Source organism: Globicephala melas, chromosome 14 (assembly GCF_963455315.2).
Source record: "Globicephala melas chromosome 14, mGloMel1.2, whole genome shotgun sequence".
NCBI lineage: Eukaryota > Metazoa > Chordata > Mammalia > Artiodactyla > Delphinidae > Globicephala > Globicephala melas.
In genome coordinates, this window is record NC_083327.1 from 66,460,241 (window position 1) to 66,604,419 (window position 144,179).

Sequence of the window (144,179 nt, forward strand, 5' to 3'; positions counted from 1 at the left end):
ATGGTTTGTTCTCGCTTATAGATAGCGGAGAACAGCCTTTTTGTGAACAAAGATTTATCCCTCTGGAATTAATTAAAATACCTGCCAGGGCTTCCCTGATGGCGCAGTGGTTGAGAGTCTGTCTGCCGATGCAGGGGACACGGGTTCGTGCCCCGGTCCGGGAAGATCTGACGTGCCGCGGAGCTGCTGGGCCCGTGAGCCATGGCCGCTGAGCCTGTGCGTCCGGAGCCTGTGCTCCGCAACGTCCCACAGCTTTGCTCTTGTTTCTGCAGTTCCTGCTGTATTTTGTGGGATTGGAGGGGCTGAGTCCTCTCTCGCACACTGCCTCCCTATATAGATCTATTCTTACTCACCTCCGAGTAGGAGACGCCCCAGACAGAAGTCTGTGAACCTCTGAAGATTTGGGGGCTGAGCTGGTGAGTCCCTGAGGCTCTCGCACTGAATTTAGGAAAGAAAAGGAGTGACAAAAGAGGAAGTAAATGAATGGAATTCCCTCCCTACTTTTCTTCCTTGATCCACTTTTCTCACCCCAAATATAGAAACTTTCCTACTGCTGGCATATTATTTTTTAACTTACAGTTTATTGAAATATAGCATGCATAAGGTATACAATTCTTAAAAGTAAGTTCAGTGTAACCACCATTCAGAATCTACAGTCTAACCACTATCCCCTAATGTCACCACTATTCATTCTGCCTTTTATCATCTAAAGTTAGTTTGCCTGCTTTTGAGAATCATATAAATGAAATTATAAAATGTTTAATCTTGTGTCCAGCTTCTTTTACTCAACATTATAGCTGTGAGATCCACCCACATTTTTGTGTGTAGTATTTTTCATTGCTGTATACTATTCCAGTATAAATATACCACTGTTCGGGTATCCCTTCTAATGTTGATTGACATTTGGATTCTTTATAGCTTTAGCTAATTTGAGTAATGTTTCTGTAAATAGCCATGTGCCTGTCTTCTGGTGCACATTGGAATTCCAGACGTGGATTTGCTAGGTCACAATGATTATGTTAAACTTGAGCAGAAATTAACAATTTTTCAAAGTGAATTCCAAGTTTTTTTCTTTTGGAAACTTGCTTGACAATACCTATTAAGGCTGAACATATGCATGTCTATGACTGAGCAATGCCACCCCTAAGTATATTCTCAATATATATCTGATACATTGTTTTAAATAGAATGTCCCTAAGAACGAAATAACTCTCCAAATTAACACCATTTGAGTCTAATATAAACCTCTCAGGAGTGGCACAGTTCTGAAGTTAGCCAAATAACACTTTTTACATTAGGAAAAAACATCTGGCTAATTCTTGGTTAAAGGATAAAATTGTATGATAACAAGAAAATTGGTCAAGGACTGCCTACAATGATCTAGTCATAAGCTGATGAAAAGTGCCAGGCCATTTGTAAAATTTAAGTAATTTTTTCAGATGCTGCTGACCAAGAACAGCATTTAATTATCATAGTTTAATTAGACAAAGTAAACATTTGCATTGTAATCAATTTTATGTTTTTCTAACACAATTACAAGTGCTAATTATACTCTTCTTGGATTTCATTACTTAAAATAGTCTGTTATTGAGGTTGGCTAAATAGAATGCTTATATAATACATTTGAATATGTGTTAATGAAATTTATATATCATAGATATCAAGGCAATTAATATTACATATAAGTTGAAAATGTCTCTAGGAATTTTATCTTCAAAGTTATTTAAGTTTTCACTTTTAGCATCCTATCTCATTATGCAAGCTAAATTAACTACAAAGCAATCTTCTAAATTCTGAAATCTCTCAGCCTTTCAAACTGCAACTATACCTTTTAACCTATTTTATATGAAAACATATTTTAATCTAAATTGCTGTATGCATAGCTGTATTCTCTTCTGATTGTGTCTGGATGATGCTAAGGACTTAGATAAGAAAAATGTCTCATCTAAAACTGGATTAATAAATACCCAATTGCCTAGCGTTGTAGAAATAAGGCATCTGTATTATTGATTTTTTTCCATTTCAAGTGAATCCATATGCATTTACTGAAAGGCTTGGGCTCGTAGGAGTGGAGAGTATAATAAATGTGTTAATAGTGATGGCCTTCCTGATATTTTATTAAAATATGTCATAAAGTTATTGGCACTATGTATGTGTTATTTAGACACATCACCAAGTTATATATAGGTACACGAGTGTTGTCACATTTGTATAGGAGCAATATACATCAGAGATAAATATCTGTTGAAGGAACAAACTTTTTTTTTTAAATCAATGTGTCATACACTACATTAGATTCCTTAGCATCATGTCTAATTTAACATTTATAAATATTCTATGAAGTAGGTATTTGAATCTTAATTTTACATATGAGACAATCAAAACTCATAGAGACAAGATAACTTACTTAATTTTATAAAGACATCAGAAAAATTGCATTTTAAAGCTTATTATATTTGACTTCAAAGTCTATTGTATCTCACTGTTCCCAGAGAATAAAAGTGCCTGGGAAAATGTGATTTCTATATAATTGAAGGATATATTTTTAGTACTAAGGCATTCAATGTTTATAAAATATACATTATACATTTCATTGCCTTAAACTGAACAAATGCTTTTCAGAACTATATATAAACATTTCTTGCTGTTTCAAATTCATGCAAATAAGTTGGAAACCACAACCAAAAATAAGGACAAAATCAGTCAATTTAAACTAAGCCAATAATGGCACAGATGATATAATAAGTAGATAAGGATATTAAAAATGTTAGCAAAACATTATTTCATTATTTTGAGGTGGAAGAGGAAAACATTAGCATGTAAGGAGAGACATGGAGCATATAAAAATAAATATATTGAATTTATATTGAGATAAAAACAATGTCTGTGATGAAAAATAAACTTTACAGGATTAGCAACAGATCAAACACTGCAGAAAAAAAGGTAGAGAATTTGATAATATAGTAAGAGGAGCTATCTGAAATGAAATACAGAGAGAAAAAGACTGAAAATAATGAACAGAGTATCAGCGCACTATGTCTGTAACTAGGTCCCTGAAGGACAGGAAAGAAAGGAAGAGGTTTTTAAATATTTGAAGAAAAAATGGCCCCCAGTTTTTCAAATTTGATGAAAGCAAATCCCAGGCAGAAGAAACAAGAAGAAAACTCTACCAAGATTGAAAACTAGCAGCTTTCCCACTAAGGTCAGGAAAAAGGAAAGGGTGTCCTCCTTCACCACTTTTATCCAACATTGTACTGCAAGTTCTAGGATTGCAATAGGGAAAAAAAAAGAAAATGAAAGGTATATTGATTAGGAAGGAAGAAATAAAACACTCCTTGTTAGGGAATGACATGATTGTCTATGTAGAAAATCCAAAAAAATCAACAACAACAAAAGAGCTCCTGTAACTAATAAGCAATTACAGCAAGGTTGCAGAATATAAGGTTAATTTATAAAAGTCGATTGCTTTCTTATATACCGACAATAAGCAAGTGGAATTTGAAATTAAAAACACAGTACCATTTACACTAGCACCCACCAAAATAAAATACTTAGGTATAAATCTGACAAGGTATGTACTAGATCTGAGATTATTTATGCAGATGAATCCATGGAGAACATAACTGGGCTCAGATACTGGAGATCACATTACTTTCAATCAAGGTGGCCTATGGGAGATCCACATAGGTATATTGGGTATATAAAGGTATATTTAGGGGTAACCACTCCCACATGAGTTTGTCTTGGGAAATGGAAAAATTTTCTGTGCAAATGTGTTTCCTAATTTCACTCAGGCAGTTACAATACAATGGACACAACATATATGGTAGATAAAACAAAACTGGACTACCAGGTCAAAGAGACCATCAGGGGAAATGAGACTAGACATAGGTAAATCAACACAAACAGAATTCACCTTTAATGCAAAGAAACATTCAGAGGATAAAACCTTCTTGCAAGAGTATGGTGCCCCATGACATCTTATTCTAGGGAGAAGGCAAATGAGAGTAAGCTTCTTAGTCTGGTAAAGAAGCTTTAACTAAATTTCTTCCAAAGGGAAGAAATGAACAAAATGGTAGGAAGGAGCTTGTACTCTGAATCGAAAAGAGCTGTTAGATATATTACTACAGATAGAAGCAGAAGTAGCCCAGGATGGGAGGACAATGTCTAGAATGGCAGTGCAAAGAGTCCACATACATTCTCCCTAGTGAAACAACCATAATTGGTGAAAATTATAAGTAAACATAAATAATCATTTAATGTCTCTAGAAATTGTCCAAAGTACATACAGCAACTGAAGAAATATTATTCAATATTATCTACTAAATCTAAGTGAAAACATCCAAAGTCTGACATTTGAGACTTGATCTTCTTTTTCTATCCCCCACACTGCTAGCTCTGCATGACAAAATCTCCTCTCTGTGTGGGTGCAACAACGAACACAAGACTCCTTCTGCACCCATCAGAGAAACCAATCATTAAGCACCATGAAGAACCATGGTAATGTGATATCACAGACACATGAAAAAGACAATTCTCCAGAAACCAAACTTAAAGTCATGGAATATTATGATCTAGCTGATAAAGAATTCAAGATATAATAAAATAAAATAATTTTATTCAGGAATAAAATTAATGAACAGAAGGAATACTTTATCAAAGAGATTGAAATTCTAAAAACAAACCAAACAGAAATTCTGGAGTTGAAGAACTCAATAAATGAGATGAAGAACACATTAGAAAGCACTGGAAATAGAGAAGACCATATGATAGAGAGTATTAGCGAGCTCGAAGATAGAAATATAGAAATGAGACAAGTAGAAGAGGAGACACAATTAAGATGTTAAAAAATGAAGAAATTCTATGACAGTTATCTGACTCCGTTAGGAAGGGCAATGTTAGAATAATGGGTATCCCAGAAGGAGAAAAGAGGGAGAAAAGAGCAGAGAGTTTATGTAAAGATATATAATCAGAGAACTTCCCAAACCTGGGGAAGGAAATGAATATACAAGTCCATAGAACTAAGAGAACATCAAATTACCTAAAAGCAAAAAGGACTTCTCCAAGACATATTATATTAAAGCTGTCAAAAGTTAGTGACAAAGAAAGAATTTTAAAAGCAGCCAAGGAAAAAAGAATGGTAATCTACAGAGGAACCTCCATTAGGCTATCAGCAGATTTTTTTCAGCAGAAACTCTACAGGCCAGGAGAGAGTGGAATGACACACTCAAAGTATTGAAAGTATTGAAAGATAAAAACTCTCAGCCAGGAATACTCCACACAGCAAAATTATACTTAAGATATGAAGGAGAAATAAAGGATTTCCTAGACAAACAAAAGCTGAGGGAGTTCATCAACACTAGACTTGCCTTACAGGAAATAATGAAAAAAGCTCTTCTATCTGAAATGAAAAGGGAAAAGCACACAAAACTTTGAGTAAGATGATAAATAGACATACAGGAAAAATGCAACTCTGTTGGGATAGTTTGTTAAAAACTTAATTGTAGCACAAAGGTTAAAGGGAAAAAAGCAGTGATAGTACTATAACTACTTCAATTTGGTAACAAACTCACAACAAGAAAAGGGATAATTTGAGACAAAAAAATCAAAAATGGGAAAGAGGAAAAGCATGGAACGCATATAAGCAAATGAAGCTAAGATGCCATTAGCAGAAAAAGGACTATTTTATCTATGAGACAGTTTACACAAACCTCATGGTAACCTCATGTCTTTCAAAAATAGGCAGGATTATAGTTTCTTGGGAGTTAGTAGCTCCCAAGAATTTCATTTGAATTCTGAATTTTGTGCTTAAAGGAATCACCACACTGTGGTTCAACATTTTCCCCTCTTGCAGCATATGACTGGAAAGTAGTTCATAGAGGCAAACAACTTGACTTAGTTTTCAGTAGAAGGTGCTTTATGTTTTTCAAATATTATGAAGTAAACATGAAAGAATAAATATTATCTTCAAACTCAATATAAAGTAAGAATTGAATAAATCTCGAAAATCATTGGATGTGGCATCAGCACTCCTCAAATAAGAGACAGGATGACTAGCATGTCTTTACCCCCTTAATTCTTATTACTAAACTACAACGTATCTCCATGGGCAATAGGAGTTGACAATTCAATATTTTGTGTCTCATTAGCTCCACCTACTGAGTGCTGGTCACATTTCAGAAATAGTTACAAGTAAATGCAAAAGGAGCCAAATCAAAGTAACAGAAGGATGACAATAGAATGATTGTATCTCAGCATTTCTTTTAATCCATGCTATTTGAGTAGACATGCAGTAGCCAGAGCAGTGACCGTCAGGTCAAAAAAAATAAGAATTATCTTTAAATTTCATTTATATAAGTATGACACTTAATTTGATTAAAATATTTGACAAAAGCAAATATTAAGCCATACCAGCCTTACTCATCAGAATTATAATAAAAATTATATAAAAAATCCATGTGAAAAATCTTTGCAAAACACTAAAAAATTTAAAACATTCTATACAATTTAACCCATAATGGAATGCCATTTTCAGTTTTAATTTTTTTCAAAAAACTTTAAAATGCTACAACTGAACTTATGATCTAAGCTAGGCTGTTACTTTAACTTTGATTAATCAAAAATTTGGGAAAGCTGAAATATTGCATTTCACTGGAAAGAGATTTTCCATATTTGATGTTTAAACCCCTTTCTTAGTATTTTCTCATATCTAAAAATAAAGGGGGGGTATTTTTATAGCCTAAAGTCATATTTTATTTTTCAGTTTTGAAAATGCATTGAATCATACACACTGAACATGGTGTATTAGGACTCAATTGATGAAAATGGAGTGGTAATTCAAACTTCTGACTTCTCTGAAACAACTGAAAGAGTCAGGAAGCACATGAAGAACTTAAAGTGGTTAAGTATCAAGTTTATTGATATTCAACAGTTTTGTCTGAACATTTCCTTTTCACGTAGAGCCTTTGATGTTTTGAAAATATAAACATAGCCAAAATATTGAAGTCACTAGTAGTCTCCAAATGCAAATACATGAATATTTAGCAGAAATCTTCCTTTGGCTCAATTCCTTCCTACATTCACATTTTCCTGGCTGTAAACCTCTGGTGATGCCCCAGAGGTTTCTCAGCATGAAGAGCCCAATTATGAAATGGGAAAAGCTCACTCAAAGCCTATACATGCAGTTACAAAGTGCTCTGGAGAGGTTAAAAAACTGATAAGAATTTGGTCCACTGAATATAACCTGCAGTGATATTGCTAGAGAAGACAAGAATTTGAATGCACGTAGGTTGGAAAAATAAATTACCTCGTTGCCTTGAAGGCAATCTCCTTGGGTCAAGGCTAAGACCTTTTTCTTTGGTGTTGTGTGGAGAATTATCTTTATCACTTTTTTTTCTCCACATAACTAGGTGGTTTGTGGTCAGTAATCTGCTACTTTTTCACAAATTGTCTTTCAAAAAATGGAAAGGGTTCTCATTAGTTAAATGGAAATGATTGATCATGATAACAAATGTCTTTCTCAAAATCCATCATGACTTTAAATTAAGGTCAGGGTATGAATAGGACTTCTACCTTCCTCATATTTATTTTCTCTCTCTAGGTTTTATGTCAGTCTGTGTCTAGCTAATGTCAACAGCAGAAGAAAATAACATCATGCTTCAAGAAATGCAGTCTTGTTAATATTTATTTAAGAGGTACTGACTTGATCATCAGAAAACATTTCAGTCAAAAAAATCCAAAAATGTACTTGTGTCTACAAATACATTTAATTTCTATAGCAGAAACTTTAATTCAAGGAGAAAATAAACTAGTCCTGAGACTAGGATGGTGGCACAAAACATAATATTTGTAAAGGTCAGTACAACTTACTGATTAGGGTTTCTATGCCAAATAACTTGCTAGACAGTTTACATTCATTATCTCAAGTCGTATTCTTACCAACATTATGAACTCCATATTATTATGCTTGTTTTACCAGGAAGAAAACTAAATTTATAGAGGTAAACTAACATATCCAAGGTCATCCAGCTAGACAGTGACAGAAGAGAGAACTGAAGTCTAGTGAATCTCCATTCACTAGGAAGAATGCATCCTGGCAAGAAGCTACATGTGACAGGATTAAGAAATACTTTTTTCTAATTCACTTAGAATCAGAGTCAGTTCACCCAGCTGTGCACCTGTGGGACTGTCTGCCCAAATTAAGTGATTCTTTCTCATTTATACAAAAATGTCCAGGGATCTAGTACCAGCCCCGTGTGGTGACAAATGTTCTACAACTTCAGGGAGAAGTTTGCTTTTAGCTCAGTTGATCAGAAATAGGATCATACACATAAAATTTAAACTTAGCCTGACAAAAAGTATAGAATTTTAACTAGGAAGATGAAGAGTGGGAAGGTAAAGTAGGACGTTTTTTTGGAAAATGCAAAGGATCCACCCATTGTTCTGTGTATTCTATTAATCTCACAAAAACATATACCTACCCAAACACATACACCCACACCCACACCAAAACATATCTTCAGCCTACAATTACTATAGGAAGCTGTGCACAGAATATTTGGCTCAAAGGGAGTGTGTAGCATTATTAAAACCTTGTTTGAATGCAGATAAAGTTCTTCAAGGGGTTCTATTTTTAGAACATTTTATGAAGAACTCATGTCACTAACATGAGCATGAGGTACTTTCACTAACAATCTTGAAATTCTAGAAAGTTGTTGATGCTTTTGAGTTGTGACATAGCAGGAATCAGGGGAAGGTCTCTATATCATATCTGTGATACCACTTGATTCCAAATTACTCTGTCTACCAACTCCAGGGTCTTGCTTTTTCACAAGATCTCCTTGTGTCATTTGACAATTGATAAGCAATTTTCAGCCAGGTGTGACTTAGGCATTCTTTTATTTTCTTATCCATCAAATCTCCATTCATAACTGTTACATATCTCAATAGATTTAAGATCTATGGGCATAAAAACATTTTTCAGATTATTGTTATTGTAAATTTTATCCAGTGAGGCAAATAACCCCATAATTATTATCTTTGTAGTTAACATAATTGCTTTAAACAAATTAACTTATAACATCATCATTAGAAACCTGCCACCTCACCCAAAATAAGTTAAGTCTTACATACGTTTTTTTTCTTTTTTTTTGCGGTATGCAGGCCTCTCACTGTTGTGGCCTCTCCCGTTACGGAGCACAGGCTCCATAGGCGCAGGCTCAGAGGCCATGGCTCACGGGCCCAGCCGCTCCGTGGCATGTGGGATCTTCCCGGACCGGGGCACGAACCCGTGTCCCCTGCATCAGCAGGCGGACTCTCAACCACTGCATCACCAGGGAAACCCTTACGTACGTTTTATAGATAAAAAGTGTTATTAGGAACTTACAGCCCATAAACTCACCTTAAATCCTTTGTACCTCAAAAACATAAATGATGGGACTGGTTTCCATTCGTTGCAGTGTACAAGGATCTTGTGATGATAAGGTCACTAAAGGTCACTAGACATTCACAAAACCTTTTACTACATCTTGAAAAGTATGTACCCTGAACATATAAAGCTGGATAAATCATTCCTTCTAAAACTATCAGAGACTACATGATGGTTTTAGTTCATCTGACTCATAAAACTCAAATAATTATAGTCAGTAGCATATTTATATAATCATCTCACATATGGTTTCATATTTTACCAGCTCCAGTACATTTGCATCCTGAGATCTATATTAACATTTTAAAGGTAAATTAGCATATCCTAATACTTAATAAGTAGGAATTCATAGAAAAATGGATGTTAAAATTTGCTTCTAAAAGGGAGAAAATATGGTTTATATATTAAGTGTTCATAGCAGGAAAGTCATTAATCAGCTTTCAAAAGCTAAATTTGTCTCAAGCTCATTATTATTCAAAGCAATGAATTTTCCCTGGTAACATGTCACAAAGGGAATAAAGAATGGAAGTTCTAATGATAGCCCAGCAATTTAGAACAGGGTTTTAATTCAGTAATCTGGAGTTTATGCACATAAGACTGATTATATGCACCAAAGTTTGATACTACAAGCATTTCATAAATTAAAGGAATGCTATGTATTTCAACAATGCAAAATATGATTCAGTATATACTGAAATTAAGAAACTGTTGGAGTATACTGCTTTGCCAAATATAAAAGAATCATACTTTTCTCCACACTAAAGCATGCAACAAAAGCACTTACAATTTCTCATTATGTCCAACATTGGAAAATTACAGCAAATTGATCATTTATAGAACCTATACTGATGAAAATTGGGGTGAAATCAAGCATAAGCACTGACAAATGAGTAATATTAAGATTGGGCTTCTGAGTTTGACTCTGTAGCAAATAATTTCACAAAAACCATTGACTGTCAGATGTTTAGTTCCCTGCAGATACTTGGTTCACAGAAAATAATTTAATAAAACTGAGCATGAATGAATTGTAAAATTTAGTATTTCTCAGGAAGATGAGTAAAGCCTCCAATCAATAAATCTAAAGGGTCCCGTTACAGCGCCATGATGCTCACTAACTCCTTCGGTATCGAAGTAATTTGAAATAATATGAAAACTTGGGCATGTTAAAGGTATATGCTAATACACTCATATCGGTAGTCATCACTAAGTTATTACTAAGAATATTAATCCTGTGCACATAGCCAACCCTAATACCTAAGTTTCTCATTTGCTAATGGCAATTTGTAATAACTTCAGATAAGAGCCCTCCAAAGTCAGGTCTATTGATACAGATTGTCTCATATTGGGAGAATCTGTTAATTGAAGAATTACACTAACACACCTTCAGGTTTATCTAGGAATCACTTTTAGGAGAAATGGCCATGTCTGAAAGTCTTTTGGAATATGTGGACTATTCAAAAAGTGTCAGGAAGCATGGAAGTTTTGGGGAAGTTAATGTGAATCTGTGAGTTAAGAAATATTCCATCTTCCGGCACATCTGAAAGATAAACACCTCAGCTACCTAGAGCTATCCTTTTTTTTTTCCAAAAGCGACTTTTTTTTTTTTTTTTTTTTTTGCGGTACCCGGGCCTCTCACTGCTGTGGCCTCTTCCATAGCGGAGCACAGGCTCTGAACGCGTAGGCTCAGTGGCCAGGGCTCACGGGCGCAGCCGCTGCGCGGCATGTGGGATCTTCCCGGACTGCGGCACGAACCCGTGTCCCCTGCATCGGCAGGCGGACTCTCAACCACTGCACCACCAGGGAAGCCCCTTCTTTCCTCTTTAAGATTGAAATGTACTCAGGAACACATGTATTATAAAGGTTTCCAATTAAAAAGAAAAAACATTCCCAGATTCACTTGGGCTGCTGAAGGTTGTGTTTAAGAACCACAGGGAAGGAAGGCATAGGAAACCATCTTAGCAGATGTTCAATAACTCTTGATCTCCATACTCCTGATTCAGAGGCCTATGTCTGGTCTCAGAGAGAGCCAGAGCAATGGATCATCTGTATGCCAAATTACCATTCTCTCACTTGGGTATGTCTCATATTCATGCTCCCCAAGTGTCTTAGATTGGGTTCCACAAGAATGGACTTTGAGATGATGACATGTGTGAAGAAGGTTTATTGAAGAGTGCTCTCAGGAGTTGACACTGTAAGGAAATGAGGAAAGTAGGACTGAGCAGATGAAGAAACACTTGCAATGTGGCTGCAACTGAAGTCTCCATCAATCCCAAGGGTTGCTCCAGAGCTGGAATGGCCCTTTAGAGTTGTTCTGAAATAGCACAGGAGCAGGCCTTTTAGCTCTGCATCAGCCAGTTTCTGGCCACATATCCCTTTGCTCTGGGAAGGGACACAAGCTTGGGTGAGGCATTTCCCTGCAATGGAGGGCTGTGTTTGGTGAAGAATATATGCATTGCCACCAGCCAATATTCCCAGCAGCGGGGGTATGGTGCAAAGGCAAAGTGCCATAGCGTTCACCACCCCAAGAAGAGAGCTCTGGCTCAATCAGGTTCCTTCCACTAAATGAGAACACGCCATTAGGCATGGCCTTCTCTACTATACCTACTCATGGCCAGTTTCAGCTGGTGCCCTAAGAGCTTGTTCGGTCTGTTGAAGCCAAGTAAATTGGCCTGCTTTCACCCAAAACATAAAGCAAGGACTCTAGCAAAATGGGTATTTAAATGTTTATAGACTCATCTTCAGTACAACTTCTCAATAACAATCACATCAACAACAATAATAAAATAGTATTTTACGTTAATTTGGTACATACAGTGCTAGGTACCATGTTAAATACTTCTATTTAATCTATCTTACTTAATCTTAATAGCAACCCTATGAGATGTGTACTGTTATTTTTATATTACAGATGGAAAATTGAAACCCAGAAAAAAAAACTGACAAATGTATTTAATATCACATGACTGATAAGTCATGGAACTTAGGGTTTCACACTCCATCATTGTAAGAACTTTACTAAACTATCTACACAACTTGACTTATTACTAACCATATACTACTTGACACTTGAAAAGAACTCTGTTGACGTCTTAATTTTTTTTTTTTTTCTGGTACGCAGGCCTCTCACTGCTGTGGCCTCTCCCGTTGTGGAGCACAGGCTCTGAACGCGTAGGCTCAGTGGCCATGGCTCACGGGCCCAGCCGCTCCGTGGCATGTGGGACCTTCCCGGACCGGGGCATGAACCCGTGTCCTCTGCATCAGCAGGCGGACTCTCAACCACTGCGCCATCAGGGAAGCCCGGCTTCTTAATTTTAAATGTAAAGTTAGATCTACTGCGTTACAAAGATTGCAAAGTTGACATTATACTTATTCAAAGCTCATATGATCTTAACTCTTTGGAACATTGTCAAGAACCATGAAACCAGTGTAAAAGGTTTTATGTTCTGGTAGAAATGGAGTAATGAGGACTGGATATTCTCTTCTACTTTCTGCATGACAACAACTAGAAAACTGGATCAAAAAAGGTAACCATCATTGTAAAATATGAGACAGCCATTGGAAAACAAGCAGCACAGGACTATAATCACCGAGAAGAGGGAAGCAAACCATGGGAGCCTTGAACACAAGAACTTACTTCCTCGAGGTAGTTTTCAGGCCACTGATCAGGAAGTGGAAACCCTAATAGAGCCCAAAGTCCTCACTGAATTTAGGAACCAGAGGCAGCATCTGAGGAGGCAGAGATGGCTAGAATTTGGAGGGCAGCGTACTACTGAGGTGGGAGCTAAACAGAGAGAACTTCAGAGCTCTGCAGGGGGTTCCACTTAAGGCTTTGACTGAGTACTGATATGCTTATGCATGAGAAGAAACTTCCCATGGCTAGAGAAAGAACCACCCACTAAGATTTAAAGTACAAACCGGGCTGAGAGTAATTTGTGTCTCCACAGGAGAGTGGAAAGACCTTGTAAAGCAATGTGTACCCTGTAGAATACTTAGAAACATATTATTTGAGTTGTGAGCCTAAATACGCCATATACTACAAGTTAATCTAAACTCAGCTTTGCAATGCTTTGATCAGGCCTCAAGGGTATCCGACTGATTCTGGTGACCTACCTGCATGCCAGAACAAATTCTAACACTATTGAAAGTATGACAATACAATACAGCAACCAACAAGTCAAGCATCCAGTATTAAAAATTATCAGTTATATAAATACCAGGAAAATATAACCCATAATGAGGAGAAAATCAATCATTAAAAAGAGACATAAAAATGACAGAAATGATGTAACTAGAAAATGAGGACATTAAACAGCTATTAAAATATACTCCATCCTCAACATCACTCATCATCAGGGAAATGCAAATCATAACCAGAATTAGAAGTCACCTCACACCTGTTAGAAGGGCCATCATAAAAAGACAAGAAGTAACAAGTGTTGGCAAGGATGTGGAGAAAAAGGAATGCCTGTGCACTGTTGGTGGGAAAATTGGTGCAGCCTCTATGGAAAACAGTATGGAAGTTCTTCAGGAAATTAAAAATAGAACTACCACGTGATCCAGCAATTTCATGTCTGGGTATTTATCTGAAGGAAACAAAAACACTAACTTGAAAAGATATATGCACCCTTATGTTCATTGCATCTGTGTTTACAATAGTCAAACATGGAAACAACCTCAGTGTCCATCAGTGGATGAATGAATAAAGAAAATGCAGAATATATATGCAATAGAAAATTATTCAGCCATAAAAAAAGAAGGAAATCTTGAAATTTGTAACATGGATGGACCTTGAGGGCATTACACTAAGTGAAATAAGTCACTGAGAAAGACAAATATGATATAATCTCACCTATAACTGGAATCTAAATTTTTTTTAAAAAACTGAGTTCATAGATACAGAAAACAGATTGTTATTGCCAGAAGTGGGACATGGGGGGTAAGTGAAATGGGTGAATGGGGTCAAAATGTACAAATTCCAGTTATAAAGTAAACTAGTCATGGGGATTTAATGTACAGAATGGTGACTGTAGTTAATAATAATGTATTGTATATCTGAAAGTGGCTACGACAGTAAATCTCAAAAGTTTTCATCACAACAGAAAAAAATTTGTAACTATGTGTGATGATGGATGTTGACGAGACTTGCTGTGGTGATCATTTCACAATATACAAAAATATCAAATCACTCTGCTGTATGCCTGAAACTAAAATAATGTAATGTTATTTGTCAATTAAGACAAAAAGTGAAATAAATACATATATTCCATCTACATTTACAAAGGTAGAGAAAAATATGAACATTATGCTCAGAGAAATGGAAGACTAAAAAAAGACCCAAATTAAACCTCTACAGCAGGGCTTCCCTGGTGGCGCAGTGGTTAAGAATCCGCCTGCCAGTGCAGGGGACACGGGTTCGATCCCTGGTCCGGGAAGATCCCACATGCCGCGGAGCAACTAAACCCGTGCTCCACAACCACTGAGCCCGCGCTCTAGAGCCCGCGAGCCACAACTACTGAAGCGCGTGCACCAAAAGCCCGTGTTCCGCAACAAGAGAAGCCACTGCAATGGGAAGCCTGTGCACCGCAACGAAGAGTAGCCCCTGCTCACCACAACTAGAGAAAGCCCATGTGCAGCAACAAAGACCCAACAGAGCCAAAAATAAATAAAATAAAGTAAAATAAATACATTAAAAAAAAAAACAAACGTCTAGAGCATGGTTGGCTCTGGAAAGATTGGCAAATTTTTTCTTAAAGGGACAGATAGTAAATATTTGGGGCTTATGGGCACTATGATCTTTATTGCAAATATTCAGCTCTCACAAAAGCAACCACAGACAACACATAAATGAATGAGCATGACTACATTGCAATAAAACCTTATTTTACAAAAAGAATGGGCTGATCTATGGACAATAAATAGTTCACTGACCCCTGTCCTAGAGATTAAAATATCAGAAATGAAAAATGCCCTGAATAGGATTAGCTTCAGATAAGATTCTGTACAAGATCAGGGAAATTAACATAGTGACTATTCACAATGAAACACCATGAGAACAATGATTTATAGAGAGAATCAGGTATATTTGGCAACATATCAAGCAGTCTTGTTATATATACATATTCTTAGTCCGAGAACAAGAGGTGAAGGAGAAAGAAAAAAATATTTGAAGAAATAATGGCTGATTTGTTTTTCTAAATGTGTTGAAAACAAGTCTACAGATACAGAGAGCTCAACAAATTCCAAGCAAATGAAGAAACAGGTTTAGAGTTGTTAGATAATTTTGCCAATGTATTTCCATTACAAGCTATGATTCAAATACATGTTTGCTGTTTAAAGAACCCAAGTTTTTACTTATTTGGTAGGCTTCCTCTCAAACTTGATAGAATGACTCTAGTCTCCATAATAAGAGCAAAGGTCGTATTTGTTGAGAAGCCAAATATGCATCAAGCGCTGTGCTCCATGTTATCGCGTATATTCTCTCATCTAATTACAGTATCTCTATTAAGATAGAGATACAGTATCTCTATTAAGATAAGAATAATTTCCCCCATTTTACAGATGAAAAAACTAAAACTCACAGTTAAGACAGAATGTTTAAATAACAACCAGTAGTGGTAGAAAAAGACATGAACTCAGGTCTTCTGGATTTACAGGCTGTGTTCTCCTAGAGAGCTTGGCTATATGGATGGAGTATCTGAAAAAAGAAATAAAGCATACGTATTATATAACTAGAAACCATGTAGTTTAGGAATATTTAAAATACAAACTCATTGATAAAGATGGAAAACAGGGCTTCAATTTAACCATTAGGTCAAGTCATTACTGGCATCATAAAAATTACTGACAATAAATCTCAGAGCTAGTAAAATAGCTCCAAGTATGGTTATAAGACTTAGAATAAAAAAAAACATAGATTGTGAAATTATTTACAAATCATAGAATCCAGTCTTTTCATTTTGGAGAAATGGAAACACACCCCAGAAGGTTAAATAACTTGCCTAAAATAACATCATTGGTTACTGACCCTTTATTCTAAGCCATCCCCAGTTCCATTCCAGAAAATATAAATTATTCATGCAGAAGGACAAACCCAACTTTGGCAGGTCAGAGATTTCAATGAGATGTGAATTGGTTAAGGACTGTGATTTATGAAGTGAGGCAGCTATCCAGATTGCCTTATCTCAGCTGCCCTTCTGTGAAGCACACTATTGTGAGCACCTAAATTGACCTCTATTCCATCCCATTCAACAGTCATTGGATAGCTCATGTGGAGGAGGGTAAATACTGTAACGGTGCAAAACTTATATAGAGATCATTTCTTCTTGTTTGCCAGATATAAAATAACCCAAGATAGTTTACGACACTACTCTGAAGGATTTAATATGTCATGCCTCATTTTAAGCAAGTTCTCAGGAGTATACACATCAACGACATGCATGTATACACATGTACATATGTACATACATACATACAACACAAGCACACATGCTCTTATGTAAGCCCCATGAAGGCAGGGGCCACAACGTTCTTACATATTACCAATACCTTACACAGCAGTTGATACTGTAGGCGCTCAATATTTATTGTATGAATGAGAAAAATGGGTGAATAAGCACAAACGCATAGAAAAGCATAGATCTAGAGCAATACATATAACTCAATTTTAAAGTACTAATTTAGAGCAGATTACTAAATAGTAATAATAACTAACGTATGGATTGATTTTCATGTGTAAGCTGTCATGAATAGTGCTTTTCTACACTTTTAATTTATTCAATACTGTCTTGGGCTCTGCACAGAATTAAAGTTTATCCCCCTTCCGGGTTAGACCACAAAGGTCTTAAATGTTTTTAATCTCAGAAATTTTAGGACATCAAGAATATCTGTCAAAGATTATATGTGACTTCCAGGGTTTAGATTAGTACTGGAAGGTAGCAGCGATCCATAAATGCCAGCAATTTGTGTGTATGTGTATAGTAGTAGTAGCAGCAGTAGTAGTGCTAAACCTGAGCTTGTCTTCACCCAGCTATCTGAAGTTAAAAGCTTTAAGCAAGTTTGAGCAAGTAAGCTGGTATGGTTGCCTCAAATTTTTGGCCATTTAGTCAGGAAATTGATAGAGGTGTCCTGGTCATTTTTTTAAATCTTTGAGGCTTGGAGAGCAGAGGTAGCTTTTAGTGATTAAATTTACTCAAAGCCCACCAGGGTTCAATCCCACTAGTCCTTGCTGAGCAAAAGTCCATATCTTGCCATCTTAGTAATAGACCCTAACAGAAGAGACACGCCTCCCAAATAGATTAAACAGAGATGAAGAGAGAGACACTGAAAATAGACATGGCATTTGCATGTTATTTATCCTTCCCTGAAACATTCTTACTCTGGCCAACTCAAAGTTTCTTTACATTGAAGAAAGTAGTGGTTCTTCCTTGTTTAAGAAAGATTATTAATATGTTAATATCCTATAGTCTCCACAACAAGGAAAAATGAATAGAAAACAACTGATGGTTCAAGCTCTCATTAAAGACAGGAGGAATAGTCCTCCAAGTGCTTTAATAATCCACATGCAACAACCCTGTGAGGTAAATACTATTGTCATCCCCAGGTAAAGAAGCTGAGATTAAGATAGTAAATTTTCCTGAGATCTCAAATCTAGCCAAATGGTGAAAACAGTGTAGATTTTCTGACTCCAGAGCCCCTGATCCCAGATACCACGTGGTCATTTCACCTTACACTGAGGTCAATTGGGAAAGAAACATTAGCTAAATTCATTTCTGTGGAGTCTTTCATGTTTCTCAAGTACTCCCCCAGCACATATTATACTTGGTTAGCTCTCTTCATGGCCTTTCATATTCACAATGAGATCTGGCCAGGAGCATGGGATAAGGGCCAAGCTCTGCAGAACCATCCAGCTGCTGTGTGTCCTGATAACTCTCTGAGCTCTTCTCAGAGAAAATAAGAACGTCTGAGCTTATTTCCCCTTCATTCCCTGTGTTTCAGGATCCTAGCAATCAACCTATTAATATCCTCAATAATATCCTTTAGCTTGTCATTTAACAACAAGTAACTCATTCACTGTCTGTCCCTACCTGGTTTTGCCACTTACTAACTGTAACTTTGGATAAATTGCTTAAACCCTCTAAGCCTCATCTGCAAAATAGATCTATAAGAGTACATACTTTACGGAGTTGTAAGAATTTAGAAAGATAATTTGTTTAAAACACTTAGTAGCAAATAGAAACCGTTCAATAAGTGTAATACATTATTATTAGCTTTTAACTGCAAGAGAGTTCTTTTCCCATCTGTTCTAGTCCTTCTCATGTTCCTTTCACACCAGGAAGTAGGGGCTCAATGTAACAGCACACAAGCCTGACCTCAAACTTTAGTTCTCATAAATCGATTCTAGGATTCTCTACGAAAGAAAGTACATATCCATGATTCTCAAATTGCATTTTGAAACAGCCAAGATTCTTGAATATTAGATTTACTCGATTTATGCCCCCAGTCATGAGATAGATTGTAAAATTACTGCAAATTCTTCATCTTTCCACATCCATGCCACTGGAATGTGACTTCAGATCTTCCCACTAAGAGCTGGAATCCAAGTTTGCGGTGACACTTGCTTTGGCCAGTGGAACGTTAGCAATCATGAATCAAGCAGAAACTTGAAAAGCTTTTGCATATTTGGGCTTTTCCATTACTTGCTGCTTTGGGAACTCTGCAATCACCACCATAATAAGCCTGGGCTAGTCCCCCAAACGACAAGAAACATGTGCCATAGTCACCCTTATCACTCCACCCAAAGCCTGCCAACCACCTGACACGAGTGAAGTCATTCTAGATAACACTTCTGGCAGCTTATCTGCATACTGACCACACATGCACATGAGAATCCAGCAGAGGTCAACTGGGCCAGCCCAGACAAGGAAAAATAATCACCCAAACCATAAGCTAAGTAAGTGTTTGCTGTTCGACCATTAATTGAGTGGCTTGCTATGAAAACAATTCTTAACTGATATAGATATTGGTACCAAGGATCAGGAGCTACTATAACAAATACGTTAAAAAAACATGACATCATCTTTGGGACCAGGCAGGAGGCAGAAGGTAGAAAAGTAACAAAGAAACTATTACTAATGTCAGGGAAAGCAATGAGAAACTATTAGTGAAGCCTGGAAAAGCAGTGAGGAAACTACTGTGACAGGCTGGAAATATGGTAACCTTTATTATATGTAGTGAGACAATTAGCACAACAGTCACCTGAAATAACTTGGAAGGTAGAAAATGTATTAATTAAATGTTGGATTTGACTAAGGAACATCCCAGAGAGAATACTAAAGGTAACAGTTTGGTACTACTGGCCACATTTTATAAGGTATAAGAAGAGAGAGATTACCTAGTGAAGAAGCCTAGAGATGAGTTTGCAAAGAAAATTTGGGGAAAATATAGAGGGATCAGGACTTGCTACACAGGAATTTCTTTCTTTCTTTTTTTTTTATCCCTAGTGTTGGCCAGTAAAACTTTCTCATGTAAAACATGGTTTGAGGGTAAAAAACAAATCATTCATGTGACTATAACAGCCTTGATAAGACTCAAATACTTAAGGCATGACTAATGATCATCTCAATCAATTAGACAAAAGTTTTCTAAAAATCTTAAAAGCATGGTCTCAGAGAAGCTTAATCCAAAAATAGCAGTAAATAAATAAATAAATATCTGTAAAATAATTGTGGGTATACCTTTTTTTCCAAATTAATTGCATTAAATGTAATATATAGAAAACTCAAAAAGTGATTAAGAGACTTGTACAAGTAAAAGAACTACTAATTTTACTTAAAATAAAATAGTGGTGAAATTGTAGAAATGACTTCTGGTGCCTCAACTTTCTTCTAACAAGAAGCAGTTTGAGGAAGATAATCAGCTGCGAATATAGCCATTCTTTTAAATGCAAAAGGGAAGATATTTTCAGCCAAGGACCCACTTCCATTAAGCAGTAGAGTACAGTAAATTAGGGAGCAGCTTTCGGGGAATAGTACTATACCTTAATCATGGACATTTTCTGACTCCAGAAGAACTGGCAACATTTCCCCTGCAAGATTTCAAAATTGTCATGGACCAGTGACAGTGATGTGCCTCCTGTTGGAGTGGAAGCACCTACTGGAATCATCCTACCCCTTATCATCATTGTATATTGACTTTGTGTGGAAAATAACTTTTCCTTTTGTTTCATTAGATTCTGGATCACCAAGAGTCACCTCTGAGCCACATCCAGATTTGCACATGAGACAAGTCACAGAACCCTGGACTCAAACTTTAATGCTATAATTAGATGAGAGTTCTGACATCCTGGGATTAAGGTGAAGACATGTAGGAGAGATGAATATATGTGATCATAGGGCACACTGTGGTAGAATATAAAGTTGGCCACAGATTTTTTTCTATCCTTGTACCCACAGCTCTGCAACATGACTTTGCAGGTCCATCAAGACATAGAATCTATTTCTCGAACCTGGGTTGGGATTGTAATTCATCTTGCCTAATGTAACATCAGCAAACATGAAGCAAGCAGAGGCCTAAACAATGCTTGCACACTGGGGATTGCCCTCTTTTGCTGCTTTTGGAAACTTGCAACTATTAACATGTAAGGAAGCTCAGGTTGTCACCCTAATTAACAGCCCTACCAAGTATCATACATGTGAGGCCAACCTCACTATCTCATCTGGTGAGTTCACCTTACATTTGGAAAGTAAAACTTGGCATACATCATTCATTTCTTAGCATCTTCCCCTTGGGAGCAGGTTGCCCACAGAGATCAATAGTTCTATTCTGCTCTTTTCATGTATAAATCTTTTACAGGAGGGGGGCGCTCCATGCTGGAAAGGCAGCCATGATACAGCATTGACCTGGCCTGCACCTGTGTCTGCCTGAAAGTCACACTTTCCCAAAGAGTTAAGCTATGTCCCTTTTCCAACCAAATCTTTATGGTAGTAAGAGTGTAACAAAGGTGATATTTTGGTACCCATCTGCCTTATTCCTTTGTCTTATGATTCAGTCGGGTCATAACCCATAAGAGGAAGACCAGTATTATTTATTTTGCCTCTCATAGATCCCAACAATGAAATGATGCTGCATTTTCCTCTTCTACACATGCAACTAAGGTTCAAGACAATTTCATTCATCTCCGGAAAAACACAGGAAGAACTTTGATGATTTTTACAAGTCTGACACTTGAATATATTTGTCTAAACAAAAACATTTACTACTGTACAATGGTAGAAGTCAAAGCAGGATTCCTCTCATGCCAATGATTGTTTTGGCTTTTGGATACCCCTTCGAAGGAATCAACACACAGTGAACCTGGAATTCTGTTTCACAGAAGATGAGAATATATACCAATTTCTCTTACTCAACAGTTCTGAGGGGTGATTACATTGCCCATTTTTATTTTTTCCTATCCAATACAACAGTCTGGTTCAAAAGGCCACTGCCTCTTGCTCATTGGTTATAACTACATGTGTTATGCAATCACTTCTCCACTTGCTGACAAGAGCAATGAAGTCAATTGGAGTTATCACTTTCACAGATTGCAAACAAAACAAAGATGAGAAAAGCAAGTGAAGAAATCAAGTTTGATCAACCATTGGCTGAATAGTGTTATAGGCGGCTGGAAGATAGCAAGCAGATGTATTATCAGTTAGAAGGCAGCCACTTGTTCTTGGCCCCTGCTCATTCTCAGTATCCATAACCATGTCTAGCAGATGATGTGTCTACTGAGGACAAAAGAAAGGGAGGGTGGGATTATTCACATGATTTATGCTAGATCCAGGTCTTATCTTGGTTAGCAGTATCCTATCTTTTTCCTTAGAATCAAGATCTAACTGCAGATTTTTCCATGGCTGTGGTAAGCATTCATCAAAAAGACAAAGATAGTAACACATTAGCAATATTCAGTGATGCAATAGCTATCATAACCTGCTTTACAGTTTCTTAAACTTCCCAAAAATCAGTTTTATTCCATGGAAGTAAACAAGAAAGAATCAGGAATATTTCCCACATACTTATCTTTTCAGACATACCTAAAAGGAAGTCAAAAAAAAAAAAAAAAGATCACTTGACATTTCAGAGAAAACTCTAAGCTAGAGAGTCCGCTGCTTTACGCGCAGGAAATTCTTAGGTAACTGAGAGGCACTGAGTGTCAGAACCCTTGCTGGCCTGGCCTCCTGCTCTACTGGCACTCCTGTCTGGCTGGCTGGCTATGCTGACAGTGTAAATCAAGGGATTATCAGATTGACCACATGCCCTAGTCTTTTGTTTCTTTGTTTTTGTTTTGTTTGGGGAGGGAGAGAGGAAAGTTGACTGGAGCCCCAGAGATCCATGAAAAAAAAAAAAAAAAAGAAAAGGAGGAGGGGAGAGAAATGTGCAGTGATAAGTGCTTTCTGTTGTAAAAGTTATGACAGAAAATAAGAGTTTGATTCTGGCAGAAACAAACTGGCAATGTGGGTCAAGGATTAACCCACAGGGATGCTGGGATAACATCTCCTGAGACATGTCTCTAAATTACATCAAAAACTTCTATGAAGGATGTGTAAGTATTATACAAGCAGCAGCAACAACAATTGTATGAGTCCTATCTGTTATTTTAACATGATTTGCATGAGTGCTGATGAATAAGGTCCTCTACATGTATGGAGAATGATATAAATATCAACCGTTTGCTTCAACATATTCTGAATTTAAATAACTGTAACTAGAATAATTCAGGAATTACTTTTAGCTGTTGGTGCTTTAAAGCTGATCGCTCTCTCAATTTGATAATTGAGAAGAGAAGCTGTAATGACAACTAAATAAACATTATTTGCTTATTAAGATAGTGTGTATACTAATGAATTTAATGTTGGATTTATTATCCAATTTTTTAAAAAGGTACTAGATATACTAAGATTACCTTGATTTTATTGCAAAAGGTTTACAGGGGTAAGGGATATTAATTAAATTCAAAGCTTTTTACAAGTTTCCAAAATTATTTATGTCATTGGCAACAAGTTCCTATTTGACTGTTGCACTTCAGATTTTCAAAGTGAAAAGGGTAAGAAATCTCAAAATGCAGGATTTGAATTGGGCTTGATGATCTCTAAGTTCCTGTCTTTCTTTGAAACTTTATGAATCTTAAATTTTTTTAAATGTGATAATGAAATCATCCTTTAAAATATCCCCCTTTAATGTTTGTTTTCAAAAGTTTTTTTTTTCTCCTAAAACTGTAACAGATGAAGCCTCCCACCGTGATCGGTCAATTCCATACCCTTTTCTTTGGATCGGTCAGAATGTTCTTCCTTGGGGTGTTAGGCTTTGCAGTTTATGGGAATGAGGCTTTGCACTTCAGTTGTGATCCAGACAAGAGAGAAATAAACCTCATCTGTTACAATCAGTTCAGGCCAATCACTCCACAAGTAAGTGTTTCTGTGTGCACAAATGTAAACCTTACTCCACACCAGATAAAATTGTTTTCTTTTTAAATGTAAAATAATGTCATAATAAGATGAAGAATATTCTAACAGGTATTATTTCTAGAATAATTACCTTTTTAAAATATTAGCTGTATATTTCAGGTAAATTAATTTGAGTTGGTCAAGAGTTTCTTCCAAGTCCAGCATCCTATTATCTATTGATGTTAGAATTATACTCCAGGCTTGTAATTAGAAATGGAAATTGAGTAGATACTAAAATAACGTATTCCATCATTAGTAGTAATTGGTAGGTGATGACAGTAAAATATGACTACATTTTTACAATTACTAAGTGTTTAAAATTTTAAACTCTAAACATCTTGGTAATTAAATGAGATTATGTCCAGCATTACCACCTTCATTATATTATTTTTATCCTCATAAGACTTACAAAACTTAGAATTTTTAAATTAGCCTCTATTGAGGGTCAGTGAATTATGGGTTTTTTTAGTGTGTTTTTTCATTACGTGTTGACTGATTTGACTAAGATATTTCTGACATACTTTAGGTGTTCTGGGCATTACAACTAGTGATTGTCCTGGTTCCTGGAGCTATTTTTCATCTTTATGCTGCATGTAAAAGCATCAATCAAGAATGCATTCTTCAAAAGCCCATCTACACTGTGATTTATATCCTCTCTGTTTTATTAAGAATTAGTCTAGAAGTGGTAGCATTTTGGCTTCAGATTCACCTCTTTGGTTTCCAAGTAAAACCTCTCTACCTGTGTGATGCTGTGTCTCTTCGGAAAAAATTTACTACCATAAGATGCATGGTGCCAGAACACTTTGAGAAGACCATTTTTCTCATTGCAATGTATACATTTACTGTAATTACAATAGTCTTATGTGTTGCTGAGATTTTTGAGATAATATTTAGAAGATTATGCTTTCTAATTAAGCAATGACCAAAAGGTTGATTACCTACTGTCATGCCACAATTATTTATCAACCATTTTTATTTAGTTTTATCTCATTCAGTGAGTATCTCAATTTCAAACATAAATATCTGTTCTTCAAACTAACCTCAGTGTGTCTAAAATTTATGTCTAGTATAAAGTACAATACTCAGTTCTAAGGCAGGGATTCTTTTTTTTTTTTTTTTTTTTTTTTTTGCGGTACGCGGGCCTCTCACTGTTGTGGCCTCTCCTGCTGCGGAGCACAGGCTCCGGACGCGCAGGCTCAGCGGCCATGGCTCACGGGCCCAGCTGCTACGTGGCATGTGGGATCTTCCCGGACCGGGGCACGAACCCGTGTCCCCTGCATCGGCAGGCGGACTCTCAACCACTGCGCCACCAGTGAAGCCCCAAAGAAAGGGATTCTTGAACAAAACCTTTGTTCCGTTTTAATTTTGTCACACATTAGGAAACATACATGGAACTAATGTTAACTCATTTTTAAATAGTACTTTTACAGAGTTCTTTCATATACAACATCTTAATCAATCACAGTATTTTATGGCCAGAGAAACTTTTATTAACTCTTTTACACAGAGTAGAAAAATGAGGCTCAGGGAGATTAATATATGCAATCCTAGGATTCAGCTTTCCTAACTATAAAGCTATTTCCCTTTCCACTTAACTATGCAGCATAAACTTTGAGGATGTAATTATTGTTGTATTCATGTAAAATATAACTTATTTAAGTGCAAAAGTTGTCAATTAATTATTAAAAGAGTCATTCTATAATTTGATGACTAACTTGAAGAAATGGAGCACTTACATTTTTAATATTATACTCATATTGTTGTCTTGAAATTTTAAATATTAAATGATATGGTAATGTGGCCACCAAATAAATAAAAAATGCTATGGAAAATAGTGTGCATGGTTTCCTTGTTGCTTGTTGGAAAAAAAAACCCCTCTGTGCTCATAGATATCCTACAACAATAGTTTCTATATTCAAGATTATTGAGATAGTAAGTTATATTTATATTAAGCTAGACTTCCTAAATAGCTATGAAATGATTTCAAAGGCAATTTTTTAAACTTTTTATTTTATAAAGGAGTATAGCCGATTAACAATGTTGTGATAGTTCCAGGTGCACAGCAAAGCGACTCAGCCATACATATACATGTGTCCATTCTCCCCCAGACTCCCCTCCCATTCAGGCTGCCACATAACATTGTCAAAGGTAATTTTATATTAATTCAGTGCATTTCTTTTTATCTGCTTATCTTACCAAGAATCATGTCCATTTGATATCATTTAAAAACTTTATGTATGACTGCGTTATACTGGTGCTTTATTAGGGAAATAAGTATAGTCAGTCAAAAACTGAGGTTTTCAATTTTTTCTTAAGCATTATTCAACCTATGGTTGATATCATGAATTTCTACATTAATTTTTAAATCATTGAGGCTTTCTCCACAGAAAAGCACAAGAAAAAATCCAATTTACCTTCATTCAACAAATAGCTGCATAGTATCGATTATTAAACATGTACCACATTAAAAGTTCAAATACAAAGATAAACAAGATGTAGTACCTTTATAAGATCATATTCTAGTGAGGGGCACAGTGATATGACAAGAGGCTGGGGGCTGTTGGAAATAGCCCCCTCTGAAGGGAAAGACTATTTGCTCATTGATTTTGTTTAGAATCACTGGCCCTTAGCGATAATAAGCAGCAACAATGTCTAGTATGTTTTATTCTTATTTTTAAATTATCTGTAGATAATATACCCTTTATTGCCTGTACCTAGGGTGGACTCCTCCAACCAATTCTCCCACAAACACCTACATCTTCAATATGGTTCATATTTTCCTGCATCTTTAGAAGGCATGTAATTTTTTATTGGATACCAGACATTGTGTGTTTTACCTTGTCGGATGCTGAATATTTTTGTCTTCCCATAAATAATTCTTAAATTTTATTCTGGGGCACAGTTAAATTACTTGGAAACAGTTGATCCTTTGTACTTCCTTTTAAGCTTTGTTAGATGGGACCAGTGTAGCCCTTACTGAAGGGCTAATTTTGCCCCATTACTAAGGCAAAACGTTTCTGAGTGCTCTATGAGATGCCTCTTTGGTGCTTTGGAAATGTTATCTTTCCACCATTCTCAAATTCTTGAATTCCTTCCTCAAGCTGGTTGACTCATTGTCTTAGTCCATTTGGGCTGCTATTACAAAATACCTAGACTGGATAGTTTATAAACAAAAGAAATTTATTTCTCATAGTTCTGGAGGATGGAAGTCTGAGATCAAGGTGCTGGCATGTTCAGGTTCTGATGAGAGCCATCTTCTGTGTTACAGACTTATTGTATCCTCACATGGTGGAAAGAAGGCCAGAGAGCTCCCTAGGGTTCCTTTTATAAGGACACTAATCTCATTCATGAGGGCTCCCTCCCCATGACCTACTTACTTCCCAAAGGTCCCACCTTCTAATACCATCACATTGGAGGTTAGGATTTCCAAAATATGAATTTTGGGGAGACACAACATTCGGCCCATTGCACTTATGGTTACAATAGAAATTGCTGTAGCTACAGGAAGCAGGTTTTTGCTGTGCCCAGGGAAAGAAGGGAGAAGGGGCAAAAAGACGTTCTTCTTGTTTGCCCCTCAGGATTTTTCTAAGGGAAGATCATTTTTTAAAAAAACCAACAGACCTCCCCTTAATATCACTGCCCATTCACAGGCGAACAATTTGATTTATTCTTATGCTGAGTCATCCTAGGACATTGTCAAAGTATGCTCCTTTTTAAGAGGATTTCTACCCTAGCTGTTGGAAAAAGTAACTGTTCTCAGTTCTGTGCGAATCTTGGGTATTGTTCCTTTTAATCCTTTCAGGTAGCTCTTTTTCTGCAAAGATGTTTAAAGACGTTACATTGATCAGGACTCAGTCGAAGACCCTTTACAGATTTCTGGAGCTCTCATGCTTTGTAGCTTCTCCCTCTAAGGTAGTCTGTCCTATGAAAACTGGCCTCTTTAGCCCTGGACTCTCTCTCCTCAACTCACAAGGAGGAAGGATAGCATTTCTAAGCCACTAGAGGAACCCTGGTCACCTCTGCTTCTTTTAAGTAAACAGTCCATATTGTTATGTGTAAAGATACAGATCCTGTGAGAGTTGGTTTGGACAGTCTTTTCAATTCCTTAATGATCTATACCATTCTATGATTTCATTTTGTTAGTAAGTATATCAGGATTGTTAGCACACAGCTGTATACTCCTGGATAATAAATGCTACATAAAAATATAGCATTTATAAAATATAAGATATTTAAATATATGTAATACAGTTTAAAATATAAAAACTGATTTTTCTAACTAAACTGCAAATGTAGCAAAAATTAATAAGAATGTCAAAGTTAAACAAATAACTAACCACTTGAAAATATATTTAAAGTTATTCCAGAAAAAGTTGTTGGGTCAAATAAGGTAATTCAAACTGAAGCTTTTCAGTTTGTTTATAAATGAACAACAGTCAGAATATTACATATTAAAACCTATGAGATATTGTCAAAATTGTAGTGCATGGCCAATTGACAGTGGAAGATACATTTCTTTTTAAAAAATAAACAATAAATGTAATTCAAACAGCAAATGTAAGAACTTTAAAATAAAACTAAGGAAAACAAAAATAATTTAATAAGAATAAAGACAGAAAGTAATAAATCAGAAAAAAAACAGCATACGATGGATAAATCCAAAATTGTTCTTGAAAAAACTATGTGCGGCATATCAAATCAAGTGTGGAAGTATATCCTTATAAGATTTTATAATATATATGAAGTTATATATCACTTGAAGTACACTGTGATAATTTAAAGATGTATACTATTAAATACAAGACAACCAGAAAAACAACAGAATTTTAGCTACTAAACCAACAAAGGAAATTAAAACATTCAATTAATCCAAAAGATGACCAAAAAGACAAAAAGGGAAAAAAACAGATGGGACAAATTGAAAACAATAACAAGGTAGTAGAACTAAACCTAAAAATATCAACAGTTACAATAAATATAAAGGTCTTAGCACTCCAAACCAAAACAGGGATTTCTGACTGCATTTTTTTTTTTTTTTTGCGGTACGCGGGCCTCTCACTGTTGTGGCCTCTCCCGTTGCGGGGCACAGGATCCGAACGCGCAGGCTCAGCAGCCATGGCTCACGGGCCCAGCCGCTTCGCGGCATGTGGGATCTTCCCAGACTGGGGCATGAACCCGTGTCCCCTGCATCGGCAGGCGGACTCTCAACCACTGCGCCACCAGGGAAGCCCCACATTTAAAAAAAAAAATCCAGATCAAATTATTAACAAGACCCCACTTTAAATATTTAAAACATTTTAATATTTTTACAAATAAATAATAATAAAAGTGGAAAAAGATATATCATGCAAACAGTAAGCATCAGAGAGCTGAATTAGCTGTATTAATATGAGAAAACTCAAGCAGATTTCAGGGCAAAGAATAATGACGGGGATAAAAGAGACATTTCATAATGATTAAAGTATAATTTCATTAGGAAGCATAACAGTTATAAATGTGTATGCCACCAGTGCCAAAATAGAAGAAGCAAAGCCTGCTAGAACTGAAAAGAGAAATAAATCCAATTATAATTAAAGATTTCAACATTCCTCATCAGTAATCAATTGACAAAGTAGAACATCAGGAAGGAAACAGAACACAAACATTACCAATAAGCAACTTGAACTAACTGATATTTAGAGAACACTCTTACTAGACAACAGCAGAATATACATTTTTTTCAAGTGCAAGTGTAACATTCACCAAGAAAGTTCATTTTCTGGGTCATGATAAAGTCTCAATGACTTTGTTTAATTCACAATAGAATTAAACTAGAAATTAATAAAAATAAGATATCTGAAATATGCCCAAATATTTGAGAAAATAACAATATACATTTTTATTAACCCATTGATCAAAGAAGAGATTACATGGAAAATTTTAAACTACTTTAAACACAATTTATCAAAATTTGTGGAAAACAATTAAAATGGTTCTCGACAGCATTTTAAAAGTTCTATATATTATGTTAGAAAAAAGAATTTTTAGCTTCCACCTCAAGAAATTATTTTAAAAAACAGTTTAAATACAAATTACATAGTAGGGAAATAAAAATAAGAGCATGAAACATTGAAATAGAAAACTGAAAGACAATAGAAAAATCAATGAAAGGAGAAGATGGTCTTTGAAAAGATTAGTAAAACTGACCAATTTCTAGCTAGACAGATTGAGATAATAAAAGAGAAAATGAAAATTACTCATATCATAAATGAAAAAAGAAAGAAACATCACAACAGAACATTTAAATGATTATAAGGAAACACCATGAATGATATTATACCAATAAGTTTGATAGTTAGATGAAATGGAAAAATTCCTTGAAAGACACATATTACTAAAAACTGACTCAACAATAAACAGAAAATATGAATATCTCTACACCTATTAAAGAAATTGAATTTAAAATAGAAGCTTTCCCAGAAAAAAAAATCAGGCCCAGATAGCTTCGTTGGTGAATTCCTTCAAACGTTTAAGAAATAATACTTCACAACCTCTTTCAGGAACTAGGAGGGACTATTTCCCATGTCATTTAATGAAGCCAGCATAACCTTGATATCACAAACTCTTAGCAAAAATAGTCTAGCATATGTAATCCAGCAATATATATAAAGATAATACATCATGTTCAAGTGGGGTTTACCCCAGGAATGAAAAGTTTTTTTAACTGTCGAAAACCAATTAATGTAATTCAACTAGATTAATGGAATAAAGGAAAAAAATCACCTAGTCATCCTAATAGATGCGGATAAAAGCATTTGATTACATAACACCCATTTATAATGAAACAAACAAACAAAACCCCAAATCTCTCACTGTAAAATGGAACTAGCTAAACTTGATGAAAAGCATCTAAAAATACCTACAGGAAATATCCTATTTAATAGTGGAAGAATGAATAATTTCCCATATAATCGGGAAAAAAGGTAAGGATGTGTACTTTTACCACTTTTGTTTAACATTGAACTGAAGGCCAATAAGACTAAACAAAACAAAAATTACATGTATATTTAATATATACTTATTCAATAAATGCAGTAAGACAAAAAATAGAAGATATACAGATTAGAAATGAAGAAATATCATCTTTAGTCACAGACATAATCATGTAAATAAAAAATTCTAAAGGATGTGCTAAAAGTTACTAGAATTTGTAATTAAGTTATCAAGATTGAAAGTTCTGTAGAGCAATAAAAAATGAAATTTAAATTTTAAAATAAGATTTACAATATTATTCATTAAGTATGAAACGGGTAGAGATAAATTTTACAACAGATATGCTAAACCTGTACAATGAAAACTACAAAATGGTGTTGAGAGAAATTAAAGATGTTAGGGCTTCCCTGGTGGCGCAGTGATTAAGAATCACCTGCCAATGCAGGGGACATGGGTTCGAGCCCTGGTCCAGGAAGATCCCACATGCCGTGGAGCAACTAAGCCCATGTGCCACAACTACTGAGCCTGCGCTCTAGAGTCCATGAGCCAGAGCTACTGAAGCCTGCGTGCCTAGAGCCCATGCTCTGCAACAAGAGAAGCCATCGCAATGAGAGGCCCATGCACAGCAACGAAGAGTAGCCCCCGCTCACTGAAAATAGAGAAAAACCCATGCACAGCAATGAAGACCCAACGCAGCCAAAAATAAATAAAATAAAATAAAATAATTTATTTAAAACAAGAAATTAAAGATGTTTTAAATAAGTGGAACAATAAACCAAGTTCATGGTTTAGAGACCTTAATCTTTTATAACTTCGGTCACTCAAAATTGATGTGTAAATCCAATACAATCCCAGTCAAAATCCCAGAAAGCTTTTGTAGAAATTCATAAGCTGCTTTTAAATTTTATATGGGATACAAAAGACCTAAAATAGCCAACATGATTTTGAAAAAGTAAAAGTAGACGACTTACATTATGTATTCTCAAAACTTACTACAAAGGTACAATAATCAAAACAGAGTAGGGTTGGTATGCAGATAGGCATATTGATTACAGGAACAATAGAGACCAAAAATAGTTCAGCACATATATAGTTGTTGTTTCTTTTAATTCTCCAATTTAATTCAATGGTGCTGGAACAACCAGATATCCATGTTGAAAAAAATAAAAAGCATTTTTTTACCTTTACCCCTGTCTCAGCCATGCATGTGTAAATGGACCTGGCCAAGTCATTGGTCATCTCTTTCAGTCTTCTGATAGCAACTGTAGGGGAAAAAAACAACTCTATTTTAGGGGATGCTAAACAATCAGAATGTGAGTCTCATATACTGGAAGACAAATTTCTACCATAGAGAGTGTACCCAAAAGAGACGGCTATAGGTATATACTACCCTCATTACATTGGTTGAGACCTGTCATTTCCCATCAAAATATTGGTGACCACAATCAGAATAGAAAGTTTTGCTGTGAGAAGACCACGAGTACACTGGAGTCCAGGGAATGGTGCAGAACATTTACCTTTTCCCACCAAAACACTAGTCAGTTCTGGTCTCTCTCCCTTTTCTTCTTCCTGTGGTTGCTCCTATCCCCTATCTCTGCCCTCCCCTAACTTGCCAAGATTCTAGCCCCAACCTGGAGGGTGACATCAGGTCCTTCAGCAACTGATCAGAGTTGGATGGAAGAGAGTTAGGTCCTTCTTCATAGTAAAATATCAGTAAATTCTTAATTGTAAATCATCAACCGGAAAAATCATCTTCATGTTGTTAATATTTACCTTGTTTACACTCATACTTACTAGCTGTGACCTGGTGCAAGTTAAACAAATTCTATGTGTCTCATTTTTCTCACTTGTAAAATAATGAAAATGATAACACCTTCTTTGCAGGGTTGTAGTAAAGATTAAATGATTTAAAGTAACTAGAAACATGCCCGATACACAGTAGATACTTGGCAAACTGCTAGCTAGTTATTCTTGCTTTGTTGTGGCACGGAAGAGGTGGAACAATTCATATTTGGTGAACTTAATTTCAGTAGCAGGAAGCGCAGTTTCTGACCAAGGCAATCAGGCTAGAGGATCTGACTTGAAGAGAGTGGAGAAGGCTTAAAACATTAGCCATGTACTGATGATTCACTAGGGCACTGGCCCTCAAACTTGAGTGTGCCAATTTACTAAAGACCTTTTAAAAATACTGGTATTTAGGATCCAACTCAGAACAGTTAAATCCGTAAGCCTGGGCGGGGGTACCTAGACATGAGCTTTAAAAAAATTTCTGGGTTGGGGCTTCCCTGGTGGCACAATGGTTGAGAATCTGCCTGCCAATGCAGGGGACAGGGGTTCGAGCCCTGGTCTGGGAAGATTCCACATGCCGCGGAGCAACTGGGCCCGTGAGCCACAACTACTGAGCCTGCGCGTCTGGAGCCTGTGCTGTGCCGCGGCAGCGAGAGGCCCGCGCACCTCGATGAAGAGTGGCCCCCGCTCGCTGCAACTAGAGAAAGCTCTCGCACAGCAACGAAGACCCAACACAACCAAAAATAAATAAATAAATTAATTAATTAAAAAAATTTTTCTGGGGTGAACTTTAAGGACAACCACAGTTGAGAATCAAGAACTAATAGGAAAGCATAAATGAGACATCATAAGGACAGAGAGATGATTCTGCTTTGCTTCATTAATTTCTCTACCAATCTAGCAACTTCTGACTGGATAGTGGGAATAGAGCAGGAGAAAGAAACCATACTATCTTTGTCTGTTCCAGCTGCTATAACAAAACACCACAGACTGGGCAGCTTATAAACAACAGAAATCTATTTCTCACAGTTCTGAAAGCTGGATGGTCAAGTTCAGGTGCCAGCATGGTCAGGTTCTGGTGGGAGCCCTCTTCCAAGCTGAGGACTGCTGATTTCTCATTGTATCTGCAAATGGTGGAAGGGCAAGCTAGCTCTCTGGGGTCTCTTTTACAAGGGTATTAATTAATCTAATTCATGAGGGTTCTGTCTGAATGACCTAATCATATGCCAAGGGCCCCACCTCCTAATATCATCACCTTGGGCATTCAGTTTCAACATACGAATTTTGGGGAGACACAAATATTCAGTCCATAGTACATATGTTCTCAACTGGTAATGAATGTGTTGCTGAAATTGGGGAGAATACAGAACTCAAGTTTCTTGTAAAACAGGTAGCCCGCTAACTAAGGTGATGTACTCTGCAAAAAGGGATAGACAAAAATGTGGACTGGAGACAACACAAGGACACAGAGTAGGTTCTGCTGAGCTTGGGGGTGGGGATAGGGTGGAGTGTTGATCAGAAAATAGTAGGCAGAGGGAAATTTCAGAGCTTGAGATCTTGTTTCTTGGAGATGGTGTGATTCCAATGAAAACCAGTTTTAAGATGAACTCTCAAAACTGGGGAGTGAGATAAAATATAGAAATAAAGATTAAGGTTACTGGAGGAGGTAAATAAAGTGTAAAGTCCTGATAGCATGGGCTGGAGAGGAGAGAAAAAGAACTGATGACGTCACTGATGGTAGAAGGAAAAGTTGATGCCTACCTACAGTGGTATGAGTCGGCAGCATTGAGCAAGAACTACTACCTGAACGCCTTATCTGTGCATTGACAAGATAGTAGCTGTCAAATGACTTTGCAAATCTCTCATTACTCTCCAGAAACAAACGATCTACAAATTATTCATTCACTAGTGTATATGCTCTCCAGCTCAGAACAAAAGCTCAATTTTCTTCAAGCTTAATGTGTTAGTATTTATGTTGAAAAACTAACTGATTATTTTATCCAATGTGCCCATACAGAAGAGTGTAATTTAAAATGGAAACACATCATCTCTCATCTTACAAGAATTGAATTTAAAGTTTCTAAAATTAGAAAAGCTTCTATGGACGCTATTAATATAATCTGAGGTACTGCAAACGATAATTCCTGAAGGATGCCAAAGGCAATTCATGTCTTTACCTTTTCTCCCAATCAACAAACATTATTTTCTTTTTGTGTTTCCCTTTCTACCCGTCCTTCAGCCACAAAAGGCGGGTAAAGGCTGGAAACAGAAGAAAAATAAAACAAAATCTCTTCTCCCTCCGGCCAGCGGCCAGCAGGGAGCGCTAGTGCCATAGGCGGTATCACAGCCAAGCTGCTCCACCTCCTCTGGGCTCTATAACTGCTACAAGCCAGGCGCACTGAGGTTGTCCCTGCTGGGAACCCGTAGTTGCCTCGACGTTGCTGAGCAACGGGAAAATGGGCGGGATTTGCCTGCGCGTTAGTGCGCGCACCCTCCCAGACGGAAGCGGAAGTGTCGGTGGCCGGCGAGTAAGAAGGGCTTGTTCCTGGAGTGGAGATGGCGGCCCTTGCTCCGCTCCCCTCGCTGCCCCCGCTGCCTCCACAGTTTAAGAGCATACAGCATCATCTGAGGACGGCTCAGGAGCATGACAAGCGGGACCCTGTGGTGGCCTATTACTGTGAGTCTTTCCGAGTCGCCGCGGCCCTACTTACCCTCCGGGGCCCACACACCACCCCCTGGTTCTTAAGGCAGGCCCCGCTCCCCTAGCTTTAGATCTGAGCTTTGACCTCTGACCTGCCCTGGGAATCCCTTGGGGCCCCTCCCTCCTCAGGGATCTCCACCTTCTCTCCGCCCCCTCGAAGGCCCCAGAAAGGCAAAACTTCAAAAGGACCATGGTGTCCACGACCTACCCAGTCTTGTGCTTAAATATTTTTAAACAATATTTGGGCTCATGAACTCTGGAACACACTGTTCTAAGGGTTTTTTTCTGCGTGTACACACAAGAGGCTCCTATCGCCAGCAGGGAATCCTGATAATAACCTGGGTAGCTAAGTAATTGAGTTGGAGCTAAAACGAAGGTAAGTGTCCCAAAGACAGTAGTGATGTGGACAAAAGGAAGATTGACTAGTTGAAACTGTAGTAATAAGTGCACGTGAATTAGGACAACATGCAAGCGCATTCAAAAATTCATAAATGGAGAGTAGCTGCTACAAAACAAGCACTTGGATTTGTCCATTCCCCCTTCTGCAAACTACCCTGTCCCACCAATGAGAATTTATAGTCTTGATTTTGAATAATACCTGGGGTTGAGACATTTGGTAGCAATAGTCTTGCTTTGGTTGACTGTGATGCTTATAATCTACAGGTGATGAAAAACACAGATTAAATTTGTTGACACTTTTTCCTTTGCAGTGAAGAGAGTAGATCCGGTAAACTTTATTTCATATTCCATACTCTAATGTTACTGCAAATAAAACACGTGACTAAGCAACTATAAAGCTTCTGAAAAGGATTTTTAGCCTTGAGAAGCTCAATATAATGTGTCCTCTATTGTGGACGTTATAAGATTAGCTAAAAAATGGTCCACTGTCATCCCTGCCATACTCCAGGTGACCCCATTTTCATTTCTCAAATTGCAAGCCTCTTTCAAACCTCCACGTTCTTCACTGTCTTGGACCTTCTTCCTTTATTCTCCAATTGGCAAACTCCTTATGATTCAGGGTCTAACTCAAATGTCACCACTTCTGTGGGCAGTAAGTTGATTACTCTCAAGGCTTTACCTCAGCTTGTTCAAATCGTAGCAGCATTTTTCCATTATACTTGTTTTTGAGGTTCCTTAAGTAGGGACCATTAGTCTTTCATTCAGCTTGTATTTATTAAGATTCTACCTGTATGAGCATTACCAGGAACTGTGACTACAGTTCCTGCATTCATGGAACTTACGTACTATGGGGTGGGGAGATTAAGCATTAAAATGAGTATATTATATAGAATATTAGAAGGTTACAAAGAAAAATAAAGCAGGGAAAGTATAGGGAGTACCAGGAGTAGGGTGGTAGGAAGTGAGGAAGGGATTTCATTTTTAGATTGGTCAGGGAGAGCTTCACTGGGTTCACATCTGAGCAAGACTTGAAAGGAGTGAAAGGCAGGCTTTGCATCACCGGGGAAAGAGTACTCTCCATAGAGGGGGTACACAAAAAAAGCACAAAAGTCTTGCTTGAAAGAGGATCAAGGTGACCATTGTAACTGGAGTGATAGAGCAAGGAGAAAAACGATGTGATTAAAGTCAAAGAGGTTATCTCTTATAACAATGAAATAGGAACCCTTGATTCTGTGTAAAACTAATCCCTGTTTATGGGTTCTGTATTATATACCTTTGTGACTGCCCAGAGACCCTTTATTTCCCGTGTCATTATCTTCCCTCTTTTGCTGTTTCTTTCTAAACTTGCCCTAGTTTCCTTTATTTAAAAACTAAAAGGAGCTCTCACTGTGACATTCCCCTAAAGTTGCAGTCCTGTCTGCCCAGCCTCAAAGATAAGCTTGAAATAATTGTCTGTAGTTGTCTTTACATCCTTATCTAATAGAACTTTTTCAGCCCATTGTGGTCTGGTTTTCATGCCCATTATTTCACTGTAATTGCTCTCAGCAGGGTCATGAACAAACATTTTTATTGCTAAATCCAGGTGACACTTGAAAAATATTTTTGTTATGAAACATATGCATGTTAAAGAACATATATAATGTATGTAAGGAACAGTAAAATGAATGCTAATGTACTCACCATATTTGCTGCTATTAGACTTATATTTTTGCTGATCTGACGAGTGTGAAATGATGTCTCATTCGAGTGAAATTTGCAATTCACTGAGCCTTAATAAAGTTGAGCATCTTTTCATATTTTAATTAACCATTTGTGATTTCCTTTTGAAATACCTATTTATTGCTTTTGACAGTTTTTCTATTTCATTGTCTTTTCTTAATAATCTAGCTACTGATCCATTGGTATATGCGTTGTGATTGTCTTCTCCAAGTTTATAGTTTGATTTTTCACTTGATTTATGAAATCCTTTGATGTGCAAAAGTTTTTAATTTTAAAATATGGCCAATTTATTAATCTCTTCCTTATGGTTCATGTTCTGATTTTCTAGGCCTTGATTTCTTTTTGTGTACCTTATTTGGCACTTTGGCTTCCTGAGTTTGTAGGTTGGTGTCTTTCATTAAATTTAGAAAATTTTCTACTATCATCTGTTCAAGTACTGCTTCTCTGCTATCTCTATTCTCTCCTGCAGTTTTAATTAGGTATGTGTTGCATTTTTCTCCTTTAGCTTCTTTGTCTCTTAATGCTTTCATAGTTTGTATCCATTTTCTTTCTGTGCTACATTCTGTATAATTTCTTTAGGTCTGTGTTCACCTCCACATATCCTATTGTAGAACCCATCTGTTGAGTTTCTATTTCCATTTTTTATTTCTAGATGTTCTCATTTTGTTTTTAAATCAGCTAGCCATTTCTGATAATGTTTTGTTAACTGTGTTTTTAAAACACTCTTCTTTAAATGCTTTAAAAAATATTTACGTTTATATTTGCTGTCTGATAATTCCTGTGCATGTTATATTTTAGGTGTGATTCTGCTGTCTAACAGAAGATGGCTCATGATGACTTTTTCCCTTGTAATTTATGCTCTAGATGTACTAAACCAGTGCTCTTCAAACTTCAGTATGCAAATAATTCTATGGGAATCATTTTCACAGTTCTCAACTTCTGTATGTTTCTTTCCTGACAAAGTTCCTTTGGTCAAGGTAGCAAAGTAGTATGCTTCTTCCTTTTTTTTAAATCATATCCTGTTCTCAGTTGCCCTTCTACTTTAAAGAAGAAGGACATACTCTGATGCCTCATTAGCATTTTTATGGTGTATTGCCCTGGAGAAGAAGGTGGAAAATACTCCAGGGTGTCCAGAAAAAAGGGACAGTTAAAATAAATTACTGGTATTAGTGAAACCTCAATTAAGGTATTAGGTAGAGCTTCCTATCTTTCTCTGTCTTATTTGGAAGAACACCAGTCAGAGCAAAGAGTAAGCTTTTATTTTAAAATGCTGGGCATGAGAAAGAAAGGATGTCAAAGGAACATTCTAACATATAACTTTTTATAAGGGAAGCGGTCAGGAGTGAAACTCAGAAGAAGAAGGAATTGTTCTTAGCTATTAGCAGCCATTGTTTGGTCATTTTGGATTTTATCCAGAGGAGTGCAGAGGGACAGTGTGCGACCGAGATCAAGTGCAAGATAGTGTGGAGAGGGTTAGCTGTGGGAACAAGGACATGAACGTACCACAGTGGAAACTTCTCTGTATTTCAGAGTCTCTTACACTTGTATGTATATATATTAAGGGTAACATCTCATGTTCAAAATTGGCCTGTGTTGAGGTGTTCTGAAGTTTCAAAATGGTAAGAGTTTTCATTATATGACCTTACCTTTTTGTTCTCTGTTCCTTACTAAAGTGTCATTCCGGAGGTAAGAAACAAAAGGGAAATGCTGAAGTGGGGCAGTGCCTTATTTCATCCAAGTCACAAGCTCATGTAAAGGTCTGTAGGATATCAAAATTTTAGAATTAGAATTCAGAAATGAGATGGGGCTTGCGGGGACATGTTAACATATTTATTCGAATTAGAGAAGTCATATTTTTCTGAAAAAAGTAAACCTCCAGTGGCTGATTGGTTTGGCTTTAACAGCTGGTTTTGCCATTTATGTAAAATGGTGGACATTCTCCTTAAATGAGGTAAATCTTTAGCTCTGAAGTGTTTTGTTTTTTCAGAAATACATTTAAAACAAGTGACAAAATTAAAATACTAAAAAATTTTTTTTCCTGCTAGCAGATGTTGAAATGAACAGTATTTCCGTTTTCCCAATCCTGTGTCACTGTCTTAGGATAAAAAGAAGCCTTTGAAAGAAAATGATGAGTCTTTCTTTATAAGATCTTTTCTGAATACTTCACAGGAATTGAGAGAATGAATACTCTAATGATGGGGTGACAGATTCTTTTCTAGTCTTAAAACAAATTTTCAGGCAGACCTAATTAAAATGTCAGCTAAGAGAGATTATTAACAATATTATTTGATGATAAGTGATGATGTGGTTTTTAGCCTATAACCCAGAAGGAATTTAAAGAATTCAGTGATTTTGCTGTGACAGAGCTTCCATTCACATCTGCTGCTTTATATGAATGAATTTTCTCCCTTGTTAAATTCATAAAAATGAACGTAGGAATAGAACCAATACTCTACCCTGGTTCATTATGAGGATAAATCATATTAATTCATAGATAGGCAGTTTAACTCATTATTTGATGCATTTCCAAGAAAATTGTAATATTTATACTTAATGATTATTAAAATAAATAATCATGTTGTCTTGATCAATTATACATAATAATAATTGCCAAAACTCAATTCCAGAAGAAATATTTTAACACATAGTAGCTTCTCTCACAGGAAATTTTGTCAAAATTTCAATTTTTATATCCTTTCTGTTGCAGAGCAGTATGATAGGATAATCAAGTAGGACTTTTGAGCATACAAATACATTTTTTTATAATAAAATTCTATAAGATAAGTAAATAGAAATATGGGTTAAAAGAAAATACACAGTATTATTTCTGACTCTTAAAAAAGCTTTTTGTATCTTAAAATAGATTATAATAGGTATCAAATTACTATGGTATTTACAGTTGAAAGAGTGATATAATTTTTAGATGTCAATATTTGATGTCGTACAGAAATTACATTTTTTTACCTGTTTAAACTTCTGATGAAAAGTGGTAGATGTCAACTGAAAAATGTGTGAAGGGATACATTTCTGTAAACTTAGAGCAAACAAAAATATTCTAAATTCCTAGAGCAACGAAGAATTTTTTGTGAGAAAAAAATTCAAGATTATTTTGCTAAAGTACTTGCTGATTTATAAAAGTTCCATATTCTTTTATTTCTGAGGCTTTATATATGTTGCTCTCTGCTTGGAATCCCCTCTGACTTCCTCTTAATCTAATTTATGCTTACGGACTCAGTACTTTTTGCAGATTGGTTTTCCTGACCTCATAGAATGGTCTAGAAATTGTTTCACATATGTCCCTCATCTTGCTCACATTGTGTTATAACACTGTTATCTTTCTGTCTCCTGGATTCTCCTGGAGGACAGGGATTGATACCTTTTTTTCACCTGGCACATAATTGGCATTCATAAATATTTAATGAATGCCATTGTTCTAAATATTACGAATATTCCGTTCTTACTAGAATGTAAGCTCTGTGAGAGCAAGAAGTATGTCTTAGTTGAATCTCTTAACTCCTAATACAGTACCTAAGCCATGGTGGATAATTGTAAATTATGTAATTTACATGTAATATCTGTTGATTGAATAAATGAACTATACGGTAATTCTTAGGTTTTTTACATGCTCTTACTACAGTAAGGAAACGTAATGAAAAGAATTTCAAAACACAGTATTTTATGACTTGTGGGTATTAGATTAAGTCATAGATATGTCATAGGATGTGCCCATTGTGCCTCCTCCTTTTCAGTATTTTGTGATTTCCAAAAATGATTTATATCTGGCCTTAATGGGAATTAAACATTTCTAAATTGTTTGATCTTTTATTTTTAAGTCAGGAATGAGTGTTGAAACACCATAGATCAAATTATTTTTTGACTAATATGCTTAGTGTTTACTTCTCTGAACCTTTTAATGTAGTAACTAATAACAAATTATTAAATTTACTCATATTTGGAACACCTCCTCATTCCTGGAAAGAATCCTATTAGATTTTTTTTCATTAAACTTTTTATTTTGAGATAATTGTAGATCCACATACAGTTGTGAGAAATAATACAGAAGATCCTGTGTGCCTTTTACCCATTGTGCCCCAATGGTAATATCTTGCAAAATTATAGTACAGTATCACAACCAGAATATTGACATTGACACAATCCACTAATCTGATTCAGACTTCCGTAGTTTTCCACGTATTCATTTACGTGTGCGTGTGTTTTTAGTTCTAAATAGTTTTGTCAGGTGTAGGTTCATGTATCCATCACCGTAGTGAAGATAGAGAGCAGTTTCCTAAGAAGAATCCTTCATGTTACCCTGTTACAGCCAGAACTTTATGTTTTGGGGGGAAGTTATTTTTTATATTTGTCAATTTACATTTTAAAAAATTCGACTTGAGCTAATGTTGATGTATTAAAGTTTTCTAGAATATCTTTCATATCTGTCAGATTTTCAAATTTATTAGTTAAAAATTACAAATTTAACCTTCCCATCCTTTCCTCGTACCTGTCACAATCAGCCAGTCATCGAACATTTAAAATTTTACTTATCTCCTTAGTTTCTCTGATATCATCCCCTCACCTTACATCTAAGCTATTGACATAGCTTCCTACCTTCTACTTCAAGCAGGTAATCCCTGTTGCTACTAAAAAGTTCTGCTTTAAATGCTTAGGGGAAAAAATGCAGAATAAAAGAATGATAAAGTTAACTAAACATTTAGGAATTGTATGTGACACAAACAGTACAATTAATTTATAAAAACATTGCATTAGGAAAAAATATTTCCAATAGATGAGAGACAAAGATGAGAGATCCAAGATCCAATAGATGAGAGCCAATATCCCTGATATATGAAACACTCATATAAATCCATTTAAAAAAAAAACAAAACTAAGATCCCCATAGATAAATGGACAAAGAATATGTATGTACTACTAAAGGAGAGAATACTAGTTATTAACATTCAGGTAAGTTAAAATGGCATACCTTTTTTGGACTATAAAGTTATAACTCAGTGCAAATGAGTATATGGTGAAATTTTCATTGATGTGGCTGTGTGAGTTGATTCATAGTTTTAGAAAGCATTTTGTCAGAGTGTATGGAATTGTAAAACTATCTGATGTTCAGTAATTCCAGTTTTGAAAAGCTTGTGCTTAGGAAATAATCACTAATATATTAAGAACTTTATGCAGAATTCTCTGAATGATTATTTATACATTTGTGGCAAGCTCAAAACAACCTAAATATATATCATTGTGGAAATGGTTAAGTAAGTTATGGTATATCCATTAGATAGAAAGTGATGTAATCATTTAAAAATTAGCATCTTTTGAAACATGGGAGAAAATTGATATAAAAATACAGGATATAAAATTATATATATATACTATGATTTGAACTTTCTTATATGTACATACATACATACACTTGGAGAAGAAATTGTGGCTTTTAGGTTTATATATGGTTTTCTTTTGATTGTCTTTTTTTTAATGTTTTCTATTCTGTAAGTGGGCATGTCCCATAAATACTAAAAAACAAAAGCTTTATTGAAAGCAAAAATTTTTGTAAAGGTACTTGTGGTAGCTCCATCTGACTATCAGAAAAAATATAAGTGCCTTTAGGAACCACTTATGATTTGAACATGGCATCATCTTTTGTAGTTTTAATCAAACTGAATTTCATTCCGTTTCTAGAACCTCACTGGCTTTCTGTTGTCTCCAAGCTTTCCAACATTGTTCTCTCTCCCTTGGTACCTCTTCCCTTCCCTGCCATCCCCGCTTCATTTTTATCCTTTGGATACTAGCTTGAATGTCACTTTTTCTGGGAGACCTTCTCTTAAACTCCCTAGTTTTAAGGTGCATCATCTCTGTGTCCTCATTATGCCTTGTATGGCTTTACCTAATTGCTTTTCATTTGCCTATTTTGTCTTCTAGGTGGTAAACTTAAGAAGGCTGCACGCTGCTGGGAGCTCTTTATTCATTTACTGTACCAGGTAGTGCTAGGCCACTAGACATATTTACACAGTAAAGAATAGGTGCTCCAAAAATGTTAAATTGATCTGAATTTTAAGGCAGCTATGGTCCCTACAGGGAACTATGGCCTTATAGCTGTCACTGAATAAAGAGGCCAGATGACTAACATTTATGTAGCTCTTGGCATTAATAACAATACTTTTCTTCAGAGCATCGGATTTGAACCTTATAGTTATCCTGGTCCTTTTATTAGTAAGTGATGGAGCCAGGACCTGAATGACAGATTCTAGATGAGAAATGGTTATATGTAAAATTGTTGATAGTAGGTAGTAATTAGAATACCACTTACAGAGTGAAGGTAAAGGGACTAGTTAAATTGGTGAAAAAGAAAGGGGGAGCCAATGCAGTAATCTGGAAGATTCCTAATAAGTGGAAGGTAGAAATGGAGGACAGGCTTGATGCTATTAACATATCTCTGAGCTCTGTTATGTCTCTTCTTTTTTTTCCGTAATGAAGCCAGAAAATACTTGAGTCTCTACTAAACATGGGCACCATATGATAACTATTTTGATTCTGTGAAGTTTGGTGTTGTGGATAAAGCTAAAAGTAGAAAGATTCCTTCCTTTTAAATTTGCTTAAGTAACTAAATACATAAAGTTTCAAGTTTGTTTTTTTAAAGTTTCCTCTAGGGGGTGATATTGTACAGTTAATAGACATTCAGTGAAAGTGTACAAGTGTTCTTTCAGAGTCATGTTTATATGATCATAGGAAAATTAAATGTAGTTTTCAGGAAGTTGTAAATACATATGGTATATTTCATATACAAGATGTTATAAGATGCACAAGTGTAAATTTTTACTTTAGTTTAAAGGCCGAAAAATATTGGATTTTTTGCTTCATGGTGGATATTAGGATTAATAATCAGTTGCCTGTTATTTTTTTGTTGTTACACAGAAATCGGATTTTTTTAATGACAGATAAGCTTAACTAAGCCAGTGAAGATAAGCAGTGGCTTTTTTTTCTTTTCTTTTTTTTTCTGTTTGCTGATTTCTGAACCTGTAACAATTAATTTGAGCCCATAGTCCTCTTATCTAAGTACTTATCATTTTTTATTATAAGCTGACTCGGGATACTTTACTGTAGCAATGACAGGTTAATAAATACGCACAGAAAGTTGGACTACTGGCTTATCCATTAGCACTCCATTCTTTTTGTTTTTGCAAACGTATATGCAGACATGCATTTTATATCGTAAAATAGTCATTTTAATAATTACTCCTTTTTTTTTTTTTTTTTTTTTTTTTGTGGTACGCCTGTCACTGTTGTGGCCTCTCCTGTTGCGGAGCACAGGCTCCGGATGCGCAGGCTCAGCGGCCATGGCTCACGGGCCCAGCCGCTCCGCGGCATGTGGGATCTTCCCGGACCCGGGGCACGAACCCGTGTCCCCTGCATCGGCAAGTGGACTCTCAACCACTGCACCACCAGGGAAGCCCAATAATTACTCCTTTTTTGAGTAAAGTAAATCAGTTTGGTTTTAGACTCTTTCAACCTGTTTCTAAGGTTGAGGGGACAGGATCAGTGTGATCAAGTAACTTGTCCTTATCTGTCATTGTCTTATGTTTGGCACCCACGCAAGTTTAAATCATCTTTGATAAGATTCTTTTTTTTTTAATGACAATTATGATTGTTCAAAGTGAAAGCTTACATCCTCTTCAGCAGCACAGGTTTCAGTGCTTGATAAATTCTCACTTTCATTCAATTCATCATGTATTTTTCTGTGGCTTGTCCAGGTTTTTTGGTTTTTAGGTGTTTTTTAATCCCAGTTGTTTCTCTTTGGAAACACTTTGGAGTCCATTGTACCTCCACTGTGGGCTTATTAGATATTCCTCTTTGTTTTAGTATTTTTAATGGTTGCTCTAGCATTTACAGTAACTTATCACAGTCTACTATCATATAACACTTCACATATAAGTTAAGAACTTCACTTTCTTTTCTCCTGTCCTTCGCCTGTAGTTGTTATGTGTTTTATTTATACATATACCATAAACCCTAGAATATATTTTTTAACCATCCTTTTTAAAAAGATTCATAAAATGAGGAAATATAATTTTTAATATATTCCCACATAATTACCATTTTTAGCACTCGTCATTCCTTTGTGTAGATTGTTTTAAATCTGGTATCATTTTCTTTCCTGTTGAAAAGTTTATCATTTCATTTGTAGGATTGCCACCAATTCTTTCAGCTTCTCTTTTGTGAAACAAGCTTTTATTTCATTCTCATTTTTGAAAGATATTTTTGCTGGTTAAAAATTTTAATTTGTCAATTGTATTTGCCACACCTCCCCACCTTTGGAGGGGAGGATTCCAATTACATGTATGTTAGAGCACTTGGTGTTTTCCCACACCTCACTGAAACTCCGGTTTTGTGTTTGTTTTTGTTTCTCTTTTCAATCCTTTTTCTCCCTGCTTTAAGTAGTTCCTATTGCTATGTTCTGAATTTCACTAATTTTTTCTTTTATGGTGTCTAAACTACTGTTAATCCTGTCCAGTAAATTTTTTATTTCAGATAGTGTATTTTTCATCTCTGGATGGTCCATTTGTGTTCCTTTGTGTATGTTCTGTTTCTCTCCGCATTTTATTCATGGTTTCCATTAAATATACTTTATAATAGTTCCCCAGTATTTTAATGTCATCGTCTGCTATTTCCATTATTTTGTCATTGTTTTATCTTAGCTTATTGTTTTATCTTACGTTCACATTCTTCTGCTATTGCCATCATTAGTCATTCTTGATTGGTTGCAGGGCAGAGTGAATTTTAAGTTCTTGAATGTCTGTTCTTGAAGGGATTTAATGTGACCAACAGCTAAGTTAATTGCTGTTCAGTTAGATTCTTTTGTGCTTTATTTTGTTTGTTTTTAGCTTTGGGGAGCAGGTCTAAAGTAGCCTTTGCTTTAGGGACAGGTTAACCCTATCACTAAAGCATATCCCTTTGGGGGTCTCTACTGAATATCCTGGGTAAGCATCTGGGGCTCTCCACTCCTTCTGGTTGGAAATTGAATACATCCCAGCCCTGTGTGTGCTCTGGGGACAGTCCAGCTCACAGTTTCTGCTCATTCTTTGGCCGTGTGGAGTTTTCTCCTTCACATGCACTATGGTAGGGTTCTCCTGAGCCTCAAGTTTACCCCTATACAGATTTCTGGATTTCTTTTCTTCATAGCTTCATCCTCTTCAGAACTCTGCCCCTCAACTTACAGCTGCCTCAGTCTCCGTGAACTCCAGTCTGTTTTCTCAACTCAGCTAGAAGACTGTGCTCTGCTTTGGACTCCCCTCCTACTCCTTAGACTGGGATGTACCTCCAGGCAGAATGTTAGGCTGATATTGGTGTCACCTCATATGTTTCCTTTCTTCAGATGTCTTGGTCTTACCATGTTTGTTTCCATTGTCTGAAAACTTGTTTTGTATATTTTGTCTAGTTTTTTTGTTGTTTATAGTGGGATAGCAAATCTCACTACTCCATGTGGTCAGAATTAGAATCTGTGTTCTCATTTTAGTAATCAAATCATCACTTAGTGTTCACTAAGTACCAGCATGGTCTTTTAGTAGGAATTCAGAAATAGCTAACTTTTTCTTAAAGCTACTGTATTATGACAGAAGCTCTAAAAAATTTGTTTAAGAAGGAATGAGTGAAGTAAATACCCTTTATTAATATATATTCATTCATACTTTGTTTTTATTCCTTGATTTGGAAGTCCATTCACAAAAGATAATAAAATCCCTGCTTTCACAAAAGCAGGGATTTATAATATACTTATGAGTACAGTAATATATTTAGTTCTATTTATTGGAATAAAATTTGCTTTTATACATCAATGTATAGCATAATGATTCCTATTTGAGTGCTACATTAATTTAACCTATTAACTCATAACTCTTCACAATTGCTTTTATATACCTTTTGTGTGCTTATATCATGCATTTCATATTTTTAGATTTCTCATGTATAAGCAAGGGTGTGTTAGAATGTTAATGTTTAGATTTAATGTTCATACCTTCAGGATGAGTAAATGTTTGTCTCCTAAATGTTTCACATTAAAGTTAGGTTGGAAAGTATTTAATCCTTTTGCAAATATGTCTCATTACTCATCTTCAAATAATATTTATTCATAAAAATAAACATTTCCTTGATGAAATAAATCAAATATATTTTCTTATACATGATTCTAGCTACATATTTATTCTGTTTCAGTCGGCAACTTTCCATGTTAGACATTAATTTTTCGTCGTACTGCTGCTGCTACAATGAATTACTTGTCCTGAACAGAGTTCTGTATGAAAGTGATGCTTTTTTCCATCCATTATGAAAAAGATCTTTTGGTGTATTTATTAATTTTCATAAGTAGGTTTAATGTCTTTTCACTTTTATTAATATTAGAAAGTGTATCTTGTGATACAACTTAAGAATTGTAAACCATGTAAGATATTCAAAAATGTAAGAGGCCAACTTTTATCCTAAATCTTTCCGGGTCTGAGATGATTCTTTCCAGTCCTTCATTTAAAGGTGTTGCTTTATAGTAATGTCCTATAATTGCAAAAACTGAATATGCATGTAAGCCAAGAAAAAAATGCATGTAAGTGAAACCATTAAACTATATTGTCATTAAACTATATTTTGAGTACTAGCCATTTGTATTAAGGTTAACTTTTAAAGAACAAGAAGCTGACATTTGTTTATATTTGTGTTGTGAGGGAGATTGATGATGGTTGTGGTGATAGTGAATTGGGAATAATTTGATTTTTGTTTCAAAGGAGATACAGATAATCTTCATTGCTTGGTAGCAAGAAAGTGCTGATTAATTTTATGCATGTTTGCTTAATGGGCTCTTACCTATGCTGGATAGCCATTTATGCCCATAGTTGGTCCACTAGGTAGCTAACTACACTCCATAGATGGTAGGATTCATATATTGTTCACTACTTTGATAAAGTAAGGAGAAAGACCTCCTAGGGGAATGAAACTGTCAGTACTGTATTTCCTCACATTATTGTGTTATTGTGTTGACTAATAGTATATATAGATAGCGAGTAATTAATTAATGTCTACTAAATTTTCTGTGTGTGTGTTTGGGTGAGGTTTTGTTTGAAAGATGTTTGAAAAAGTCATTTGAGAGGTTGGGAAGATAAGGAAATCCGTCTTACACAATTAATATAAAATGTCTTCAGAGAATGGAGAAAACAGGAGAGAAGATGGTAAACAAAATAGAGAACTTTAATATTTTCAAACCAACCGTTTCACATTGGATGCAAAATGTTGGCACATCATAAAAATATGGATGTTTAAACAACTGTAGCTTGTGCTCAGTTTATAGTGATAGAAAGTGTATTTTACTTTGGTCGAATAAATAATACTGAAATATTCAATTATAAAAAAAGGTATTAAGCTCATTTGAGGTTGATAATTATGGTATTTATAGTGATGCTGATCTGCCAGTGGTCTCTGTTGCTAGTATGTAGGCATAGGAAGAGAGGATAGTTGGGCTTATATATGAGTGTGCTTTTGCCAGAGGAATGTAATAAAAAGATTCAGGGATAGGAGATAGGACAATAAGTTCAAGAAAAATCTGTCATAAAATCAAAGCTGGTTGCAGAGGGAAGTTAAAGGAGAAAAGACTGGTTGTAATGAAGAAGTAGGGCAACACCAGTGAACTGGAAGCCTGTTGTAACAAGCAGAGTTTAAAATTGGAAGAAAAGGAATTATGCTTAGAGTGAGTGATTGATATACTGATATTGACAGTACAGCACTTTGAGATGGTAATTTAGTTATGGGGTGACTGGCATGTAAAGGAGAGTATGTACAGTTATTGGAGATCATTGTTGATAAGAATTGAGAACACAGCACTCACTGTATGCATAAGAAATAGATTTGCTTTTTCATCACAGAAAATTCAAAATTACAGTTGCTAAGTAAAATAAGGATTTATTCCCTCATTTAAAGGAAAGTCTGATGTTGGCAGTACCCAGCGCTAGTGTGCCAATTCCATGAAGTCATCAGGGACTCAAGCTCTTTCTAATTTCAAGTCTACAAACTAGCACGATTACCAAGGTTGCCTTGTGGTCCAAGATATCTGCTAGAGTTTCAGTCATCCCATTTCTATTCTTGGCAGCAGGGAAGAGAAAGGGGAAGGAGTTAGTAAGGTCCTTTCCTGCTGTCATTCCCCCTTTTAAGGTCCAGAAGTCTCTCCCAACAATTTCTGGTTATATGATATTTGTCTTCGGTAATAACATGGCCGTATTTTACTTTGAGGAATACTGGGAAATATACTATTTTGGCTAGCTACATTACAGCTCCCTAATAATGTGTAGGGATCTAGTTTGTAAAGAACACGGGGAGAAAGGATGCAGGTAGACAGCTAGCAGTCTTTGCCAGAAGTATTGATTATCCATGTGAACAGCGAAGTTTCAAGATGGTGGAAAGACAAGGAGAGACCCTGAGGTCCATGGGCAATTACAAGCATAACAATCCAATGGAAGAGAGTGGATGAGCCCTAGACCAGCGTATTTAGAAAACATTGAGAGAATACTGTAATAGTGGGATGCAAAGAGAAAACCAATCATACCTGCCAATTCTCTTTTTCAATTCTTTTACACACTAGAAGGAATGTAAGAGAATTAAAACTCATTACTTGAGAGGACTGCAAATAAAATTATTTCTTCAAGTGACATTCAGGTTTTAATTAAGACAAAGAGGAAGAAGGAATCTGAGGAGAGGTAAGGGGAGTTTGCTGATTCTGAAACAGTAGTTCCAGGGAATATGGTAGAAGGAACAGGGCTGTGTGGAGAAAATACAGTTTACAGTTGAGAAGAGTAAGGATGCAGTGAGCAGTGATTCTTAACCTTTTGCCCATCTACCCACGAGTTAAAAATAATTAAACACAAATCTCCAATAATATGTAATTATTTATAAATAACATTTCTGTATTGATGTACTAATACTATATATGTATTAGAAAAATACTATATGTGTTATAAAAGATATGTAAAAATAGGAACTTATAAAGAATGAGATACATGTATTAATAGAAATGCTGATATCTTCTTCCCCACACTCCTGCCAATCCCTGGGATCTTATAGGTCTCAAAGGCTGCAGCCTCAGTATAGCTTAGGATGGGGACTATTAGGGGAAATAGGAGCAACCTAACACAGAATTGATCCCTACTCTCAACTAAAAGCCTTCCCCTTAAAAATAAGAGCAAGAACACTTAAAATTCTTCAGAAAAAAATTTGTAACACCATAAGACATAGTAAGATTAAATTTGGAGGAAGAAAAAGCATATTATCAGTTATAGGTATTATCATGTGAGATGACATTTAATCTGTGATCTCAGTGAAATCAAATAGCCAAGACATATAAAAAGCAAAAACATATTAAGGAACCACAAATCATTAGAGAAAGAAAGGATTATTTCTTGAGTGTATTTGAGACAGATGCCAGTAACTGAGGTGGATGCATGTTATTAAAAGTTAAATTCAAAAAGGAATTTAACTGGAAAAATCATAACTGAATATCCAGTTTCTTAGAGATAAAAGAGCTTTCCAAGCTTAGAATTGATCGGGGGAAAAAATTGCTTTGGGTACATAAATATTTTAAGCTTCTGTGTTTTAAAACAATATTCAAAAATTGGAAGATGGCACAATATTTTCAGCCAATATTTATTTTCCAAAGAGCTCATGTGATGCACTTTTAATAATAAAAAAAAAATGCAACAAAAATGCTGGAAGACCAGAACAATTCACAGAGAGGAGGTGTTGGGGAGTTCAGTCACAATTATAACAACAAAAGCTGACTAAAACAGGTAGAGAGCTTGAACAACTCAAGAGATATGACTGGTTTGAAGAGGGGAGGGGGTTCAGCCATGCTTTAAAAGGCGTGGAGTGGGGAGAGGTGATTAGAACCTGGTACTCAAATGGGTAAACGACCTGGACATGTTGTTAAATATGACTGGTTAAAAGAAAGAGGAAAAGGCAAAATTTAGTCACACTTGTGATTAAAGCAATGGATAATAAGGGCTTTTTTTGCTTCTCAGATTTTTTTTTTGTCAGAGTGATATCCAGTGCTGGTTACTGTGCAGTGAAAATGAAAGCATCATGCTTTTTACACTGTAAGTCAGTGTAAATCTCTACAGTACTTTTAGAACTCCATTTTTTTCCTCTCATTAATACCTAGATGGATCAAACCCTTAAATTTGATATAGAAATAAATGTGTTAATTAATTAAGCTTAAAGCTCTATAACATGAGATAGCTGTAAAAGCCTAAGCCTTCAAAAGTAGTTCCCTCAGATACAGCTATTGAAATTAAAAATACATGCAGAATACATAACTGTATTATTTGTATATTAATACATCTTTAAAGAAGATATGATTGGGTTGACATAATTGAATTGGAAATCCTGAGAGTAGCTAACATACCAAGCCATGTTCTAAAGCTGCAGTAAATAAAGCAATGATAGACCAGTAGACTAACAAATAACAAAGCAAGATAGACAATATAAAGAATTAGGCCCTTTTATCCCATGAAAACTTAATGTATGCTAATGAATGATAAAAGTGGCATTTAAATCAGTGGGGCAGAATGCGCTATTCTTTCATTCATGTATTTATCTATTCAGAAAATGTTTATCGAAGGCCAGGCACTATCCCAGATGCCAGGGATACATCAAACCAAGTAGACTACAATCGCCATTTTCATGGAGCTTAAGTTGGAGTTGTAGTAGAATCAGAGGATAAAAAAATTGAAGATTATTACCTGCTGAGGAGAAAAGAAAGCAGGGAAGGGGGATAGTGTTCACGAGATTCCATTTGGTGGGGAAACATGATCTTCCTCCTTTCTACTGTACAAAGAACTGCCACACGGCAATTTGTTAAAAAGGAAACAACCCAACAGAAAATTTGGCAGATTTTTTCCTTTTATTTTGATAGCTATTCCTAATTCATAAAGGAGGATATAGAGCTATCCAGTAAATCTCTAATACCTTTGAACAGTGAAAATGCAAAATCAGACAGTGAGGTAACACAGTTCTGAGATTGGTAAGTTTAATATCAATTTTTAATTTAATATCAACTTTTTGTGAGTTTAGGGGAAATGGGTGCTTGCATGTGTTATAGATATAACTGCATAGTGGTAATTCGTTTTGGAAGACAGTTTTAAGAGTAGCCCTTAAAGTGAGAAAGGTACTACATATACTATGAGCCAGCAATTCTCATTCTTGGTATCTCCGTCAGGGAACTCTTGAATGTGTGCTCAAGAAGGTCTGGTAGCGCAACATGGTTTGTAACGATGAAAATCTGAGAACTACCCAAATGTGCTTTAGTTTGTTGTGGCCATAGTGTGGAGCACTGTAGTGCTACGCAGATCTCCTGAGCATATTGTTGAATGTAAGAGGTAAATTATAGGCAGTATATGTACATACCAGTGGTAACAACAATTACCACCAAACTTTACAGCTCTTATCACTGGGAAAGCTATTTAGGATTGTGGTAGCAGAGAGGTTTTTAGCTTCAGCCTTATCTCTAATATTTCTATTTTTTTAAAGAGATGGTATACTTATTTTTATTTGTATATATAAAAATGACCAAAAAAATTCTCCCTGTTAGCCTCAGCTTGAGTGGCATTTCCCCTTGTCCCAGCCCATATTGTGTATTTTATCAGTATTACTTATCTCGCCCTTGGCAAGTGCTCTTGTACACGTGGTTGTTTTTCTGAATGCCCTCACTTACCTATTAAATTGCAGGTCCCTTTGACAGCTTAGGACCTAGTCCTTTTATTTTTTAAACATAATGCCAAAAGAGAAGGCCTTACTTCATAGAAACTTATCATCATTCATCTTGCATTCTTTGGATAATATTTTTGTGTTCTTTATTTTTGTGAATAAGAGCCATAGTAAATCAAAGTTTTATTTTATTTCTCAATTCACTTAAAACTTGAATTATTAATTAGACAAAACATATTTTAAACATTCAGTCCTGGAAATTGTTCAAATCGTATTTTTCTTTGTAGGTCGTTTGTATGCGATGCAAACGGGAATGAAGATTGACAGTAAAACTCCTGAATGTCGTAAATTTTTATCAAAGCTAATGGATCAGTTAGAAGCTGTAAGTTGAACACTGAAAATTTATTTTCTGCTTAATGTTTAAAATGCCATTTTATTTCATTTGTGTGTGTGTTGTCATTTTAGTTCTTCCTGTTGGCAGCAATCAGCAATGTCATAGCTGAGGAAAAATGAGACACATTTTTTTTTCATTTACATCATACTGCTTAGGGAGTTGTAAGTAGGTATACGTCGGTTTCAGTATCTTTACATATACATTATATTTTGTTCCAGGTTATTGTAGATGACCGTTGAGTCATTCTTTTGTAAGTGACAAACCCTTTCTAACCTTCCTTCATGCAGTCACACCGATGATTGATTTGGGAATTCTTAAATGGCTCTTGTAATAATGAAATCGGGGACTTCCTTGGTGGTCCAGTGGTTAAGACTTCGCATTTCCACTGCAGGGGGTGCATGTTCGATCCCTGGTTGGGGAACTGCAATCCCACATGCTGTGAGGCACAGGCAAAAAAAAGAAAGAAACGGGCTATTTATTTAGTGAAAAGGACCATGAAGGAAGTTGCCTATTGTTTCTTCCTCCTACTCTTGGTCCCATAACAAGATACTCTTATGGTCTAGGCATTTTCCTCTGCTAGCAGAAATGTGGGAGGTGACCAGTAAGTCATCTTGAACTGTGATAGAACTTCACAGGTTATGTAGAAGCACGAATCCAGGGAAAATTGAAGGATTTGATTGGGTGTCAGTGCATCAGGAAGGCATTATTAAACCATAGTAACCTTACTTAGTAAGCAGGGCTCCACCCTGTGCCTCCCATGCCCAGCCATCCCAGTTTCTTTTTTAACAATGTCAAGGTTTACTTCTCATTAATGCATCTCCTCCAAAGCAGTTATATTCATAGCTGTGGCTTACTTTTTATTTGCTTATTTAGTTATGTGACCTGCTCAAGAGAATTAGAAACCTAAATATTTATTTGATCAGTTGCATTATTTTGTTTAGAGAAACAAAATTCAGACATATTAAAAATCAATGCACTTATACCAGTCGGCCCAGAACTTTTTTTAAAAGTTGAAAGTTATTCAGATCAAAGCCTACTTGTATTAAGCAGCCATGGGCAATAGTGTTCTCTCTAACTTTGTATGGGTGCCTGGCCTTCTGACCCAGAATCCTGTCATCTGCTACTATTAACCATCCAAGGTAGCCTGGTGGCATCACTGATGACAACTCAGCTGCCCTTGGAGCCTGTCTGGCCTTCTACTTCTAATACTGCTTCTGTGGATGCAGGAAGAATTTGAGTACTCTTCTTTTGGAGGGTGGGGTTAGGAGGTGGGAGGAAGAATGTGTCTGACACGTAGCAATACATTTGTACAATACAGTCTCTTACAGACATTTTATATAGAATATATCTCTTTATTAATTTTACAGCTTAACAATAATAGCTAAAATAACAATAGCTTATGGATAAGACAAAACTCAAACTGTCTTTATAGTATGCAAAATGTAAAATCACATTTATAAAGAGACTTACCAGGAATTTATTATTATCTACATTAAATAACAAGTTCATTCCATGGTGAGAACATATCTGCTTGTGCTATAATGTTTATATTTATAGTTGGAACACTTCAAGTATATTATGTTTTTGCTGCCAGTTTTTTATGCTGAAGGTGAGATGAAATGACATGCTCCCACTAAATTTTTCTAGAAATAAATTGCCTCTACAATTAAAGCATTTCGCAGTGTGGATACAGTAAACCAGTGTTATATGTGGGGCTTTTTTTCTGTTTTTGTTCAGGATAAGCATGCTCAGATGTCCTTAAATTCCAGTATTCAAACTCTTCTGGGCCTTAATTATGAGAATATGTACTTTGCTGATTTTATGAAAAATCCTCTCGCTTTTTCTAAATTTAATTTGTTACTTTATAATGTTCTTTGAAAACAATTTTTAAACAGTAGTGTGGTGCTCAGATCTAATATTCCAGAAGGTCATTTTACTCCAATATGACAGTCTGAGTAAAATGTAGGAATTTAGTTTGTTGTTTTTAAAACACTTTAAATTATTGTATGTGTAGGAAAGGGATGTACTGACTGGAAATTTACATGGTTGTAAATTGTGTTGATTTGAGGTATATATTTGTCTAAATTTTTAAAACTTCCGTAATCCTATTCTAAGTTTGTTTTCTTATACGTTACTTAGAATTAAAATTAGATCTCTAATGCAGTGTGCTCTGAGAGATACTTTTTTAGGATATAATGATCCTTCTCATTGTATTTTTCTGTATTTGATAGAAGAAATTGAAATAGGAATAAATTAAAGATTTAAATTATGTATGGTTAGGAAAGAATTTCTTAATCCCATTTTTAGGATACTTGTTAGTACATTTGAAATATTTGTCTGATGCTTTACATAGATAGTTGGATGGTTTTTTTTCTTGATTATTTTGATATTTAGAGCTAAATTAAACGTTCACGTTATCATAAGTGTCTTTCTTCAAAATTTTGTGAACGTTGGATTTGATTATTGGGAATTTTTATACTTAAGTATACACTTCTGTGAGCCCAGAATCATAAGTTCTGTATCTCATTTTATTTTAGCTTAAGAAACAGTTGGGTGATAATGAAGCTGTTACTCAAGAAATAGTTGGTTGTGCCCATTTGGAGAATTATGCTTTGAAAATGTTTTTGTATGCAGATAATGAAGATCGTGCTGGGCGATTTCACAAGTAAGTAAAGATAGATAAAATTAAATTTAGTTACTGTATAACCAGAATTTATCCAGTTTTCTCTTGATTACTCTCAGACTTCCTGATTAACGATTCAGATTTTTTTTTTTTGAATCTCAGAATGAGTTTGGGTTACAAGAGTGATCCTGGCTTTTTAGAGAAAATGGCTAAACGAAGAATACCCAGGGCAGATTCATTTTCTTCATAAATATACCCTAACTAGCCATTTAGTAATCTGTGTTGATTTTAGCCAAAAACAGCCTGGTCCAATGATACTGATTTTAAAAATTCCCACCCCTACCGATTCAAATGATTTGTCATTATTATAATAAGACTTAAATACAAAGAAATACACATGGCTTGATATGGATTCAGATAGTACTGTCATTACATTTTCTAAAATCAGACGCATACTATGAAACCTTGTTGTAGCATATTCACCTGTTATATGTGTTGTAACTTCCTCCTAATAACAGATTACAGAAGGAGCTCCATTGTGTTCTTGAAATCTGATTTTATTTAAAACAATTTCAGAGTGCTTTTATAAACATTGGAAGCTTTTGTCTTGTAGCTACAAGACTAATTCTTACATTTTTTCATTTGAATTAGATGAACTTTTCTTTTCTCTTCCAGAAACATGATCAAGTCCTTCTATACTGCAAGTCTTTTAATAGATGTCATAACAGTGTTTGGAGAACTCACTGATGAAGTGAGTGTACATTCTTTATTGTCTTATTAGCTGGAGATCAGTATTGTTGCTTTTTATTAGTTTTATTATTGCATTGTTTAGTTAGAGCAGCATGTCCATCAGAAATGTAGTATAAGCAAAATGTGTAATTTTAAATTGTCTACTAGCCACATTTTAAAAAGTGAAAACAAAAGATGGAATTATTTTTAATGATAAATGTTATTTTTTGTAGTAAGTTCTTTAAATCCAGCATGTATTTTATACTTTAGTGAGTACATAGCTACTGTATTGGTCTCTGAACCCCAGGTTCAGAGTTTGATTTTATTAAGTGTTTAAATATTACTGATCCTGGATGCTGTTAAATTTCTGTACTGTTATTTGGTAAACATTACTGGAGGCAGAGACTTTTTAGTACTGCTTTTTTCCTATTTTGTTTCTAGCCAGAAATATTATTGTTAAAGATTTGTCTCTATTGTAAAATACATATAGAACTTGATATTTTACAAGATACTTCCTATCCATTTTATCAGTTTGTTTCTCATAACCACTCTAAGATAAGTAGAGCACATATTCATTTTATATATGAGCAAACTGAGGCTAAGTGACAAACTTGTTGCCGTGAGTTCAGTGTTGTTTTCACTGTAGCAGGCTTTACCATTGACCTGGAAGGAGAGATGTTAATCTAGAAAGAACAAAAGAGAGAGAGAGAGAGGAAGGAAGGGAGGGAGGGAAGGAGGGAAGGAGGAAGGGAGGAGAAAAGAGAGTTACAAATGAGACTGATAGAGGCATGTCATATTAGTGATTTGAGATCTATGAAGAACATTGCTTTCTATGAAATGATTTTTTCAAAATGGTGAGCAGCTCAGTGTATCATTCCAAACAAAACAAAGTACAGTCTATCTATGCGATATTTTACATGTTCGTAAAACAGTACATCAAAACTGTGCAATAAATGCTTTGTTTATATGTAAAATGTAGTTAAGCTCGAGGCCTGACGATCATAAGCTGAGTTTTTGAGTTGGCAGAGATGTGCAGGACATTTCAAAGTTGTGCCAAATGAGGGACACTTTTTTATTGTGTGTGACTGTCCCTTTTCTTTCAAAACATCAAGCATCCTGCCTCTTGCCCACACAGCATTCCCCAGTCAGATGACTAGAAACCACCAACAGATATTTCCAAACACCCGCGAGGGTATGGGGCAATGCCCATTGAGAGCCACTGCTGTTAACTTTTCTTGAAATAGAGCAACATCAGAGAAAACTGAGGCCTGGAGTGTGAAAACCACAAATGCTTCTCACTTTTTTGCATTTTAGAGGCCCTGTGGATCCACTGTTTAGGTCCCTTTCTACTCCTGTCTCCTGTTACTACTGATCTGGATTTTTTTTCCTGTTTTACTAGTATGGGGCTCTATACTAAACAGGGCACACAGAGGACATAGAGGTGATTTAAGCATGATATTATGGAAAGCTGTAGATAGGTAGTAGGGTTTTGGCGAGTACCAGGTGGCTGAAGGAGAATAATGAGACCAGATTAGAAAAGTAAGTCATAAGCCAGATCAGACAGATGATGAAAGGCCTGGCATCTTCAATTAGGGGATTTATATTTATTATATTTATTGAATAAAGAATTCTACTTTGGGGTGCTTGGTATGATAAGACTCTATAGAATGAACTGGGGTAGGAAAGAACTACAAGTCATTTAGCAAAAGAACTAGTTAATGATTACTGTGGAACTTCGTACAAAGTGGGTTGTCGTTGACCTGAGGAGAAATAATATGTTTAGACTTAAATTTTAAAGTGTGAGGTGCAGGTGTAGCATACAAAAATAAATCACCACAAGACTCTTAGAAATAAAAAGACAAGAAATATGCAAAATAGAGATAAAAGTTCAAGTTAGGAGATTAGACAAACCCTCAGGTAAGAAGATAGTTTTGAAAGAGAGAGAAAATGGTCAGATAAACATCCTGATAAACACCTGTATTTAAAAGACTAGAGGAAGAAGTGAATAAAGAAACACAAGTAGAGAAGTAGATAGAAATGTAAGATATCAGAAGAGAAGGTCATGGTAAAGCACAGTAGCAGATCAGTTTGCCAGATACTTCTGAGATGGCTTTTCTTGCCTCTCCTACTTCTTACTTAGAGGAGCTGCTTTTGCCCATGTATCTCAGAAGCAAGCACACAGTTCTTTGAAGTTATAACTGCTAACAGTGGGGAACCCAGATAAAAGGTAAAGTAATAGATACAGGAAAAAGAACAAAATGTCCAGAAGTCTTAAGTGAGTAATGTAGGTTTTGTTTTGTTTTTGTTTTACTTAAGGGACACATAAATACCTCCACACATAATTAGCATGTAATTCATCTGCATTTCAGAAGGAAAAAAAATCTAAGTTTACATACAGGTATCCTTAACAAAGAACAGCTTTCTTAGTTATTTGAATATAGTAGCTAAGGCAGGGACTCTTAATGGGACAAATGAGAGGGCTTCAAAAGGAGTTGGGGGAGAGATGCTTAGATACTGAGGATACTAAAGACTACATGTAGCCCAAGAGTGAAAGGGACATTTTTCCAAAATGTTTACACTCTTTTCTTTCCCTGTCTAATCACCCAACCTGCTACCTAAGTTTTTCTGCCTTGCATTGGCATTAAAGTAGGAAATAACATCTGTGTTGGTGGTTAAAGGATCCAGAGAGCAGGAGGGGTCTGAAATGGTATGGAAAAAAGAAATTAGGCATTGTAAGGCCAGCATGGAAAGGACGTCTCTATAATTATTTGATTGGGCTGAGGTTTATTCTTTGGGCCTTTATGTAAATCCTGCATTTTAAATTAGCAAATGTATGTACACACATTTAGTATGTAATTATATGTGGGTGCTCTTCACTAACTTACATATGCTTGTTATAACATGCAAAGTTTATACATCCAGTGAAAGTTGTATATATCAAAAGTTATGGGCTTCCCTGGTGGCACAGTGGTTGAGAGTCCGCCTGCCGATGCAGGGAACATGGGTTCGTGCCCCGGTCCAGGAAGATCCCACGTGCTGCAGAGCGGCTGGGCCCGTGAGCCATGGCCGCTGAGCCTGTGCGTCCGGAGCCTGTGCTCCGCAACGGGAGAGGCCACAACAGGGAGAGGCCCGCGTACCGCAAAAAAATAAAAAAGTTATAATTTGTTTGGCGTACAATACTGACATTTCTCATATCCATTATTATACAGTGATCTTATCCTTATATGACTAGTGAACTGGTTTTTGGCCATGAACTAAGGTTGACTAAATAAAGGCAGCCGACAAGGAAAGTGAAATACTGGCAAGACTGTTCATACAGCAATAACATAATCCCCCAGCCAGCCAGTTTGATCAGCCTAGTTTCAAATTCTATTTTCCCTTACTTTTAATGTTGGTTTTTGTTCCATCATTTTTCATTTCTAGAAGTGGCATATTCATCATTATCACTGAGATACAGATTTTTCAAAATAATGATTTAAAATGTCATAACTTTAAATAATGCTCCACTTGAGTGGAATAGGGAGGAATACGCTCTAGCTGTGACTTTCGCAGCTCCTACCAAAACAGATAAGCAGAGTATCATCGGCATCAACCCTCTCTGGTAGGTCCTCATTGTTGTCTGAGGAAATCTAAGGCTTGTATTTATTTACTTGTGATTTAAGCACTCTGTGCCTAAAATAAGACACAAACTAGCAGAACATTTCTTATTTCACAATAACTATTAAAAATATGACATGTTTTAAAAGCTGGGTATAACTGGTTACTCAAAGCATTGTAACTCATTCCTCCTTTCCACTTTCACTTTAGTTTCATCCTATACTTTGAAAACACTAGCAGAGACAAAGACAGGAAACAGAAAGGTGGGAAAAGAATAAGTTTAAGGATTTCAGGTAGGCAGATTTTGTTTTTTTGTTTTTGTTTTTTTTTTTTTTGTGGTACGCGGGCCTCTCACTGCTGTGGTCTCTCCCGTTGCGGAGCACAGGCTCCGGACGCGCAGGCTCAGCGGCCATGGCTCACGGGCCCAGCCGCTCCGTGGCATGTGGGATCCTCCCGGACCGGGGCACTAACCCTTGTCTCCTGCATCGGCAGGCGGACTCTCAACCACTGCGCCACCAGGGAAGCCCCCAGATTTTGTTTTTTAATATATACTCCTGTAGGTATATTTCAGGAATTGCTGTTTCTTATTTGTTCATTTATAAAGGAAATGTGGTGGTGTTATTACCTGCATAATATCCCATAGCTTTTTAATAAAGCTGGAACTTTCTTCAAAAAGAGTTGTTTGCCTTGCTTCTCAAAGAATGCTGCTTGAGAAACATTAAAGACTACAATAACAGAAAATGAGGAAGGGGAAGGCATTATAATTATCTTGTAGTTTTTATTTGTGGGTTTTTTTTTTTTTTTTTTTGCGGTACGCGGGCCTCTCACTGTTGTGGCCTCTCCCGTTGTGGAGCACAGGCTCCGGACGCGCAGGCTCAGCGGCCATGGCTCACGGGCCCAGCCGCTCCGCGGCATGTGGGACCTTCCCGGACCGGGGCACGAACCCGTGTGCCCCTGCATCGGCAGGCGGACTCTCAACCACTGCGCCACCAGGGAAGCCCTTTATTTGTGTATTTTAAAATTATCTTTTAATTTTATCATCTTTATAATCAAGATAATGGGGGTTTTTTAATTATATTTTTTAAAGTTTAAAAAATGGTATGTTTTTTTCCTGTCAGTTCTGAAAATTTATTTAAAAGAATAGCAACAGTGGTTGTCAGAGCCAAGCCTAAACTCCAAGCCAAGAGGTCATTTTACCTCTTAGGACTTGGTTTTTCTTCTATAAAATGGGAAGCCTGGTCAAGCAGATCTCTGAGATCCTGTGCAGCTCTACCAGTCTATGATTATGTGTTCCAAACATGCAAGAAGAGATAGGAAAAGGAGAATAAAAAGCAAAGATGAAAAAGCAGACAAAAAAAGAAAAAGAGAGAAGCAAAAATAGTTTTAGATTAGAAGCTCCAAAAGGAGGGATGAAAAATTACCCATTTAAGTTATATAAATGATAATGAAAAGTAGAGCCACCAGAAATTATGACAGCAGAGAACTAATTTCTAGTAGGAAGAAAGGAGAAGAAACATGACATGGCAATGTAGAGGTTGTCAGTGTAGGGAGGGAGCAAGACGAACATCTGGGGCCTTCTTGTGGCATTTGTACGTAAAGATGTTGCGTCTTCTAATTAAATTCCTTTTATTTAACATTCCAGCCTTTTTTTTTTAAAGGTCGTTGGTTCACAAGCTACACTACTGCAGTTTACCTAATTAATTTTCCTATTTTAGGCTCTTTTACCCTGGAACCTATTCTCCTCTGTCATTGTTTTATTGAAGAACCTAACAGGGACTTTTCCTTTCCTGGCATTGCAAGTCCAGACTCCTTCCTATGCTACTTCTTACCAGTCCCATTGTATGTTTGTCAGACCATTCTGCTTACCTCCCGCGCTCAGCTTTCACCGTTGTAAACGTTGGTTTTTTAGCCTGCTTTGTCTAAGTGTTACCTTCTCTTCGAGTCGTAGCTCCATTATTCTAGCCCTTATATGCATTTCTCCATTCTCTCAACTCATTTAGGATCTTAACTTTATGAATGTTACACTATAAATGTGTTGACTTAAGATTTTTGTTTTTTTAAAATTATTTTTTTGGCTGCATTGGGTCTTTGTTGCTGCGCACGGGCTTTCTCTAGTTGCGGCAAGCGGGGGCTACACGTCATTGCTGTGTGTGGACTTCTCATTGCATTGGCTTCTCTTGTTGTGGAACATGGGCTCTAGGCACGCAGGCTTCAGTATTTGCGGCGCATGGGCTCAGTAGTTGCAGCGCGCATGCTCTAGGGCACAGGCTCAGTAGTTGTGGCACATGGGCTTAGTTGCTCCACGCCATGTGGGATCTTCCCAGACCGGGGATTGAACCTGTGTCTCCTTCATTGGCAGGCAGATTCTTTTTTTTTTTTTTTTTTTACATCTTTATTGGAGTATAATTGCTTTACAATGGTGTGTTACTTTCTGCTTTATAACAAAGTGAATCAGTTATACATATACGTATGTTTCCATATCTCTTCCCTCTTGCGTCTCCCTCCCACCCTCCCTATCCCACCCCTCTAGGTGGTCACAAAACACTGAGCTGATCTCCCTGTGCTATGCGGCTGGTTCCCACTAGCTATCTATTTTACGTTTGGTAGTGTATATATGTCCATGCCACTCTCTCACTTTGTCACAGCTTACCCTTCCCCCTCCCCATATCCTCAAGTCCATTCTCTAGTAGGTCTGTGTCTTTATTCCTGTCTTACCCCTAGGTTCTTCATGACCTTTTTTTTTTCTTTCCTTAGATTCCATATATATGTGTTAGCATACGGTATTTGTCTTTCTCTTTCTGACTTACTTCACTCTGTATGACAGGCTCTAGGTCCATCCACCTCATTACAAATAGCCCAGTTTCGTTTCTTTTTATGGCTGAGTAATACTCCATTGTATATATGTGCCACATCTTCTTTATCCATTCATCCGATGATGGACACTTAGGTTGTGTCCATCTCCTGGCTATTGTAAATAGAGCTGCAATGAACATTTTGGTACATGACTCTTTTTGAATTATGGTTTTCTCAGGGTGGCAGGCAGATTCTTAACCACTGCACCACCAGGGAAGTCCCTGACTTAAGTGTTATATATCGTATTTTGGAGTAAATTATACTGCAAGTCCTCAAAGGGGAGACTGTCTCATTCTACTCTTACATCTTCTCGGGCAGTAGCTGTAAATTTGCACATTGGGTAAAATCTCAGAGTAAAAACAGTAGCTATTTAGTAGCTATTTAGCTATAGATATTTCAAAAGTTGCTATAGTTTAGCTTTTCATTTTTCAATCTATAGTTGAAGATAATGTTCAGACTTGTTTACATGGAACTTCTTTCATAACTCATCTAAAATGTAATAGATCTCATTTTTCTTGGTCTATTTCCTGACATTTTTTCCTTTTAATTTCATGTCATTTTTCATAGTTCGCAGTATTCACAAAAATTTTTAAAGTCTGTATTTTCTTTAATCTTCAACTTAAAAAAAAATACTTTGTTGCTATTCTGTTTCTGAACACTCCTATCTGTTTAGTTATATGTATTTAACTCTTTTAACTGTGCTTTATATATACAATTCCATCTCAGAATTTGATTAAATTTGTTGTCATTGTAAACTTCTACCATTCCAGTTATAACTGTCTTGGAATCAGTGTCCCAGTTTTAGGTATAAAGTCACCAAAAGTATATATTAAAATTTTTAATTTTGTATTTTAAAGCAAGCGATGTTCAAAATATAAATAAGTTATTTTTCTTTAACATCTTGTGTTAACTACTTCTGGCCAGTATTGATAGGCTTTCTTTTATTGTATTTTAGATTTATTTCACTTCTAGCAATGTTTGAGGAGCAGATACCATTTTGCCTTTATCTGTTGAGTTTCTGCTAGTTTGGGGGAATCAAATGAATATGGTATGTTTTCCTGCCCTCACAAGGTTTGTGTTCCAACTTGGAAAGGGAAGCAGAATAACTGAGTATGATGATATATGGTGTAGTAATGACAAAATACAGTGATGCGATCCAGTCCTACCATTTGCCTGGCACTGTGCTTAGACACTTTAGATATATCTTGTTTCACTTTCACAACCCTGAATTACAGTGAGAAAACAAAATCAGAAAATAAAAGTTCCTTGTCCCCAGATGCTATGGCCCAGAACAGTATTAACAAACTCTGTGTAATAAAGGTCTAGCATTTTTTTCTTCTTAATTTCCATTCTGTTGCAAGCTGATTGTTTTGTAAAATATAAATAATGATTAACTAGAAAAATAAAACCTTAAAAAGACATATAAAATACAAACCTAATTTGCTATAAGTTTCCTAAATGCTCTCAAATTCTGTATTGTCTTGTCACAAAAGTGGTAAACAGTTTGCAGGCCAGCTCTGGTTCTGGGACCATATTTTGATTGGCACTGATCTACATCCCTCTATGGGAGCTCCCAGAGAATCCTGTTTGTATCTCAATCATGGACTCTCCCTACTCGAAAAACAGGGCTGCAACATAACTGGAATAATAATATACATGAATAGCTGTCTGCAAAGGAGGTAGTCTATTTAAGGTATTCATTTGCACTGTAAGGTTCAGAATTAAGCAACATCTTCTTGCTAGCCTAGAAAACCATGGTAGATCAGGAGAAATTCATCTACTTACAAAACTGTGTTTTGTACATACACCATACCTTAAGTTTTCATGCTCTCACTGTACACTGAAGGTCTCAGTAATTGTAATAATAAATAGAAAGATATGAGGGTAGTATTGTCTCTCTTATTAGAGTAGGAATTTCATGTATCTTGTATTCACTTCTGTATAATAATTGCCAAGAACAGTGTCTTGTACATGATCTTCAAATAGTTGTAAATTAATGAAGTATTTTTGCATACAATGTTAGTATAATGTGGTTCAGAATACTGCAGGCATTGGCCTCAAAATCCCATATGCCACTTCATAACTGTGTGACTTTGGGTAAGTTATTTGACTTATGTAAGCCTGTTCCCACATCTGTAAGATGAAGAAAATTGTAACACCTACTTCTTCAAGGTGTCTTGGATTTTCAATGAGAAAATACATGTAAAGCCTTTAACAAAGTACCTAGCATATAGTAAACGCTTAAAAAACATTAATTTTGCTTTTATTAGTTGATGGATAATGTTCTAATATCCTGTATTTAGAGAGGACATCCACGTAAAATACATGAAAATTTTAATGGAAACTATCCTCATCTACTCAATCTTATATATTAAGATAAATTTATTCAGAAACAGGCGTATTGTGTATTATTACTACTATATTTGGAGGTCTAGCATGTACAATTGGAGTCCCAAAAAAGAGACTAGAAAGAAAATGTTGAAGAAATAATGACCATAGATTTTCTAAATTGAGTGAAAAAAATAGTTATGGAGCCAAGAAGCTCAGTGAACCTCAAGTAAAATAAATACAAAGAAACCATACCTGAGAGCATTTACTGGTTGTGATAGTCCAACCAGTAAAGTTCAGTGATGGAAGAGGAAATCTTGAAGGAGCTGTCTTGGGAAACGACACATTACGCACAAGGTAACAATGCTTTGAAGGATGGATGGCTTCTCATTTTTTAAAAAAGTTGTGGCAAGAAGATAATGAAATTGGCATATTTAAAGTACTGAAAGAAAAAGCAAACAAGCAAAAGAACCTGACAGCTCAGACTTCTATGTAGAGCAAAGCTACCCTTCAAATAATGAAGGTAAAATAAAAGACATTTTTAGATAAATTAGTTCATTACTAGCAGATCTGCACTAAAGATCTAAAGAACTAAAGAACAGCAGAAAGGATGTTTTTCAGGCTGAAAGAAAATGATACCAGATGACAACTTGGATTTATAGGAAGGAATAAAGTACACTGATACAGTGTATAAGTAAATACATTAAAAACTATGTATTTCCTCTTTTATTCGTTTCTTTAAAAATATATATATGCCATTTAACTAAAACTTATTGTAACTATACATATATATTTGGTAACCCCCCCTCTAAAAAAAAAGGCAGGGAAAGGGAACAGAGGGAAACAGAAGCAGATAGGACTAATATAAAACAAATAACAAATTTTAGGCCTGCATACAGCTGTATCAGTACATACTATAAATGTAAATGGAGTAACACTCCAATTTAAAAGTAGAAAGCAAGTCCTAACTGTATACTATTTATAAGAGACATCCTTTAAATACAGAGACACATATTTTGAAACTGAAAGGATGAAAAAATATTCAATGCAAATGCTAAGTTAGCAAAATCTGAGGTGGCCATATTAATATTAGATAAAGTAAACTTTAAGATGATGTTTTACCAGAGGTAAAATGGGACATTTTGTTATCAAGAAGATATTACAGTTCATTAAGAAGGTACCACAGTTATAAATGTCTGTGTACCTAATAGCAGTTTTAAACTTTATGAAACAAAACGTGATAAAAATAAAAGAAAATACAGGAAAAAAGTCATAATAGTGGTTGGAGATGTTAACACCCCCCTCTCAGTCATTGGTAGGATAAATAGTTTAAAAGCAGTAAAATTATCTAAAATGAATAAAGGCTGCCCACATCAAATATTGGCTAGAACGTGTGAAAACAAGAGCTTTCGTACATTGCTTGGTGAAAATGTTAGATGTCATAACCAGTTTGGGAAGAGATTTGGCAGATTTTTACAAAGTTAAACATACACCTACCTTTTTACCCAGCAATTCCTTGGTGTTTATCCAAGAGAAATGAAAACATATGTCCAGAAAAGACTTGTTCAGGAGTGTTCATAGGAACTTTATTCATGATATCCCAAAGCTGTGTAAACAACCTAGATGTCCACCAGCAGAGGAACTGATAAATAAATTGTGCTGTTACTAAGGTATAAAAAGAGGCTACTGATATACCCTAAAACATGCATCAATTTTGTAGACATTATGTTGAGCAAAAAAAGACCCAAAAGAATACAAACTGTATGATTCCCTTCATGTAAAGTACTACAATAGACAACTTGATTCTAGTGAAGAAAATTAGGAGTTTTTGGTGTATGGAAAGGGGAAATTGATCCGGAAAGGGATATAAAGGAGCTTCCTGGGGAACTAGAAATGTTGTATTTTGATAGGAGTATGTTTTACACAGGTAGATCTTTTTGTCAAAACTCAAACTATACACTTAAGATTTATACATCTCAAGGTATATCAGTTTTACTGCAAAAAAAGTTAAATATTGAACTATTGTTTGTAGGGTTTTTTTTCTTGATGATATTGAGTTGGCAATTCTAAAACTGCTTACTCTATATTCGAGGATTGTGCAAATGAGTAAATATATTGAGGAAGCCAGATTTCTCACTTCTGGGGAAAGAAGTTACAGTGGGGGGTGGGAGAAGACTATATTGTATTATATTGTTGGATTGGCATTGGAGATGTCCATATTAACTCATGCTTTTAAATATACAAATAAGGCAAAATAGATATATTTCTATAAACAGTATGTATGTGTACTGTAAATGGGTGCATATACAGTATATGCATGTATTTGTATATACAGCATATATACATAGGTGTGTGTACACATGCACATAAAACATAGTTCCTATATCTCTGTACTGAAAGAACCTAGAAGCAATGATGCATCAATAACAGTGAGCACCTCTAGTGCCTGATTTTGGGTTCTAAATACCCTTCGTCTATAAAAGGAACCAGGACTCTCATAGAAAGGACTGAATCTAGGGCTGGGTAAGGGAAAGTACTAAATGAAGCTGGATCTTCTTACTGTGCCAGAAAGTAAAGAAATGGTTCACATAATCACAGGAACATGTCAGAAGGATCCAGAAGCCAACTTGAAAGGGTTCCCACTGTCGGCATCAGGGACAATTTGACTATCGAAATATGAATGATATTAATAGGTAATGCATTGAATAAAATAAGAATTCATTCGTCCCTACTGAAACATACAATGGAATAAATAAATGAATGAATAAATAAATAATGGAAGGATGGAGAAAGCTCCTTACAGTAGCGTTCTAACTAATAAATAGAGAAATGACAATGAAGTTAGAAATCATTAATGGGATTTAAAACTAATGGGTAGAAAATTTGGTGACGAGCAGGATATTTACATTAGTCTCTAAATGTCTCCCCTCAGATTGCTTATTAATTTTAAAGGGGAAAATAGTAAGCCAGTAATGGAAAAACCTGTCTGACACCACTTTAACCAAGTCGTCAAACCTAACACATTCAATATTGGGACCAGCTGATATTATGTGGCTCCTAATAAGATGAAGTGAGAAAGGCAAATATCACTTCAGTGCAAATCCTGTGGAAAATGCATAATCTGAACCTAATCATGAGGAAACATCAGACAAATCCAAACTGAAATGTCAAGGTCAGGAAACACTAACAAAGGCTGTTCCAGATTAAGGGCTAAAAAGATAATGACAACTAAATAATATATGCTTTTTAAGTTAAATAGACCCAGGGGAGGAACTACCAAGGACATCATTGGGCCAATTGACAGAATTTATTGGGACTGTGGATCAAACAGTATTCTTGTGTAAGTGTTAAATTTCCTGATTTTATTAACCATTGTGTGTGAGATTGTCCTTGATCTTAGGAAATGATTAATGAAAGGGTAAGGGGGCAGAGTGACTTCCAACTTACTCTTAATTGGTACAGAAAAAAATGCAGTAAACATTTTGCATATTAATATGTGCATAGGAAGTCCATGCATATATGAGTAGATTGATAATACAAAATGTAAGCAATTGGGTGATCTGAGTGAAAGATATCGTGTACTAGTTTTAAAACTTTTCTCCAAGCTTGATGAAATTATATAAAGTTCCTTCACAAAACTATATATATATATATTTTTTTTTTTCTCCCCCAGAAGATAGCATTGGCTTCTTTTCTTGCCCTGGTGGATTAGGTTTTAAATAGTTAATGTTCATACCTTCTTTGGATATCTTTCAGCTAATTGGAGTGTACCTTTCAAATATTATAAAAATAGAGTAAATTTAAGTATTTGTGTATTATAGTTAAGATTTTTTGGTACAGTTTTACTCTCATTTTTAAAATTTGTTTTATAAAATTCTAGTTGCTTTGAAAAATATAAAGGTATAAAAATTTTGAATAAGTCTCCAGGAAATACATATTATTTGTGATAACACTTTAATATTTGAATCATGATAGTAAGTTTGTTGAATATGTATTTTTAGTGTTTCTCATTGTGCTGTGTCCAGTGTTCCTGGGAGTTATATAGAGCCCTTGTTTGTGTAATATACTTGGGAGAATTGAGGGCCTAAGAGTATAAATGTGTTATCTGTGATGTTACCACCAGCTTAGAGATTCTTATTTTCTTTTGTGTCACTAACTACTTTGAAATGTTATGAAAGCTGTGGCTTCTCTCCCATGCATATGTGTATTGCTTTTTTTTCATATAATGCAGGGGGTTTCACGGACACCCTTCACCCTATCCACTGACCCCTCCCTGTAAGCTTAAGTGAAACTGTGTACTGAAGTTTAATGTTCACATTTATTCGTTAGCAAGAAGTGTTTCACTCCAGTTCAGTATTTTTCTTAGTGCCGTTCTAGGACAGCCAGCTTCAGAATCGTTTGTGGTACTTGATTTAAAAAAAAAAAATGGATTCCAGAATCTACTGTCCATTCATTCATTCACCAAATATTTGTTAATGTCTACTACATGCCAAACACTGTTTTAGGCAGTAGTAATACAGCAGTGGATTAAATCCCTGCCCTCGTGGTTATCACATTCCTCTGGTGAAGACAGACAATAAGCAAATAAACACATAAAATGTATAGTATGTCATATGGTAAGTATTGTGGTAGGGATCCCATGGTAGGGATAGGAAGGTCAATTTAAATAAGGTATTTGGGGAATGTCTCACTAAGAAGGCAACATTTTAGCAAAGCCCTGAAGAAATAACGGAGTGAATCATTCAGATGTTCCAGGAAGAGACAAGAGAAAGTGCAAAGATTTGTGAACAGCACAGGTACCTGTTAAAGTTCAAGATACAGCAAGGAATACAACGTGGCTGAATCTAGAGTGAGGAAAGTGCTGGCAGGTGACCGTGGGGAAGGGGAGTTCAAATAGAGTTGACAGGATTTGACTGCTATCTTTAAAGTGTTATTACTTGCATTATAATGGACAACGGTGGAAATAGGGGCACCGTTAGTATATTATTAATAATCAAAGTGAGGGCAGTGGTGACTCAGACCAGAAATTGCAATAGAAGACATGGTGAGAAACTGGATACATTTTGAATGTAGAACTGACAGAATTTAAGATTCATTGGTAGAATATGAGAGAAATAGAGGGCTCAAAAATGACTTCAAAGGTTGGGGCTTGAACAACTACAAGACATTTACTGACGTGGAGGAACGAATTGAGTAGCGGGAAGATCTGAAATCGGTTGTGAACTTTGGATGTTTTGAGCTATGAGATGTACAAGTGAAATGCTGAGTTGAATGTATACATCTTGAAGTTCAGAAGAGAGGTCTGAGCAGAGAATATGAATTTGGGAGTTGACCGCACAGTATTTAAAGCCATTAGACTGGAAGAGGTCGTCAAGGTAAAGTGTTGAAAACAAGAAAAGAAGTCTAAGAACTGAAGTCTGTGGCACTCCCCACCCTGGAGATGAGAAAGAATCACTATGAAGGTCTGAAAAGGAACACCCAGTGAGGCAAAACCAGAAGACCAGGAAAGCAAGTGAAAAGGGGGTTGCGAGGAGGAGGGAGTACTCAACTTTCCACGTTAATGGGGACAAGTAAGATGACATCTAAACTTTGGATTTAGCAAGAGAAGTAATCCTTAACCTTGACAAAAGCAGTTGCAGTGCATGCTAGGGATAAAAACTTGACTAGGATGGGTTCAAGAGGAAGAATTGGAGACAGCTAATATAAAGCATTTTCTAACACACCATTGTAAAGCAATTATACTCCAATAAAGATGTTATAAAAAATAAAGCATTCTCTTTCAAGGTGGCTAATGGAAAATGCTAATGGAAAATGATTTATATCAGGTTTTCTGTAATTTGGGCCAGGAATTTTTTTTTTTCATGTGGACCATTTTTTTAAAGTCTTTATTGAATTTGTTACAATATTGCTTCTGTTATGTTTTGGTTTTTTGGCCGTGAGGCATGTGGGATCTTAGCTTCCCAACCAGGGATCAAACCCACACCCCCTGCATTGGAAGGGGAAGTCTTAACCACTGGATTACCAGGGAAGTCCCAGGAATTTATTTTTTTATTACACCCTAATATGATGCTTACATGCACCAGGTTTGAGAACCCCTGTTTTAATGTATGATTGGTGTTTGCTGGCCAGTCATTCTTCAGTGTAGCAAGTGCAAATGATTTAAAAATTAAATGAAAATTCTTATTTAACTGCTGACTCAGTGGCTAAAATTTGCAGTTGTCAGTGACTCTCATCAATCCAGTTACAAAACAGGAACATAGAGGCCAGGGACAAAAGTAAAAGTTCTTTTTGTAATTCCTGTTTCCCAGAAAGGATGTCTAATCAGCCAAAATAAGTTGAAAAATTTCAAAAATATTGACATCTTGAAATTCTCCTCTTCAAATATTGTTTAATATTTAGCATCCTTTATTTTAAAGAAAACAATGAAAAGGTGAATTAGTTTTGAGTTACAACTGCCAAAATCTGCTCAGAATTTAAGCACCAGTTTCTAGCGATGTCTTGGAAATAGTGTGGAATAAAAATCAAACTGTTGTGTTGATTTATCTGCTTTGGGGAAATTTTTTTAAATGTTATTCATTAAAATGAACCCATTTCAGGTTAGAGTAATGTTTTTTAAACTTCACATACTAATGAAGGAACCCAACGTGGTTTAAATGTCTCTACACTGTTTATACTATGAAATTAGGAATGAAGGAACCTTCTAAAGTCATTACAATACGACTTACCCAATTAAGGCTTTAGGCGATGTTAAATTATTTCAGACCAAAGAAAGTCTGTCTCATTTTTAAAAGACTCCAAAAGAAAGTAACTTAAACTTTCCTAAGCAATTTATTCATTTACTTTCAAAATGATTCTCTTTATATTTAAAGTAACATTTAAAAGCCCGTTTTCTGGTTCTGAAGAACCTAGGGGCAGGACAGGAATAAAGACACAGATGTAGAGAATGGACTTGAGGACACGGGGAGGGGGAAGGGTAAGCTGGGACGAAGTGAGAGAGTGGCATGGACATATATACACTACCAAATATAAAATAGATAGCTAGTGGGAAGCAGCCACATAGCACACGGAGATCAGCTCATTGCTTTGCGACCGCCTAGAGGGGTGGGATATGGAGGGTGGGAGGGAGACGCAAGAGGGAGGGGATATGGAGATATATGTATACGTATATCTGATTCCCTTTGTTGTACAGCAGAAACTAACACACCATTGTAAAGCAATTATGCTCCAATAAAGGTGTTAAAAAAATAATAAAAAAAGCACACTTTCCCTTATTGTATATATTCCTATCTAAATTACAAATTGCAGTTTGCTAATTGTAGCTTACCAGAACAGCCCTAAATTGAATGGCTGGGTTGACTACTAGTGTGACATGGGATAAGTCATTTTACTTTAGTAATGCCACTTCCTCATCTCTATAATGTTGGCATTATAGAATCCTAAGAGAAAAAGATGAAGAAAATATTATGGACTTCAGATAATACAGGTGTCACATTTAGTGATGGAAGTTATTGCCTGGCTTTCACATTGGACTCCAAAGCTCATGCCTAATTTGTTCATCCCATTACCTCTAGCGCTTAGCATGGTGCCTGACTTGAGTAAATGATAAATAGCTGTTGACTTGCTGGGAGTCAGGGTAGCTCATTACGGGAATAAACATTTGAACTGAACTTAAGAGAAGAGGAGACTTTTGGCAGAAGAGGAAGCCGTATGAGACAGGGAGAATAGCATGAGAAAGACTGCAGGTGAGGCAGAATCCCAGCTGGTTTGAGGGAAATGGTAGGAAATGAGACTGAAGCCATGTCCACAATGTAGAAGGCCTTGAATGCCAGGTTAATCTGTATTTACATTGAGTCAGTCTTTTAATGTCTCAGAGCCTTAGTGTGAGTAAAACATGACCTGCCTAAATTTCAAGGTTGTGGTAAGGACCAGGTAAGGGGAAGTGGAGCAAAATATAATTGTACCTGGAAGACAATGAAAATCAACGTATGGAACTTTTTAAAAAATGGAATATATGAGAGGATTGTTTTATAAGAGAAGAGAAGTTAAATATACAAATTCAGTAATTTGAAGGGTTACTTTTCTTTAGGTTTCTGTATGTTGTACTACTTATCTATAGTAGTATGTAGAGAATCTCACATTACAGAATACTCAACTAAGTATCTGGACTGTATGCAGTACTTGTAGTTATTGATGACTTAGTGGATCTTTACAAAAGGCAAATTACAGTTGTTTTCAACATAATTAAGTCATGTGTTCTCTCCAACTTTAATGTGCATACAGATCACCTGGGGGGCCTTGATGCAGTGCAGATTGTGGTTCAGGAAGTCTGGGGTAGGCTAGAAGAGTCTGCATTTCTAACAAGCTCCCAGGTGTTAGCAGTGCCACTGGTCCATGATTATAATAAAGGTCAAATGAAAATATAAACTGAAAATCAGTAGTCCATCCGAAATTCTAACAGATTTTACTCTTGTATTTTTAAAGCAAATTTTTGTCTTATTTTATAGCATGTAGCATAAATTTTAAGCCAGGAAAGAAGAAGAGGCAACTAGCAGGTTCTTCACTGATTTTGCATTTCTCTTTACAGCAACCCAGTGATGTATTATTTTCCCCTTTTTAGAACCGAGGTAACTGAGATTTAGAGTTGGTAAATAAAATGTTAGAAGGTCAAGTTTGCGTAGCTGTCGGTCTAATGTTCATGTGTTTGCTGTAACCACTATAGCATCTTAGTTCTTTGTTTGTTTTCATATATTTGTACAGATTAATTTTTCCCTCTTTAGTGAAAATCGTTTAGTATGTTGTTATTTTACGTTTAATTTTAAGTTCAATTTAGCCTATTTCTGTCCTGTGCATAAAAGTTGCCAGTTTTGCTGAAAGGACACTCTTGTAATTCCATTATAGACCTTTTCTGAAACACAAAACCACAAAAGAGAACTAGTTATGTGTCTTGAGGAAGATGGCTTTTCATGAAGTCTGTCAAGCCCTAGGCAGTTGGTAGAATCCCATGATAAAGTGGGGAGATTGCCAGAATATATCAGAGCTGTACCATGCAAAAATAGGTTTTATCACAGAAGTATGATTGTCATCATAATGTATATTTTTATTTGACTTTTTTACTGCAGTCTAACATTGACATAAAAATATTTCTTTTAGAATGTGAAACACAGAAAGTATGCAAGGTGGAAGGCAACATATATTCACAATTGTTTAAAGAATGGAGAGACTCCTCAAGCAGGGCCTGTTGGGATTGAAGAAGATAATGGTATGTATTTATCTAAGTAAAATGATTTAGTAGAATCATAATTGCTCAATATATTATTATTCAGAGTTTTTAGAAGGAGTGATACAATTTTGTTTCCTTCATCAGGTCCGAAATCAGGTGTAAAATTATAAACTTAGGGACAAGTGAAAAATTAAGGCCAAACTGTTCTAATATCTGTCTGTGTCAACTGCTCTAATATCTGTCTCCGGCCTCTAATCAGATTTCTTTCCTACGTGGGACAGGCAGTCCTTTTTTAATCTATAAAATGTTTCCAAACCACAAAGAACACTGAATTTATTTTGTATATACCTGAGGTGGGTTTTTTGGGGGGAGAGGGGCAGGTAATACTTTCACATGGTTAAAAATTTATACAGTATATAAGAAATATGAAGTGAAATTCTCCTTTCCACCATACCCTTTATCTTCCCAGATTCTACTGAAACCCAAATAAGTAAATAATGTTTTTAGTGTTTTGTGTATTTTTACAGAGATTATTTTTTATAAATTACTAGTAAATAGGAATATATACCCTCACTTTTTTCACACAATTGGTAATACACACACTGTTCTACATCTGGTTGGTTGGTTTATTTATTCATTCATTTGGAGGACTATTTAGAATTTTATAATGCCACTCAGTAAAAAAGCAACACTACAGTTCTACCTATAAATACTATGTGTAAACTATTTTTGCAGCTCTTCTCCTAGAGGAGCAAGCTTTTATGCATCATTTCAAGTGAATTTTTTGCTATCTATTCCTGAAGGACACTTCATGATATATCCTTGTTTAATCTTGAGGTAGCCTTTTTCACATAGAATGCTTCTTGCAGTCATATAATAAATGCCTTGCATTCATATAATGCCTTAAAGCTTGCAGATCATTTTCATGTATCTCATACCCTCAAAAATCTCCAAGAGATAGTTGGTGTTATTTCTGTTTTACAGAAGAGGAAATTGAGGTTCTGGGTTTTGGCCTGCCTAATGTCATGGAACCACAGAGAAGGAGAACCAGAAGTGGAATTATTACTCAAAGTCCTTTGTTCTTTTTACTAACACTATAGCATGAATACTGTAATATTAAGTTGTTATTAAGTGTTTAAAGTTAACTATTCTAAGACATGGTTAAGTTTTGGAGTTATTTACAGCATGGCGGTGAAATTGGATTTTTTTCAAGTGTATTGCTACAACCTTATTTCTCACTTTTTCATTTAATATTTCGGAATGTTTTACATACTTCCTTCGCTGCTTTAATACTGACCACAGTCAGGCATGTTTTATGTTAGTCCTACTGTTTACAAAACCATTAGTCACTTCCAGTTTTCCAGAAGAAAAGATCCAAGATCCTTAGCCTACCAAGCAAGACTCACCACGATCTGGCACTGACCAGTTTTATTTCCTACTCCTGTCTCCTGTTGTCTTTGTCCACTAGGGCTGCCAGAGCAAAATACCATAGACGGGGTGGCTTAAACAAAAGGCATTTATTTTCTCACAGTTCTGGAGGCTGGAAAATCCAAGATCAAGGTCCAGCAGAGTTTGGTTTCTGGTGAAAATCTACTTCCTGGCTTTCAGAGGACCACCTTCCTTCTGTTCTCATATGGTGGAGTGTCAAGGAGAGGGGGCAAAGGAGGGGGAGAGGCGCAGATCATTCCTGTTGGATTAGGGCTCCTCCCTTATGACCTCACTTAACCTGTAGTTACCTCTAAAAACCCTGTCTCCATATACCGTCACATTGGGGGTTACGGCTTCATCATACGAATTTTGGGGGGACAGTTCAGTCCATAACACCTATATAAACCCTTTATTATATCCATAGAAGTTAACGGCAAGAAAGTACCTTTGTCTCTTTCTTTAATTAAAACCATTTCTCCCTCCTAAAATGTTCATCTTTCTTTACCTGTCTGAATCCTGCCTTTCTGTAAAAGCCTTCATGTGAATTTCTGCAGAGCTATTTTATGTATGTATTTATAGTTTCTTATAAAATATATATTTAATAAAGTGAGTATTTTTATAATTTATGAGAATATTTATAATTTATAGAGCACATGCTAGGTGTTAGGCACTGTGATAGACATTTTACATATATTATCTAATTTAGTCCCCATATAATTCTGTTGGTAGCTGGGCATCCCTATTTAAGCTCTAATGACTAGTTAATGGAACCTAGGATTTGAACCCAAATCTTTATCATTCTAACGTCTATGCTCTTATTCTACATTTAAGTGGATGTATTTTTTCCTCAACCAGATAACAAGACTTAACACGTATATATTTTCCCCATTGAGCCTTCCAGGAAAATGTCCCAATCAACCAATCAACTTAACATAATCTAGTCTTCCCTTGAGAACATAGTACCAACATGATGAGAAACACTTCTGTGCTTTAGCCATGGTATAGAGCCCCAAATTTGTAATGACCTCCCATTTCCTAGGGCATACCCTTGTGCTTGCATTTTTTAAATCTTATACATTTTTTTCATTCATTTTTTAAGAAACTTTTTTTTTCTTTTTTAAAGTCATTTTGTCGGCGTTACCTGGGTACTAGGGTTGGATAAGACATGGTCCTGTACTGTAAGAGCTTACATTCTCATGGGGAGCTATAGGTTAATAAGTAGTTATAGTACATGTTGGTAAGAAGTGGTGCCTGAGCTGAGTCTTAAAAGATAAATTGAACTAATTAAGTCAGGTAAAGAAAAAAGGGAAGGATGCTACAACTGAAGAGAATAGCATCTTCAAAGGCAGGGAGGCGGATTGAGAACTGGCCAACTGTAAGAACTGAAAGAAAGGGAAAAAAAAGAAGAAAAATGTTTTTGAAAGTGAATTGGAGAAAGATAATTCTGCAGGTTGTAATGTGAATCCAGGAGCAGTAATCCAAATTATAAATAATGAAAATCTGGGTAAGTTATTGGCCAGGGGGGAATAAAGAGAAGGAAGTATAGTTAAGGAAGTGTAATCAATAGGATCAAGGAACAGTTTAATATGAGACAAGAGGGAGAAAACAGAAAATGATTCCTGTTTTGGGCTTTTGTGCTCAGAGGCAAGGTGATTCCATTCAAAGAAATGGCTAAATACAAGATGAGCAGATTGGTGGGAAAAGTCAAGTGAAGGCATTGAGATGCTAATGTGATTACTACTTGAAGAAGTTCAATAGCGATTAGATATTCTACCCAAGATTTCAGAAGAAAGGTCAAGTCTGAAAGTAGAATTTTGGAGTTGTCAGTTTGAAAGGAAGAAGTGAAGCCAAAGTAAAATGCTGGATCACCCAGGGGGAATGGGTTGCTTAAGAATTAAAACCAAAGGTGGAACCAACCTTTTTTCACCTTTAGTAATCATATTAAATTGGAGTCTGAAGCAGAGACACTTTTGTTATTACATATAAGGTACATACACATATGTGTAGTAAATGTAAAAATACATGTAATATTCCTAATTACTCTCAAACATTTGATTTGAAAGATACTTCACTGCTTATATATGCTTATGTATGAAAATACACCATGAAAAAAATCTTTGTTTTTTTAAACATATCATTTTACTTTTCAGTAGTATTTCTGAGGTATCATTCTAGATACACTGAAATACCTATAAGTGATCAATTTTGTTTTTCAGGCACTCTTTCAGCATCAGTAACTTTCTCTAATCTTAAACTTTTTAACCTTTTTCTCTTGAAAGTGTTGATTATTATCTTGATCTCTTTTGTTCTGAAATGGTTGTTTTAAGCCCTCTATAATACTATAAATTATTAAATCTATGTAATTTTTATTTTGCTTTCCCAAAATTGGCTTAAATTGAGCTTGTAATTTTTATTCATTATTTTCATTCAGTTTTTATAGAGCTTCTGGATAGTAAAAATTGTTAGCTATAGAATACTAATAATCCTTTTAGATATAAAGGAGAATATTTTCATTGTGTACTTTTCAACCTGTTAATTTAAAAAATACCCTGGTGTCATTAGGTGTTAATGTCATAACATCTAACAGTGTCTGCTCAGAAATGGCTTACGGCTCTAAAAGAGGATGTTATTAAATCTGAATATGTATGCAAAAACTCTTCTTTAAAACTGGTTTTTCTTTTTCTCAGTGTAGCATTATATTCTCTTGTGTTTTTAAATTTTATAAGATATTCTAGGTGTAAAAGGTATTATGTTTAATAAAAGTCTAATTTTCTGTCATTCTGGAATTGAATTCTAGTAAAGCTAGTAAAAAATAATAGATACTATACCTTAGTTAATTTAGAGTAAGAGAAAAAGAAGTATACTTAATTTTTGAAAACAGTACTATGTCACCATATTGTCAGAAAATACTTAAGGAAGCCATATGATTGGTACAAAAAAGTGTTCTAGAAAAAATTTAGGCTCAACTGAAGGAATATCTGTTAACATTCAAACTCTAAGTTTCCATATCCACTTGGATATGGAACAACAAAGTGGCTCTCTTATTACTCCTTTCTACATAGACAGCTCAATGTGAAATTTTATTCCTTTGTTTTTGTTGATTAATTTGTTGAACAACACACAGGTAATCATTTAATAGCTAGTAAACAATAAATATTGAGTAAAAGGCAGCTGTCAGAAAGTAGAGTTCTTATGGAGAGCATAAATGTGACATGTTTTGCCAAAAATGTCCTCCATTTTTCATAAATTTAAAGAAAATTTATTTTTAAGAAAAATATAATATATGCAAAGATTTTACAGAGTTGGAAAGTATTAATTTAAAGAAATGTTGATCATACTGCCAGGCACAACTAAGTGTTTCAAGAAAAGGAAAAAAATTTAAACAATTATTTTAAGAGAAGCTGCTTATCAATTGCATTAAATAGAATTACATTCAAATGTCTGTCATGTCCGTATAGCAAAATAAGAATATTTGGCATTTCTATTTCAAAATACAGATCTTCCTCAACTTACAATGGGGTTATATCCTAATAACCCATCATAAACTGGAAATATAATTTGAAAATACATTTAATACACCTACCCTACTGAACATCATAGCTTAGCCCAGCCTACCTTAAAAGTGCTCAGAACACTTACAGTAGCCCACAGTTGGGCAGAGTCATCTAACACAAAGCCTATTTTATAATAAAGTGTTGAATATCTCATGTAATTTACTGAATAGTGTACTGAAAGTGAAAAATAAAATGGTTGTAAGTGTATCGGTTTTTTACCCTTGTGGTTGCGTGGCTGACTGGGAGCTGTGGCTGCAGCTGCCCAGCATCACAGAGAGTACTATACTGCATATCGCTAGCCTGGGAAAAGATCAAAATTCAAAGTATGGTTTCTACTGAGTCCCTGTCACTTTTGCACCATTGTACAAAAACCCCATGAATCAGGGACTGTGTGGACCTCATTTAACATTGCATGTATATTATATAATAGATGTTGAGGAAAATGAAGATGCTGGAACAGCCTCTCTGCCCAGTCAGCCACCTCAGCCGTCATCTTCAGCGTATGACCCAAGCAACATGCCATCAAGCAGCTATACTGGAATACAGATTCCTCCCGGTGCCCACGCTCCAGCTAATACCCCAGCAGAAGTGCCTCATAGCACAGGTAGGAAATTGAAGCTTAACGAATTTGAACTCTCCTTTCATAAATAACAACTGTGCTTCTCATATTTGTGCCTCATAATGATGGTCCTAAAGCATGATAAGATCTTTAAGTTCCACTTGAACCCACCAAAAAGTTACATCCTTTTCGTTGAAGTTTTAATATTAGTTGTATTTTAATTTTTTAAGAAATGACAAAATATATTTATGTGCAATTGATTACTATTGACCTTATGTTTTATTAATAAGTAAAGTTCCTGTGCTTTTTGTGTGTGTGGCTGTTTTCTTTTTCTTCCCCTCCCTTTCTTTCCCCTTCACTGTTCAAGAATAGCACTGAGGTGAGTGGGGCTTATTATAGGATGTGTCTGTCAGGTTCCCACTGTGATCGCAAGATTCATTTTTCTTGACTTATTCCCTTAGGACTCTGCCTCCTCCCTCAACATGGGTATTACTGATGAAGGAGCAAGCTTTGAGCACAGAATCTCAATAGCCGTGGATTCACAGACAAGTGAAAGGAGGGGGGTTGGGGTTTGGTGGTTTGGTTTTTTAATATTACAAACGTGCCTAAAAATAAACCACAGAAGTGATGCCTGCTATCTTTGAATAAATTAGTACTATATGTCTGTGTTTTCATAGAAAAAAGATCTGACAAAACTAGTCTCCAGGAATAAGTCAATGTCATAATGTAAACTTTTGAAAGTTGCAGATACTCTTATTTACTTGTATTGTTGACAGAGTATAACCCTTACTTCCAAATAGAGGGGCATTTAAAACCATAGTTTAAATAAATCTTATATTTAATTAATTTTTTTTCCAAAAATTGTTTTTAAACTTTTATCTCAGCATAAGGGTAATCTATGGTAGTAACCTATATATTTCAAAATATTTAATTAATAGAATAAAAGTTGCCTTTGCGCCTTGATTTCTACTATTGCGGTTATTCACCATTACTTCACTGACTTTCACATTTTCAGCCTCAGTTTACCCAAACCATTTAGGTTATTTTGCATGAGTTGAACAACATTTAAGAGTTTTCTGTTTTGACCCTTGTAGCAGCAATTACGATTAGTTTCTTTCCTCCTGTTTTACAGCTTTCAACTTCATATCATCTACAAATAATGCAAACATTTTTGTAAGCATATTGATGAACATGATAATTTTAACACTGATCTCTTTAGTATCATCATTCTGTATATTTTACCCTGCCTGACTTTTCATTGCTTTAAGGTCTATGTGATAGAATTAATAGACCAATTTCCATTAGTTTTGTAAGTAAAATTTCATGGAACACTGTTTTAAATATTTTATTATCTTTTGGGAATATTCAGTATTTCCAGGGTAGAATGAAGTAAGCAAAACCAGCTACATATTTAGATGTATTTGCCTTTGATAAATACTGCTCAAGCTACACTATTGGTAGTAAGTTTAAAAACTGACCAAGAGCCTCCAACACAAGCATCTTTACAGAAGGGTGAAGTGAGAATAAAATACACTTGGGAGTCACATAGTATTAGTAATTAGTTTCTACTCCTTGCTAAACCACAAACTCAACTGTTACTCAGTTCCCGACTGAGGTTATTCTCTCTTTTAAAATGAAATTAATCATACTTCTCATAGTTGTTTCAATTATTAAAGGGGAAGAAGTATGAAAGTTGACTACTATGCCTAACACAAAATCAGTGTTCAGCAAATTAGCTTCCTTTTCCTTTTTTTTTCCTTTTTCTTTTCCCATATATTTTATTACAGAATTTTTTTTTTTTTTTTAAGATGTTGGGGGTAGGAGTTTATTTATTTATTTTGGGTTGTGTTGGGTCTTCGTTTCTGTGTGAGGGCTTTCTCTAGTTGCGGCAAGTGGGGGCCACTCTTCATCGCGGTGCGCGGGCCTCTCACTATCACAGCCTCTCTTGTTGCGGAGCACAGGCTCCAGATGCGCAGGCTCAGTAGTTGTGGCTCACGGGCCTAGTTGCTCCGTGGCAGCTGGGATCCTCCCAGACCAGGGCTCGAACCCGTGTCCCCTGCATTTGCAGGCAGATTCTCAACCAGTGTGCCACCAGGGAAGCCCCTATTACAGAATACTGAGTAGAGTTTCCTTTGCTATACAGTAGGTTCTTGTTGGTTATCTTTTTTTTTTTTTGACATCTTTATTGGAGTATAATTGCTTTACAATGTTGTGTTAGTTTCTGCTTTATAACAAAGTGAATCAGCTATATGTATATATATATAGATCCCCATATCCCCTCCCTCTTGCTTCTCCCTCACACCCTCCCTATCCCACCCCTCTAGGTGGTCACAAAGCACTGAGCTGATCTCCCTGTGATATGCGGCTGCTTCCCACTAGCTATCTATTTTACGTTTGGTAGTGTATATATGTCAGTGCTGCTCTCTCACTTCGTCCCAGCTTAGCCTTCCCCCTCCCTGTGTCCTCAGGTTCGTTCTCTACGTCCACATCTTTATTACTTTCCTGCCCCTAGGTTCATCAGAACCATTATTTTTTTCTTAGATTCCATATATATGTATTAACATACAGTATTTGTTTTTCTCTTTCTCACTTCACTCTGTATGACAGACTCAGTGTCCATCCACCTCACTACAAATAACTCAATTTCGTTTCTTTTTATGGCTGAGTAATAGTCCATTGTATGTATGTGCCACGTTTTCTTTATCCATTCATCTGTCGATGGACACTTAGGTTGCTTCCATGTCCTGGCTATAGTAAATAGTGCTGCAGTGAACATTGTGGTACATGACTCATTTTGAATTATGGTTTTCTCAGGGTATGTACCCAGAAGTGGGATTGCTGGGTCGTATGGTAGTTCTATTTTTAGTTTTTTAAGGAACCTCCATACTCTTCTCCATAGTGGCTGTATCAATTTACATTCCCACCAACAGTGCAAGAGGGTTCCTTTTTCTCCACACCTCTTCAGCATTTATTGTTTGTAGAATTTTTGATGATGGCCATTCTGACTGGTGTGAGGTGATACCTCATTGTAGTTTTGATTTGCATTTCTCTAATGATAGTGATGTTGAGCATTCTTTCATGTGTTTGTTGGCAGTCTGTATATCTTCTTTGGAGAAATGTCTCTTTAGGTCTTCTGCCCATTTTTGGATCGGGTTGATTGTTTTTTTGATATTGAGCTGCATGAGCTGCGTGTATATTTTGGAGATTAATCCTTTGTCATTTGCTTCGTTTGCAAATATTTTCTCCCATTGTGAGGGTTGTCTTTGTGTTGTTTATGGTTTCCTTTGCTGTACAAAAGCTTTTAAATTTCATTAGGTCCCATTTGTTTAGTTTTGTTTTTATTTCCATTTTTGCATCTATGTTCATCAGTGATGTTGGTCTGTAATTTTTTTGTGACACCTTTGTCTGGTTTTGGTATCAGGTGGCCTCATAGAATGAGTTTGGGAGCGTTCATCTCTCTGCTATATTTTGGAAGAGTTTGAAAAGCATAGGTGTTAGCCCTTCTCTAAATGTTTGATAGAATTCGCCTGTGAAGCCATCTGGTCCTGGGCTTTTGTTTGTTGGAAGATTTTTCATCACAGTTTCAATTTCAGTGCTTGTGATTGGTCTGTTTATATTTTCTATCTCTTCCTGGTTCAGTCTTGGAAGGTTGTGCTTTTCTAAGAATTTGTCTATTTCTTCCAGGTTGTCCATTTTATTGGCATATAATTGCTTGTAGTAATCTCTCATGATCCTCTGTTTCTGCAGTGTCAGTTGTTACTTCTCCTTTTTCATTTCTAATTCTGTTGATTTGAGTCTTCTCGCTTTTTTTCTTGATTAGTCTGGCTAATGGTTTATCAATTTTGTTTATCTTCTCAAAGAACCAGCGTTTTATTTTAGTTTTATTGATCTTTGCTATTGTTTTCTTCATTTCTTTTTTATTTATTTCTGATCTGATCTTTATGATTTGTTTCCTTCTGCTAACTTTGGTTTGTCCTTCTTTCTCTAATTGCTTTAGTTGTAAGATTAGGTTGTTTATTTGAGATTTTTCTTGTTTTGAGGTAGGATTGTATTTCTGTTGACTTCTCTCTGAGAACTGCTTTTGCTGCATCTCATAGGTTTTGGGTGGTTGTGTTTTCTTTGTCATTCATTTCTAGGTATTTTTTCATTTCCTCTTTGATTTTTTCAGTGATCTCTTCGTTATTGAGTAGTGTATTGTTTAGCCTCCATGTGTTTGTATTTTTTACAGATTTTTTCCTGTAATTGCTATCTAGTCTTATAGGGTTGTGGTCAGAAAAGATACCTGATATGATTTCAATTTTCTTATATTTACCAAGGCTTGATTTGTGACCCAAGATATGGTCTATTCTGGAGAATGTTGCATGAGCACTTGAGAAGAAAGTGTATTCTGTTGCTTTTGGATGGGAATGTCCTATAAATATCAATTAAGTCCATCTTGTTTAATGTGTCATTTAAAGCTTGTGTTTCCTTATTTTCATTTTGGATGATCTGTCCATTGGTGAAAGTGGTGTGTTAAAGTCCCCTACTATTATTGTGTTACTGTCGATTTCCCCTTTTATGGCTGTTAGCATTTGCCTTATGTATTGAGGTGCTCCTATGTTGGATGCATAAATATTTACCATTGTTGTATCTTATTCTTGGATTGATCCCTTGATCGTTATGTACTGTCCTTCTTTGTCTCTTGTAATAGTGTTTATTTTAAAGTCTATTTTGTGTGATATGAGAATTGCTACTCCAGCTTTCTTTTGATTTCCATTTGCATGGAATATCTTTTTCTATCCCCTCACTTTCTGTCTGTATGTTCCCTAGGTCTGAAATGGGTCTCTTGTAGACAGCATATATACGGGTCTTGTTTTTGTATCCATTGAGCCAGTCTGTGTCTTTTGGTTGGAGCATTTAATCCATTTCAATTTAAGGTAATTATCGATATGTATGTTCCTATTACCATTTTCTTAATTTGGGGGGGTTTGTTATTATAGGTCTTTTCCTTCTCTTGTGTTTCCTGCCTAGAGAAGTTCCTTTAGCATTTGTTGTAAAGCTGGTTTGGTGGTGCTGAATTCTCTTAGCTTTTGCTTGCTGTAAAGGTTTTAATTTCTCCATCGGATCTGAATGAGATCCTTGCCGGGTAGAGTAATCTTGGTTGTAGGTTTATCCCTTTCTTCACTCTAAATATGTCCTGCCAGTCCCTTCTGGCTTGCAGAATTTCTCCTGAAAGATCAGCTGTTACCTTTATGGGGATTCCCTAGTATGTTATTTGTTGCTTTTCTCTTGCTGCTTTTAATATTTTTTATTTGTATTTAATTTTTGATAGTTTGAGTAATATGTGTCTGGCATGTTTCTCTTTGGGTTTATCATATATGGCACTCTCTGTGCTTCCTGGATTTGATTGACTATCTCCTTTCCCATGCTAGGGAAGTTTTCAACTATAATCTCTTCAAATATTTTCTCAGACTATTTCTTTTTCTCTTCTTCTTCTGGGACCCCTATAATTCGAATGTTGGTTTGTTCAGTGTTGTCCCAGAGGTCTCTGAGACTGTCCTCAATTCTCTTCATTCTTTTTTCTTTTTTCTGCTCCCTGGCAGTTATTTCCACCATTTTATCTTCCAGCTCACTTATCCGTTCTTCTGCCTCAGTTATTCTGCTGTTCATTCGTTCTAGAGTATTTTCAGTTTCAGTTATTGTGTTGTTCATCACTGTTTGTTTTGCTGTTTAGTTCTTCTAGATCTTTGTTAAATGTTTCTTGTATTTTCTCCATTCTGTTTCCCAGATTTTGGGTCATGTTTACTCTGCCTACTCTGAATTCTTTTTCAGGTAGGTTGGCTAATCATCTTCATTTATTTGGTCTTGTAGGTTTTTACCTTGCTTCTTCATCTGTAACATATTTTTTTGTCATTTCCATTTAAAAAAAATTTTTTGATGGGTGAGGCTTTATTCCTGTCTTACTGGTTGTTTGGCCTGAGGCGTCCAGCACTGGAGTTTGCAGGCAGTTGGATAGAGCTGGGTCTTGGTGTTCAGAGGAGGACCTCTGGGAGGCCTTACTCTGATGAATATTTCTTGGGATCTGAGGTTCTCTGTTAGTCCAGTGGGTTGGACTTGGAGCCCCCACCACAGGAGCTGGGGCCTGACCTCCAGCCTGGGAGTGAAGATCTGGCAAGCTGCATGGCACAGCAAAAAAAAAAAAGAAAGAAAGAAAAAAAAAGGGAGGTCAGGGGAACAAGCCAAAGAGAGAGAACAATAACAAACTATAAAGAATAAAATAAATTTAGAAAAATAAAAGCTTTATTAGGAAAAATAGAACTGTAAATGAATCAACAACAGTGAATCCACAAGATAAAACAGAACCCCAATCTAAAAGAGGAGGAAAAAAAAAGCCTTTGTATGGGGCAGGATTTAGGCGGGGGTAGAACTTAGGCAGGGGCGGGGTTTAGGGCAGGGCGGGGCCTAGGCGGGTGGGGGGGTGACGTTTGAGCGTGGGGCGGGGCCTAGGCTCAGGACCCAGCTGGAAAAGGCCCTGGGGACGGGGCCTCTGCTTAGGACCTGAAGGGAAGGCGAGAGAGGGCCTCTGCAGTGTGGAGTTCCGGAGTTTGGAGGTAGGGCGTGGGTGAGCGTGTGGGAGTGGGGCTTGGGCTCTGCACGGCAGGAGGTTGGCTCCGAGGGCAGAGGATTAGACCCAAGAGCCCAGCAGGCTCCCCCGTAGCTAAGTGGACAGGGAAAGCTCTGGCCCCATTCCCTTCTGTTCCTCTGAGTACCCCCCCCCCGCCGTTCCTCCCCAGGGTCTCCCCCATCCCCACGGGACCCCTAACCGTGTGTGGGTCACTGGGTTTAGGAACTCCTCCCTTCCCCCAGCCACCCCTCAGGGGTGCTGGTTCCAGAGGTCCAGCCTTTACTTTTCCTCCCCCTTCCCTCCCTCCCGCTCTGTCAGGACCCGCATGGCTGGAGGGGGCCTCGGTGGGCAGAGGATCAGGCCCAGGATCTCAGCAGGTTCCTGGGGGCCCAAGTGGGCAGGAGAAACCTGGCCACGCTCCCTTTTGATCCTCTGCCCTCCCAGTGGTTCCCCAGTTTCCCCCTTCTGGCGTGGGATCCCTTCCCCTCCCCCAGCCCCCCCCCAGGGGCGCCAGTCCCTCCCACCTCCACTTCTCCTCCCCCTTCACTACCCCCCACGCCCCACGTCCTACCCGGTCGCTGGGGGTTCCTGCCGTCCCCTTAGGTGTCCGTGGTCCTCCACAGGTGCCTGGTACGTGCCTTAGTTGTGCTTCCTTTTTTTTAATGTTCCTTCCTATTTCTGTGCCAAAGAAAGGGTATTTAATAGGAAGTTAATGAACACTTAAAATCATTTTGTGAATCAAGAAAAGTGTCACTGTTGGGGTAGGACATTGACCTTACAAAAAGATTGCCTAAGGGGTATTGCTCAGGCAGTGTATCTTAGGGCAGAGTTGTGGTATAGGCCCATATACATATATTTTATATGTAGGCATACTGTGTGTATATATGAGAGGGAAAGTATGGTTGTAGTAGGAGGGTTATAATAGGTTGAACCAAACAAAGTGTCTTTTTGTACAACAAAAGTGATAAAATATTAGTAGTTTCATATGTTCAAGCTAATAGACTCCTGCTCAGAATATCCACACATAAAGATAGGTATCAGGAGGTAGTCTTCTATTTCTGTTACGAAGTTTTCTGGCATGAACAGTTCATTTTGATCCATTTAAATCTGGCATGAGCCTTATTTTTTTTTTTCACTCTCTTATGTTCTTCAGAGTGAGACATAAAACTAACAACCTTGGAACTGCTTTAGGGCATCAGGTGTACATTCTTATAGACTTAGCATTTAAATAATTATCATAGCTATTTCATAAACTTACTCTAACAGAGCTATATTAGATATTGCTATCCCTACTTTACAAACTAAAGAAATTAAGCAGTTATCCAAAAAAAATACACATAGAAACATACCTAATAAGTAACAGTACTAGAATTTGAATCCAAGTCTTTTGGATTTCATGTTTTTGGCACCTCCCTTCTGTTTCCCTTCCAAGGAACTAAAGTTCTATCAAATCAAAACCTACATTTCTCATAATATTTTTCCTCTTAAGGTTGGCTTGAGATATGGGAATCTCCTCTTTGCTGGCAGATTTTTTTTTCTATTATATTTAAAACAGTAAAAAAAAAAAAAAGTTCATAGTTGCCTAATAGAAAGTGAAATAACATTTTTAGTTTATAAATATAGCAGATGTTTCCCCTTTTACTCACTTTAAGAATGATTTACTTTCTCTCATATAAAGGTCCAGGATGCACTTTTATCAAAGGGAAATCCTTAAGATAGCTGAAAAGAATAGTATGTACTAATATACAGTTTTTAGTTCTTCCACAGAAAAGCAGAGGGTGCAAGGAGGGCCGGGATAGAGATTGTTTGAACAGCCAAGTGTTCACCTCTTTGTGCTTTTACCACTGTGTAATATCAGATAGAGGCAATACAGCCTATGGTTTTTTCTTTCTCTTGAAACATGCTTTTCACAGTCTGTAAATATTGAAGATGTCAGTGATAAATCTAAATAGATTAAAAGAGTTATTTTAGAATTAATGCTAGCCTTTTAATTATAAATGCAGCTCACCTCATAAGTAAATCCAAAGCTTAGCTCTTTTATTGTTGTTCTTTTAAGTGACAGAAGTACTGCATTTGAATTCTGCTGTACAGCTTTCAAAGTGGTTAATATTCTGGCCTAACCATTTCTATCAGTGCTATTTTCCATGACTATTCTGAGGTTTATTTAACCCAATCTTCTCACATTTGCTTACAGTGTTCCTCATAGTTAGCATGTCTTTCTCTTTCTCTGCCTCTTCAAATGCTACTGACCTTCAGGGTTCTGTTTAATTAATACTTTTTACAACATCTTCTAGAGTTTTCTAACTAACACCCATTTCTCCCTTTTCAGAATCCCCACACCACATAGTCAGGAGAACAATTTAATACTTAATTAGAAATCATATAGCATTTAATTCTTGAATATATATTAATCTCATCAAATAGCCTGTGTAACAACCATCCGCTAAAAAATTAACCAGAAGTTACTTGTTAACATTGCTTTTTGTTAAGTAATAGAAAGAAAGAAATTTCTAACACAGTTCTGCTTTCCCCCAGGAATGTTTTTATGGTGACATCATTCCAACATACTGTAGTCCAGGGGGCTGCAATCCATTCAATAATTGACAGTTGAAATCTTTCCAAATCAAGAAAGAAGGAAAATTAACTAGATTTGGGCATTTCAAAAAATAAATAACATAAACTAAAAACCATCTTTACTGATTTAACAGATATTTATGCACTTAGTTGAACCTGTATGCTAGGCCCCAGTGGGAACATGTCATGATGGCTGCCAAGAACACAGGCCTTGGTCCCTGGGCGTGGAAACAAATGAGAAGCAGCATCTTCTGACTGCTGCATGAGGCGTGTTGAGCAGCCTGTGCTGTCTGTTCAAGTCTTGGTTGAATGACTGTGACCAGAGTTCTTAATAAAATGCAGATTACCTGTGTTTTTCTTTTAATATCGCTCAAGTAAAATTTTACTACCTAAGTAAATTATTTCTCTGTAAATTCTGTTTTGTTCTTGTTAAATAATATTACCTACTTAATTAATCATCTGGAGATGTACAAATAAGCATTTAAAAATTAATGCAGGAGGCTGACCAAAGAAAGTATGCCTTCTCCATAGAGAAAAGGGTTTGTTAGGAGAATTTTAATTTAGGCAGAAGCACAAATTACTTAGTAAGGAATGGCACTGATATCCAGATTGTGAGATGGTTGTCAACTTATCCTCTTTTCTAAAGATCTGTGTGAAGAATATATATAGTCACCTACCTGTGTTTTTATGCTCAGCTGCTTCAAATCACTGGACTTCACCAGGTAGTCTCGAGAGCCCTCTCAAATCTTGCATTCTAACTTTAAAATATATATGTTATGTAAATTATGTGCCTTTGAAAGTTCAAGTTTTATGGGGAGAATTATGTCGTATGTTTACAGTTTAATATAGTTTGTTAGTATTTATCAAAATCAAGCAAAAGATAGACATTGAATTGGTCAGTTTAAATTTGTATGTCTCCTGACTTTGCAGTTATACTTCTGTAATTTTTTTCCTGTAAATATATTCATGCATATATATGTATACAGTGTACAAAAATATTCATGTAGTATTAGCTTTAGCAACAAAAGTTTGGAAACAACGTAAATGTTCGTCAGTAATGGATAGCATTATAAATTGTGGTTCATGCATGGAATGGAACACTATGTAGCCATTAAAAAGAACAAGGAGGATTAGGGACTTCCCTGGCGGTCCATGGGTTAAGACTTTGCCTTGTAGTGCAGGGGGTGCAGGGTCAATCCCTGGTTGGGGAGCTAAGATCCCACATGCCTCATGGCCAAAAAGCCAAAACATGAAACAGAAGCAGTGTTTTAACAAATTCAATAAAGATTTTAAAATGGTCCACACACAAAAAAAAGTCTTTAAAAAAAAAGGTGGATTTAAATATATTTAATCTGGAATTATTGCTAAGGCATATTAAGTGAAAAATGCACAGAATAGTACAGTATGCAGACATATTACCACTGGCAAAACATACATACCAAATAATGCATTCTCCATAGAGAAAGGAGTTTGTCCGGAGGGTTTTGATTTAGGCTAGAACACAAATTTCTTAGCAAAGTACATTTATTTCCTTGCACACACACACACGCCTGGACACACACATGTTTGTATGTGCATAGAAGGGTATTCTAAAACTAGTGATAGCCCTCAAGTGACCTGGAATAGGAATGAGAGGCAGGCTTTTCACCGTTTTTTTTTCTCTGCCTCTCTTTTTTTTTTTTTTTTGTACTATTTAAAATTTGTACTTGACTTTTCATCCATACCCCTTTGTACTGTTAAAATTTTTGTTAGTTCAATTTTTAGTTTAAAAAGTAAGACTTTCATGACTTAATAGCACCAAGCCTGTAAAGTGAAACTAGTTTGTCCTAAGACAAAATTAAATGAGATAAAATAGTATATATTTAAACCATTTTTTTTCCTTTGGATAGGGATTGAGAAGATCCTTCACACTCAAGACTTCATAGCTGCAAAATATATTTCAGAACTTCAGTCAACCTTTGTGAAACCATAGCTCTAGAACTCTCATTGGCTATGTATCCGTGACCCTGAAAACTTCACAATTTGTTTTCTCCCTCTCTTCTGTTCCTGTCTTCTTGTCCTAGTGTCTATCCTACTTTACCGTTACTACAGATTGCCTATTCAGATTTAACCTCTTAGCTTAGGGCAGCAGAATCCTCTTAGCTTAGGGCAGTCCATTAATCAAGAGCAATCAACTTTTCCTGTTCATTTGCTTTTTTGTTAATTGAATCACCTAAGTCTCTTTTGGGAAGTTTCAACAATTTATGTTAATTTTTTAGATGATTAATAATCTTCAACTCTAGTATATTACTTAGTATTAGTCAAGAATGCTAGTTATCCACTGAATATGACAGTCATGACAGGTTCTAATAGGAAGTCAAAACTAATTGCTTATTGGATATATAAAAATATTATCTTAGAAACATAAACTGGAAAACTGGAATATATAATTTATAATTTCATTCATAGTGATGAAATGGGACTCATCCCATAAGTTAAACTAAATCATAATTATAGCCCACCTTGTCCCCAAAATTAATTATTTATTTAAGAAATTAAAAGGTAGGAAGGGAGTCTGTTACTTCTACAGATATTAGGTAAGCTTTACTTGAGAAGCAACTTGAAGTATTAGACATGATAGAAAATGCAAAATACATAATAAGAAATGTGTGGCCAATACATGTGTGTAAACACTCAAAATGTATTTTTCTGCATATTTCCTATAGCAGCCTCCACCGTCAAATAAGTATATCAAATTTCAGTTCATTAAGGTTTCAAGAAAGTAATTAAGTGAAGTAATGAAATTCCTCCATGATCCTTTGAGCACTTTCCTAGAATGTAATTGAGAGGTGTAACACTTTTATACCCATTTATGGTTTTCTGATTTGCAGGTGTAGCAAGTAACACTATCCAGCCTACTCCACAGACTATTCCGGCCATTGATCCTGCACTTTTCAATACAGTTTCCCAGGGTAAGTCAGCTGTTTTATGAGATATAGTGTTTCTGCTGTTTGGGGGCGTTGTTTTGTACTTTTATCTTAGGAGTGCAGTGTATTTGAATGTCTAGGTAATTTGAAACACATTTCTTTGAATGCCTTTATTCACTAGATTCTCCAGTAAACCAAGATTGTTTCTTATTATCAAAAATACCTAAATCCAAAGGCATTCTCTCTCTTTTTTTAATCTTTTCAACTTCTTTTTTTTTCCCCCACTTGGTTGTTCTGTTTGTTTAATTTGGTCATTCTTATTCAGAGTTTTCTTCATGTGTCTGCTGAGATTAGTCCTTTTATATTTAGAATGAAGATGTTGATTGATTATTTTCAGTAGATGTTATTGAATTTCCCCCGATACTATGTCTGCAGGTCTGTTTCTCACTTGATTTTTCTGTTCTCCCCTGTGAGTGGGAACAGGCCATTCAGCTTCCTCCTGCATCTCAGCCATGGATGAGGAGATCTTTACTTGGAGAGGGATGGCAAAGGGTGTACCACACATACCTTGTCCGTCCTAGCTCTGTCCAGGAAGTTAATTCCACAATTTTAGAGAGACATTCTCTATCTTTTTTGTCTAGGGTCTCATGTGAGAGATGGAAAGCCATTAAGGCTGAGGGTGTACAGGTATGCAGAGGTTGATAGAGGGGGGAAGGATGTGAAACTAGCGCAGATAATTGTTTTAGACTGACTCAGTAAAGATCCCCCCAGTCCCACTCCTCATACAGCTAGACCCTCTCTGAAGTTTCTCTGGATAGGCTCCCCAGTTGCCTCCTATATTACATGTTCTGAGTTGGGATTTTTTTTGACACTGTTTTATCTAACAGCATACCTTCACTTAATTTCTACTTTTCTAGAAGTTTCTTTAAATCTCTTGTCAATTATCCTTTCCAGTTTTTACAGTCTTTTCTCTTCTCTGCTTTTCCTTCAGTTTTAGAATTTTATTTCGTTTTGTTTTACCTTATCATTTTAATATAGTTTCAGAAGGAAAAATAGTCAATTATGTATGCTTAGTCTACCATCTAGAACTAGAACCCTGGAATTCTTTACCCAACCAAACTGTCAGGTATGAAGGCAAAATAAATATTATTAAATATGTAAGGATTCTGAAGTTTTGCCTACCATACACCATTTCTAAGGAAGTTATCAGAAGAAGTTATTCCATCAAGAAAAGAATGATAACCAAGAAAAGAAATATGAGATATAAGAATTGGTGAAATTAATCTTAGGTCACCTAAAGAAAAAGTCCATTGACAGCTTTTCCATAGGCTTGAAAAGCAATTGCTCTAAAATTAGAACAGAAAATCAGAGCTCCCCTCCTTTAAGAAAAATCAAGTGGATTCTATGCAATACATAGAATAAGAAGAATGGGAATGGGAAAGAAATGGATAAGAAGCTGTAGAATTCCTTTCCCAAGAAGAACGAAAAGATCCAAGAAAACATTTTAAATCGTACAAGTAGTTTCAAGTAAGAAGCAAACTGAAATATGCCATGATTTTGAGCAATAATAGAATTATGAAATATAAGAAAAGGGATTTTGTTTGACTTGGACACAAAGAACATTCTCCTTGCAATGGCATAGGCTTATCACAAACAGAATACTTTATTCAGGGCAGAATATAAATCAACACTGACAAGTGAAGGTAGAGAGATATTTCTGGAAGTTGAAAGGTGGAATAAAAGAAAGCTGTTATTAGGATGAGTGTCCAGAAGTGAAATGTTGTGATTTTTTTCTAGAGTTGATGGAATGAGAAGTAGAAGACAAAAGTAAGCAACTAAGAAATTTAAAAGCACTAATAAATTTAGAAGGAGACAGTGCAGGAGAGGAGGATAGTGAGATAAATTCTTTACCTTTCATAGCAGAGTGTCAGTAGATAAAGCCTAAAGACTGATAAATCAAGAAATGGTGGTATAAGCTTATCAACTGGGGTTAGGGAAGTAACCTAGAGAAAACAAAAGATAGAAATAATTCAAAAGTGAAGTGGGCAGGGGCAAGGTAGATGATTTATTTAAGTGTATGAGTTACGTTAAGTTTATTCTACTTTTCCTGGTTTTATTAAAAGCAGATAAGTTATAAAACCTAAAATCAAGAGCTGCAATGGCCTTTGAATCCTGAAAGGCCTAGTTTAAGAGTATATGTATGGGGCTTCCCTGGTGGCACAGTGGTTGAGAGTCCGCCTGCTGATGCAGGGGATACAGGTTTGTGCCCCGGTCCGGGAAGATCCCACGTGCCACGGAGTGGCTAGGCCTGTGAGCCATGGCCGCTGAGCCTGCACATCCGGAGCCTGTGCTCCGCAACGGGAGAGGCCACAGCAGTGAGAGGCCCGCGTACCGCAAAAAAAAAAAAAAAAAGAGTCTGTGTATGTTTCATGGGGGAACACAGTGCTAAGGTAAGAAGAGTAAAGAAACTATAATAAACTAGCAAATTACCCAAGAACATAGTGGAAAATGTCTATTAGTAGACAGATAACCTGCCCAGTAAATACTATATTCCTCTGTTAAACTTGTTTTCCAGATTCCTCTCTACAGTCCCATGTCCCTGTAAAAGCTCTCCCTAAAATATGATGTGAAAATATCAGAAGCAGACTAGACAGAACAGTGAAACAGAATGAAGAATCCAGAAATCAGGCCACACAGTATGGGAATTAAAATTATGACAAAAGTGGCATTTGGAACAGTGTGGCAAGAAAAACAAAACATCAAAACTGATGTTAGAAGAAATATATATTAGATACTATCCCCCAATTCCTGTATCTCATTTGGTTGTATCTTAACAGGTTAGACTAATGAAAAGTAATAAATTGCATACAGCAAAAGATTTCCTCTCCCCATTATATTGTTAAAATGCAGCTAATAGACAAGGAGGAAATCAATACTTAAAAAAATAAAGAATTACTGTTCAGAGCATATATAAAGAGCTCCTGCAAATAAATAAATAAAACTTAATAGGGGAAAAAAACAGAGAAATAAACATAGGGAATGATTTGTATGCTGTTGGTGGGAATATAAATTGGTGAAGCCTTCTTCAGTAGCATTCTGTCACTGTCAGAATTGCAAATTTTTTTTGACTCAGCTATTCCACTTTTGGGAATCTATCTTAGAGAAATATTTAGACATGAGCACAAAATGTATTTACAAGGGTATTTTATTTCAGCATCACTTGTATTAGTAGAAAACAATTTTAAATGTCTATTAATGAGAAATTATGGCTCATCTGTCCTATGGAATACTGTGCACATATTAAAAAAGGTTAAATACTTTTATAGTGAATTTGTGGCTCACTCTGAAGAGGAGAATGGAATTGGGAAGGTAGGTATTTGAAGTTCAGTATTTACTTTTTTAACTTGTGTATACCTGATAGTATTAGAGTGCGAATAACAACTTACTTCTTAAAGGTTTTTTAAAAATTAAATAGAATCTATGAAAAATATTTAGCATGGTTCGTGACATAATAATATTCTGCCTCTAATCATTGCTGTTGCCATTATTAAGTGATGTGTCCTGGCGATGCCTGGATTTAAGGGATCAGTACTGTACTTTATATTTACCTCCAAGATTTACTTCAGGGAATCAGATGATTCCCACATGATTTTTGCCTATGCTTTACATTCAAGTCAGAGGATAATTGAGTACACTAGGATCAGATTATCCAAGGTCCTTCACATGCATTTCTAGTTAAGTAGGAAAAAATCTCTAAAGACCCATTTCGGAAATATTTACAATTAAGTATTCCATCTTCTGCCAAGGTTAGATAAATCAACCTTGGAAATAGATGCTTCTAGCAACTGAGCATGCAGGGATTTCTCTTTATACCAAATAATGTTACCTTTGATCCAGTGCTGACCCAGGCTCTTTCCCCCGGAATAGAGAACTTAACTGATGGCTCTACCTCTCCTCTGCCCGGTTCTTGTCCTGCCCTGTGAAGGGGAGAAGCAGCTCTGTGATAAAGACAGTCTTCTTGAAGGCATCTGGAACTTATAAGCACAGATTTCAAAAAAGAGATATTATATTAAATTAGACAACTTCTCTAATTCTTTTTTTTTTTTTAACGGTTGGATTAGCTGTATGTGATCTTTCTTTTTTCTAATTCTTTAAACACCTTTTAGGTCCACAGTGTGCTCTCTCTGGTTCTGATTATGGCTTCTGGTAAATTTTAATGATAGGAAAAAAAACAGCTTTCATTTAGGTGCATTAAGTAATAGTTACTATTTTGAATATAAAATCAGATAAACTGAAATTGAATAGTTGTTCTCTTCCTGAAATGTGTTTTCCTTTGTTATGTCTTTTTTACTTTCTCTATTTAGTTTTTAAATGCTAATTTAAAAGAATCCTAACTAGGAAGCAGATTTTATTTTTATTTAATTTAAAATTTTAATTCATGTGTTTTATTATTAATGACTTATAGGTAATATTTTTAAAGGAAAGAAAGCTTGAAATATTACAAAATAGCAAAAGTATTTGACATGGCTTTTTAAGTTCTTTATATATTTATATATATTATATATTTATATAGAATATTTTTATATATTCTACATAAATATATATTTACTTATAAATATTTAATTGGTAAAAATAAATCTTAACATCTATATAAATTTGTAAATTACATTTTGCATCTAAATCTAAGTTGGTTCTTATCATCTAGTTATTACATTTTATAAGATAGTTACATAATTTGTCATACATGCTGTAAGCTATATATTATGTATCTGTAATTATAGTTTTCTAAGATATTCATTTTATAAATATTGAAATTGTTATACCATAAAAAATTGCAATATTTGTGTTTTTAAATAGTTTTATCACTAGTAGATAAGTTTAGTTTATAAAAACTAAAATAGTAACGGAGTTCTTACTACTATACACATTTTTATCTTATTAATAAATAAGTGATATGTCAGCAAAACAGTGTTAAAGCTGATGCTGTAAAAAATAAAATTAGTCCTGAGCATTAGGGCTTTCCTCCAGCAAGTCCAGTAAATTCTGGATAGATGTCTTACATATTTAAACATTGCCTGGAGATAGAAGAATAGACTATTAAAGCACAAAATGAGTAGTATTAAGGTAAACTTAATTTTCATAGATGTCTCACTCACCTAGATAATATGTCTCACTCACCTAGATAATAGTATACATCTAGGTGACTAGAGCCTCTCAATATACTTTGAAAAAACATTGATGAATCTTTCAGTAAAAAAAAATAAGAAGTGTGCCTGACTAAATTGTCAAAAGAACTGCAGGACAGTTGTTTTTTAGGTTTAATGGGTAAGAAATGCCAAGTCACTAAAATACTAAAAATAAAACTGTGGAGAAACTGTTTTTTGTTTTTTAAATATATAATTACATTTTACTAGTTTATTCATTTGTATTTCTTACGTTTAGGCAAGACCAGAATTCAGGGAAATTAAAATAAGTTCTGTTAAAATTGGAATGTGTAATCTCTGATTCACAACAGTAAGGACCAACTCTTAATATAAGCTTTAATAATATTAATTCAACAAATATTTGAAGGCTTTGTATGTGTAACACACTGGGCTAGTTACTATACGTAGATGTATGAGTGCATTATCTTAAAATCTGAAATTTAATTAATGTTTAATTCTATGTGAACTTTTATTCCTTTTAAAATGTGGGAAAGAATTTAAAGTACAGACAGCTTTTTTATATTCCTTTGTTGAAGTTATTCAGCACTTACACTGGGCTAGAAACTTCAGGATACATTGTTTCAGTATTCTTTTTTGAAAATTTTTAGAAAATAATAATTTGGATAAGAATTTATCAGAGTACCTGGAATTGCTAAATACTTTGAAGTCCTTGCCTAGGGAATGTCAAAGTTTTCATTTAATGCTGTACTATCTGGCAAAACTAAAAGCAACTAAAAAAAGTAATTATATTTATAACTACAAGCTTATAAACAGGATCAAAATATATGTTCATTTAGAAACAGAATCGAAATATATTATCTTTTCGTTATATTGTATGCCCCCAGCCTTCTGACCAGTTCTCCTTAGAGTCCTCATAAAAATTTCTAAAGAAAATTGTATTTATTTCCAAAGATAAGACACAAAGTCAGTTTTAATTTCACCTTTAGAAATATATATTCAAGTATATTCAAATCTTAGATTAAATGAAATGTTTTCAGTGTGTTTTTTTTACCCAAATTATTTAGTTGGGCTCATCCTTATCAATCATAGTGTAACTAGAAAACTTGCTGGAAAAAATTTTGGACAAATAATTGGTAAGGGTTGTTTACATGTTTAAAAATTGTGTAGTGTAATGATATGTCTTAGTTAAACCTTAGAGTTTTGTATATGGACAGCACAAAAATGCAAACTATTTTCTTGCTTAAAAAGAGTTAGATGACTTATGTAATTTTTTAACATAAAGTTTGTTATTTAATTTTTTTTTGAGTTATATTTATATTCTAGTTCAAATGAGGGTTGAATGGTTTAGTCTGTGTGTATTTATTGTTCCATGAAGAGAGTCTCAGCAATTCTAACATACACACCAAAGCAGTTTTCCTTGTTTTATACAGAATATGATTTTTTTTGCAGTTAATTTGCCAAAATATAAAGGCTTCCAGTTTATGACTTCTGGTAGGAAAATCTTGCTCATATAAGTTGTTATGTATTGACATCTGTATGGTTTATATTAGTAATTTAAAAATTTAAAAGCATAAAGAAACTATTCAAATACAACTGGGGATTGGGGAAAACAACCTTCAGTTTTTAATATAACCTTAAACATTTTCTGTAATCTTGACTATAAGCATTTACCTAGCCTAAAAGAACGCTTCCTATATTCTTTATAAATATCTTAATTACTCTGTATTTCTCTTAGGAGATATCCGACTAACACCAGAGGACTTTGCTAGAGCTCAGAAATACTGCAAATATGCTGGCAGTGCTTTGCAGTATGAAGATGTCAGCACTGCAGTGCAGAATCTACAGAAGGCCCTCAAGTTACTGACTACAGGCAGAGAATGAAGCCTTTGTACAACATCCATGCATTTTTGGCTTAAAGAACTAACAGTCCACTACTCTATCTTCAGCCTATCAGGAGCATATTTTAAGGAAGACTTCAGTTCCATTGACTATAACAATGGAATCTGTGTCTGTGTATCAGATTCCTGTTGAAGCATTCATCAGCAGCCTCAACCAGTTTTCATTGTCCATTTAGTGGATTCAGTAGTCTCTGGGTATATAAGGCTGATGTGAGCAAGGTCCTAAAAATGCCCATTTGAACCCTGCTTGTTCAAAAAATGAGAACACACTTCTATAAAATGTATTGGGAATTAGCTTTGTATCTTAATCTACGTAAATTAAGGAATTTTTTAATCTATAATTTGGACAAACAGACCATATTACTTTGCTATAAAATTCTAAATTTAACTTTAATAAAGATTGCCAGAATATTCTAGAAATGTTTTTGTTTTCCTCAGGACTTCTGAAACAGATACGAACATCCTAAACTGTTGAATCTGAAAGAGATTATGTTCAAATTTCAATTTATATTCATATTAAATATAGCTACATTAAAAGTTAAAATGTTCATGGAAGGAAATGTAATAAGGTAAAGAGGTAGAATCAGTTTTAGGCGTAAGAGTAATGTTGGTTGCTCAACTGTTTTTCCTTATTCATTGATGCTTAAGGTGAATTGGTATTTGCTTCCTAGGCAGTTTGACTGCATGTGTTAGAGAATGAAAACAAGACATTTGTAATAATGCCTGGAAACTTGGTGCTTTGAGTTAAGGTTCTCCTCTGCTGCTATGGAATGGATTCCATAGAGTGAATAGTTATGAATGATGCAGAAGATTATAAAAACATAGACTCTCAGTTGTTAAGTTTATAAGTTATGTGGGAATTATGGACTTCCTATGTCACCTGCATTTGTGCTGTTTAAAAAATAAATACAAGGATTCTTTTAACTAATTCAGTTTATCACAGAGCCAAATGTCTGTTTTGCATGCTAAAATTGTCACTTTTCTAAAGTCATTATTTTTAGTTATAAGAATATAAAGAGAGAGAAATTTGGCAGATTTACCTAAATTATCTGGTCCATTTCATTCATTCCACTAATATTGGGAATCTTTTAACATAGGGGTCAGCAAACTATGGTCCATGGGCTGGCCATTTGTGTAAATAAAGTTTTATTGAAACCAAATAATAGCCATTTATTTATGTTTTGTGTTTGGTTGCTTTCCACGATAGCAGAATTATATGGCCTGCAAGTCTAAAATATGTACTACTTGGCCCTTTAAGGAAAAGTTTGCTGACCCCTGTTCTGACAGTCTGTTTGAAAGAAAATGAATCATTATCTCATAATCTCTTATGTCCTCCTATTTTTCTTTGTATAAGTGTAATGTTATTTATATAGAGTTCGATAGAATGAATATTGACAGAATAAACTGTTCTAAATTATTGCAAAAACAAGCCCCCCAAAAACATGCCTCCTGAAAAACATTTTCATATCTTTCACAGCTGAATTCTTAAAACATTTGCAGGGTTCAACATTTGCATCTGGAATTCCAGGACTCTGATATAGTTCTATAGAAGTTTATTGAAGTAGAAAAATGACTAGGGTGATATTTCATGTTATAAAAGATAAATGTAAAATACAGTTCAGCAAATTTTAATTCAAATCCTAACATGTCTGGCCACTAGGAAGAAAACTGTCACCTCTCATTTCACACCCTACCTGTTGCTCCCAGTTGGGAGAGCACATGGAGGGGAGAAGATGCTGTGGAAACCACGGAGTCCACTGAGAAGTGAGCTGTGATGTAGCAGAAATCCCAGTTGTTTTGTGGCCCATTACTTTAAAATGCTTTCTTGCATAAAGGGATTGAACTATAAAGATTTTTTAGCTTTCATCTGCATATAAAATCTGACAGGAGAAAGTTAGAAATTTTCTGATGTAACACTAGGGTAAATAGTTTTCATTTGGTCAGTCAACATGTATTTATTGAGCAGCTACTATGTGCCTGGTATTGTCCTTTGCATGAGGAAACAGCAGAAAACAAGAAAAAGAAATCCCTGCCTCATAGAGTTTTATTCTAATGGGAAAGAAATGGACAAACTTAATAAAAAGTATATCATATATTCTATTCAACCAGTGGTTTTGAACATGTAATTGTTAGAAATGTAAATCTCAGACCCTACCCCAGTCCTACCCAATCAGAAATTCCAAGGGTGGGGCCCAGCCTTCTGAGATTTAAGAAACACTTTACAAAACACTTCTTGTAATCTGGTGGTCCCTCAAGTCAGTGGTTTAGCCCTACTCCCATCGGAAAGATTGAGAGTCTGGGAGGAAGATTCGCCTGAAGTGTGCCTGGACGCCCAGCATCAGTGTCACGTGGGATGGGAATCACACTTGAGGAACTTCTGTATTAGACAGAGATAAATGCTCTGGAGAAAACCACAGTATGGGATAGGAAATGCTTGGGTGTGTGTGGGCCTGTGCACGTTTAAATAGGATGGGGTAAGCCTCACTGAGGTGACAGTTGAGTGAAAAGGGAAAGGGAGGAAGAGTATTTGTGGCAGAGGGAGGTCGACAGAGGAGGGAAGAGGGGATAAGTGAGGAACGCTGGTGAAGGAGCAAGAAGCTCAGGATTACACAGGCTTTTTGTAAAACACTAAGCTTTTCCTCTGAGCAAGATAGGGAGCCACTCAAAGGTTTTGAACAAAAGAGTAGCCACAACTTTTAAAAGGATCATATTGGCTACTGTGTTGAGACAAGACCGTAAGGTGGGCAAGGGTGGAAGCTAGGAGAGGAGTTAAAAAGAGTATTGCAACAATTCAAGGTGCAGTGTTATGATGGCTTAGATCAGGAGTAGAAGTGGAGGTTATACAGTGTAGTGGGTTTCTGTAGAGCCACAGTATTTCTGATAAACCGGATCTGAGGTATGAGCATAGAAGGAGTGAAGGTCGACTCCCCAAATTTAACTTGAACGCTTAGAAGGAGCAAGTAGTCATTAATTGCAGTGGGGAAAGTCGCGGAATTCTGCTGACATTTAGGCTGAAGTACAGTGTTCCCAAGTTCTTGTGAGCATCCCAGTAAAACTATTTGATAATATTGTTTTGTCAATACAGACAGAGGAGGAAGAAGAAAAGATAAGTTCTGTCTACAGTGATTGTCACAGACATCTCACCAAATCACTGCTGCACTGGACCTAGAAGCCAAGAACGGTTCCCAAGGTTATGGTCAAGGAAGTTTGCAGGCTTCAAGATTACACCCATGAAAAAGACCCCAGTTACAGGTCTTGAAAATTAACATCCTAGTATTCATAGAATTTATTTATATGTAACTTGTACTTCTAGAAATGTGACGTCACTGTGTATGGGTTAAGAAATGGTTATATACTGTCCTTTCTAAAGAAACTTAAATCCTAATAGCATTGTTACAATTATCTTCAACTTGAAAACAACAATAATTGACTCAGGGTTGAATGTTTTTGGTGATCTGCACGGCTTTCTCTACCCATCCCCATTTTTTTTTAACTTTACTCATTTTATGTTCCAAAGCAATTGGATCAGATCATCTAGTTTGGACAGTACATAAACCTCCACCAGTAGAAAAGTTCTATTTTCAAGAGATCACAGAATTTTAAGGCACCCCTCATATGGAAATATGCTCACCTGGTTGGTTGTAATCTTTGATGTCCGTGTGGGATTCTGAGACTAAAAGCTCATTTAATGGAGTATACTTAAGTAGGACTAATTTCAACTAAGTGATACTTTAATAATAGTAAATATAATAACTAACATTTGAGTATTTACTAAATGTCAGGCACTATTCTGAGTATTTTACATGTATTCATTTAATCTTGCCAGCGATCCTGAGAGGTGGGTCCTACCATTGGTCCCCGTTTACAGATGAGACAACCACAGGGTAATAAATTTGCCTGAGGCTACACAGCTAATATTGAAATTTTCTAAGCTCAGGCTGCCTATTTCAGGCAATAATATTATCACCCATGTAGGTAAAGGATCAGTTAAATTATTATGAGAATGAGGTGTTATCAAGGTCACTGGACAATTCCTTTTATTAGTGGGACGTGTAGCAACTAGATTTTTTTGTTATCTGGACAATATGTTCCAATTAACTGTGGGTGCTAGGCAGTGAATACAGGGCATGATCACACACGCTGGAGCCATGGCCTGATAGCAAATGGAGTTTGTGTCCAGAGAGAAAATAGGCAGATTTGAATGACTGGTGCAATGGATTAATATGTCATCTGGAGAGAGTTCCACATCACTACGGAGTCCTGGGTTTCCCAGACACACCTGTCTTTTTCTCTTTATTTTAAACAACATAACAGTTTTTCCTAATTACGTAGCTGTCACAGGACTTCAAAATAACAGTAATGTTTATAATTAGTTATTTCTTTAAATTAAATTTTTGCCCAAAAGTATGAGACAAGAACACCTATCCCTTAACTTTAGATATCCCTTAAAATTGCGGGGAAAAGAAATGATTGCATAACAATAATCCATGAATATAACTTCCTGGAGAACTATCTTCATAGTGAGCAATATTGGGAGATTTTGTAAAAATGTTAGTATCATCCATTTGTTGAAAAATATGAATATGTATTGAGCGTCTACCATAAATTAAAGTTTAACGTGATAGTGCTGTACCGTATGAGAGGTTATGTAGGAGACACAGTCATTCTTCCTGCAGAAAGTCAGGGAAGGCCTGGGAAAAGAGATCGACCTGCAGGTTTGCCAGAGAGAGAAGCAGGGAGAACTTAGCAAAAATAAAACGTGATCAAAAACATGGAGAAAAAAATGTTAGAAATTCAGGGAATTTGAGGAATTTAGTGTTGCTGTGGCAGATGGCTTATCAAGACCAAGAGTTATAAATGTGAGATTGCATACGTGGGAAGATGTTATGGACTAAATAGTCTCCCCCCGAAACTTCACAGGTTGAAGCCCTACCTCCCAATGTGACTATATTTGGATATAGGGCCTTTGGGGAGGTAATTAAGGTTAAATGAGGTCATAAGGGTGGGACCCTAAGTCCATAGGGCTGGTGTTATTGGAAATAAGAGATGCCAGAGTTGTCTCCATGGTCACGCGAGGGCACAATGAGAAGGCGGCCACCTACAAGCCAGAAAAAATGAACTCACCAGAACCCCACCCTGTTGGCACCTTGATCTTGGACTTCCAACCTAAATTTCTCACAGTTTAAGGCTTTGATCGCCTCAGATATGCTCCTAACATATTGGTTGCTGGCTTTATATTGGTAAACCATCAAGTTGGTTTTGTCTTTTTGACCCCTCAGCTGTGTTATTTTGTGTTGTGATAAAGGAGCCATTCAAAGTCCCTTGAGAAAGAAGAAGAATTTAGATTTGTCTATTGTGCTGTGCTTTTATACTTTTTTTTTTTGGGGGGGCTGTGTTGGGTCTTCGTTGCTGCGTGCGGGCTTTCTCTAGTTGCAGCGAGCAGGGTCTACTCTTTGTTGTGGTGCACGGGCTTCTCATTGCGGTGGCTTCTCTTGTTGCGGAACACGGGCTCTAGGACGCACGGGCTTCAGTAGTTGCAGCACGCAGGCTCAGTAGTTGCAGACCCTAGAGCACATGCTCAGTAGTTGTGGCACACGGGCTTAGTTGCTCCGTGGCATGTGGGATCTTCCTGGACCAGGGATCGAACCCGTGTTCCCTAAATTGGCAGGTGGATTCTTAACCACTGCACCACCAAGGGAGTCCCTATACTATTTTATATAAAACTAATAATACCCCTCTAACAACCATAACTTGGCAAAATTACTATTTACATCTTCACCTTATATATCATGTAAGTTAAATATATATATAGATAGATCATTAGATGCTAAGTATGGTGAGAGCTGTTTATACATCTGTGAATCCCTAGTATTTCACATGATGTCTGTTGCATATTAAGTATCCCTAACTGGCAAAATTAATAGATGAATGGGTGGAAGAATAAAGATATTATACTGAACTCATAAAATAAATGTTAATTGTGTTCAGAAACCTCAAATATTGTGTTCAAAGTTCTCAAATATTGAAGTGTAAGATAAATTTATAAGGATAATTACATCCAAATGTTCTGAAATCATTTGTTAATCATTGCTATCTAAGAAACCCTCATTCCACAATATCAGAATATTGGAATATTGGTAGAATCCATCTATACCACCCAGTAAGTCTTGATTACTAATTCAAATACATGGTTCTTTATCTGTTGAAAACATGAAGGATAACAGTGACTTAGATATGCTCAGAACATTCTTATCATATATACTAATAACATCTTTGTAACAACATACATGTTCCCTGCTGGCAGCTTATAGGTTCTCAGTCTATCTGTACTCTAGCAGAAATTAACATGTTCAAGCCCATTGGAGTTATTTGACAAAAAAACCTCTGTCTTAAAAGTAGGGGGAAAAAATACTCAGGCCACAGTGAAAATTGGAAATAATTGTGGTGTCTGAGGAAATTGTAACTGAAAGATTGTTTTTACAGATGAATGGGCAAATAAAAGTTTAAAATTTTAGAAGCAGCCACTGAGACCTGAACATTTTGAGAAAAGTCAGAACTCATTTGAATTTTTTTTCTCAGTATATACTACTTTATTCTACACACTGCTCCAAAGACAAGCAACTGAAGAAAAGGTGTGGAGATTATAAAACCACGGGCAAAGGGTGATATAATGCAAAGTGTTCTATTCTGAGTCAGGTAACCGTGGTTCCAGTACCCTTGTTGCTGTAATCTTTTCTGCCCATTGACTAGAGAAAATTTACCCTCCCTGACCTTCCTCTGAGCATTAGTCGTCCCACATATAACATAAGCAGCTTGGTTTAGATATCTAATGTCCTTTAAAGATCTAAGATTCCTTAAGTCTCTGACTACTCCATAGATTTCTGTAGGCAAATTTTGAGGTTAGGTCAGTGGTCCTTGAATCAGTCTTCATTTGAACTAGACACATTATACCATGTTTTCAAAACTTAAATTCTGACATCCATCCTATTTAATGAATAAATATCCCCTGAATATCTTATATTAATATGCCAAGAATTCAGTAAATAAATACTTTTGAACAAAGTTGAAACCAAGGACCAAGACAGCAAAATAATTGTTGTTCCTTTGGGCAGGGAATTTTCTACTGCCAATACAAAGATTGCCAGTGAGCAAAAATCTGACAAAGAATATTACCAGGGACAAAGAGAGTCATTTCATAATGAAAAAGTGGTCAGTTAATCGAGAGGGCATAACAATCCTAAAGGTTTATGTACTTACTAACAGAGCTTCAAAATACATGAAGCAAAAACTAGTATAATTTCAAGGAGAAATAGAAAAATTCAGAATTATAATTGGGGACTTTAATAGCCATCTTATTAATTGATGGAACAATAAGAAAATATGACCCTTAAAATTGGTCTATGACCCTGAATAAAACCAATGTATATTTTTTTCTTTTTGCAGTGGGTTTTGTTTGCTCTTCTTCTTTTGTAATGACTCCTACATAGGATGATATGAGAATAATCTTCTGACCCTGTTTGTCAAAATTGGAGGTTTTATTTCTACATGTGTGAAGACTGCAAGCAATATGTCTGCTTTTTTTGATGCTGAATTTAAAGGGAAACGCATGGGTGTGCTAAGTTATTTACAAATGAGTATATATACTTACTGAGAGTGTGTATATATATATACTTATTCTTTTTGTAATATTGTCTTGAGATACTGTCTATAAACATCCCCTGATTTTCTATGTATTTCCAAATGTCTGCCAGCCAAGCAGCATAGAAAGTATTTCTTCCAAGTCACTATTACAAAAGCTCTCTAATTCTTTATTTATTGGTACCATTTATGAGAAAACTCTCAATGTCACAGGTAGAATAACATAGAAGATCCTGTTAAATAAATGTGTTGTGTTTGTGTATATGTAATTATATTTATATTATATAAATTACATATATTACATATGTATATATAATTAATCTGAGAGCTTCTACTATAGTGACTTGGAATAAATTTTTTCCAAGCTGCTTGTTTGGCAGACTTTTGAAAACACTTAGAAAGTCAGGAGATGTTTATAAACAGTGTCTTAAGACAATACTGGAAAAAGAATGAAATTGCTTCATGAATGACAGTAATCCTTTTGAAAATTATTTTTAGAATTATGTGGAACAAAAAGCAAAGAAAATCATAAATAATTTATTTTCTACTATAATTTCCTCATCTGCTATGACTGGAGGTGCATTTTCGTTCCTACCGTACTGGGTAGTTATTTCTCCTCAAAATGGAGTGCAAGAGATGATCCAAACATTTCTAATGAATGATCTTTGAGCTGATGAACAGATACTGTAGGTTTTCAATCTACTTCAGTTCAACAAACTTTGCTTAAGAAGTTGCAAAGTGGTCTTCCCTGGTGGCGCAGTGGTTGAGAGTCCACTTGCCGATGCAGGGGACACGGGTTCGTGCCCCAGTCCGGGAAGATCTCACATGCCGCGGAGCGGCTAGGTCCGTGAGCCGTGCCCGGAGCCTGTGCCCGCTCTGCAGCATGTGGGATCTTCGCGGACACGGGCACGAACCCGTGTCCCCCGCATCGGCAGGCGGACTCTCAACCACTGCGCCACCAGGGAAGCCCTAGATTCTCTTTTTTTAAAGAATGCATGTGAGTAGATGGAGACCACCTAGATAACCCAGGATCCCCTCCCCACCTCAAGGTCCTTAAGTTTAATCACATCTGCAAAGTCCTTTTTGCCCTGTAAGGTAACATATTCACAGATTCTGGGGATTAGAGCTTGGGGATCTCTGGGGACCATTATTCTACATAATTAGGATTATGGATGAAATAATTATGTGGAAATCAGTAATAAAAATATATTAAAAAGCCAAACTTGTCCTATAATAATGTGTATTTAATAACAAGATCTAGAACAGGTCTACTAATGTCCATAAATTCAAAATAGCAGTGAGTGTAGATGATTTTTCAATGTATCAGTAACAACTGCAATGACTGTGATGAGGTATGAAAATATCTGTAATTTTTATTGGTAACAGAGACACTGGAATTGCTCATACCACTGTGGTTTGTTGTTTATATTTACAAAGAATGGTAAATTTCAGCTAGAAGTTAAAACAGTAAATATGTTTTTTTTCTCAATCAAGAGACGTTTTTCTCTCTCACTGATTTGGCATTTTATCATACATTGCCTTGAGATGTTATATATCTTTCATGCGTATGTTTCTTACCACCCTGATGAGCTTGGATCTCTATAAATAAAGTAATACACATCTCTGTTCCTCAGTGGAGCTTTGAGAGCTTTTAAGAGTAGTAATGGGTGAATATGTATGAAGTGATTGACCAGTTAATCAATTAATGATTCACACTGTATTTACATACATATTTAGGTGAAAATGACAAATTTCAAGAATTGTGCTTAGTCTTTTTGAGCTAGTCCTCAGAACAAGATCTATTATATGAAAAGATTCTTGCTCTGAAAGTTGGAGTTTCTTCTTTTTTCCTCTTTCACTAATCAGTTTTGTGATACTGATCAAGTAAATGCATCTCTCCTGGGTCTCAATTCCATCCTTAGTAAAAATGGAAGGGTTGGATTAGATCACTTCTAGGGGACCTCTACCGTCTTTAAGAGTTTGTGAATCAAAGAGTTTATATCACCTTCATCAACATTATTAAAGCTTTTAACACTTCATTAGGACTGAATTCAAGTTTCTAGTATTATTCAGCTTCCTCAAGTAGTTTAAGAATTGAAATGCCGGACTTCCCTAGTGGCGCAGTGGTTGAGAGTCCGCCTGCCAATGCGGGGGACACGGGTTCGTGCCCCGGTCCGCGAAGATCCCACATGCTGCAGAGCAGCTGGGCCCGTGAGCCATGGACGCTGAGCCTGTGCTCCGCAACTGGAGAGGCCACAACAGTGAGGCCCGCATACCGAAAAAAACAACAAAACAAAGTAAAATAAATAAATAAAAATAAAAAAAGAGAATCTTTCCCAGTAGTAGTGAAAAAGGGGGACATGAAAAGAACTTGATTTGCCTTTGCAGGCAAATTGAAAGATGAGGAAAGGGAAGATGAGAAAAGGGAGCCATGAGCCAAGGAATGTGGATGGCCTCTAGCAACTGGAAGAGGCTACGAAACAGATTCTGCCCTAGATACTCCAAAGAGGAACACAGCCCTGTTAGCACCTTAATTTTAGCCCAGTAAGACTTCTATCAGACTTCTGATCTTCAGAACTGTTGGATAATAAATTTGTGCTGTTTAAGCCACTAAGTTTGTGGTAAGTAGTTATAGCAGCAATAGAAATCTAGTATATTATTTATATTATTCATTTAAAATATTATTCTGAGAACTTCACCAAAGATGTTCATGCACAAGTACAGGTTAAAAACCTTGCCTAGTAGTAGTGTCTGTTGCTACAGTTAAAAGGAAAACCTTAGGTAATCTGACATTGACATCAGTCAATGTCTACTGGGACCCCAAAGGTAAATATATATATATATTTTTGACAATGGTCCAAATGTTCCAGTAAATATTTTTGTAGCAAAATCACAAGCACAGTTCTCCTTCAGACTTGGCTTTTTCTCAGTACTTTTCTTTCTCAGTGGTTCTTATTTTTTCTGGCTTCCACCATTTCCGTGTCTGGATTACATTCACATATGAAACTCATTCATGCAGGAATGAGAGCCAAGGGAAGAGTGATTTTAATTCCTTTAATTGACATTGTTACTTTACAGGCTTCCAAATGAACCCAGCAGCTACTAAAATATCATGCAGGGAATTGTTGTAAAAAAATGAAAATCCAATAAAGAGGACATGTGCCAAAGGAGATGTGTTTCCCATTCCCAGTAGTGATAGGGTCTCTGATGATTCCTTTGTTGGAATTCTGGGGGTCTGTTTCTAATCCTGGTATAAAATGTTGATGCCAAAATGACTTTAAAAAGTGTTTCCATTTTCCTACTTGTTAAGTGTAAATAAGCACCTTTTGAATTATCTTGTTAATTAAAATTGATAATGATATTTGTGTTCTGTAAAGTTCTAGGGAAATGGCTGATACAATTTTACTGGTGCCATTCTTATCTGTTGCTTTGGAGTCTATCAGAAAAAAAAGAAATTCTTATTCCAAAAGACTTGTTTCTTCCCTTATGTAAAACTACGCCATGTAAAAAGCAACAAGTATACCTATGTCAACAGCAGCATCGTTTGTCTGCTGCTGGTTAAAACTTACAAAATACTTATCAGCACAACCTCCATATGCTCTTGTAACAAGCAGTCTTGTTAAATGTGTACTTGTGGGTATTGAAAAAATTTTTTAAATTAAAACCGTCAATGCAAACATTATAAAATTGTAAATCACTGATCAATTTGCTTTTGAAAATATACATAGAGTAATCTAATCATTATTTCCCAGGACTCACTTCTTTGGGTAATGAAAGACAGACATGCTAGTTTTGTTGAAGTCAAGAACATACAGTGTATAATAAAGTATAATATCTGGACCTTGGACAAAATGGAATGCCAAAACTGTAATGTTGCCAGCTTTCCACTGCGCAAGGTCTAAGTTAAGTGATACATCTTCTTTCCGTACTTTATGAACCTTGATGCATTTTCAGGAATTCAAAACTAATATTTCTCATTAATAGAGATGCACATTCTGCCTCAGGTACAGAAAGTTGTGTTAAATGACATCTATTATCACATGGGAGATTTTCAGAATGTCTTGCAGGGAGTTTTCTAAAATGTAGAAAAAGTAAAGTGATGCTAAAATGCAGCTGAAAAATCAATAAACATTTAAGTTGTGCTTCCTAAAGTTTGGACTTACTTTTTCACTAAAGCAATTGTATATTCTCACACCTGAAAAATATCTCACGTCTTTAATAGCAACCCTCAACTGAGACCAGCATTTTATTGGTATTGTCATATAACTAAAAACTTCCTAAATGCTGGGCATTGTATGGTAAGTGGTGACAAAAGAGAGGAAATACCTATTGGAGATGCAAACAGCACTTGACCGTTCTGATTTTTTAAATTAATTTTAATATAATAGAAAATAGCATACTACGAAAAGCAGACAAGGAGCCTCAAGAAAAAAAAATACAGGCCAATATCACTGATAAACATGGATGCAAAAATTCTCATCAAAATATCAACAAACTGAATTCAATTAAAAATATCATACACCTTGATCAAGTGGGATTTATTCCAGGGATGCAAGAATGGTTCAATATTCACAAATCAGTCAATGTGATACACAACGTTAACAAAATGAAGGACAAAAATCATATGATCATCTCTATAGGTGCAGAGAAAGCATTTGACAAAATTCAATATCCATTTATGAAAAAAACTCTCAACAAAGAAGGTATAGAGACAATGTACCTCCACATAATAAAGGCCATATATAACAAGCCCAGAGCCAACATCACAATCAATGGTAAAAAAGTTGAAACCTGTTCTTCTAAGATCAGGAACAAAACAAGGATGCCCACTCTAGCCACTTTTTTTCAGCATAGTATTGCAAGTGGTGAGTGATGGGCCCAGGCTGCTTCTGTCTTGTGGCTCTCTCATCCCCCAGAGACTTTTTATCATCAATATACAGCTGGAGGAATGGGGAAAAGAACTTGGAGGTGATACACCCTCTTCTTAAAAGTTTTTCCCCAGAAGCTGTACACATCATTTCCACTCAAATTCTATTGAAAGAATTTGTCACATGACCACACCTAACTGCAAAGGAGGATGACAAATGCAGTATAGCTATGTGCCCAGGAGGAAGAGGAATCAGACTTTGTGAACAAACTCTAGTATTCAAATCATCGTAGGTTGATTTTCACAGATATGAGATGTATAGCTTCTTATTTTGGAAAAATAACTCATTCTCAGTGGGAAAAATAATCCAACATATTAGGAAAGAACAAAGTAGTAAGTGAAAAACCACCTCAAGCCCCAGAGATAATCACTGTAAACATTTTGATAAATATGCTCCCTTTCTACACGATTATATATTTGTAAGATCTTTATATCATGTAATACCACTCGTAATTCTATATCCTGATTCTTTTTATTTAGCAATATCTATTATATTTTTTCACATCACCACAATAAAAGTATATGTCATCAATTGTAGTGCAACATAGTACTCAATTTTATGTTTGTCATAATTTAATATCTTCCCTGTCTGCTGTTATAATTGACAATTATTCAACAAACATAAATGTGGGTATATCTTTTGCCATTTAGGTGTTTATTTGGGGGGTAGATATTTATGTGAGTGGGATTGCTGGATCAAAGAATTTGCATATTTTACATTCTTAAATATATTTTCTATCTGCTCCCAGAAAGGTTATGTCAAGTCACAGCCCTATCAAGGATATGTAATAGAGCCCTTTTCCCAATGTCCTCTACATTGCAGCATTTGGTATTATTCATATTTTTACCTTTGCAAAGTATATTTCCTTTCTTTTCTTTTTTCTTTTTGGCTGCACCCCACATCTTGTGGGATGCTAGCTTCCTGACCAGGGATCAAATCCGGGACCCCAGCAGTGGAAGCCCAGGGTCCCAACAACTGGACCTCCAGGGAACTCCCTATTTCATTTTTAATTGGCATTTCTTTTATTATTAGTGAAGCTGACTATTTTCAGTTCTTTGGGAGCCCATTGTCTTTCATGTTCATTGCCAATCTTTCTATGGAGGTTTAGTTTTATTACATTAATTTGCACATGCTCTTTGCATAGGGATATCAATTCTTTGTTTTTCATGTATATTGCAAGTATGTTTCCAGTTTGTATTTCATCCTTATCTGTGCTTTCATATGTATATAGTAAGAAAAAATTTAAATTTTAGATGAGTCAAATTTGATTTCTCTTTCTCTTTCATTGCTTTTAGGTTTTGTGAAATGCTTAGAAAGCCTTCTACAACTGAGGCTTATAAAAATATTCACTACAACAGATTTTTTATTTCGGATATTCAAACTCAGTTGAATCCCAACAACAGAACAAAGTAGAAAACCCCAGTGCTCACTCTTCATGCTGCTTTAGCAACAAACATCTGTGAAAAGAGAGACTAAGGCTAATAAGCTAGTTTATTAAATTAGTCCCAGGGAAACATTGTCAAGGCTGGGAAATGTTCACTAAATTTGCTGTTTGTTAACAAAAAGGCAAACGTCCAGTTTAGCTGATTATTTTCTTTGAATTGATCAAGAATTTAGTTATGAAATAGAATAGAGCTTTTGTATTACTGTAATGCCACATTTATTTAATAAAGATGATGGTAAAAAAGAACCTAGAAGGACCTTCAAGATGGCAGAGGAGTAAGACATGGAGATCAGCTTCCTCCCCACAAATACATCAAAAAGACATCTACATGTGAAACAACTCCTACAGAACACCTACTGAACGCTGGCAGAAGACCTCAGACTTCCCAAAAGGCAAGAACCTCCCCATGTACCTGCGTAGAGCAAAAGAAAAAAGGAAAAACAGAGACAAAAGTATATGGACGGGACCTGCACCTCTGGAAGGGAGCTGTGAAGGAGGAAAAGTTTCTACACACTAGGAAGCCCCTTCACTGGTGGAGACGGGGGGTGGGCAGGGAGAGCTTCAGAGCCACCAAGGAGAGCACAGCAATAGGGGTGCGGAGGGCAAAGCAGAGAGATTCCCGCACAGAGGATCAGTGCCAACCAGCACTCACCAGCTTGAGAGGCTTGTCTGCTGGGGCGGGTGTGGGCTGGGAGCTGAGGTTCCCGCTTCAGAGGTCAGATCCCAGGGAGAGGACTGGGGTTGGCTGCGTGAACAAAGCCTGAAGGGAGCTAGTGCACCACAGCTAGCTGGGAGGGAGCCCAGGAAAAAATCTGGAACTGCCTAAGAGGCAAGACACCATTGTTTTGGGGTGTGTGAGGAGAGAGGAGTCAGAGCACTGCCTAAACAAGCTCCAGAGATGGGTGTGAGCTGAGGCGATCAGTGCGGACACCACAGACAGGCATGAAGCACTAAGGCTGCTGCTACAGCCACCAAGAAGCCTGTGTGCAAGCACAGGTCACCATCCACACCTCCCCTCCCAGGAGTCTGTGCAGCTCACTACTGCCAGGGTCACGTGATCCAGGGACAAATTCCCCGGGAGAACACACAGCACGCCTCAAGCTGGTGCAATGTCAAACTGGCCTCTGCCACTGCAGGCTGGCCCCATAACCTGTACCCCTCCCACTCCCTGGCCTCAGTGAGCCAGAGCCCATGGATCAGCCACTCCTTTAAAACCCTCCTGTCTGGGTGAAGAACAGACACCAGAGGGCAACCTACATGTAGAGCCAGGGCCAAACACAAAGCTGAACCCCAAGGGCTGTGCGAACAAAGAAGAAAAAGGGAAATTTCTCCCAGCAGCCTCAGGAACAGCAGATTATATCTCCACTATCAACTTGACGTACCCTACATCTGTAGAATACCTGAATAGACAACAAATCATCCCAAAACTGAGGCAGTGGACTTTGGAAGCAACGGTAGACTTGGGGTTTGCTTTCTGCATCTAATTTGTTTCTAGTTTTATGTTTATCTTAGTTTACTATTTAGAGCTTATTATCATTGGTAGATTTGTTTATTGATTTGGTTTCTCTCTTCCTTTTATATATATTTTTTTTTTCTTTTTCTCCTTTTGAGTGTGTATGGGTATGCTTCTTTCAGTGATTTTGTCTGTATAGGTTTGCTTTTACCACTTGTCCTAGGTTCTGTCTGTCCGTTTATTTTAGTATAGATTTTATCACTTGTTATCATTGGTAGATTTGTTTATTGGTTTGCTTGCTCTCTTGTTTCTTTTATTTTTACTTACTTTTTTATTTTCTTTATGTTAACAATATTTTTTAATAACTTTATTTTCTTTCTTTCTTTTTTTCTTTTCTCCCTTTTCTTCTGAGCTGTGTGGCTGACAGGTTCTTGGTGCTCCAGCCGGATGTCAGGCCTGAGCCTCTAGGTGGGAGAGCCGAGTTCAGGACATTGGTCCACCAGAGACCTCCTGGCCCCATGTAATATCAATCAGTGAAAGCTCTCCCAGAGATCTCAGTCTCAATGCTAAGACCCAACTCCACTCAACGACCAGCAAGCTCCACTGCTGGAAACCCCATGCCAAACAACTAGCAAGGCAGGAAAACAACCCCACCCATTAGCAAAGGGGCTGCCTAAAATCATAATAAGTTCACAGACACCACAAAACACACCACCAGATGCGGTCCTTCCCACCAGAAAGACAAGATCCAGACTCATCCACTAGAACACAGGCACCAGTTCCCTCCACCAGGAAGCCGACACAAACCACTGAACCAAACTTAACCACTAGGGGCAGACACCAAAAACAATGGGAACTATAAACCTGCAGCCTGCAGAAAGGAGACCCCAAACACAGTAAGTTAAGCAAAGTGAGAAGACAGTGAAACACACAGCAGATGAAGGAGCAAGGTAAAAACCCACCAGACCAAACAAAGGAAGAGGAAATACACAGTCTATCTGAAAAAGAATTCAGAGTAATGATAGTAAAGATGATCCAAAATCTTGGAAATAGAATAGAGAAAATATAAGAAACACATAACAAGGACCTAGAAGAAATAAAGACTAAAAAAAACAATGATGAGAACACAATAAATGAAATGTAAAATCCTCTAGAAGGATTCAATAGCAAAATAACTGAAGCAGAATAACAGATAACTGAACTGGAGGAAAAAAATCGTGGAAATAACTACCACAGAGCAGAATAAAGAAAAAAGAATGAAAACAATTGAAGACAGTTTCTGAGACCTCTGGGACAACATTAAACACACCAACATTTTAATTATAGGGGTCCCAGAAGAGGAGAAAAAGAAAGGGACTGAGAAAATATTAGAAGAGATTATAGTTGAAAACTTCCATAATATGGGAAAGGAAATAATCAAGTCCAGGAAGCACAAAGAGTACCCTATGGGTTAAATCCGAAGAGAAACATGCCAAGACATATATTAATCAAACTATCAAAAATTAAATACAAATAAAAAATATTAAAAGCAGCAAGGGAAAAGCAACAGATGACATACAAGGGATACCCCATAAGGTTAACAGCCTATCTTTCAGCAGAAACTGCAAGCTGGAAGGGAGTGGCAGGACATATTTAAAGTGATGAAAGGGAAAAACCTACAACCAAGATTACTCTACCTAGCAAGGATCTCACTGAGATTCTACAGAGAAGTTAAAACCTTTACAGACAAGCAAAAGCTAAGAGAATTCAGCACCACCAAACCAGCTTTACAACAAAAGCTACAGGAACTTCTCTAGGCAGGAAACACAAGAGAAGGAAAAGACCTACAATAACAAATCCAAAACAATTAAGAAAATGGTAATAGAAACATACATATTGATAATTACCTTAAATTTAAATGGATTAAACACTCCAGCCAAAAGTCATAGACTGGCTGAGTGGATACAAAAACAAGAACCATATATATGCTGTCTACAAGAGATGCACTTCAGACACATACAGACTGAAAGTGAGGGGATGGAAAAACATATTCGATGCAAATGGAAATCAAAAGAAAGCTGGAGTAGCAATTCTCATATCACACAAAATAGACTTTAAAATAAAGACTATTAAAAGAGACAAAGCAGAACGTAACATAATGATCAAGGGATCAATCCAAGAAGAAGATATAACAATTGTAAATATTTATGCACCCAACGTAGGAGCACATCAGTACATAAGGCAAATGCTAACAGCCATAAAAGGGGAAATCAAAAGGAACACAATAACAGTAAGGGACTTTAAACACCCCACTTTCACCAATGGACAAATCATCCAAAATGAAAATAAATAAGGAAAAAAAGGCTTTAAATGACACATTAAACAAGATAGACGTAATTGATATTTATAGGACATTCCATCCAAAAACAACAGAATACACATTTTTCTCAAGTGCTCATGGAACATTCTCCAGGATAGATCATATCTTGGGTCAAAAAATCAAGCCCTGGTAAATTTAAGAATATTGAAATTGTTTCAAGTATATTTTCTGACCACAACGCTATGAGACTAGATATCAACTACAGGAAAATATCTGTAAAAAATACAAACACATACAGGCTAAACAATACACTATTCAATAACCAAGAGATCACTGCAGAAATCCAAGAAGAAACAAAAAATACCTAGAAAAAAATGACAAAGAAAACACAACCACCCAAAACCTATGGGATGCAGCAAAAGCAGTTCTAAGAGGGAAGTTTATAGTAATATAATCCTACCTCAATAAACAAGAAACATCTGAAACAAACCATCTAACCTTACACCTAAAGCAATTAGAGAAGGAAGAACAAAAAAGCCCCAAAGTTATCAGAAGGAAAGAAATCGTAAAGATCAGATCAGAAATAAATGAAAAAGAAATGAAAGAAGCAATAGCAAGGATCAATAAAATAAAAGCTGGTTCTTTGAGAAGATAAATAAAATTGATAAACCATTAGCCAGACTCATCAAGAAAAAAAGGGAGAAGACTCAAATCAATAGAATTAGAAATGCAAAAGGAGAAGTAACTGACACTGCAGAAATACAAAGGATCATGAGAGATTACTACAAGCAACTATATGCCAATAAAATGGACTACCTGGAAGAAATGGACAAATTCTTAGAAAAGCATTACCTTCTGAGACTGAATCAGGAAAAGATAGAAAATATAAACCGACCAATCACAAGCACTGAAATTGAAACTGTGATTTAAAATCTTCCAACAAACAAAAGCTCAGGACAAGGTGGTTTCACAGGTGAATTCTAACAAACATTTAGAGAAGAGCTAACACGTATCCTTGCCAAACTCTTCCAAAATATAGCACAGGGAGGAACACTCCCAAACACATTCTAAGAGGTGAGGCCACCATCACCCTGATACCAAAACCAGACAAAAATGTCACAAAGAAAGAAAACTACAGGCCAATATCACTGATGAATATAGATGCAGAAATCCTCAACCAAATACTAGCAAACAGAATCCAACAGCTCATTAAAAGGATCATACACCCTGATCAAGTGGGGTTTATCCCAGGAATGCAAGGATTCTTCAATATATGCAAATCAGTCAATGTAATAAACCATATTAACAAATTGAAAGATAAAAACCATATGATCTCAATAGATGCAGAAAAAGCTTTCGACAAAATTCACCACTCATTTATGATAAAAACCCTCCAGAAAGTAGGCATAGAGGGAACTTACCTCAACATAATAAAGACCATATATGACAAACCCACAGACCACATCGTTCTCAATGGTGAAAAACTGAAACCATTTCCTCTAAGATCAGGAACAAGACAAGGTTGTCCACTCTCACCACTATTATTCAATATAGTTTTGGAAGTTTTAGCCACAGCAATCAGAGAAGAAAAGGAAATAAAAGGAATCCAAATTGGAAAAGAAGAAGTAAAGCTGTCACTGTTTGCAGATGACATGATACTATATGTAGAGAATACTAAAGATGCTACCAGAAAACTACTAGAGCTAATCAATGAATTTGGTAAAATAGCAGGATACAAACTAACGCACAGAAATCTCTTGCATTCTGACACAATAATGTTGAAAAATCTGAAACAGAAATGAATGAAACACTCCCATTTACAGTTGCAACAAAATGATTAAAATACCTAGGAATAAACCTACCTAAGGAGACAAAAGACCTGTATGCAGAAAACTATAAGACACTGATGAAAGAAATTAAAGATAATACAAACAGATGGAGAGATATACCATGTTCTCGGATTGGAAGAATCAACATTGTGAAAATGACTATACTACCCAAGGCAGTCTACAGATTCAATGCAATCCCTATCTAACTACTAGTGGCATTTGTCACAGAGCTAGAACAAAAAATTTCACAATTTGTATGGAAACACAAAAGACCCTGAATAGCTAAAACAATCTTGAGAAAGAAAACTGGAGCTGGAGGAATCAGGCTTCTTGACTTCAGACTATACTACAAATCAAGACAGTATGGCACTGGCACAAAAACAAAAATATAGATCAATGGAACAGGATAGAAAGCCCTGAGATAAACCCATGCACATCTGGTCACCTTATCTTTGATAAAGTAGGTAAGGCTATACAATGGAGGAAACACAGCTTCTTCAATAAGTGGTGCTGGGAAAACTGGACATCTACATGTAAAAGAATGAAATTAGATCACTTCCTAACATCACACACAAAAATAAACTCAAAATGGATTAAAGACCTAAATGTAAGGCCAGACACTATAAAACCCTTAGAGGAAAACATAGAACACTTTATGACATAAATCACAGCAAGATCCTTTTTGACCCACCTCCTAGAGAAATGGAAATAAAAACAAAAATAAACAAATGGGACCTAATGAAACTTAAAAGCTTTTGCACAGCAAAGGAAACCATAGACAAGATGAAAAGACAACCCTCAGAATAGGAGAAATATTTGCAAACGAAGCAAATGACAAAGGATTAATCTCCAAAATATAGAAGCAGCTCATGCAGCTCAGTATCAAAAAACAAACAACCCAATCCAAAAATGGGCAGAAGACCTAAATAGATGTTTCTCCAAAGAAGATATACAGATGGCCAAGAAACACATGAAAGGATGCTCAACATCACTAATCATTAGAGAAATGCAAATCAAAACTACAATGAGATATCACCTCATACTGGTCAGAACGGCTATCACCAAAATATCTACAAACAATAAATGCTGGAGAGGTGTGGAGAAAAGGGAACCCTCTTGCACCATTGGTGGGAATGTAAACTGATACAGCCACTATGGAGAACAGTATGGAGGTTCTTTAAAAAACTAAAAATAGAACTACCATATGACCCAGCAATCCCACTACTGGGCATATACCCTGAGAAAACCATAATTCAAAAAGAGTCATGTACCACAGTGTTCATTGCAGCTGTATTTACAATAGCCAGGACACAGAAGCAACCTAAGTGTCCGTCGACAGATGAATGGATAATGAAGATGTGGCACATATATACAATGGAATATTACTCAGCCATAAAAAGAAGCAAAATTGAGTTATTTGTAGTGAGGTGGATAGGCCTAGAGTCTGTCATACAGAGTGAAGTAGGTCAGAAAGAGAAAAAGAAATACTGTATGCTAACACATATATATGGAATCTAAAAAAAAAAAAAAATAGTTCTGAAGAACCTAGGGGCAGGACAGGAATAAACAAGCAGGCATGGACTTGAGGACATGGGGAGGGGGAGGGGTAAAGTGGGACGAAGTGAGAGAGTGGCTTTGACATATATACACTACCAAATGCAAAATAGGTAGTGAGAAGCAGCCGCATAGCACAGGGAGATCATCTAGGTTCTTTGTGACCACCTAGAGGGATGAGATAGGGAGGGTGAGAGGGAGACGCAAGACGGAGGGAATATGGGGATATATGTATACGTATAGCTGACTCACTTCGTTATACAGCAGAAACTAACACACCATTGTAAAGCAATTATAATACAATAAAGATGTTAACATAAATAAATAAATAAAATAACAATAAATGCTGTGTAAATAGTTGCTAACACAGCAAATTCAAGTTTTGCTTTTTAGAGCATTCTGGGATTTTTTTTTCAAGTATTTTCAAGCTGTGGTTGTTTGAACCTGCAGATGAGGAGCCCAAAGATATAGACGGCCGACGGCGTCTATGAGTTTGGGGTTTTTGTTTGGTTGGTTTTGGTGTTTTGGTTTTATTTTTCAGATTCCATATATAATTGAGGTACACATTTGTCTTTCTCTGTCTGACTCATTTTACTTAGCATAATGCCCTCCAGGTCCATCCATGTTGTCACAAGTTTTCTTAGTTTGAAAAGCAGTTGCATATTTTTATTATTATTGTAAAAAATTATTAAACAGAAACTTCAATTAGAGTTGGGAGACCAGAAGGGGGAGCTCTCAGGCCCTGAGAAGACAGCAGAGCCCAACAGGAAGAAGTATGACTCCTCTTCTTTCCTGGCAATAATTCAGCCAATGAAAAGCCATGGACTCTTTGTTTACAGTAGTCCTCCCAACTTCCTTTTCTCCTCTATAAAAGAGTACTTCTTCCCTTGTCCTGCAAGACATGCATGTGGCTTGCCAGGGTTGCATACAGTGAATTGCAACACTATGCTGATCCAGAATAACACCCTTTTTTTTTCTTTTCTTTTCTTTTTTTTGCTGGAGAAATAAATGGCAGTCTATTTGTCTTACGTCAACATTATTCAGTATGAAAATCTGCAAGAGTTTTTTCAAAAGGATGAAAGTGTTTTTGATTGTTTTTTTAAGACAAGGAAAATCCATACTTGAAAAAATTTCTAATCTGCTCAAGTCTTAAAAGAGTCCCAGTTCAGTTTGCTTTCTCCCACGCAGCTGAGGTGCTTCAAACCTGCAATCGGAATAAGATTGAAATGAACTGAGAATAATGTTGATGGTAAAGGAGAACTTTCCAGTTTTACTTTTATTCGAATTCCTGATGGATGAGGCTGCAGCACAGTTGAAAGAGGGAGGGGGTGAGGTTGGCCACTGTGTAGGCTGAAAGAGTCCTGCAGTGGAACAGAGGAAAAATCAGAAACGAAGCCAAATCTACGTGTCTTCTATATACTATTCACCCAGGAGGCTTACAAATATAAAACATGTGAAAAAAGTAATTGAGTAGCTATAAATTCCATCATGAAATTTTCCCAGTGGGACTAGGCAATAAGTCCATTTAAAATAAACCACAACAGGAATTCTTGATGGTGGAAAACATTATAAATAACTCGCAAGCTGGCAAGAAATTACAACCAATAAGCGTGTTCTAAGAATAGTATTCTGGAGGAGGGAAACTACCTACAATAAATGATTTCCAAAGGAAATTCCAATTATTAGAAAAAGGCCAACAAAAGAGATGGAGATGGCCTGAGTTTTAGCATGCAAACCTCTGTCTCTTTCCATTGGCTTCAGTTAAAAGGAAGATTTAAAAAAATTTTTTTTAATTATGAGTGGTTCCCATGCTTTAATATAATCAGAAGATTTATTTGTTTTCCCCACAATGTAGAAGGGTGCCTCATTCTTTAGGAAAATAATGAGAACTGCAAACAATTCTCACCCTGGCTCTGTCTAGAGAAGTTTATATTTCTGTGTCTTGAAGAATCATCTACAGAGTTTACAAATGAAGCTAGATGGTGGCCATAAATTCTAGTCCTTTAAGAAATTTACACATATAAACAGCACATGTGTCATTGTCACATGGGAGATTTGGTGTCAAATAAGACCTCGGCCTTTCCTTCAGTGATTTTGTTTGACCCAGAGCCTGACATTAGCAAAAATAACACAAGTTCCTAATAAACCACTAAGCAAAATCAATGACAAACTGGTTAATGAGTGTTAGCGATTTAGTGAGCATTTAAAATAAGTCACTAGACAAGAAAACTTTAAATGTCAGAAATCCCACAGCTTGTATGTGAAAAAGGAAACCTGATAAAGTTTCCCCAGATTTGACAAGAACCCTAAAAATTTATGACATTATCATTTCAACTTTGAAGCTGAAAGTTTTCTAAAATATTAATAACTATAATTATTGAGTAACAATTTTAGTCTTCATAATAGTGGAAACACTGAATTTTCTTTTCATTCTCACAAGAGTAATATTATAACAGTTGTTATATATACCAACATTATATATATTATATATATATAATGTGTTATACACACATTATAATGTGTGTCAGCAGTTAATTAATAAAATTCTTTCTTCTGTATTTTCTGGTTTGCGGTGTCAGTTTTTGCAAATTGTAGTTATGATTTTAAAATAATAATTTAATAACTAATAACATAAATAATAATTTTAATAAATATTTGTTTTAATATCTAATGCATTCTTCTCATTAAAGAGAGTCCCACACATTGTATAAGATTAGGGACCCACAAAACTTGTATCTGTCCTCATTTCCAGCCTATTATTTTTTAAAGCCATTCTCTTTTGGATGAAGGCATTGCCTTTGTTATATGGATTTCAAGTTGTCTGATGTTGCTTTATATGAATGTTTACTTGAAGAGACAGCAACGTATACTGGATGGAGCTCTGGCTGGGAGTGAGCAGAGCTGTGTGCCAGCCTGCTTCTGCCCGGCTGCACAAAGACTAATATCAGACTAAAATCAGAGTTGGATTCATTTAGTAAAAGAACTTAATTAAATATAGGTCTCCCTAAAAGAAAAATATTTTAAGCTGTCATTAGTCACTTACACTTTAGTGCAGTTCTGTCCAATAAATGGAACTTTCTGTGATGATGGAAATGTTCTATATATAGTGTGCTGTCTGACTCGTAGCCCAGTAGCCACATGTGGCTGTTGAACGCTTGAAATGGGGGTAGAAAAACTGATCAACTGAGTTTTTATGAATTTATTTTATTTTATTTATTTATTTTTGGCTGTGTTGGGTCTTCGTTGCTGCGCGCGGGCTTTCTCTAGTTGCGGTGAGGGGGGTTACTCTTCGTTGCGGTGCACAGGCTTCTCATTGTGGTGGCTTCTCTTGTTGTGGAACACAGGCTCTAGGGCACACAGGCTTCAGTAGTTGTGGCACTCAGGCTCAGTAGTTGTGGTTTGCAGTTTCTAGAGTGCAGACTCAGTAGTTGTGGCGCACGGGCTTAGTTGCTCCGCGGCATGTGGGATCTTCCCGGACCAGGGATCAAACTTGTGTATCCTATATTGGCGGGCGGATTCTTAACCACTGCACCACGAGGGAAGTCCCAGCAACTGAGTTTTTAATTTTAACTAATTTACATGTAAATACCTACATGTGCCCAATGGCTTCTCTATTATAGGTCAGTGCAGTTCTAGTGTAAATGACTGATGAGTGAAAAGTTAGAGGATAAAGGTAAGGAATACCGAGAAAAGGAGGATGGAAAGACAGGACAGAATGTGGTTAAGGCTCACTGTAAAAACTCATTCCCTGGGAAGTGTAGGAGGCGAGGCCATGCCAAAATGTGGTTTTGGAATGCCTGTCATTCTCTATGTCACCGTCAGATAATGTTGAAGAAGAATTTCTCAGGAGACGACTCTGGCTGTCATCTGTCCTACTTCTCTTCTACAGTCCAGGGTCCACACAAATAGATAAAGCTCATAGAATTCTTGTATCTCTTATTAGGAAGGCAGCAAAGTATAGTGGAAAGAGTACAGCACCTGGAATCAGGAGATCTGACTTTGCATCTTGGCTCTGCACTCAAAGCTAAAAAAATGTTGCCTTGTATCTCTGAGTCACTGTTTTTTGTTTATTTGTTTGTTTGTTTCATTTATAAAGCACAAGTGGTAATACACGAGGAAATACAATCTACTTGGCTTCATTCAGCATATCTGATAGAGTAAGATCAAGTAAACCACTGTTAATGGAAACCCCTTGGACCCTAAGAAGACCATTTAAATATTATTGATCATTCCTGTGGATATACAGGGAGTTAGGATATACAGGGACCTGGGGCACCACACACCACCCTCCATGCTGCAGGGAGAAGTACAAGAAGGCCATCTCTCCCCATGGGTAACCCCGTGGAAGCTGGTGGGGGACTGCCTTTGGAGGAGAGTTGAGGGAAGCACCTCCCCCTCTATTAACTCTTGAGAACTGTTCTTTGCCTCCAGTCCTTACCTTATTCCAGAATGGGAGGATGGGGAAGTGACCACATCAGTTTCTGAACAGTAGTACTTTTTTAAGTTGACAATATGCATTGAAAATGGGTTCATCTAGTTAAATAATTCCTAGTTAAATAACTAGTTAGGGATATTTCGGTCTTGTAGCAATCCTCAAATCAGTTTTATATTTTCAGTGATACTATGGGTCAACCATTTTAAAAATAGGCAAGTAAATACCTTTCTGTTTTATTCTGATAATGGTCTCAGAGAGTCTTGGCATACATTTTGATAGAAGAGTGAAAGACTTTCAGAAAAAAAAAGAAAAGAAAGAAAAATAAAAGGGAGGGAAAAATGAAAGTAACAACAAGACTTGAATAGAAGTGATGGTGTGACCATTTGTAACAGCAAAGAGTATATCTGGCTGCCCTTCACAACACACCACAGAGTCATTAACAAAACGTCTTGCACCGCGGCTTGACCTCTGGTAGTATATTTCAAATACTGACGAGAGTAAATTTAATATAATTGAAAACAACATATTTAGTGTCAACAAAACCAAAAATTGTCTACGAAAATCAACAAACCTCTGATAAGAGTGATCAAGAATAAACAATATAAAAGTGTGTAGGGGTGGACTATATGTAATAGAGTTTTTTTAATCAAAGAAAATTACATGAATAACTTTATATTTGGTAAATTTGAACACCAATAAAACGAACAATTTCTTGGAAAAATACAACATTAATATTAATTGAGAAATTTGAATTTGTATTTAAAGGTAAAAAAGAAAAGAGTTCCTGAAAAACATCAGGTCACAATGTTTTACTTAGCAGATTATGTGCACTCTTCAATCTACTTATTATATCTAATGAAAAAAAAAAAAACTGTTCCAGAGGATAAAAGTATGGCAAAATTCCCCAAGGAATTAGGGGTGGAATGGGAAATGGGTGGGAGAAGTGAAACATGCCAGAGTTCTCATGGACGTAGGAAGGAACATTAAATGGAAGGGGATAGTGAAAGTTTTCTAATATTCTTCTGATATTAAGATGGCAGAGAAGCAGGGGGGAAATAGAGTATCTTGAAGGGGAAACTGAAATTCACTGGACATATGTTTGTGCTGTTTGTGACTCATTACATGAACAGAGAAAGGAAATCTGATCATTGATAACATGTAAAAACACAGTAGAAATTCCACAACAAGGTAGTGAAAAATGAAATGAATAAAAATTTGATCAAACTGTAAAAATAACATGCAAGAACGAGATTAAGAATCTAAAGTTAAGTAACACATTTAATGGAAGGAATAAATAGAAATAAATGGACTTATAAAAGAAAGAATATCAGGTTACATTTTACAAGGTCTCCAAAAAGTTGGGAAACATAGGATAAACTTCTTGTTAAGCAGTATGTTCGTTATAATTTGAAAATTATCTTCAATATTCTTTAAAACAAAAATCGTTCAGACAGGTTTTCAAGTGAGGTACCTCTAGATTTAAAGCAATGACTTAAATTTTGATTACTGCATGGACTGTCCAAAAAGTCCATGGAAACACAAGAAAAACTGTGTGCTTATTGTACTTTTTCCAGATTAACAATTGAGACACAGAGGCAAAATGTGAAATGAGTATAGCTTTGTAGGACAATCCAGAGGAGTCTGTGTAAAGCATAGGGGGAGAGAAAATCGTCTTAATATTGAAAATTCCAAATGGTTTAACAATCTCAAAATTAAAAGTTTTTAGATGGCAAAAAATGTTACAAATAAAATCAGGAGGTAACAACCATATAATGGGAAAATATTTGTAATGTAATTTGTAATGTAGATGCTAAAGAATTAGTATATATGGTATACAAAGATACAAAAATTTACAAGAAAATGACAGACAATCAAACAAAGTATCCAATAGCACAGCCTAAGAGTAAAAAAAAATCACAGAGGAGTTAATCTAAATGGGCAAGAAACACTTGAAAGAAATGGTTATTTGAAAAAAAAAAAAAAAAGCTCAAAAAACCCAGAAAGATATCACTTTATACCCACCAGACTAGTAAAATTTAACAAGATCTATAAGACCTATTGTTGGCACAATGAGGGGAAATATTACTTTCATATATTTTCTGTGGAAATATGATGTGTTACAGCCACTTGGAAGGCAATCTGGCAAGATACACTAAAATTAAAAATAAACACATCCTTTGATGGGCCATTCCTCTTCTGGGGCTCTAACCCAATGAAATATAAGTACAAACATGTAGGGACATATGTAAAAAGCTATTTGTTGCAGCCATGTTTTAGCTGCAAGAAAACAAGCAAAATATTTACATCCATTAATAGAGGAGTAGATGAAGAAATTATAGGACACTTTTTCAGCATTTTATGAACACTTATTCATAATCATGAGCCCTTGTATTATTCAACCAATAAAAAATTACTGCTCTACTAATTTACTTGGAAATATTCCCAGAAGTAATGTTGAACAGAAAAAACAAGATACATAAAATATATTTAATATAATCTCATTTTTATAAAACAGTGATTTTTTAAAAATCCTTCTGCAGGTGTATTTATATTATGTACATAGAGGGAAAGAAAGGTCAATTTCTCAGCTCACTCTTCTAGTCCTATATTCTAGTATAAATGGGAACTTGATGAATTACAGCTCAGAAAGGCATTAGAGTAGGCATTAGAGATCAGTAGGGAAACAGTGGATATTTAATAAATGGTTTGGGACAGTTAGCTATGGGAGAAAAAGGTGAAATTAGATCTGTAGTGTACGTCAAATACTAATAAAATGCCTGGAAAGTTTTGAGAAAAATTTTTTTTTAATTTTTAGATAAAATTTTTGCATGAACATAGGAAAATAGTTACCATATCTGGGGAAAGATTTCTTTAAAAAAAAAAGCACAATCCATAAAGGAAAAAATTTAACAAAAATGGCTATTTTTAATTTGACACTTCTATACACCAAGAGGTAATTAGGAGTGGAGAAAAATAGGCCACAGATTGGGAGGAGGTATTGGAAACTTTATATATGCATCAAATATAAGAAAACTATTAAATATTAATACAAAAGGACAACCCAACAAACAAGTAAAGGATTTGCATTACTTAAGGCAATGCTGCTAGCATCTCTAAAATTAAACCTCCAAGTTTCATTGGATTAACACAAAAGTTCATTTTCCATTCATTTAACAGTTCAAAGAAAGTATTCCTGGTTAATGGCCAGCTTTCCAGTTGATGGCCAGTTGATAGGCAAAATTCTTGCTGTCCAAAATCAGATTATAATGGCCAGTTGATAGGCAAAATTCTTGCTGTCCAAAATCAGATTATAAGGTACCAGATATCTTTAGACACTTTTACAGGTAATTGAAAAAATTCAACATTATTTTGTAATGGAAAGTAATCCATATTTATTGTTTTTAAACAGAATACTCTTCTACTCTATACTATACTATATTGTAGGACAAATTACATTAGTCTACCAAAATATGCCCATACTTAAAAGATTATGTACAGTTATCTCTGATAATTGCCATAGAAAAAATTGAGGACAAAAGTTTGTTCTTTTAAAATATAGGACAGTGAATAAGAATAAAATAACTATTGCCATATATTAACAAAATAGTTCATATCTGTACTTACATTTTCATCTCTAAGTATATTTGACAAAATCTCTATAGTTTTAGCAAAAATATGAGGTAGGAATTTTTATTCTTACAACTAAATATTCACATAACTAACTGGAGGACTTAAGCAGCAACTAATAAATAGTGAAATTGATAACTGAGTCCAGGTTTATCTTGTTTCTAATTCTTACTAATAAACACTAAGAAACACTCTCTTACTTTCCTTATTCCTAATGTAGAAAGGGATCAAATGAGAAATATCATTGAAAAGATACATCACAGTTTTTGAAAATAGGTGATTGTCTTTGTTCTCCTTTGTCAATTTATAGTGATTGTTCTTGCCCATAGTCTTGATAAAGTGTACAGGCATGGGCTCACTTCGATCTAATTTTGTGTTGTAAACAGGAAAGATGAGTACATTCAAAGATACCATTTTTTTGTTAAAATTTTGTACTCAAGTTTATTTTGTGTGAGCGTGAAGTTCCCAGGTCAACCTCCCTTCTTGACTACTAAAAAGTATAATGAAATTTTTAAAAAGAAATACTCTAAAATGTTAGATAAAAACATTTCCTCATATGACTCTAAATGATAGAGCCATATTCTCTTCTGTTCAACTGACTGAGAAGACCAGCCCCATCTTGACATTCTTCATGTATAAGAGTGTATGAGAAGAATGTGTAAGAATGTTCAATCTTGCAAATAGTGTCCTGTTCTCCCATGAAGTACATCTGTCAAGGAGAAGAGCTAACAAAGAAAATTTTGAATTTAGAACAAAATTTTGATCAATGAAATGTGACAGAGCAGTCAGAGGATTGTCATGAAAAAGCTGAAGATATCAATGTAAGGGCGACTTCGTACCAGAAAATGGCCATATCTAAAAAAAGACCACCTTCATCGCTGCTTACTAAACTCATAGTTCCAGCTAAATAGTAATAGTGGTAAACTTTGCAAAATTACAGATTAAACAAATTTAATTAATTATTTATTATTATTATTTTATTTTTGGCTGCTTTGGATCTTCGTTGCTGTGTGTGGGCTTTCTCTAGTTGTGGCGAGTGGGGGCAGTGCGTGGGCTTCTCTTGTTGCGGAGCAGGGCTCTAGGCGTGTGGGCTTCAGTAGTTATGGCACATAGGCTCAGTAGTTGTGGTGCATGGGCTTAGTTGCTCAGTGGCTTGTGGGATCTTCCCAGACCAGGGATCAAACCCATGTCCCCTGCATTGGCAGGCGGATTCTTAACCACTGCGCCACCAGGGAAGACCCAGATTAAACAAATTTAAACGTTTCTTTATTACAGGACTTCTCAGAGCCTTTATTTTGTTAATCAGATTAATTATTCTTCAAGAGAGGGCATTACTATACATGACTGTGTGATCCTCCATTTTATTCAGGCTCTCTAACTCAATAAGTGGTTCCAGGAAAACACGTTGAGGACTTCTGCCCCTGAAACCTATGTCTTTCAATGTCCTGTCTTGCCTTTTACTCAGTACACATTTGTTTATTGCATTCCTGCTCTGGACCTTGTACTACGGTGGAGGCTAGAGACCTCATGAAGTTCAAAGGCTAGTTGGAAAAGCAGATATGCAAACAAATTGTTTTAGACTCAGTTCAAGGTTGGCTCTGGGTTAGAAAGATACTATAAGATAAGGAAGAACAAGCTTTTGCTTTAACAGTGCAGTGGAGAATAAAGATCCCAACTGCTCAAAGTCAGAGAAGTAAAATTTAGGACTCTGGCACACCAGACTGAAAAGTAGCCAGGTCATCTTTAGTATACACCATGACACTGAACCTCCACGGGGAAGGGATATTGATTTTTTTTTTCTTTTCAGCAATATTTTTAAAAGATCTAGTATAGACTAGACACTTATTTATTGAATTAATTATTGACTGAATGTATGTCCCCCACCCTAAGCCCACATCCCTGCCAGGAACTCACCTAAGATACTCTTCTCTCGAGCTTGTGACTCTAATTCTTTGTTTTTAAACTCACTCCTTAATTTCCCAGATGGATATCTCCTGAAGCTCTGTTCTCTCTATCCATAGTTGAAGAATTCTTTACTGAACCGATTGAAAAATGACTTCCCTTAGTTTCTCCAGAAATTTACTTGTTTTCCTATTTTATTTCTCAAAGCCAGATTTTTCTATCTTCCAAGGAAACAGTTACTATATCTGATGCACTCATTCTTACCCATGTGCTAATAGGAGTGTGTTAATTTTAGATCTCCAAGAAGTAGATGGGACTAGGAGGGTAAGAGAGTTCTGGGGGGTAATGCTCATGAAATTTAAAGAGAAGGGAATAGGAGAGGACGAGGAATCCTTCCGTCTGCAACGCAGTTCCGACATCTGTGAAGGAGAGGGTAAAGGAACCAGGACTGGGGAGGAGTTCTCAGACTACAGCACAGTTCTGAGAAGATTTCAGCCAGGCCAATGGAGAGTCCTTGAGACAAAGTTACACATTACAGGAGACTCAAGTTAGGTGTGAATGGCTGTGGCGCTCAGCCACTGACGGCCTGGAAGGGGAAGATAGGCCTTGAGGGGAACAGCGGGTGCATGAAGTGAGGGAGCAGCAGCTGCATCTGTCAGTCAATTATGTTCTTTGCAGAGGATCTGAGTGGTGTGTTTTTATGACCATGACTGCCACAGGGAAAGAACTTAGAAGTGCCCCATTAGTGTTTCTCTCCCTGCCCTGGTAACAATTGGGCATTTCCCAGTGCTCTCCGAAAACAAGGCTCTGCTCTTATTTACTCTTGTGCTTCCCCTTCTCTGTGGGCACACACAGAAAATGCTAATATATCGACAACACATTGCAGTACATAAACAGAGGCTCAGGGGCTCCAGCAATGCAGAGGGCTGATGCAATCTTATCCTAAACTTTCTTAACCCATTTGAAGCACTGCAGTGAAATTGTGATCTAACCCATTAGTTATTTTTGAGAAGGAGGTTTTCTGCATTGTGATTCTCAACCCTGGCTGTATATCTACAAAGTGCAGCTCCCCTTACCTATGATGTGGTTGTACAGTGACAGAAGTTCTATAGGAAAATCAGGACGCATGTTTGATCCTTTTGCTTTATTTACCCGTTTTCAAAATAGTCAGTTACACAGTATTCTATACCTTTTCTTCTTCAGCCAGACCACCAAAACATAAAAGCTCTTAGCTGTATGTGTTGATTAAATATGTGTCAGACATCTCTAAAAAGTATGTTTTTCTAAAAAACATGGCTCCCTCCTAAATGCCAAGGCATGGGAATAACTTGATTTTTAATCAGGAAAATGTGTTAGGTGATATTTTTAACCAACCACATCTTTGTTTTCTAAGTATTTTGGCAAGCCTGAGTGGATTTGTATGCAATTTCACCCAATTATGAGATTTTCATTTATAAATTGCAAAGTGCAAGACCCAAAGATGCCTCTCTTGGGTGGGAACTGAGACCCGGACACCAATATTTCCATGTGATATACAGAGATTTGGGGAAGTGAGAAGATGGTACCAGATGTGAAGAGTCAGCTGATGTGGGAGGAAAATAGATCAAAGGTCTGTCCTCAAATCTTTTGCTCTGAAAGTCCAGAGGAATCCCCTTTAAAAAGTTTCTGAGTTATGTATGTTGAATTTAATGGGCATGCCCTTCCTCAACGCTTTAGTTGGCAGGATGAAGCCCATAATACACGCACTGAACAGATCTTTTATTGGTTGTCCTTGTGTTCCCAGCAGGTTACTAGGGGTCACAGAAAAAGAGAACAGGAAGGCATGGATCCTGCTTTAGGGGTTTACATTGCAGTTGAGTACAACTGAAATGACTCTTCCCCATGGGCAGGCTTGCAACGCTCCTTGCTCGAGAACAGAGAACTGATAGCACTTAATATAAAGTCCAATGCATGTAGACCCTTAGATGATGAAGTGTGGCCATGAGACAGAAGGAGGAGGACACTTGGGTATAAATTTGAGAGACCCGGACTTTTGGTCTTAGTTTGTCTCTAACTTTCTAGGTCACCTAAGTCAATCAGTGTATTTGTTCTAGCTTTCAATTTTTTTTGTTACTAAATCCTGGATTAAATACTCTTTACCTCTCTCAGGAGTATGTTTCTAATACTAAATGGTGGTTATATAATCTAAGGAAAAAATGTTATAGGCAGGAACCTCTGTGCACTGTATCCGCTGGTATGAAAGACTGAGGGAAAAAGAAGTTATAGACCCTGCGGGCAAGGGCCACTTTCTACTGGGAGAACTACCCAGTTCTGTTGGGCATCCAGCGTGGAGCTGTGACTATACAATAAACTGGGCAGCATGCTCTAGCAGAGGTCCAAGAAAGCTAAGATAGGAGTGTCTAGACATATTCATCGATTTAAAATATTTTACTTTCAAAGTCAGTGGTCCCCAAACTTTTTGGCACCAGGGACCGGTTTCATGGAAGATAACTTTTCCATGGACCCGGGGGTGTGTGTGTGGCGGGGATGGTTTCAGGATGATTCAAGCGCATTACATCTATTGTGTAGTTTATTTCTATTATTTTTACATTGTAATATATAATGAAATAATTATACAACTCACCGTAATGCTAACAGGAGGCAGAGCTCAGGTGGTAATGTGAGCGACAGGGAGCGGCTATAAATACAAATAAAGCTTTGCTCACCCACCAGTGCCTCACCTCCTGCTGTATGGCCTGGTTCCTAACAGGCCACGGTCCGGGGGTTGGGAACCCTTGTTCTAAGGCATTGAAAAAAAGTCAAAAGACCTCTCATACAAGATGCATTATTTCTTCTCCCAATAAAATTGTTTTGTTTGTTTGTTTGTTTGTTTAGGCTGTGCCACGTGGTTTGTGGAATCTTAGTTACCCAGCCAGGGATCGAACCCAGGCCAGGCAGTGAGAGCACTGAGCACTAACCACTGGACCGCTGGGGAAATCCCTTCTCCCTGTTTTAAAATGTTCCATAAAATTTGAGTATTATTGTTTCCTATTCTCCTTAGAACTTGCCATGCTAGACAGGTAGATCTCATGATTCTTACTTATTTCTGCTGCGGTAGCTTCTGAATGGTGGTACCTCTGCCTACAAATTTATATGTATCCTTCTCCTTTTTTCACATTTATCCCATTCCTACCTTCCTTCGATGCCCAGTTTATCTTTCTTTTTCTCTGTGATGCTTTCCTCAGAACTCTTGTGTCATCTTGTGTCTGCATCACTCACTTTGTTACCTACTTATCCTTTACTTTGTAATGTTATTGTGACTGTTTCCTCAGGAGTCTGGGGCTTGTTTTCCTGATGAGGCAGTAAAATTTAATCAATATCAGGGAGTGCCTACTTTGCACAAGACACAGTGTTAGAGACTTCCGACTTCAGGGTAGAGTAAGATAGCCCCAACCTTTAGGAAATGTATAGTGGAATTGGAAGATGGACGTCAGCACAGTTTAAAGAAGAGAAGACTTTAGGAAGAAGTTAGCACCTGATGATACCCTTCCTCATCAGGAAATAATGGGGGAAGTTGGGCCAGACAACAGGAAGGGCTTTTAGGTCAGAAGGGAGATCAAAGGAAAAAGCACAGATGTGAATCTCATCTTTCACTTCTTTTTAACTTTCCACAGAAGCTGGTCAAAGTGCTAAGTACATTCGTGGGAAGTCAAGCGCTAAGAATTTAATTTCACAGAAGGAAGGAAAGTGGGGAAGTAACTCTACCTGAGGAGTCAGACAACTCAATATTCTGGGCTGTCTCTTTTTAAAATCAAATCAAGCTTGAATATGTATCCAACTATTTAAGTTCAGAATGTTCATGGAACAGAGATCGCAGTGGTCATGGAGTTGCTGGTTACTTGTCATTTATGTCCTGCTCAGAAACCTGGGGACCTCCATAAGCTCTTTGTATAACTTCCCAATACGCCATCAGCATCTCTGATGAGAGGCAGTATCTTCAGTATATACTTTCATTTCTTTTAGTTAAGAGCTTACGAGGTAGAGGAAGTCAGAACTCTAACCCTTTAACTCAGCAGTGAACACAAGTAATCAATCACAGCAAAACAAAAATGTTAATGGAGGTCATGGGTTTCATGTCTTTGTATCCAGGTAGTACTGTACTTGAATGATGATCTATACCAAGATCATCCTTCTTATTTTTAAAAGCAAATACATTATTCTACTTTCATCGGTAATTTATTCATTTCACTGATTTACAAATTTAGCCCAATTACATTTTATGCTTTCATTTTATGCTTTCTTCTACCACCTTTGGTTGTTTACAGTTTAAGCTAAACCACTAAAAACTCTGCTCCGAGGTGACATTAAATTTACTTTACTTTTGCTGTAGAAGTTCACTGCTTAACAGGGTCTTTATATGTTTTTAACTTTTAAACATGTGCAAGTGTTTTCCACAAGGAGCTTTTCAGTTTGCTCTGGTTTCCATTGTGACCACCTCATTGTACTGACCACCCACCAGTTCCTTGTTTTTCATGCATAATAAATTTCAAAACCAAGTTTCAGCCAACATTTCTGGTAGAAACTCCTACCTCAAGGGAGGGAAACTATTGATTTATTCTTTTGATTTAATTGACCATTAAGCATAGGCATTTAAATGCCTGCAAAGAAACAAGTGCTGAAATGAAGTCTAGGTGGCCAAAGAATAAAGTTTCCTGTAAACAAAATAAAATGAAACTCAAAGATACCCTTGAGAAACCATATTTAGGGAAGTTTCAGAGGGCATATTTTTATTAGCCTCAAGTACAGAGAGAGTATACAAATTTCTAGTGGAATTCTGGGCACTTATCAAAACATCCCCCTCGCTCAACCAATGGGACATTTTAAGGAGGAATTTAATAATGACTTGGAAATGACAACTGCTGCCCAGAAGCCAATTTAATATTCAGGTTTCTCAACAGTTCAAATATCAAGTGTCCATGATTTGCATTTCTATACATCTGGGAGGTACATAAAGGATTTTTTTTTTTTTTTTTTTGACCAAGTGTTTTCTCTAGGTACAATGCAAGGAAAGACATTTCTGGTTTTTTGGGGTTTTTTTTAACATCTTTTTACAAATTATTTGGGTTTTGGTGTGTTGTACAATAATAAGGTGTTTCTTTCCTTTGATCTTTTTGAAGATCCCCCCCCCACACACACACAAAGTCACATTCCAGTTGCCATTCTGATATCTTTCTGATTCATGTGATTGGAATGTAGCTGCAGATCACAGAGCTGATTTTCCGGCTGTTGGCAAAGGTCTTCTCCTGAATATTACCTTTGCTAATACTGGAAATTCCCTAAATTCTACCATTTGATATTTATTAATTTTGTCCCCTACACGTTAAACTACAAATACTCCGACCCCGGGACAAAGGTAGCATAATGCTCCTAGTTCTGATTCTTATTTACAGCCTTCCCAACTGTTCAGTTGGCAACGGATTTTGCTGGAGAGATAGAGCGAGAACAGAAAGACCATGAGGAAGCCTGACCCTGAGGGAATGGGGGAGATGCTATAAAAGAAAGAAGAGACAAGCAGGGGAGCATTATTGGGAGATTAGGCATGAAGATTCACATTTTTAAGAGCCAACTTAATGTCACTTTCTCCCTGAAGTCCTCCGCATGTGTGTGATCAGAAGCAAGATGACACCACTCTCCTATCAAATCTAGGAGGACTCAGCACCAACATCGAGATAATCCCACATACTCCCTTGCACTGTAGTAGTTTTTACAAATGTTTAACCTCCTGTTTTGTGCATAGATATATTTTATCAATTTCTCTGATCCTCTTTTATTGTCCTTTAATTTTTTTAACATCTTTATTGGAGTATAATTGCTTTACAATGGTGTGTTAGTTTCTGCTTTAAAACAAAGCGAATCAGCTATACATATACATATGTCCCCATATCCCCTCCACCTTGCGTTTCCCTCCCACCCTCCCTATCCCACCCCTCTAGGTGGGCACAAAGCACAGAGTTGATCTCCCTGTGCTATGCAGCTGCTTCCCACTAGTTATCTATTTTATATTTGGTAGCGTATATATGTCCATGCCACTCTCTCACTTCATCCCAGTTTATGCTTCCCCCTCCCCATGTCATCAAGTCTATAATCTACGTCTGTGTCTTTATTCCAGTCCTGCCCTAGGTTCTTCAGAACCATTTTATTTATTTATTTATTTTTACATTCCATATATATGTGTTAGCATACAGTATTTGTTTTTCTCTTTCTGACTTACTTCATTCTGTATAACAGACTCTAGGTCCATCCACCTTACTAGAAATAACTCAATTCTGTTCCTTTTTATGACTGAGTAATATTCCATTCTATACACGTGCCACATCTTCATTATCCATTCATCTGTCGATGGACACTTAGGTTGCTTCCATGTCCTCGCTATTGTAAATAGTGCTGCAATGAACATTGCAGTACATGACTCTTTTTGAATTACAGTTTTCTCAGGGTATATGCCCAGTAGTGGGATTGCTGGGTCATATGATAGTTCTATTTTTACTGTTTTGAGGAACCTCCATACTGTTCTCCATAGTGGCTGTATCAATTTACATTCCCACCAACAGTGCAAGAGGGCTCCCTTTTCTCCACACCCTCTCCAGCATGTATTGTTTGTAGATATTTTGATGATGACCATTCTGACTGGTGTGAGGTGATATCTCATTGTAGTTTTTTTTCTTTTTTTTTTCTTTTTTTTGCGGTATGTGGTCCTCTCACTGCTGTGGCCTCTCCCATTGCGGAGCACAGGCTCTGGACGCGCAGGCTCAGCGGCCATGGTTCACGGGCCCAGCCGCTCCGCGGCATGTGGGATCTTCCCAGACCGGGGCACGAACCCGTGTCCCCTGCATTGGCAGGCGGACTCTCAACCACTGCGCCACCAGGGAAGCCCTCATTGTAGTTTTGATTTGCATTTCTCTAATGATTAGTGAGGTGGAGCATCCTTTCATGTGTTTGTTGGCAATCTGTATATCTTCTTTGGAAAAACGTCTGTTTAGGTCTTCTGCCCATTTTTGGATTGGGTTGTTTGTTTTTTGATACTGAGCTGCATGGGCTGCTTGTAAATTTTGGAGATTAATCCTTTGTTAGGTGCTTCATTTGCAAATATTTCTCCCATTCTGAGGGTTGTCTTTTCATCTTGTTTATGGTTTCCTTTGCTGTGCAAAAGCTTTTAAGTTTCATTAGGTCCCATTTGTTTATTTTTTTTTTATTTCCATTTCTCTAGGAGGTGGGTCAAAAAGGATCTTGCTGTGATTTATGTCATAGAGTGTTCTATGTTTTCCTCTAAGGGTTTTATAGTGTCTGGCCTTACATTTAGGTCTTTAATCCATTTTGAGTTTATTTTTGTGTGTGATGTAGGAAGTGAACTAATTTCATTCTTTTACATGTAGATGTCCAGTTTTCCCAGCACCACTTATTGAAGAAGCTGTGTTTTCTCCATTGTATATTCTTGCCTACTTTATCAAAGATAAGGTGACCAGATGTGCATGGGTTTATCTCAGGGCTTTCTATCCTGTTCCACTGATCTATATTTTTGTTTTTGTGCCAGTACCATACTGTCTTGATTACTGTAGCTTTGTAGTATAGTCTGAAGTCAAGGAGCTTGATTCTTCCAGCTCCATTTTTCTTTCTCAAGATTGTTTTAGCTATTCAGGGTCTTTTGTGCTTCCATACAAATTGTGAAATTTTTTGTTCTAGTTCTGTAACAAATGCCACTAGTAGTTAGATAGGGATTGCATTGAATCTGTAGACTGCCTTGGGTAGTATAGTCATTTTCACAATGTTGATTCTTCCAATCCGAGAACATGGTATACCTCTCCATCTGTTTGTATCATCTTTAATTTCTTTCATCAGTGTCTTATAGTTTTCTGCATACAGGTCTTTTTTCTCCTTAGGTAGGTTTATTCCTAGGTATTTAATTCTTTTTGTGGCAATGGTACATGGGAGTGTTTCCTTCATTTCTCTTTCAGATTTTTCATCATTAGTGTATAGGAATGCCAGAGATTTCTGTGCATTAATTTTGTATCTTGCCACTTTACCAAATTCATTGATTAGCTCTAGTAGTTTTCTGGAAGCATCTTTAGGATTCTCTATACATAGAATAATATCTTCTGCAAACAGTGACAGCTTTACTTCTTCTTTTCTGATTTGGGTTCCATTCATTTCTTTTTCTCCTCTGATTGCTGTGGCTAAAGCTTCCAAAACTATGTTGAATAATAGTGCTGAGAGTGGACAACCTTGTCTTGTTCCTGATCTTAGAGGAAATGGTTTCAGTTTTTCACCATTGAGAACGATGTTGGCTGTGGGTTTGTCATAAATGGTCTATATTATGTTGAGGTAAGTTCCCTCTATGCCTACTTTCTGCAGGGTTTTTATCATAAATGGGTGCTGAATTTTGTCAAAAGCTTTTTCTGCATCTATTGAGATGATCATATGGTTTTTATCTTTCAATTTGTTAATATGGTGTATCACATTGATTGATTTGAGTATATTGAGGAATCCTTGCATTCCTGGGTAAACCCCACTTGATCATGGTGTGTGATCCTGTTAGTGTGCTGTTAGATTCTGTTTGCTTAGTATTTGGTTGAGGATATTTGCATCTATGTTCATCAGTGATATTGGCCTGTAGTTTTCTTTTTTTGTGGCACCTATGTCTCATTTTGGTATCAGGGTGATGGTGGCCTTGTAGAATGAGTTTGGGAATGCTCCTCCCTCTGCTATATTTTGGAAGAGTTTGAGAAGGATAGGTGTTAGCTACTCTCTAATGTTTGAGAGAATTCACCTGTGAAGCTACCTGGTCCTGGGCCTTTGTTTGTTGGAAGATTTTAAATCACAGTTTCAATTTCAGTGCTTGTGATTGGTCGGTTTATATTTTCTATCTCTTCCTAGTTCAGTCTCAGAAGGTTGTTCTTTTCTAAGAATTTGTCCATTTCTTCCAAGGTGTCCATTTTATTGGCATATAGTTGCTTGTAGTAATCTCTCATGGTCCTTTGTATTTCTGCAGTGTCTGTTGTTACTTCTCCTTTTTCATTTCTAATTGTATTGATTTGAGTCTTCTCCCTTTTTTTCTTGATGAGTCTGACTAATGGTTTATCAATTTTGTTCATCTTCTCAAAGAACCAGCTTTTAGTTTTTTGATCCTTGCTATTGCTTCCTTCATTTCTTTTTCCTTTATTTCTGATCTGATCTTTATGATTTCTTTCCTTCTGATAACTTTGGGGCTTTTTTGTTCTTCCTTCTCTAATTGCTTTAGGTGTAAGGTTAGATGGTTTATTTCAGATGTTTCTTGTTTATTGAGGTAGGATTGTATTGCTATAAACTTCCCTCTGAGAACTGTTTTTGCTGCATCCCATAAGTTTTGGGTGGTTGTGTTTTCTTTGTCATTTGTTTTTAGGTATTTTTTGTTTCTTCTTGGATTTCTTCAGTGATCTATTGGTTATTCAGTAGTGTATTGTTTAGCCTGCATTTGTTTGTATTTTTTACAGATTTTTTCCTGTAATTGATATGTAGTCTCATACTGTTGTGGTCAGAAAAGATACTTGATATGATTTCAATTTTCTTAAATTTACCAAGGCTTGATTTGTGACCCAAGATATGATTTATCCTAGAGAATGTTCCATGAGCACTTGAGAAGAAAGTGTATTCTGTTGTTTTTGGATTGAATGTCCTATAATATCAATTATGTCTCTCTTGTTTAACATATTATTTAAATCTTGTGTTTCCTTATTTATTTTCATTTTGGATGATCTGTCCATTGGTGAAAGTGGGGTGTTAAAGTCCCCTACTATGATTGTGTTACTGTCGATTTCCCCTTTTATGGCTGTTAGCATTTGCCTTATGTATTGAGGTGCTCCTATGTTGGGTATGTAAATATTTTCAATTGTTATACCTTCTTCTTGGGTTGATCCCTTGATCATTATGTAGTGTCCTTCTTCCAATCTTATAATAGTTTTTATTTTAAAATCTATTTTGTCTGATATGAGAATTGCTACTCCAGCTTTCTTTTGATTTCCATTTGCATGGAATAGCTTTTTCCATCCCCTCACTTTCAGTCTGTATGTGTCTCTAGGTCTGAAGTGGGTCTCTTGTAGACAGCTTATATATGGGTCTTGTATTTGTATCCATTCAGCCAGTCTATGTCTTTTGGTTGGAGCATTTAATTTATTTCCATTTAAGGTAATCATCGATATGTATGTTCCTGTTACCATTTTCTTAATTGTTTTGAGTTTGTTATTGTAGGCCTTTTCTTTCTCTTGTGTTTCCTGCCTGAGGAAGTTCCTTTAGCATTGGTTGTAAAGCTTGTTTGGAGGTGCTGAAGTATCTTTAACTTTTGCTTTTCTGTAAAGATTTTAATTTCTCTGTCATAATCTTGGTTGTAGGGTTTTCCCTTTCATCACTTTAAATATGTCCTGCCACTAATTTCTGGCTTGCAGATTTTCTGCTGAAAGATCAGCTGTTAACCTTATTGGGATGCTGTTGTATGTTATTTGTTGTTTTTCCCTTGCTGCTATTCATACTTTTTCCTTGTATTTATTTTTGATAGTTTGATTAATATGCATCTTGGTGTGTTTCTCCTTGGATTTATCCTGTACAGAACACTCTTAGCTTCCTGGACTTGATTGACTATTTCCTTTCCCATATTAGGGAAGTTTTCAACTGTAATCTTTTCAAATATTTTCTCAGTCCCTTTCTTTTTCTCTTCTTCTTCTTCTGGGAGCCCTGTAATTCGAATGTTGGTTTGTTTAATATTGTCCCAGAGGTCTCAGAGACTGTCCTCAATTCTTTTCATTCTTTTTTCTTTATTCTGCTGTGTGGTAGTTATTTCCACTATTTTATCTTCTAGGTCACTTATCCATTCTTCTGCCTCAGTTATTCTGGTAATGATTCCTTCTAGAGAATTTTTATTTCATTTACTGTGTTGTTCACCATTTTTTTGTTTGTTCTTTAGTTCTTCTAGGTCCTTGTTAAACGTTTCTTGTATTTTCTGCATTCTATTTCCAAGATTTTGGATCATCTTTACTATCATTACTCTGAATTCTTTTTCAGGTAGACTGCATATTTCCTCTTCATTTGTTTGGTCTGATGGATTTTTACCTTGCCCCTTCATCTGCTGTGTGTTTCTCTGTCTTCTCATTTTGCTTCACTTACTGTGTTTGGGGGTCTCCTTTTTTCAGGCTGCAGGTTCGTAGTTCCTGTTTTTTTTTTGGTGTCTGCCCCCAGTTGCTAAGTTTGGTTCAGTGGGTTATGTAGGCATCCTGGTGGGGGGCACTGTAGCCTGTGTTCTGGTGGATGAGGCTGGATCTTGTCTTTCTGGTGGGCACGACCACGTCTGGTGATGTGTTGTAGTGTGTCTGTGACCTTATTATGATTTTAGGCAGCATCTCTGATGATGGGTGGGGTTGTGTTCCTGTTTGCTAGTTGTTTGGCATACGGTGTCCAGCACTGTAGCTTGCTGGTCGTTGAGTGGAGCTAGGTCTTAGCGTTGAGATGGAGATCTCTGGGAGAGCTTTCACAGTTTGATATTACATGGGGCTGGGAGGTGTCTGATGGACCAATGTCCTGAACTCGGCTCTCTGACATCAGAGGCACAGGCCTGACACCCGGCCAGAGCACCAAGACCCTGTCAGCCACACATCTCAGAAAAGGGAGAAAAAAAGAAAGAAAGGAAAATAAAATTATTAAAGTAAAAATTAAAAATATTATTAAAAATTTAGAAAAATTAAAATGTAATTAAGAAAAAAAAAAAAAGTCAGACAGAACCCTAGGACAAATGATAAAAGCAAAGGTACACAGACAAAATCACACAAAGAAACATACACACTCATAAATAGAGGAAAAGGAAAATAATATAAAAATATCTATATAAAAAAAAGGAAGAGAGCAACCAAATCAATAAACAAATCTACCAATGATAATAAATTAAGATAAACATAAAACCAGAAACAAATTAGATGCAGAAAGCAAACCCCAAGTCTACAATTTCTCCCAAAGTCCACTGCTTCAGTTTGGGGATGATTCATTTTCTATTCATGTATTCCACAGATGCAGGGTACATCAAGTTGATTGTGGATATTTAATCCGCTGCTCCCAAGGCTGCTAGGAGTGATTTCCCTTTCTCTTCTGTGTTCGCACAGCTCCCGTGGTTCAGCTTTGGATTTGGACCCGCCTCTGCCTGTCAGTCGCCTGAGGGCATCTGTTTTTCGCTCAGACAGGTCTGGGTTAAAGGAGCCGCTGATTCAGGGGCTCTGGCTCACTCAGGCCAAGGGGACGGAGGGGAACGGATGCGGGGCAAGCCTGCGGCGGCAGAGGCTGGCGTGACGTTGCACCAGCCTGAGGCGCACCGTGCATTCTCCCGGGGGAAGTTGTCCCTGGATCATGGGACCCTGGCAGTGGTGGGCAGCACAGCCTCCCCAGAAGGGGGCTGTGGATAGTGACCTGTGCTCGCACACAGGCTTCTTGGTGGCGGCAGCAGCAGCCTTAGCGTCTCATGCCCGTCTCTGGGGTCCACGCTGATAGCCTTGGCTTGCGCCCGTCTCTGGAGCTCCTTTAAGTGGCGCTCTTAATCCCCTCTCCACGCGCACCAGGAAACAAAGAGAGAAGAAAAAGTTTCTTGCCTCTTTGGCAGGTCCAGACCTTTTCCCGGACTCCCTCCCGGCTAGCCGTGGTGCACTAACCCCTTCAGGCTGTGTTCACGCCTCCAACCCCAGTCCTCTCCCTGCGCTCCGACCCCCGAGCCTCAGCTCCCAGCCCCGCCCACCCCGGCGGGTGAGCAGACAAGCCTCTCGGGCTGGTGAGTGCTGGTCAGTACCAATGCTCTGTGCAGGAATCTCTCCGCTTTGCCCTCCGCACCCCCATTGCTGTGCTCTCCTCCGCGGCTCCGAAACTTCACCCCCCCACCACCACCCCCGTCTCCACCCACAAAGGGCCTTCCTAGTGTGTGGAAACCTTTCCTCCTTCACAGCTCCCTACCACTGGTGTGGGTCCCGTCCCTATCCTTTTGTCTCTGTTTATTCTTTTTTCTTTTGCCCTACCCAGGTACGTGGGGAGTTTCTTGCCTTTTGGGAAGTCTGAGGTCTACTGCCAGTGTTCAGTAGGTGATCTGTAGGAGTTTTTCTACATGTAGATGTATTTCTGATGTATTTGTGGGGAAGAAGTTGATCTCCACGTCTTACTCCTCTGCCATCTTGAAGGTCTCTCCTATTGTCCTTCTAATTCACAGCCGGTTTGCATAAACCCGAGGCAAGTCACTTTATACAGTATTTAATTCTTCAGTGACAGCATGAGGAAGGGGAAGAAAGACTCTCTTCTTTTACGGAATGATTGATGCTCCCCTGAACTATAACTTCACATTACAGTGCGGACACATAGAGGCTGCCTTTGGCTCTAAGAAAAACAT

The 144,179-nt window shown here is 36.4% G+C and overlaps 2 protein-coding genes across 3 annotated transcripts; both read left to right on the forward strand.

Annotated features, from left to right (window-relative positions):
• The first annotated feature begins 22,967 nt into the window (after window positions 1-22,967).
• Window positions 22,968-24,829, forward strand: GJE1 (gap junction protein epsilon 1). Its single transcript, XM_030852855.1, has 3 exons — window positions 22,968-23,006; window positions 23,686-23,868; window positions 24,434-24,829. The coding sequence occupies exons 1-3, from the start codon at window positions 22,968-22,970 to the stop codon at window positions 24,827-24,829; spliced, it is 618 nt and encodes a 205-aa protein (XP_030708715.1).
• Window positions 24,830-35,174: 10,345 nt separating this feature from the next.
• VTA1 (vesicle trafficking 1) lies at window positions 35,175-101,758 on the forward strand. 2 transcript variants are annotated; one of them, XM_070043456.1, is made up of 9 exons: window positions 35,175-35,344; window positions 53,509-53,603; window positions 56,153-56,280; window positions 56,914-56,989; window positions 74,896-75,004; window positions 80,378-80,551; window positions 92,555-92,635; window positions 95,917-95,959; window positions 99,491-101,758. In XM_070043456.1, exons 1-9 carry the CDS (start codon window positions 35,224-35,226, stop codon window positions 99,522-99,524), a joined length of 861 nt encoding a protein of 286 aa, XP_069899557.1. In that variant the 5' UTR covers window positions 35,175-35,223; the 3' UTR covers window positions 99,525-101,758. The 2 variants fall into 2 exon arrangements, with proteins under 2 accessions (XP_069899557.1, XP_030709181.1); XM_030853321.2 differs by lacking the exon at window positions 95,917-95,959.
• The last annotated feature ends 42,421 nt before the right edge of the window (window positions 101,759-144,179 follow it).

Bases quoted from the DNA above. Each gene is read 5' to 3' on its own strand.
- GJE1 (XM_030852855.1), top strand. From the start codon at position 22,968: ATGTCTCTAAATTACATCAAAAACTTCTATGAAGGATGT. The intron at 23,007-23,685 runs GTAAGTATTATA...AAACTGTAACAG, and splicing joins AAAACTTCTATGAAGGATGT to ATGAAGCCTCCCACCGTGAT. The intron at 23,869-24,433 runs GTAAGTGTTTCT...GACATACTTTAG, and splicing joins TCAGGCCAATCACTCCACAA to GTGTTCTGGGCATTACAACT.
- VTA1 (XM_030853321.2), top strand. From the start codon at position 35,224: ATGGCGGCCCTTGCTCCGCTCCCCTCGCTGCCCCCGCTGCCTCCACAG. The intron at 53,604-56,152 runs GTAAGTTGAACA...ATTTTATTTTAG, and splicing joins TAATGGATCAGTTAGAAGCT to CTTAAGAAACAGTTGGGTGA. The intron at 92,636-99,490 runs GTAAGTCAGCTG...TATTTCTCTTAG, and splicing joins TTTCAATACAGTTTCCCAGG to GAGATATCCGACTAACACCA.